Source organism: Aethalodelphis obliquidens, unplaced genomic scaffold (assembly GCF_003676395.1).
Source record: "Aethalodelphis obliquidens isolate GAN/ISIS:26980383/991018 unplaced genomic scaffold, ASM367639v1 scaffold106, whole genome shotgun sequence".
Taxonomy (NCBI): domain Eukaryota; kingdom Metazoa; phylum Chordata; class Mammalia; order Artiodactyla; family Delphinidae; genus Aethalodelphis; species Aethalodelphis obliquidens.
In genome coordinates, this window is record NW_020838050.1 from 442675 (window position 1) to 586853 (window position 144179).

The 144179-nt window shown below is 36.6% G+C and overlaps 2 protein-coding genes across 2 annotated transcripts; both read left to right on the forward strand.

Moving 5' to 3' along the window:
* The first annotated feature begins 8466 nt into the window (after positions 1 to 8466).
* Positions 8467 to 99133, forward strand: SH3BGRL (SH3 domain binding glutamate rich protein like). The gene is made up of 4 exons (XM_027096696.1): positions 8467 to 8737; positions 80135 to 80320; positions 84717 to 84797; positions 98322 to 99133. The coding sequence occupies exons 1-4, from the start codon at positions 8693 to 8695 to the stop codon at positions 98352 to 98354; spliced, it is 345 nt and encodes a 114-aa protein (XP_026952497.1). The 5' UTR covers positions 8467 to 8692; the 3' UTR covers positions 98355 to 99133.
* Positions 99134 to 130255: 31122 nt separating this feature from the next.
* LOC113614843 (uncharacterized protein CXorf21 homolog) lies at positions 130256 to 136667 on the forward strand. Its single transcript, XM_027096693.1, has 2 exons — positions 130256 to 133067; positions 134031 to 136667. Exon 2 carries the CDS (start codon positions 134073 to 134075, stop codon positions 134970 to 134972), a length of 900 nt encoding a protein of 299 aa, XP_026952494.1. The 5' UTR covers positions 130256 to 133067; positions 134031 to 134072; the 3' UTR covers positions 134973 to 136667.
* Positions 136668 to 144179: the final 7512 nt, after the last annotated feature.

Genomic DNA, 144179 nt, shown 5'->3' on the forward strand with positions numbered 1-144179 from the left:
ACACCCACTTCAGACCTAGAGAGACATACAGACTGAACGTAAGGAGATGGAAAAATATATTGCATGCAAATGGAAACCAAAAGAAAGGTGGAGTAACAATTCTCATATCAGACAAAATAGCCTTTAAAATAAAGACTATTAGAAGAGACAAGGAAGGACACCACGTAATGATCAAGGGATCGATCCAAGAAGAAGATATAACAATTGTAAATATTTATGCATCCAATATAGGAGCACTTCAATTCATAAGGCAAATGCTAACAGCCATAAAAGGGGAAATCGACAGTAACACATTCATAGTAGGGGACTTAAACACCCCACTTTCACCCATGGACAGATCATCCAAAATGAAAATAAATAAGGAAACACAAGCTTTAAATGATACATTAAACAAGATGGACTTAATTGATATTTATAGGACATTCCATCCAAAAGCAACAGAATACACATTTTTCTCAAGTTCTCATGGAACATTCTCCAGGATAGATCATATCTTGTGTCACAAATCAAGCCTTGGTAAATTTAAGAAAACTGAAATTGTATCAAGTGTCATTTCTGACCACAACGCTATGAGACTATATCAACTACAGGAAAAGATCTGTGAAAAATACAAACACAAGGAGGCTAAACAATACACTACTTAATAACAAAGAGATCACTGAAAAAATCAAAGAGTAAATCAAAAAATATCTAGAAACAACAATGGAGACACGATGACCCAAAACCTATGGGATGCAGCAAAAGCAGTTCTAAGAGGGAATTTTATAGCAATACTATCCTAACTCAAGAAACAGGAAACATCTCGAATAAACAACCTAAAATTGCACCTAAAGCAATTAGAGAAAGAAGAACAAAAAAATCCCAAAGTTAGCAGAAGGAAAAAAATCATAAAGATCAGGTCAGAAATAAATGAAAAAGAAATGAAGGAAACAATAGCAAAGATCAATAAAACTAAAAGCTGTTTCTTTGAGAAGATAAACAAAATTGATTAACAATTAGCCAGACACATAATGAAAAAAAGAGAGAAGACTCAAATCAGTAGAATTAGAAACGAAAAAGAAGTAACAACTGACACTGCAGAAATACAAAAGATCATGAGAGATTACTACAAGCAACTCTATGCCAATAAAATGGACAACCTGGAAGAAACGGACAAATTCTTAGAAATGCACTACCTGCCAAGACAGAATCAGGAGGAAGTTGAAAATATGAACAGACCAATCAAAAGCACTGAAATTGAAGCTGTGAATAAAAATTTTCCAACAAACAAAAGCTCAGGACCAGATGGCTTCACAGGGGTATTCTATCAAACATTTAGAGAGCAGCTAACACCTATCCTTCTCAAACACTTCCAAAATATAGTAGAGGGAGGAACACTCCCAAACTCATTCTACGAGGTCACCATCATCCTGATACCAAAACCAGACAAGGATGTCAAAAGAAAGTAAACTACAGGCCAATATCACTGATGAACATAGATGCAAATACCCTCAACAAAATACTAGCAAACAGAATCCAACAGCACATTAAATGGATCATAGACCATGATCAAGTGGGGTTTATTCCAGAAATGCAAGGATTCTTCAATAGACACAAATCAATGAACGTGATACACCATATTAAAAAATTGAAGGAGAAAAACCATATGATCATCTCAATAGATGCAGAGAAAGCTTTCAACAAAATTCAACACCCTTTTATGATAAAAACCCTGCAGAAAGTAGGCATAGAGGGAACTTTCCTCAACATAATAAAGGCCATATATGACAAACCCACAGCCAACATCATCCTCAATAGTGAAAAACTGAAAGCATTTACAGTAAGATCAGGAACAAGACAAGGTTTCCCACTCTCATCACTCTTATTCAACATAGTTTCAGAAGTTTCAGCCACAGCAATCAGAGAAGAAAAGGAAATAAAAGGGATCCAAATCAGAAAAGAAGAAGTAAACCTGTCACTGTTTGCAGATGACATGAAACTAAACATAGAGAATCCTAAACATGCTACTAGAAAGCTACTAGAGCTAATCAATGAATTATTAAAGTAGCAGGATACAAAATTAATGCACAGAAATCTCTGGCATTCCTATACCCTAATGATGAAAAATCTGAAAGTGAAATCAAGGAAACACTCCCATTTACCATTGCAACAAAAAGAATAAAATATCTCGGAATAAACCTACCTAAGGAGACAAAACACTTGTAGGCAGAAAATTATAAGACACTGATGAAAGAAATTAAAGATGACACAAATAGATGGAGAGATATACCATATTCTTGGATTGGAAGAATCAACATTGTGAAAATGACTCTACTAACCCAAAGCAATCTACCAATTCAATGCAATCCCTATCAAACTACTACTGGCATTTTTCACAGAACTAGAACAAAATATTTCACAACTTGTATGGAAACACAAAAGACCCCGAAGAGTCAAAGCAATCTTGAGAACGAAAAACAGAGCTGGAGGAATCAGGCTCCCTGACTTCAGACTATACTACAAAGCTACAGTAATCAAGACAGTATGGTACTGGCACAAAAGCAGAAATATAGATCAATGGAAGAGGATAGAAAGCCCAGAGTTAACCTACAGACATGTGGTGACCTTATATTTGATAATGGAGACAGGAACATACAGTGGAGAAAGGACAGCCTCTTCAATTAGTGGTGCTGGGAAATTGGACAGGTACATGTAAAAGTATGAGATTAGATCACTCCCTAACACCATACACAAAAATAAGCTCAAAATGGATTAAAGACCTAAATATAAGGCCAGAAACTATCAAACTCTTAGAGGAAAACATAGGCAGAACACTCTATGCCATAAATCACAGCAAGATCCTTTTTGACCCACCTCCTAGAGAAATGGAAACAAAAATAAAAATAAACAAATGGAACCTAATGAAACTTCAAAGCTTTTGCAAAGCAAAGGAAACCATAAACCAGACCAAAAGACAACCCTCAGAATGGGAGAAAATATTTGCAAATTAAGCAACGGACAAAGGATTAATCTCCAAAATTTACAAGCAGCTCATGCAGCTCAATAACAAAAAACAAACAACCGAATCCAAAAATGGGCAGAAGACCTAAATAGACATTTCTCCAAAGAAGAGATACAGACTGCCAACAAACACATGAAAGAATGCTCAACATCATTAAGCATTAGAGAAATGCAAATCAAAACTACAATGAGATATCATCTCACACCAGTCAGAATGGCCAACATCAAAAAATCTATAAACAATAAATGCTGGAGAAGGTGTGGAGGAAAGGGAACACTCTTGCACTGCTGGTGAGAATGTGAATTGGTACAGCCAGTATGGAGAACAGTATGGATGTTCCTTCAAAAACTACAAATAAAACTACCATATGACCCAGCAGTCCCACTACTGGGCATGTACACTGAGAAAAACATAATTCAAAAAGAGTAAATTACCAAAATGTTCATTGCAGCTCTATTTACAATAGCCCAGTGATGGAAACAACCTAAGTGTCCATCATCGGATGAATGGATAAAGATATGGCACATATATACAATGGAATATTACTCAGCCATAAAAAGAAACAAAATTGAGCTATTTGTAATGAGGTGGATGGACCTAGAGTCTGTCATACAGAGTGAAGTAAGTCAGAAAGAGAAAGACAAATACCATATATTAACACATATATATGGAATTAAAAAAATGTCATGAAGAACCTAGGGGTAAGACAGGAATAAAGACACAGACCTACTAGAGAATGGACTTGAGGATATGGGGATGGGGAAGGGTAAGCTGTGACAAAGTGAGTGAGTGGCATGGACATATATACAGTACTAAATGTAAAATAGATAGCTAGTTGGAAGCAGCCGCATTGTACAGGGAGATCAGCTCAGTGTTTTGTGACCACCTAGAGGGGTGGGATAGGGAGGGTGGGAGGGAGGGAGATGCAAGAGGGAAGAGATATGGGAACATATGTATATGTATAACTGATTCACTTTGTTATAAAGCAGAAACCAACACACCATTGTAAAGCAATTATACTCCAATAAAGATGTAAAGATGTAAAGAAAAAAAGTTCAAAAAAAAGATACTAGAAAATGAAACTCATATTAAAGCTAAAGCAAAAAAAAAGAAATAAGATCAATGAAGAAATCAATATGACTGAAAAAGAAGATAGAAAATCAGTGAAATCCAAATCTGTTTCCCTGAGAAGACCAACAAACTCAATAATCTTCTAGCCAAACAGATCAGAAAAAAAAATAAAGATGCAAATTTCCAATGTCAGAAATGAGAGAGGCGATACCACTAAAAATTCTACACATATTAAAAGGAGAATAAGACAATATTATGAACGACTTTATGCCAATAAATTCACAACTTAGGTGAAATTGAAAAAAAAAAAAAAAGAAAAGAAAAGGGGATGAATTTTAACTTCAAAGAGCTCAGTGATGAGTTAGCACTGCTTTTGCCCAGAGTGGGAATTTGCTGAGCAAGATAATGAAGCTTCTAGGCAGACCTTCTCTTTCAGCATGCGGAATGAAAATAACCCACCTGGAGACAACTAACCCTGAGAGGGTTGTGAGAACATAAACAGTCTCCACTTGCAAAAGGTAAAAGCTGTCCTGACGAAGTAGGTATCAGTTAAGGCAAGGAGATAGAAGGAAAATTCAGAGAAACATTGATGTGGGAGAGTTTTCTCATCATAAAGCAGAACCTCTAGTGAATACAGCAAAAATGTTTCAGAGGAGTGAAGCATGGAGATTGAAACCTGAGGTAGAATTTCTGGATGTGAGACGTCTTCTAGTTTACATCCTATGTCATATGCACGACCCATATCTACCAGAATTTATTAGACACCTGTGTGAAACCATTCCATGTGACAGATATCCTCAATTCTGTAACCTTCATATTCTATCTGTTCACCTGTGCCCATGCCATTCACCCCAATTCTACCACTGTATGTACATCTCACTGAAACTGTCCTATGCCCTCCAGCTCAGCAGTTGGCCCAAAAATTCAGCACAGAGAACCAAAATGTATGTTTCTGTGTAGTGCTGTATTCATTCTAATGCCATTACCAGTATGAGTGCCTGGTGCATCTAAGGAGGTATGGGGCAGGGAAGTATATGTAGGAACTTACCTGCCACCTCAGCAAAGTTCCAAACGTTAGGGACTTATATCAGGAAAATCAGTGAGGGAGAAGAGGAGAGTAAAACCTGCCAAGAACTGTCCTTAGATTCCATTCTCTACAACCATGGCCATAAAGCCTCTACTCAAACCTCCCCAACCGAATTCTTGTGATTGGGAAAACATCAACTAGTTTTTCAATGAAATCAACATTCTTTTCCTCTCAGATCAGGGCAATACTGGGTCCAAATTATAACATTATAACAATAGGCTGGAGTAACTCTCCAGTTTGCCAGCAATTGCACATCTAGGAATTTACTTTGAAAAAATTTTTAGAGATGTGGGCAAAGATTTATTGATAAATGTATACCGCAGTCCTAACTACATAGAATAATTAAAAACAAGCAATATGTTCAATAATACAGAAATGTTTAAATCATTTTGGTACATCTGTAAAATGGAATCATGTAAAGCCATTAAAATCATGTAGGATAATATTTTCTGTCCTGTGCTAAGTTTTAAAATATATTTTCTAAGTGACAAAGAGCAATTAAAAAATAGTATGTATCTTGTAATAAATTGGAAAAATACATTCTCTCTCTCTCTTCCTCTTTACCACTTCTCTCAATCCCTCAACCCACCCTCATCTATCTATCTCTGACTAGGTTGGAAAGGCTTATGCCACCATATTAAAAGTAGTTATCTCCAGATACTACTTTTAATATAGTAGTATTACTATATTAAATAGTAATGTGGGTGATTTTTTTCTTGTCAATGTTTGTTAAGTTTTCTGCACACAGTATAAAATCATTTTATAAGTTATGAAAAATATTATTTCATTAACAAATGAATAGATTTCCTGTGGCAATTGGTCACAAATACTGTTTGAAAACCCTTGATCCATCTTCTTTAATCAGACCTTAACCTTTCCAGTTGAATTATATGAACAGATGGTTTTGGAGACTGCTCTATGAACTATTAAAATGAAGCAAAAATGACCATTCTAAAATGTACATTCCAGAGATGGTTAACTATAGTAAGGAACAAGTATAATATAACCTACAATGTTATTTTCTAGGATAAAATCATTGGTAAAGCCCCCCTGCCCCTTGTATCCCAAGTATTGTTAATAAGGACCAATAGATTTTGTTTATATATGAATTTATGGGGAAAATTTTCACTTAGGTTAATACATCTGTATTTAAAAGAAATGAAACACCAGGAATTGTCTTCCCATTTCTCAAAGTTCCTGATAAGATCCACTGGACTCATTGCTAATCCTGTTTGCCACTCAGTTTTCTGGAGATGTTAATTTTGTCATATGCGTATGTAGAATACATAGAAGAGTTTTCCTTTCTTTCTCTTTATTTTTTTATCAATTCAAAATAAACTATAGGTCCAAATAGAATATATATTGACCACTGAGAGGTGGTAGGTTAGATTATGTTATTACATGGCAAATTATGCCCATTATGCCAAATCACAACCTGAAGGAAGATTTTCCTGTTCTGTGGTCTAGGAAACACAATAACAGTCACCCTGATGTTGACCATGATGAGGGTGGCTAGGTCACCCTGACTTACTTCAGTCTGATCATTTGTATAAAGATTTTGATTTGCATCTAATAAAGGTAAGAGTTGGACAGATGGAGAAGGCAGAAAAGTATGACGATGTGGGGAAAAGGCAAAGAAAGGAACAGGAAGAGCAAAGGCATGGAAATGGTAATAAGTATGGTTATTGCAGTGGGGAGTCACCAATGATTATTCAAGGAAGTTAGTTTGGGGGAGCAATGGGTAAGACTGTATGGATAGTGTAGGGCCAGATTACGGTGGGAGCACTTTAGAAACATAATCTAGCAATGGAAACCTATCTTTTTTTTTTTTTTTTTTTTTGCTGTGTGCGGGCCTCTCGTTGTGGCCTCTCCCGTTGCGGAGCACAGGCTCCGGATGCGCAGGCTCAGCGGCCATGGCTCACGGGCCCAGCCGCTCCACGGCATGTGGGATCTTCCCAGACCGGGGCACGAACCCGTGTCCCCTGCATCGGCAGGCGGACTCTCAACCACTGCGCCACCAGGGAAGCCCTGGAAACCTATCGTAAGTATTTCAGCTTACATTGTCTTTAGTGACACATGAAACTGATATTTTAGGAAGAAAAATAGCTAACAATTGTTGAGTACTTTCCCTGTTACAGGCAGTGTATTAAAATGATATTTAAGAGGGTGGCCTTTGGAGTTGGTTGGACTTGAAGACCAATCTTAACTCTGGAATTTACTAGCTAAATAACTTTAGGAAAAGTATTTTCCTGGGTTTGTTTCTTCATCTGAAAAATTGATGTGATAATATCCACCTCTTGAGGTTGTTGTATGGATCACAGAGTTTGGAGAAGGGAGAATCTGTGAACAGGGAACAGTTAGGAAGCTGTTACAATTACTGAACCTAGACAAAGATGATAAATCACTAGAATGGAGAGGGAGGACAAACTTCAAAGTAAAGGTAAAGAAGTAGGGCAGGCGACTGACACCCTTTCTCCACTCTCATTCATCTTGCAAGTTCCTTATTTCTGTTCATTTGACATAATTTGGGAAGGTGAAATTACACTTTTGAAGTATATAGTCCCTCTCTGGGCATTACCAATTGTTTGCTCATTTCCCTAGAGCTACAAATAACCATTTGCTCTCTCTGTTCACCATTTCCACATCTCCTGCAACATATGATACAAACTCCCTTTCCCCAGTCAGTTAGAAAGCAAACAAAACGTAACAGAAATCTTTCACGTTCTTACACTGTATTTTCCTTTTTTTTTTTTTTTTTTTTGATTTGCAGTTTCTTCCTCCATTCTTGAGTTTGCCAGTCAATCAGGTTTCCTGCAAATTCTCACGGAAGCAGGATTCCGTAATTTAACAAAAAGCAAAACTCAAAAAGAAAACCAATCCTGCTGTTTCTGGGCTTTGGGAAACTTGACACTTTTCCTAAACCTTCCAAGGCAGCGCTCAGTGCTTCAAAGTCCAATTCCTGCCACCAGCTAACATCAGAACAATCACTACGTAATAGGAGTCTTAAAATGCACAAGGCTTTGAGAACTTGGTCTTTATCACTAGTGTCTGGATTCAACGCAGAACTTCCTCTTTTAAAGAAGACATCTTATTTGCATACACTTCTGAGCAGGAAGTTACACGCAGAACTTTGAGTCTACGTGGGAAAATATCCTTCATTGCAATCTAATTTAATTCAACGCTCTCTCTTTCTTTTTCTTTCTCCTTTCCCTCTTCTCAGAGAAGGAATGGTCAAAAATAAATGTTTCAACAGATCTCGCGGTGCTATTCGAGATTCCCAATTAAAAAAAAAAATTTAGAAATGATGTAAACGAGCCTGTGCCTTCCGGGGTTTGGGGCTGGGACTGCCGCCCTCTGAGCCCAGTGAAAGCAGCCAAGGGAGGAGGCGGGGCTCTGGCGAGTTCCCCTTCTACCTTCCCCCACCCTTCTTTTCCAACCTCTGTAAGGCCCCTAGCTTGATTCCAGCCTTTGCTGCAGCTGCTTTCCAGGCGTTTGCAGGACTCAAACAACTACAGCCGCTGTTCCCAACCAAGATGGTGATCCGTGTGTATATTGCATCTTCCTCTGGCTCCACGGCGGTAAGGAGGGTGGGAAGCCCACCTTTGTTGTTTCTCTACACATCAGTCTCCTGCTGCCCCAGAACCGTTAAATTGCAGAAGTTAGTCTGGCAGTTTCTCCTTCGTTAGACACCCGCATTTCCCACCCCACCCCCTTCTTCCCTTTCTTCTCTTTGTTGCATCGATTTCATTTTTCCATGGAGTTTAGCTTTGTTTGCCTAGTGATGTTAGTCCCACATTTCTTCTCTGAAGAAAAAAGAAAGCTACCGAGTTTTGGTAAATGGGAGATGGTGGTATAGGGTCTTTGGGGTTAGGTGAAGAAGTCAAGAAAGTCTCACACTGGTAAGTTTCAAGAGTGGGACATTTCACATATTTGCTGTAGGTACTGAGGCAGGGGCAGGAGTGCACATCTGTAAAGGATGTAAAACATGCTGTTACTGATGATGACTGAGTGGAGGCCTACTGAGGCACTGTGATTATATTTCACAGAGTGAGACCCTTGTAATCAAATAGTTATATTTTGCCACTGTGTAGGAGGGGGTATTTAACTTCAGCCTAAAGAGTCTGTTAGAACTAGACAGAATGGGAGTAGAAGTTGGGAACAATGATATAAAGTTGTGGGTTTTCCTTTTAAACAATGTAACAAGGGACCTGTTTTTCCCTTCCATATTGTCCCTTATTTTGACCTTTTCTTTTCTTTCAAAAGATGCTACTTCAAACAGTTTCTAACTGCTTCAAATACATTGAGAACTGGAAGGGAACTAACAAGTGCCTTCTTGTGTATTTGCGGATTCCAGTGGTGGCTTCTTCAAATGATAGGGAAACCCTCTCTCATCCCCCGTGCTCTTAATTTAGAATAACAATTTTCACCAGTTGTGGGGAGAAATAGGCTAAGCTGGAGTGAAAGCAGAGTGTATATTCATGGTAAATGAAAGTGTCTCTGTGTTTCACAGCTCAGGAGAAAAGCCAACAGTGGCAAGAGCAGATGTGTGGGATCAGAATGTAGAATGTATGAACCCCCTCCCTCTTCTGAGCTTCAGAGCAGCAGCTATCCCATGTTTTCTGTTGCTGTTGTGTTTTTGTTTTTGTTTTGTTTACCCCCTAAGAGGGTTTGGAATAGAACTGAAAGTTGCGTGAAATCACAAGGAGTTTGAACCTTCAACTTGTCTTCTCTGGCTACCACTTGTGGGTGTGTTTAGACAGTTTTGAAATAGAATACTTAAAGTTACACTTTTGGAGCAAGTTTAGGTTGGAAAAAAGAAAACTTTTTATATTGTCTTTGAACTTCACTTTATGAGCCTCTTGCCTTATTATTTTCCATATATATTATGATATTTAAAATATGTTAAAGCTGCCCAGAGTCTCAATTCCAATAAAATAATTGTAAAATTTAAAACATCAGCTTAATACCTTTAGTTAAATCCCTAATTAGGTTGGGCAGATCAGGAAGCTAGTTTTGGTGATTTCACTTTGGGTGACCTGCAGTTTCAGTACTGCTATTTATTCTTTGCTTTCTTGCTCTTCTACCCCTCCCTGAAAAGCAGATTCAAGAAGAAACTCCTTTCAGAATTTCTATTCAAATAAGAACAACTATACCTCTCTCTTTGTTAAGACTTAAGTTTCTTAGGGCCTTAAAAATGACTACTGTCTCCTACTATGTACATTATTAGATTCCATTGTTGAAGACTATGCAAATAAGAAATATTTATGCTTTTTTTGTTTTGTTTCAATTGTTTTTCTTATGGGTAATTATAAATTTGTTTGTTGTTGCAGTAATTATAGTTCCTATGAACCTGATATCAAAATTCTACTGCATATTGCCAAAATAAATTCTTATTGTATTATAATCTTATAGTACTTTTAAATAATATTAAAACAGGATAAAATGAGTATACTTCAGAAGAGCTCCTTTGTAACATAAATGGGGACTCTTCAGCTTGCAATACTAAGGTTTTTTCCTTTAAGAAAGCTGTCATGTTGTTTTTAACATACGGTTTAGAAATTTTGGGGCAAACATCCTAACACGAATCCAGCAATTGTACAAAGTGAGATGCTTCTATAAGTGACTAAGTGTAGTTTTCTGAAGAGCATTTAAAAGAAAGCTTTTGGTTTTGGATTATGAATCTTTGACTATTTTCTTACTCCTGCTAGTGATTTTCATAAAAATAACCAATACTAGATGTTGTATCAGGCAAGGGAGGATCTATGATGATTGCAACTTAGTGTGACCTTAAGACTCCCTTTCCTTCATAGACCAATTTAAAAAAAAAAAACTTTTCAAACTTGTACTCAACTCTGCCGTAATACAGAGGTATAGCACTTGCTTCTCAAAAGTTTATAAATGAGGGCTTCCCTGGTGGCGCAGTGGTTGAAAGTCCGCCTGCCGATGCAGGGAAGACGGGTTCGTTCCCCTGTCCGGGGAGATCCTACATGCCGCGGAGCGGCTGGGCCCGTGAGCCATGGCCGCTGAGCCTGCGTGTCCGGAGCCTGTGCTCCGCAACGGGAGAGGCCACAGCAGTGAGAGGCCACAGCAGTGAGAGGCCCGCGGACCGCAAAAAAAAAAAAAAAAAGTTTAGAGTTGAAAGAAGGTATATTGGTTTTTTTTGTTTGTTTTTTTTTTTTTTCTGCCTCTCCCGTTGCGGAAGACAGGCTCTGGACGCGCAGGCTCAGTGGCCATGGCTCACGGGCCCAGCCGCTCCGGAGCATGTGGGATCTTCCCAGACTGGGGCACGAACTCGTGTCCCCTGCATCGGCAGGCGGACTCTCAACCACTGCGCCACCAGGGAAGCCCAAGGTACATTAGTTTTTGCAATGGATTTCTTGATAGTAGCCATAATAGTGTTAGTAAGTAGGAACACTTAAGTGTGTCGGGTAGAATCTCATTTTTTCTTGGCAATTTCTAGTCCTATGAGTTAGATACTATGATTATCTCTGTTTTCAAGATAAGGAAATACAGGTTCAGAGAGGTTAAACAACTTTCTCAAGGTCACACAAATAGTAAGCCACAGAGCTTGAATTCAACACAAGCTGTTTGAATCCAAATGACATATGTTTAAAGAAATACATTGTCCCAGTGATGCATGACATCTAGGAGGCGTGCAGAGATAAATGTGAACATGAGATGAGAGGTACAGAAGGGAGTAAGTCCTGTAAGTGGAATTGCTTGGGCATATACATACAGGAGAATAGAAAAATGAGGAGCTAGTATAGAGGAGGGATAGCATGTCTAAAGGTGAATGTCAGTAAGTAGGCTAAATTCACTGAAGGCCAGGAAGATAGAGAAGATGCAGATTTGGAACTGGTCTAGTATAGGTCAAGGTGAAAATTCAGGTCTTAATACTTTTTTTTTTTTATGAAAACCATTTAGCAAGAATGCACCTCCCAAGTTGTTTGTCAGTAGGAAGTGATTTCTGCCTGTTCAAAACTGTTTGTGCATGTTTTGACCTATTGTAACAAAATAATATACGCCATATTTTTCCTCGAAATTGTAATGTCCTGTAAGTTTGCATTTAATGGAAAAAGACTAGTAAGCACAGAACCTAAAATAAACTTAATAAATTTCAATAACTTTTAACAAAAATCAACATTGGCCTTTGATCAGGATTGCTAGAGAGATGATAGCTTGGAGAATTATAACTGGTTTGGAGCTTTCTTCCCATACTTCTTTTCCTCAGATCCATAATAATCTGCATTTCACAGTCTCTATGCATTTTAGGTGTACTTGATGTAGAAATTTTAAGATTGTGGTAGATAGATAGATTGTATATTTCTGAGGGTGTTATTTATGGTCTAACTTTTGTAAAATGATCTCTTTTATGACTGCTAAAACATAAACTAGTTGTAGCTTGGATTGTCCATATAGTAAATGAAATATATGTGATTTTCCTCTGTGGCATTATTCTGTGCACAAGTTATAGAAACAAGCAAATAAAATGAACACTTGCGATTGCCAAATCATTAGTCACTAGGCAGTATTTTCTTCATTGGGATAATATGGATGTAGAACAACAAGCCACAGTTCTTCATCTATATGATTCAAAAGTAATTGCATTTAGGTGAAGAGTATTTTGCTCCTCTGTCTCTTTTTTTTTCATGGGAAGGCATTTTATTTTAAATATGACAGTGTGTGTATGTCAATCCCAAACTCCCAATCTATCCCCCCCACATCCCCCCTGCTAACCATAGTTTATTCTCTAAGTCTGTGAGTCTGTTTCTGTTTTGTAAATAAGCTCATTTGTATCATTTTTTTTGATTCCGCATATAAGCGATATCATATGATATTTGTATTTCTCTGTCTGACTTACTTCACTTAGTATGATAATCTCCAGGTGCATCCATGTTGCTGCAAATGGCATTATTTCATTCTTTTTAATGGCTGGGTATTATTCCATTATATATATATACCACATCTTATTTATCCATTAATCTGTTGATGGACATTTAGGTTGCTTCCCTGTCTTGGCTATTGTAACAGTGCTGCAGTGAACATTGGGGTGCATGTATCCTTTCCAACCATGGTTTTCTCTGGATATATGCCCAGGAGTGTGATTGCTGAATCATATGGTAGCTCTATTTTTAGTTTTTAATGAACCTCCATACTGTTCTCCATGCTCGCTGTACTAATTTACATTCCCACCAACAGTGTAGGAGATTTCCCTTTTCTCCACACCCTCTCCAGCATTTATCGTTTGCAGACTTTTTGATGATGGCCATTCTAACTGGTGTGATGTGATATCTCAATGCAGTTTCGATTTGCATTTCTCTAATAATTAGCAATGTTGAGTGTCTTTACATGTGCCTCTTGGCCATCTGTGTGTCTTCTTTGTAGAAATGTCTCTAGGTCTTCTGCATATTTTTGATTGGGTTATTTGTTTTATTTTTGATATTGAGCTTCATGAGCTGTTTGTAAATTTTGGAGATTAATCCCTTGTCAGTTGCTTTGTTTTCAAATATTTTTCTCCCATTCTGTGGGTTGTCTTTTCATTTTGTTTATGGTTTCCTTTGCTGTGCAAAAGCTTTGGGGTTTATTTAGGTCCCATTTGTTTATTTTTGTTTTCATTTCCATTACTCTGGGAGATAGATCAAAAAAGAACTTGCTGTGATTTATATCAAAGAGTGTACTGCCTACGTTTTCCTCTAAGAGTTTTATAGTGTCTGGTCTTACATTTAGGTCTTTAATCCATTTTGAGGGTTTTTTTGTGTGTCTGGTGTTAAAGAATATTCTAATTTCATTTTTTTATATGTAGCTGTTCAGTTTTCCCAGCACCATTTAGTGAAGAAACTGTCTTTCTTCCATTTTATAGTCTTGTCTCCTTTGTCATAGATTAATTGCCATAGTTGTGTGGGTTTATTTCTGGGTTGTCTATCTTGTTCCATTGAGCTATAATTCTGTTTTTGTGCCAGTACCATACTGCTCTGATGACTGTAGCTTTGTAGTATAGTCTGAAGTCATGGAGCCTGATTCCTCCAGCTCTGTTTTTCTTTCTCAAGATTGCTTTGGGGCTTCCCTGGTGGTGCAGTGGTTGGGAGTCCACCTGCCGATGCAGGGGACACGGGTTCATGCCCTGGTCCAGGAAGATCCCACATGCCGCAGAGCGGCTGGGCCCGTGAGACATGACCACTGAGCCTGCACGTCCGGAGCCTGTGCTCCACAACGGGAGAGGCCACAACAGTGAGAGGCCCACATACTGCAAAAAAAAAAAAAAAAACACAAAAAACAAAAAAGATTGCTTTGGTTGCTTGGGGTCGTTCATGTCTCCATACAAATTTTAAGATTTTTTTGTTCTAGTTCTATGAAGAATGCCATTGGTAATTTGATAGAGATTGCACTGAGTCTGTAGACTGCCTTGTGTAGTATAGTCATTTTGACAATACTGATTCTTACAATCCAAGGACATGGTATATATTTCCATCTGTCTGTGTTGTCTTTGATTTCTTTCATCAGCATCTTATAGTTTTCGGAGTACAGGTCTTTTGTCTCCTTAGGTAGGTATATTCCTAAGTTTGTTATTTTTTTTTGATGTGATGGTAAATGGTATTGTTTCTTTAATTTCTCTCTCTGATCTTTCATTGTTAGTGTATATAAATGCAACAGATGTCTGTATTAATTTTGTATCCTGCAACTTTACTGAATTCATTGATGAGCTCTAGGAATTTTCTGGTAGCATCTTTAGGATTTTCTGTGTACAGTATCATGTTGTCTGCAAACAATGACAGTTTTTCTTCTTTTCCAATTCGAATTCCTTTTATTTCTTTTTCTTCTGTGATTACCATAGCTAGGACTTCCAAAACTATGTTGAAAAAAGTGGCTAGAGTGGACATCCTTGTCTTGTTCCCGATCTTAGAGGAAATGCTTTCAGCTTTTCACCATTAGTATGATGTTAGCTGTAGGTTTGTCATATATGGTAGCTTCTCTGTCTTTGTATTTATAAATTGAACATCAATTTGATGTATGCTATGGTCTTTGTCGTAGCTGCCAAGGTTTGTTTGAATGCTGTGTAAAGTTATTCATAAACTAAGAGAAAACTTAGAAACTCTTCATGAGATGACTGTTTGGATATGCTTTCCGGATGCCCTGAACAATGGAAAATGGCAGCTCTCCCATGGCAAATGCGGGAACTCAAGATCATTGCCTTCAGATTGGTGCCCTATATTTGGTGACTGATTTCCTTAAACACACAGCAACAATGGCAAAGCCTTTGGAATACTTTGGCCCAATTTAAAGAGGCTTGGGAAACACAGTTATCAATGATGGTGATTATATGGTACTTGAAAGTAGAATGGTTATAAGAAAGAATATATTGCAGAAGGGTAGTAAAAGTTTCCTAATCTGGTAGGATAAAGGGATAAAATAGGTTCATTTTTGCTCAAAGACTAGTTACTCTATTGAGGAAAGGGTTTTGATCAATAAACTGTAAGGTCAACCCTCCCCTTAGGTTGAGCTGGAAAAAAAAAATTGAAGCCCCAGACACAATCAGATAGAATGTTCTAATTCTCTGTAGTTAATCTCTAAATTCTTTTCTAAAATATATATTGTGCCATAAAACATATATATTTTACAGGAATATTTTCTGCTTTAATTGAATTTTCAAGGGTGAATGTTGTGTTTCATTTCTTACCGATAAAATTAAACAGGTTGACAATTTGTTGATGACTATCTGACCATCTGTTTGCTTTCAGCTCTAATTTGCAACCCACCAGAAAACCTTTTAAACCCAGTACTTAATTACTTCTTCTGATGCAGACCAAAATTAAACAAACATATGTTTAGAGAGAAGGGGCAGCTCATTTATGATGACTATTTTTATTAATATGAGAGCAAAGCTGACTTTTCACACTTGGCCAATAGAGAAGAATTCTAAGCAAGGGGATTATTTTCTAGCTCAGTCCCTCACGTTCTGGCTTTATTAGTTTGTTTGAACTGTTTTAGATTGCCAGAACATCAGGCAAAAGTTAAATATAAACTATAAAATATCATGACCAATTAAAAAATTATTATATTTAATAGTATTCAGTATTAGTGATGCTAGATTTTTGTTTCATTACTTTTCATTAATGTGACTAATCAAGATTTGACTTTAGTAATAGTAAAGCCTAACATTTATTTATGCATTGTGTATGTCAGGCACTGTACCCAGTGCTTTACATACTTTATTTCAATTAGTTTAATACTTGTGGTAACATTTTGAGGTAAGTACTAGTAATAGATCCATTTCATGTAAGTGGAAGGGATATCTCTAAGACCCAGAAACTAGGTACATTGCTCAAGATCAAACAGTTAAAAATGGCAGAACTGGGATTAGAACCCAGGTTGTTCTGACTCCAGAACTGGCTCCTAAACACTGTGCTATTTACACTCCCTTTTAGAGTAGAGATATTGGACAGAAATTGTGTCAATAATACATTAAAATCTTATCATGTGATTGGGAATCTATAACTGCCATTTAATAACTGGATGATGCCTGAAAAGAAAGAGAAAGGCTGGATGATGCCTAACTAGGCAAATGTGTCTTCATCCATAATCTGCATGTGAGAGTTAGGTGGAAGTGAGGGAGATAGGTTAGTAGCAACAATTTCATATACAATTTAGTTCTTTTTAAAATAAAATTGCCTAACCAAGGGCACATTTTTAAATAGCATTTGTGACACATATTGAACTTTTATGACTTTGGTTCTCTTCCCTGAAAACTATCTTTGTGTGGTTATAGACCAGCATAATTAAAATGTGGCTTTTTATGATTCTATAAATCTGAATTGATCAAGAAAGCAGTACATCTATGGCTTGTAAACTCTGGTTCTGGACTCTAGCCTTTGAGTTCTGTTCTTTTTGCTTAGTCCTTTCTGGAAATAAGACCCTATCATAGAGTTAGAGCAGAGCCAGTTTTGCTGAGGGGATTTCCAGCAGTGAGTCAAGACAAAAAGAACTTCACCTTTTAGACACCGGAGAAAGTTCATCCCAGTTAAGAGTTACAACATGGGAAAATTTTGTCTGTTTGTTTCACCACTACTCAGCCAATTGTTTTACCATTAGTGCAGCATATTTCTCAACACTGAAATTAAAACAGTAAATATATATTTAATAATGGCTGTATTTTATGAGAAACCATTCTATCCAGTGTGATTTGGAAGCAAGATGAGTGTAGACAAGTACTTAATATGTTAAAAATATGATAAAACATTGCACTTTAATTTCTCATGCAAATAATTTGTCAGCTTTAGTTGATAATAATAACAGCTATCATTCTTTGAGCTCTTAAAATGTGCCAGGCATAGTGGTAAGAACTTTAGGTGTGTTATTTAATTCTTGTGACAACCCAATGAAGTCAGTATTCCTATTATGTCCATTATTTTCTTCCTTTTTTTCCTTCTTTTTTATTGTGATATAGTTGGTTTACAATATTATATGTTTTAGGTGTACAACCAGTGATTCACAGTTTTTAAAGGTTGTGCTCCATGTATAGTTAATATAAAATATTGGCTATATGCCGTGTGCTGTACAATATATCCTTGTAGCTTATACATTTTACACATAGTAGTTTGCATCTCTTAATCCCCTGTTATTTTTCCTATTTTTAGGAAGAGGAAACAGGCTCAGAGAGCTAGCAATGTCAGAGAGCTAGCAAAGCACCCCTCGTGTCTGTCTGATTCCAGAGCCCATAATCTTAACCTTTATGCTGTTCTGCCTACTGAGTGTTATTTATTCATAACCCAGTATGAATGTAGCTATGAAACTACTTTAAAAGTCATTGTAAAATTGCTTTTCTTCTGAACTTGGAAAATCATGAAAAGTACTTCTTAATTGGTCTATAGCAGTACCAAGAATAATTCTAGTGGCCTGTTACATCATGTAAAAAACTTTAAATTCTTTAGAGCAGAAAATTAAAGTCATAATAGCTTAGTGTATATGATTAGTTAGATTGCAGACCATGTACTTTTATCCCAATATAAGAAAATTACCTTGTGTAAGACAGTCTAACTAAAAGTAGATAAGACACATTGGTTGGGGAAGGGAATTTAAGTTTTTAACTAGAGCATGTAGATTTAGGGTGAGGTATGCGTTATGTCCTGTTGTCTGTGTGATTTGAGTACATCACTAAACCTTTGTTTCTCATTACCCTAACAAGTGAAATATAAATGACATAAAATTAAGAGTATTATGGAAGAAAACTTCTGCAAGTATCGTCATTGGAAATCTATTACTGAAAATTGTAGAACCTGATCTCATACTTTCAGAAATTTAAACATAATTAATTGGTCTTGCACATCAACTAAATATTTTGAACTCAAAAAACGGAAGTGGTTGGGGTGAAGATTTTTCAATGAGTTTCTACTTAAAAAATTTAGAAATAAATGTCTTAACTTAAATCTTCAGAGCAATATTGAGGGGGTACTCAGGTGTGGTGGTGGTGATATAGAGACTGGGCCAGGCAATAAGGCAAACACCTGGTGAGTTTTTTAACCTCTTAATTGGAGTATAATTGCTTTACAATAGTGTGTTAGATTCCGCTGTATAACAAAGTGAATCAGCTATACATGTACATACAACCCCATATCTCCTCCCTCATGCATCTCCCTCCCACACTCCCTATCCCACGCCTCTAGGTGGACAAAAAGCACCAAGCTGATCTCCCTGTGCTGTGTGGTTGCTTCCCACTAGCTATCTATTTTACATTTGATAGTGTATATATGTCCATGCCACCCTCTCACTTTGTCCCAGCTTACACATCCCCCTCCCCGTGTCCTCAAGTCCATTCTCTATGTCTGCGTATTTATTCCTGTCCTGCCCATAGGCTCTTCAGAACCATTTTTTTTTTAGATTCCATATATATGTGTTAGCATATGGTATTTGTTTTTCTCTTCCGGACTTACTTCACTCTGTATGACAGACTCTAGGTCCATCTACCTCACTACAAATAACTCAATTTTGTTTCTTTTTATGGCTGAGTAATATTCCATTGTATATATGTGCCACATCTTCTTTATCCATTCATCTGTTGTTGGACTCTTAGGTTGCTTCCATGTCCTGGCTATTGTAAATAGAGCTGCAATTAACATTGTGGTACATGACTCTTTTTTTGTTGTTGTTTAATTAATTAATATATTTTTGGCTGTGTTGGGTCTTTGTTTCTGTGTGAGGGCTTTCTCTAGTTGTGACAAGCAGGGGCCACTCTTCATTACATTGTTCAGGCCTCTCATTGTCGCGGCCTCTCTTGTTGTGGAGCACAGGCTCCAGATGTGTAGGCTCAGTAGTTGTGGCTCACGGGCCCAGTTGCTCTGCAGCATGTGGGATCTTTCTGGACCAGGGCTCGAACCTGTGTCCCCTGCATTGGCAGGCAGATTCTCAAGCACTGCGCTACCAGGGAAGCCCTACATGACTCTTTTTGAATTATGGTTTTCTCAGGGTATGTGCCCAGAAGTGGGATTGCTGGGTCGTATGGTAGTTCTATTTTTAGTTTTTTGAGGAACCTCCATACTGTTCTCCATAGTGGCTTTATCAATTTATATTCCCACTAAAAGTGCAAGAGGGTTCCCTTTTCTCCATACACTCTCCAGCATTTATTCTTTGTAGATTTTTTGATGATGCCCATTCTTACTGGTGTGAGGTGATACCACATAGCAGTTTTGATTTGCATTTCTATAATGATTAGTGATGATGGGCATCCTTTCATGGGTTTGTTGGTAATCTGTATATCTTCTTTGGAGAAATGTCTATTTAGGTCCTCTGCCCACTTTTGGATTGGGTTGTTTGTTTTTTTGTTATTGAGCTGCATGAGCTGCTTATAAATTTTGGACATTATTCCTTTGTCAGTTGCTTCATTTGCAAATATTTTCTCCCATTCTGAGGGTTGTCTTTTTGTCTTGTTTATGGTTTCCTTTGCTATGGAAAAACTTTTAAGTTTGATTAGGTCCCATTTGTTTATTTTTGTTTTTATTTCCATTTCTCTCAGAGGTGGGTCAAAAAGGATCTTGCTGTGATATGTCATGGAATGTTCTGCCTATGTTTTCCTCTAAGTGTTTGATAGCGTCTGGCCTTACATTTAGGGCTTTAACCCATTTGAATTTATTTTTGTGTATGGTATTAGGGAGTGTTCTAATATCATTCCTTTACATGTAGCTATCCAGTTTTCCAAGCACCACTTATTGAAGAGGCTGTCTTTTCTCCATTGTATATTCTTGCCTCCTTTATCAAAGATAAGGTGACCATTGGTTCATGGGTTTATCTCTGGGATTTCTATCCTGTTCCATTGATCTATCTTTCTGTTTTATTGCCAGTACCATACTGTCTGGATTACTGTAACTTTGTAGTATATTCTTAAATCGGGAAGCCTGATTCCTCCAATTCCGTTTTTCTTTCTCAAGATTGCTTTGGCTATTCGGGGTCTTTTGTGTTTCCATACACAAATTGTGAAATATTTTGTTCTGGTTCTGTGAAAAATTCCATTGGTGATAGGGATTGCATTGAATGTGTAGATTGCTTTGGGTAGTAGAGTCATTTTCACAATGTTGATTCTTCCAATCCAAGAACATGGTATATCTCCCCATCTGTTTGTATCATCTTTAATTTCTTTCTTTCGTGTCTTATAGTTTTCTGCATACAGGTCATTTGTCTCCTTAGGTAGGTTTATTCCTAGGTATTATATTCTTTTTGTTGCAGTGGTACATGGGAGTGTTTCCTTAATTTCTCTTTCGGATTTTTCATCATTAGTGTATAGGGATGCAAGAGCTTTCTGTGCATTAATTTTGTATAGTGCTACTTTACCCAATTCATTGATTAGCCCTAGTAGTTTTCCAGTAGCATCTTTAGGATTCTCTCTATATAGTATCATGTCATCTGCAAAGAGTGACAGCTTTACTTCTTCTTTTCCAATTTGGATTTCTTTTATTTCATTTTATTCTCTGATTGCTGTGGCTAAAACTTCCAAAACTATGTTGACTAATAGTAGTGAGAGTGGACAACATTTTCTTGCTCCTGATCTTAGAGGAAATGGTTTCAGTTTTTCACCATTGAGGATGATGTTGGCTGCGGGTTTGTCATATTTGCCCTTTATTATGTTGAGGTAAGTTCCCTCTATGCCTACTTTCTGGAGGGTTTTTATCATAAATGGGTGTTGAATTTTGTCAAAAGCTTTTTCTGCACCTATTGAGATGATCATATGGTTTTTCTCCTTCAATTTTTAATATGGCTTATCACATTGATTTATTTGCATATATTGAAGAATCCTTGCGTTCCTGGGGTAAACCCCACTTGATCTTGGTGTATGATCCTTTTAATGTGCTGTTGGTTTCTGTTTGCTGGTATTTAGTGGAGGATTTTTGCATCCATGTTCTTTATTGATATTGGCCTGTAATTTTCTTTTTTTGTGGCATCTTTGTCTGGTTTTGGTGTCAGGGTGATAGTGGCCTCGTAGAATGTGTTTGGGAGTGTTCCTCCCTCTGCTATATTTTGGAAGAGTTTGAGAAGGATAGGGGTTAGTTGTTCTCTAAATGTTGGTAGAATTCACCTGTGAAGCCATCTTGTCCTCGGCTTTTTTTGTTGGAAGATTTTAAATCACTGTTTCAATTTCAGTGCTTGTGATGGTCTGTTTATATTTTCTATTATTTCCTCCTTGTTCAGTCTGAGAAAGTTGTGTTTGTCTAAGATTTTTTCCATTTCTTCCAGGTTGTCCATTTTATTGGCATATAGTTCTTGTAGTAATTTCTCATGATCCTTTGTATTTCTGCAGTGTCAGTTGTTACTTCTCCTTTTCATTTCTAATTCTATTGATTTGAGTCTCCTCCCTGTTTTAATCAATGAGTCTGGCTAATGGTTTATCAATTTTGTTTATCTTCTCAAAGAACCAGCATTTAGTTTTATTGATTTTTGCTATTGTTTCCTTCATTTATTTTTCATTTATTTCTGATCTGATCTTTATGATTTCTTTCCTTCTGCTAACTTTCAGGTTTTTTGTTCTTTTTTCTCTTATTGCTTTACGTGTAAAGTTAGGTGGTTTATTTGAGATGTTTCTTTTTTCTTGAGGTAGGATTGTTCTGCTATAAACATCCCTTTTAGAACTACTTTTGCTGCATCCCTTAAGTTTTGGTTCATAACGTCTTCATTGTCATATGTTTCTTGGAATTTTTTGATTTCCTCTTTGAGTTCTTCAGTGATCTCTTGGTTATTTAGTAGTGTATTGTTTAGCCTCCTTGTGTTTGTATTTTTACACATTTTTTTCCTCTAATTGATACATAGTCTCAGAGCATTGTGGTTGAAAAAGAAACTTGATACAGTTTCAATGTTCTTACATTTACCAAGGGTTGGTTTGTGACCCAAGGTATGATCTGTCCTGGAAAATGTTCCATGAGCACTTGAGAAGAAAGTGTAATCTGCTGTTTCTGGTTGAAATGTCATATAAATCTCAATTAAGTTCATCTTGTTCAATGTATCATTTAAAGCTTGTGTTTCCTTACTTATTTTCATTTTGGATGATCTGTCCATTGGTGAAAATGGGGTGTTAAAAGTCCCCTACTATGATTGTGTTCCTGTTGATTTCCCCTTTTATGGCTGTTAGCATTTGCCTTATATATTGATGTGCTCCTATGTTGGGTGCGTAATATTTAAAATTATTATATCTTCTTCTTGTATTGATCCCTTGACCATTATGTAGTGTCCTATTTTGTCTCTTGTAATAGTCTTTATTTTAAAGTCTATTTTGTCTGATATGTGAACTGCTACGCTATCTTTCTTTTGATTTCCATTTGCATGGAATATCTTTTTTCCATCCCCTCACTTTCAATCTGTATGTGTCCCTAGGTCTGAAGTGTGTTTCTTGTTTTTGTATCCATTCATCCAGTCTATGTCTTTTGTTGGGAGCATGTAATCCACTTACATTTAAGGTTATTATCAATATGTATGTTTCTATTACTATTTTCTTAATTGTTTTGTATTTGTTATTTTAGATATTTTCCTTCTCTTTTGTTTTCTGCCTAGAGAAGTTCCTTTAGCATTTGTTGTAAAGCTTGTTTGGTGGTGCTGAATTCTTTTAGCTTTTGCTTGTCTGTAAAGTTTTTAATTTCTCTGTCAAATCTGAATGAGATCCTTCCAGGGTAGAGTAGTCTTGGTTGTAGATTTTTCCCTTTCATCACTTTAAATATGTCCTGCCACTCCCACTCCCTTCTGGCTGGCAGAGTTTCTGCTGAAGAATCAGCTGTTAACCTTATGGGGATTCCCTTGTATGTTATTTGTTGTTTTTCCCTTGCTGCTTTTAATATTTATTCTTTGTATTTAATTTTTGATACTTTGAATAATATGCGTCTTGGTGTGTTTCTCCTTGGATTTATCCTGTATGGCACTCTCTGTGCTTCCTGGACTTGATTGACTATTTCCTTTCCCATATAGTTTCCTATTTTCAACTATAATCTCTTCAAATATTTTTTCAGTCCTTTTATTTTTCTCTTCTTCTTCTGGAACCCCTATAATTTGCATGTTGGTGTGTTTAATATTGTCCTAGAAGTCTTTGAGATTGTCCTTAATTCTTTTCATTCTTTTTTCTGCTCTGCAGTAGTTATTTCCATTATTTTATCCTTCCGGTCACTTATCCATTCTTCTGTCTCAGTTATTCTATTGATTCCTTCTAGAGAATTTTTAATTTCATTTAGTATGTTGTTCATCATTGTTTGTTTACTCTTTAGTTATTTTAGGTCCTTGTTAAATGTTTCTTGTATTTTCTCCATTCTATTTTGGATCATCTTTACTATCATTACTCTGAATTCCTTTTCAGGTAGACTACCTATTTCTTTTACATTTGGTTGGTCTGGTGAGTTTTTACCTTGCTCCTTCATCTGCTGTGTATTTTTCTGTCTTCTCAGGTTGCTTAAGTTACTGTTCTTGGGTTCTCCGTGTCGCAGGCTGCAGGTTCGTAGTTCCCGTTGTTTTTGGTGTCTGCTCCCAGTGGGTAAGGTTGGTTCCGTGGGTTCCATAGGCTTTCTGGTGGAGGGGACTGGTGCCTGTGTTCTGGTGGATGAGGCTGGATCTTGTCTTTCTGATGGGCAGGACCACGTCCAGTGGTTTGTTTTGGGGTGTCTGTGACCCTTTTATGATTTTAGGCAGCCTCTCTGCTAATGGGTGGGGTTGTGTTCCTGTCTTGTGAGTTTTTTGGCATAGGGTGTCCAGCACTTTAGCTTGCTGGTCATTGAGTGGAACTGGGTCTTAGCGTTGAGGTGGAAATTTCTGGGAAAGCATTTGCCCTTTGATATTACATGAGGCCAGGAGGTCTCTGGTGGACCAATGTCCTGAACTCGGCTCTCCCACCTCAGAGGGTCAGACCTGACACCTGGCCAGAACACCAAGACTGTTTCAGCCACATGGCTCAGAAGTAAAGTGAGAAAAGGAAAGAAGAAATAAAGAAAGAAAAGAAAGAAAGAAAGAAAGAAAGAAAGAAAGAAAGAAAGAAAGAAAGAAAGAAAGAAAGAAAGAAAGAAAGAAAGAAAAGAAAGGAAGGAAGAAAGGAAGAGAAAAGAAGAAAGAAAGAGATAAATTGATAAAATAAAATAATATTATTAAAATAGAAAAAAAATATTTAAAATTAAAAATGAAAAGATCTAATAAAAAAAGAAAGAGAGAAAGAAAAAAGAAAGCAACCAAATCAAAAAACAAATTCACCAGTGATAACAAGTGCTAAAAAACATACTACAAAAAAACAAAATGAACAAAAAAAAGGACAGTCGGAACCCTAGGACAAATGGCAAAAGCAAAGCTATACAGACAAAAATCACACAAAGAAACATACACATACACACTCACAAAAAGAGAAAAAAGGGAAAAATAGATAGATAGATAGATAAAAAAGAAAGAGATCAACCATATCTATAAAGAAATCTACCAATGATAATAAGCTCTATATGCTAAACTAAGATAAACATAAAACCAGAAACAAATTAGATGCAGAATGCAAACCCCAAATCTACAGTTGCTCCCAGAGTCTACCACTTCAACTTTGGGATGATTCGTTGTCTATTCAGGTATTGCACAGATGCAGGATACATCAAGTTAATTGTGGAGATTTAATCTGCTGCTCCTGAGGCTGCTGCGAGAAATTTCCCTTTCTCTTCTTTGTTCTCATAGCTCCTGGGTTTCAGCTTTGGGTTTGGCCCCCCTCTGCATGTAGATCGCCTGAGGGCATCTTTTGGGAAGTTTGAGGTCTTCTGCCAGAATTCAGTTGGTGTTCTGTAGGAATTGTTCCACATGTAGATGTAGTTTTGATGTATTTGTGGGGAGGAAGGTGAGCTCCATCACTTATTCCTCCACTGTCTTGACGGTGCCCCCACACCTGGTGAGTTTTAAAGGGTATAAGTAGGAAGTGTGACAAGATCCAGAATAAGGCCAATTCTATACCAGACTTGGAGTTTATGTGATTTTTTAAAAAAGAAGTTGTTGAAAGGCAAATATAAAAATATTGTAGGATAATGTGACTAAATATTTACTTTGTCCAGTTGCATTAGGACTTATCATTATACTTTGAAGTTCAAATTGAAGAATGATTTTTGTTTAGTATGTATTTGTATCCCTTTTATTGTATGGTTATGATCAGGGTCTGCATGGGGGCTTAAGAGAGGTGTATGCATATATCTGTCTTGGCATTTAGTCTGACTCTACCGAAAAGTTGACCTTGAACTAAAGCTACACATCCCAGTGGATCCTTACACTGCCCAAATGTCAGGGACTGTGTGAGGGAGGTCCCACCAACCACACAGCATGTATATTCTTTCAGAAATTTGGTGACTCTAGATTTCATGAAAAGTGATGTACCATGTGATGTTTTGAAACACAAAGCATCTAACACAATATTATCTGAATAATTCATGTCTGGATACCTAAGTAGATTTACTATAAATCAATATCTAATTACTTTTTGAAAATCATTCATTTACAGAGATGGATTTTAGTTTTTCACTGCATAACGTGGTTGAATAGAGAAGTATTAGAATTGTACCTTCAGGTTAATGTATAAAACTAGGGTCACAGTGCGTAAACGTCTTATTGCTTGGAATATATAGAGAACATCTAAAAAGGGGCTATCATTATAAGAATTAAATACCATATTGTGCAACAGCTTATGTTAAGAGATTCTGTGGGAAGAAAAATTGCATAACCTGAACTTTTGGGTTGTCAAAACATGTATCTGTCCAGTAAGCAATTAAAAGGAAAGGTAGTTAGACAATTTCCTAATGAGTGAGATAATTATGACCTAATTCTATACCCATGTTTGCAAAAGGACCACCATTTGATGTCCTTATAAGGCTTCGTGAAAATATTTGAAGTTGCAATGGTGGACATTAATTTATGTGTCTATTTTGTTTTAATAAAAATGTATAGCAATTTTCATTTCATATGATTAGTTGTGAACCTTTATTATATGTAAAAGAATACGATAAGAAAGACAGATGCATGTTGTTGTATATAATAGCATTAATTTTTTTTCTAAATATTTTCTCAAGCTATAGAGATTGTTTCTACTATAGTAATTGTTTTCAAGTTACATAATGCAGGTTTCTGTACATAAAAGAACAGATATTAAAGCCAAGTCAAAACATTGAACAAACTTAATAGTATATGTATACATACATACCATATAAACACTTGGCAGAGATGCTCAAGTGCAGAGCCTTACATAGGGTAGACAGTTTGAATAAATTATATGGGCAGGTCCTGCTAATGCTGGACCTATAGGCTGTGTTGGGAATTTTCTTCCTTTCACCCCCGAATTTATTAATTCATTGAGAAAATATTTATTGCCATCCACTGGGCTAGACTCTGGACCCAGGTCCTCAAGGGAAAAAAGCCAGGAATAAAGATTCCTCAGCCTCTTCCCTGAGCCAGAGGATGTGAGGTAGTATGGAGATGTCAATTTTAGGGACTATGTTATACAGTCTACAAATAAGGAGTTGTATGTGAGGGGCTCAAAGGCAGAAGTACCTCAGGAACTACTTGCCTGAAATTTGGTATGCTGTCTCACAGGAATCAACATTCTACCTCCCAACGAATGTCTCAAAGTACTTTGTCTACCCCTTCTAGTCACCCTGATGATGATCTCCTCCTTGAATAACTATTCTGAAAACAACAATAGTTTATTAGTTCAATTCAAGCTTTACTTAGTTTTCCTGCCATTTCACTAGAGAAGGGTGTGGGAAGTAGATCCTAGGCACAATTTGCACTTTCTTCTTATATGTGAACATTTTTCACAGGCATGATTATTATACAGTTATGATTAAAGCCAAATGTAGCAGTGATGACAAATTAAAGATTTGTGGTATCATTGCCTAACTATTTCTATCAGTTACCTTGGGATTCTGGAACAAAGCATGCTATGCCCCTTTTTCATTATCTGAAAAATGCCTTTTAGATTTCTCTATAATTCCTTCACTTTGGGACCACCCTGACCTTGAACTTTTGTGTAAACAATTATGCCTTACAAAAATCTGAGGTGTATTCATTAACTCTTTTATTTATAACACCCCAACCATTTTATGTTCATTCTCCCTTCCTGTTTTCCTTGGCTGTTTCTTTTTTTTTCCCAAGGATTATAGGATTAAACCAACAATATGGTTTAATGTTTGGTTCAGGGTTCTACGTATCAATGCCCTTTATTTACTTTGGGTTTAACTCATGCCACTGCTATGCTAAATTTGATAAGGATCATCTCTTGAGCCAGACTTTCCAGTGTGGAAGCTATTCAGTGTTTGCCTTTGGTCAAGCATATAGCAAAGAGGCTAAGTGCTGAAATAATCAATATTTCTCCTTACGTTTCCACCAAATCATTAGATAAATAAAGAAAATTTTAGCTCCTCCTTCCCCCTCCCAACATATTTCTAACTCTCCCCACCACAAGCATTTGAACCTGATCAAAAATGGTTCCATCCATTACCAAGATTAATAGCATCGAAATCCAGTTGGGCCTTATTGTTCTTGTGGATAAATTTTCTCCTAGTACCAGACTGTTCTTAAAATAGCATTATGGGGAATTCCCTGGCGGTCCTGTGGTTAGGACTCCACACTTTCACTGCAGGGGACACGGATTCTGTCCCTCGTTAGAAAACTAGTATCCCGCAGGCTGCGTGTGGTGGCCAAAAAAAAAAATAGCATTATGGCTTTCAAATGTTTATAACAGTGCTTTAGTGGGCTAAAGCAACTATATCTAGATAGAAAGGGCATGGTAAAAATTAATCTATTTTTTGATTAATGTCACTTGTTATTAAGAAACCTAGAGTATAACACTGGAAGTCCCTTCTTCATTGTGAAAACAAAAATGGCTTTCACTCTTTTCCATTTTTCTCAGCATCAAACATGCTAAAAATAAAATATTAAAAGCATCTGGGTAGAAGGAATCATAGGAGGTCATCCAGTCTATACACATAATGACTGCCTGTGAACTGTCCCAGAAAGATCGTAATCAATTTTCTCTTAGAAAACTCTCCAAAGAAGGAAATATACAACCTCCCTTGATAATATGCTACAGTACTACTTTCTATTCCTTGTTGTTCTAGACTCTGGGACTAAGATTGTGGAAATCTGGGTGACCAGTGAAGGTTATTTTTTACCTCTTTTTGTATAGTGAAGAGAAAGATTAGATTCTTGAAGCCGTGGAAGCAAAGGAAGTAAAGCACTGTACAGTACATAGAGATCCACCAGTAATCAATTCAACACATATTTCCTGAATACCTGCTGATAAAAATATTCAGCTCTGTGGGGGACAAGGTATTCATCCTGAAAGAGTTTACAACCTACCTTGTTTTAGAAAGCTTAAAATAGGTCTGATTTTTTTTTCCTCTTCTCTTCTGCCCCTCTCTTTTTTAGGAAGCATTCTGGGCCTTGTTCATGCCTGTAGATTAGTATACTCTAAGATCATGCCATAAGAGAATATTCCCATATATTGGTTATTTTGTGAGATGTGATTTATTGAATTTATACTAATCTCAAAATCAGCATCAGAGTAAAAAAAAATCATGAAAAAACATTTTAAAATCAATAATCCCCTAAGTCCAAGTATTGGGCATTGTTCATTCATAATAGTTGAATGTGTTATTAATGAAAAAAATCATATGGCATGGCTAACGTAAGACCTAATGTGATGCCTTTAAAAGGTTCAATTTTGAGAAAAATATTTTGTTATAAAATTATGGATTATACTACTTACTGTTGTAGAGAAAACACAGCTGTTTTAGAACTCTGAACTGAAGGCTGTGATTTTTTAATGTTGTTTAATAGTAATTTGTTTGGAATCCTTCCGATCATTAGTGTACTAATCAACAAGGGAGCCTTGGATCAGGGAGTAAAGGCGTTAGGATAATGATTAATCTCTATGCTTTTTTTCCCCATGTAAAATAGAAGAAATGACCTTATCTCCACTTCCCATGAATGTTAGATTTTTTAAAATGTGATGAATAGCAAGTACTTTGAGTTTCTTTGAAAGGAAAGGATTTTTCTTTAGCAGCCTGAAAGATTTTGGCAAAACTCTTAAGGCAGAATGGTCTTTTCTATTTTTCTTTTATAAGTTGGCATTTTGCATTTTGTTTTTAGTAGTCCAAGATTAGGCTTCAAGAGAACCTCAACTCCTTGTTTTCTTTTGAAATCCTAATATTGCACATGAGAGAGTTTTACCTATCATTCTTTTCCATTGAAAATTAACTAACCTGTCTCTCGCTTTGTCACAAGCGAGAGAGAGGCATGGACATATATACACTACCAAACATCAGATAGGTAGCTAGTGGGAAGCAGCCGCATAGCACAGGGAGATCAGCTCGGTGCTTTGTGACCGCCTGGAGGGGTGGGATAGGGAGGGTGGGAGGGAGGGAGACGCAAGAGGGAAGAGATATGGGAACATATGTATATATATAACTGATTCATTTTGTTGTAAAGCAGAAACTAACACACCATTGTAAAGCAATTATACTCCAATAAAGATGTTAAAAAAAAAAGAAAATTAACTAAACTGTTAAGGAGAAATACTATAGACTTTTATGTTGTCTCTCTCCTCTCCTCTCTCTCTCTCTTTTCTTTCCTCCACTTCCTCCCTTCCTCTCTCCCTCTCTCTCTGATTCTTTTCTATGCCCTTGTAAGAATGCACAGTGATATGCAGTTAGTTGAATGTGACGTTTAATAACAAAGTTGAGACCTGAAGAAGTTACATTTTAAGCTAGGAAAAGGGTACTAAGAAAAGATTATACAGGACCTTCAACTCAACTCTAGAAAATAGGCTAATAATGCTGTTTGTGACATTCACATTTCCGAATTGGAGTTGACACATATAAAAACTTATAAATGTATATTATTGTGTTCTAGAAAGAGAATTTTATGCTATTGAAAATGATCACATTCTTTTCATTGATAATCACTCTTTTTGGATGATTTCCTCCTTATCCTTCATTTCTTCTGAATCTATGTCAGTAGCTCTTATGCTTATTTGTAAAATATTAAAAATCTACTCTCTTTGGGTATTTTTCAGCTATTTCAGGCAAATTTACAATAGGTTCCGGTCTCAAGACCTTCCTAAAATTTAAACAAATTTTGTGAAACCGTATTATATATACACCAAATATGGCTTCTTTAAAGTAAAATTTATGAACCAGGAAGACAAGCTGAGGCACAGGTTATGTGCTTAACCCCAAACTACATAGTTCGAAGCAAAACTGTGAGTGAATCAAGAATAGACACTAAAAGGCCTTTTTTGGGGGTCACAATCTGTGAGATTAAGATGGTTTGTATATACTAACTTAATTTTATACAAAAGCTTATTTTGAGTCTCCTTTATGATTCCACTGCATTTGTCTTAAACTCCATTTTTTGACATAGTATAATAAAAGGACCACTAATCATCCTTTGTTCAGCCTTTTTTTTTTTTTTGTCAACAGTCTTTTTCCCCAACTCTGGGACTGGGACCACAGTTTTGTTTTGCTTTTTGTGTTTCTTGAAAATTTTTTTGGCTGTACCTCATGGCATGTGGGATCTTAGTTTCCTGACCAGGGATCGAACCTTTACCCCCTGCATTGGAAGCACGGATTCTTAACCACTGGACTGCCAGGGAAGTCCCCAGTTTTGTTTTTTTTTTAAACAAAGTCATTACAGAAACCATGAGGGGGTGGTGGTGTTAGTTTCTTCTTGGAGATTGCTGCTTAAAGCTGACTCAATTTCTGTCTTTTCTAAAGAAGATAATAGATCAGATAATGACCTGATGAGTGAAATGTAGAGCTAAGTAAACCTGGCATCCTCCTAAAGGCCCTGCACAAATGGAGACTATATTTCACTCAACACCCATGCCTTTCTTCAAGGCTTTCAAGCCTGAAGAAAGTTCTGCCACCCCCAATACCAGTTCTATTAATTTTATATAATTAAGAGTAAGGAAACATAATGATCCTAGTTGGACTGTTAATCAAAATTTGGGCCACTACCAATTATATTGTAAATAAAGTCAAGGCCTCAGAAAGACGATTGCTGTACCTTAACCTAAGTATGGGTAGTAATTTAATTTTTCTTTGGAAAAAAATGAAGTTTCTTTTTAAAATTAGGCCTTTGTCACATTTTTAGGCATCTGCATTCAGCCCAATGTTCTTCTGAATATTCTTTGGTGAAACCGATGTATTTATAAATATTAGCTGACCTTTTGCTCCTATAAAGTTTTTTTCCCCATAATGAGTGAGGTTATGTTGATAATATTAATCTTGAGAAATAGGAGGACATGAATTAGGAATCTTAGCATCCATTTGATAATATATATATTTCTGAGAACTACAGGGTAAAATGCCAGCTGACTTAAATTGATACTTTATCTTTTATTGGGAGAAAAATCGTTCTCTCAATTGTCTCTCCCTCTGCAATCCATTCCACACAGGATCCTCATATTAACCTTCCTAAATATACTTTAATCTTTTCCAGAAGACACCCTCAACTTAGGTTATGTGTCTTTTTATAATCTAGTAGCACCTTGTGCATATTTTTATATCATAGCATATTGGATTGGCCAAAAAGTTCGTTCGGGTTTTCATATGAAAATCCGAACGAACTTTTCAGCCAACCCAGTATTATAATTTTCTGTTTATATCTGTCTTTCCCACTAGACTGTGAACTCCTTGGGCTCAGGGTCTTTGTTTTGTGCACCTCTGTTGTATTCTCAGTCTGTAGCACAGTGCCCAGTCCCCAGAACTATGTAATGAATACATGCTTATGGACTTAGTGGATGTATAAATGAATGCATGTGTGAATAAAGCACTTGATTTATCCCAAACAATGATTTCAGTAAAATCATGGATTTAATGTGCTAATTACCTATTTTTTCTATTACACATTAGCATAAACACATACAATTAAAGAAACATCTTTAATCAGGTACTAAAAATCACCTTGTGTGCCATCAATGGAAAGCGCTGCACTAGAGGCACTGTTTGGTCCAGACATCTGAGTTTACTACTTCCTGCATGTGTCAGGTATATCATCACCTCTGTGCCTTTGCTTCCAGTGTTTCCTCCACCTGAGTTATCATTCTTTTCCCATTCCACAGGCCTTGGTCTTACCCATCTTTACCCCTCCTCCCTAATGAAGTCTTTTCTGGCTACTTAAAGTAAGGCAGTTCTCTCTACCTCTAAACTCCTTTAGCATTCATTTTCTATGTTTCATAAGGGGTACTCATCATACTGTTAGCTATGTTCTGATTACTCCATTAAAGTCTCTGAGGATGGAGACTATATCATATATGTCTTCAGTCCCTAGCCCAGAGAGACGTTCAGTAAATGCTTGTTGCTCAATTACTTTTCTCAGTGATGTTATTGCCTTAATAAAATAAGCAACATTAGTGTAAGATTTTATGTGAAAGGAATTGTATCTATCAGTGAAGTCTAATTCAAGACCCATATAATTTTTTAGGTGAACTGGACCTATAGCCCAATCTGTCTAACATTTTACCCAATGCAAACATGTTTTTTTAACAGCCTTTTAAATATTGACCTTCTCCATGGATACTTCTAGTAATTCTTCAAATAGATTGCTCCATTGTCAGAAAACTCTGGTTAATGTATACTAATAACTACTACTATTAACTCCTAAGTTAGTAAATAGAACTTCTAGAAGATATCCAAGTCCTAATTTCTGGAACCTGTGAAGATTACCTTAAAAAGGGTAAACTTCACAGGTTCCAGAAAAAGGGACTTTGCTGCTATGATTCAGTTAAGGATCTTGAGATAGGGAGATTATTCTGGATTATCTAGGTGGGCACTAAATGTAATTATAAGGGTCCTTATAAGAGGGTAGCAGAGGAAGATTTGATGACAGAAGGGAAAATAGGAGATATGATGATGGAAATAGGTTGAGAGTGATGCAAGGAAGGGGTCATAAGCCAAGAAATGCAGGTGGCCTCTAGAAACTAAAAGAGGCAAGGAAAACAGAATCCCTCCTAGAGCCCTCAGAAGGAAACAGTGCTGCCACCATCTTGATTTTAGTTCCACGAAACTAATTTCAAACTCTGACCTCTAGAACTGTAAGTGAATAAATCTGCATTGTTTTAACCTACTAAACTGGTGGTAATTTCTTTTTGTGACCATAAGGAACTAATAGAACTCCCAGCTCTGCCATTGATAAGTCATATATTCTTGGCCAAGTCACTTAACTCTGTCAATGTTTTTGTTTCTCTTAGGTAAAGAGAATGGATTTAACATTGCCTATATTACAGATCATTCAAGCCTGTTGTGAGGAAATTCGTAAAGTTGTACCTGAAATAAATGCTTTGGGCTTTTACAACAGAGATATCATCATGAAAAATGGAGGGCCAAAGACCAAATGAGAAATTGGTTGTTAGACCCCCAACACCAGTTAAAAACGTGGTGCAAATTTTTAGAAACTTCATGGATTTTAGACTGCCACATTTTATTTTTATCTGAAGGAAATTCCAGAGCTATTACTAAGGCAATCAGTTAGTCTCTCATTTAAGAGTTCTATTTTATTTTTCTGCTTAAAAGCAACCAAAATGTTCTCTTCTGTACATTTCCCACCGCCATATGCCCTTACTCTGCTGATCTATTTCAGAACAGAGAGCCTGTCTCATTGCTTACAAAACCCTTGAGGCTCGAATCTATGTGGAGAATGCACAATAATTCCTGAACAAACTATCAGATGGGACTGTTGACAGCTTCCTAGTTTGAAGGAAACCAGTTGTCTTATGTTTTCACTTTTGCTTTAGAAATGAGTTATTTTTTACTTGCTGTCTTGATAAGTTTCTAAAAGGCACAATGATTTCATTTGCTTTTTAAGCTTTTAGTAATAATAATATTTTACTTGCAAATATTCTTTAAATCATAGGATTTTTGAAAATCAGTTGTTTTTTAGTTATTGTAAGCTAGACGTGCTATTAAATTGCCTAAACCAAGAGTGGGTTGAGTACAATGAATGGTGAAATAATGCTTGGAGTATTAACCCACATGATAACATATTTCACTCATTTCATGGATTTGCACTCTCTTGTAATTCACAGAAGTTATTACAAAATAAACTGTGACCATGTTCATATGTTCATGTTCTCTCATATATTTCACTAAGCAGGGAATTTTAGGTACTAGGGCTCTAGAAAATACGATTACAGTGATTGCACATAAATATGTATAGACATTTCTTTGTGATAGTTAATGTGTTTACAAGAACAGTCCATTTTAACAGTCCAGAGTATATAGCTAATCCACTTTGTTTATATGTTTTGTGTATATAACTCTAAATTCTTTTTTTCAACAAAATGACATGAAGTGTGACACATGAGGTATAGCTTGTGAGTTACATATAGAACTTAGAGGTTTTAAGATTAGCCCCACTGAAGTTTGGGAATCCTGAGTGGCCTGGATGGAATGGTGGTCCTCTTTTGAAAAGAACATAGATAATTGGTTAACTCTTTTTTAGGGAAGTCTGTGTTGCATATTCATCTCAGCTGCCTAGAATTCATTTTCTAGGAGGCTACGGAGGAGGTATCAATGATTAAATTACATGGGGTTACTAGTAATTAGAGAGTTTCCGGCCATGTGGTATAGTGGAAAATATACTGGATTTGGAGTAGAAAGTTCAGAGGTTGAGTTTTAGTTCCACCATTCATAGCTATCTTATAGTTTCCCTAGTTTCTGTGAACCTCGGTGACCTCAACTAAAAAATGAATATACTAATACTTGTTCTACCTATTCCATTAGGTTATCGTGATGAATGAGTGAATATATATTCATTTATCAAGTATATTTTGAACATTTTCTATGTGCTTGATTCTGTATTAGGCCCCAGGGATTCTGCAGTGAACACGATTGACATAACTCCTACTTTCATTAATCTTACATTCTGATGGAAAAATTAGTAAACACATAAATAAATATGTAATTACAACTTGTGATAAGTGCCATGAAGGAAGAAGACAGGGTTTAGCATGAGAGAGTAACAAGAGACTTACTTTAGGTAGTGTGGTCAGGGAAGGTCCCACTGTGAAGGTGATAATTAAGCTTAGTCCTGAAGGAAAAAAGGAAGAACCTGGTAGATGACATGCAAGAAAAAGAACATTTCAGGCAGAGGAATAGCAACTGCAAAGACCAAGAGGAGGAAATGAGCTTGGCATACTTGAGGAATACAGACAATCCCTGGTGTAGCTGGAACAAATTGAAAAATTTGAAATAAAAATGGAGTAGAAGTCAGAAGATAGAACAAATAGAGCCTTGATAGTACAATGGCAAACTTTATGAACTCTAAAATCTTCTGTAAGTTTAAAGTGGTGATAGCATTGGTGGCACCACTATTATCAACATAATATCCCTGAGTTCTTTCATCCCTTTAATATGTGGTCTTAAGTGACTCGACATGTGAAGATAAAGCCTGTGGATTCCTGTATTTGTACTTAGAGCTAAATGGGATGAAAACCAGATTTCTCTCACTTGCCTTAAGATCAAAAGTATGCTAGGTGTCTTCCATGATTACTTTCCCCCAAATGAGATTATTGGTTCCTTGGAGTTCCTAATTACTTCATACTAGGTTGAAGAGTTTTAGCTGTTTGTAACATCAACAGTTTCATTCATGTAAAATGAGTAGAGAATTCTTCTATCGAGAGTGGCCACTAGAAGGTATACGTCTTTACATAACACTTTTCAGGTAAAACAAGGGCTTACTTTTCCAACTAGTTTCTGGAGGAGATAGAGATTCAGGGAGAACTGCACATCCCTTACCCTACCTGGATTATCTGGTTGTTAAAATGGAAGACTTCTTGGGACAACAACATAGCAGAGTAGGAAGTGTCCTTAGAAATTAGCTATTTCATATTCCTTGTTATATATATAAAGAACTGTAGCTCAGGGACTAGACTCCAGGTCACCTGACTCCCAGGTCAGTGCTTTTTAGAACAATGTGTTCATATGTTGAAGTAAGGCAAATATGTTCTCTAGTTGGTGGTCTGTGGCTCTTCAGGGAGAGAAACCAGAAAAAGCATGTTGAATTGCCCTTGGAAAATTTTCAAGTAGAAATGGGTTTAAATATTGTTTTAGTAGAAGCCTGTGAACACAAGCATTGTTCACTCTTAATCTTTTATGAAAATAGTTTTCTGCCAACAAAAATAATACATTTCACCAGACATATCTAAAAAGATGGACTTGCAGATGAAGTTTTATTTGTAAATTCGGAGGCAAGCAAATACTTATCACTCCTAACTCCTTTTGTCATTTAAAACAGCTGTGAAGAACAGTGTCTTTTTTTTTTAAGTGAGGAGAGTTGAATTTCATTTTGTGTATATTATTAGCCTTTGAAGGTATCAGTATATATCGTTTGTCATTTTTAGAACAGAAAAATTAGGTTATATTTTTGGACACTTCCTTTTAATAATCTTTTGTATCTGAACCTAAGGATCTAAACAAAGTAGTAAACTGTATTATGGGATTTTTCCTCTGTTAGAAAGCAGTCAACTTGTTGCTATAGCTGATTAGAAGGGGGATTCCTAACTCTTAACAACTGCTAGTAGTTATCAATTTAACTGAATTGCTATCTGTTAAATGATGATTGTGTTGTCAATTTTTGTGAAGAACTAGTCAAATTTTTGCTGAAAAGTTAAGTATAGTTAAGTTCAAAAGAGATTATCCAATATGTGTAAGATTAAGGTGTGCTAGCAGTTTTCAAAATGACTCATAATTTAAGTATTTGAATAACATTGTGATATTATATATATATATGTGTGTATATATATTTTTTGTCTGTCTCTGGTTCCTGGCACAGAACTCCTAAAACCTTTGGAGTATCCTTAGAGATAGGAGTGCCTTTTGTTATTCATAATGGCACCTTTCAACCACACCTGAGTTTATGCTGATGAGGTGGCTCTTGTCAGAGTGGGGCCTCTAGATAGCTTCCAGGATTGGGGGGCTGGTCTCCAGAGACACCAACCAATAGATTAGAGGGTTGGAACATTTACCCCCCACAACCCCGGGGAGGGAGAAGTTCTGGAGATTGAATTCAGTCACCAATGGTCAATGATTTAATCAATCATGCCTACATGAAACCTCCATTAAAAACTCCTAAATAACAGGGTCTGGGGAGCTTCCAAGTTTGTGAATACTATATTCACATTCCAGGGGGTGGTTCACCTTGACTCCACAGGGACAGAGGCTTCTGTGCATGGGACCCTTCCAACCCTCACCCTATTTACCTATTCAACTGGTTGCTTATTTGTATCCTTTATAATAAACTATAATAGGAAGTAGAGCACATTCCTGAGTTCTATGGGTTGTTCTAGTGAATTAGCGATGCTGAAGGGGGCTTGTGGGAGCTTGAATTTGTAGTTGGCCAGGCAGAAGTGTGAGTCACCTGGGAACTCTACTTGTGGTTGGCATATGAATTGAGGGCAGTCTTGTGGGACTGAGCCCTCTAATTTGTGGGATCTCATCTAACTACAGGTAGTGTCAGAACTGTATTGATGGATACCCAGTTGGTGTTGGAGAATTGGTTGTTGGTATAGAAAAATGACATGTAGTTGTCAGAAAAACCACACAATCATGTTGGTCAGTTTCTTTTGAGATTAGAATGTGAATATTTGCCATTTAAATTCCAAGAGTCTTTTTTGATTCTGGTTTCATAACCTTATTAGCTTCTGTAGGTTATAGCAGTAATATCTCTATGAGAACATTTTGGAGCCTTATACTATATGGAACTCAGTCAGATAAAGACTAATGCCAAGTTGATAGAAGGACTCCAGTTGTAAAAATGGCTGCTTTGGGTACAAGACTGCAGTAGCAATATTCTCTGGGCATGAGCAAATGAAATTAAATGAGACAATGTATGTGGTACTTAGCATAATAATCTGCCACAAAGTAGATGCTAAATATATTACATATATGTTCATATATATGTGTACATATATATGTATCTATCTATCTATCTATCTCTATATATATGGTTAAAAATGATTAGATAAAACAATTTAGGAGATACAAACTTTAACACTTCATGAAGCAGGCCGCCTCTATTCAGAGAACTGCAAAATGGGACAGAGGGCAGGAAACTTTTATAAGATAAAGAATAATGAACAAGGAAGAGAAAAATAGAAAATACTTAATTGGTTGGGACCACATAGTCAACCTTGTTTGGGGTAAGAAGGCCCAGGGTTGGCTTGGCGTTTGGGGATTGGCTGACTGGATATACTGCATTTCGGTCAAATGGAATATTTACAGGGACATGTAAATGGTCTATGTTTGGGTTTGCTGACACGGCACCCTGGGCAGGAGCAGCTCCATCTTGTGTCTAGAAATTTATTTCAACTATACAGTTGACCCTTGAACAGCAAGTTTTGGAACTGCACAGACCCATTTATAGGTGGATTTTTTCAATAAATATAGTATCTGTTTTTTTTCATTTTACAGATCTTTAAGTTAACTAAGTTTGGGAAAAGTTAGTGTTTAATTAGAGATCACAATATGTGGAATCACAAGAACTAGGGTTTGAATCCTGATTCTATCCAAACTGTTTCAGCTTCCTGCTGGTGGGTGAGTCATTTATCAATCAATTTGTTTTTGAGGCAGAGATTTCCCCTGCTGTATGGGGATTTTTGACTGTGTCGGGACGCAACACCCCTAACTCCCACCTTCTGCAAGGGTCAACTGTGTGTGTGTGTGCACGCACGTGCATGCACACACACACACAGACACACAGAGAGTAAAAACAGTGATAGTTAAACCTAACTTCCTTGGCTGCTATAAAATTTAAGTGAGATAAAATGTTTAGCACAGTGCTTAAAACAGTAACTGTTCAGTGTTATTTGATATTATTGTTTTTATTATTTTTAAAATTATTATTATTATTTTATTAGTTATTATTTATTTTTATTATTGTTTTTATTATTGTTATTATTTTAGGTATACCTGGATATATTCATATTGTCCCTAAACTTCTTTACTAGGTTCAACACTGTATACAAGTCATTTAATTCCTTCTGAAACCCAGTTAATAAAATGGGGGTAATAGTACATATACATCACAGAATCATTGTGATGACTAAACAGGATGAAGCTCTTAATGTAGTGTTTTGCATACCGTTAAGTATTCATCAAATAGTAGTGATGATGATGATGATGATAAAGAAGATGATGTCTCCTGCCCTCTGGAAAATAAGTGTAGGCTAGCTGTCGCCTTTCCAAACAGTAAGACTTTTACTGCTTCACTGATACTCTCCCAGAACTCTTTTTCCTATTACTAAATTAAGACTTTCAACATGTATACCCATCTCTCTCTCTGTTCTCATGCCTTCCCCAGAGCTCTCATATTTGCAGTGTTCTTTGTGTGCCAACGGCAACTTTTTATTTGTGAAAGCACTCTCGGCATGGATTAGCTTACTCTTTTGGAGATCCAGCTAAAAACTGTAATGAACACTGTGTATTGTAAAATAATGGCCCAGTATTTGATTCTTCTTTAGACATTCAGGGTCAAATCCTCAAAATGCCTATGAACCAGAATCTGACCCTGCACTTGTCTGACTCATCTCATTTACCTCCCCACAATCCTGTCAGATCATGTCTTATTTAAAATTTTGGTATTTTGTTCATTATCTATATTTGCATTAATTTTTAATTAAAAATTTCTTTAACATGTTATCTATCTTGATTACGGAGCTTTTCTGTGACCCTCAAATTTTCAGTTGAAGTGAGTACCTCACTTCCTTCACCCTAGTCCAGGCTTGCTCGAAACAACTGGAGAATGTCATACAACAGTAGAAACACGTGATAGTGGGAGTCAGCTTTTTCAGAGTATAAATATGGAAATCTACCATAATATTAGTTAAATTTTTACTATCCTTTGGCTAAGAAAATAAATAACAAAAACTACTATACCACTTTCTATGGGAATATATGTATAGCTGATTCACTTTGTTATAAAGCAGAAACTAACACACCATTGTAAAGCAATTATACTCCGATAAAGATGTTAAGATTTCAAAAAAAAAACTACCATAAATTTGCTAACACTTTGAAATGAATTTGTATTTTAATTTACACAACAGTATCTATACATATTAGAAAAGAGTTGTATGTTTTAGTGCAAAACTTATTCTTTTAGTCTCTAGAAAATGCTTTGTGTACTTAGAGATTTGTCGGCTTTTTGCAATAACTGTTCTTCCCTCTCCCTCCCCCTCCCCACAGTGATCTCTGGACCACAGATCAAAAACTACTGCTATAAGAATTCAGATCTAAGAAAAATCAGTGCGCCTAAAATATATTCTAGGGAAGGTAAGGCTTGAGTTTGAAGAATGAGTAGGACAAAAGGAGGAGATGGGTGTGGAAAGACTTTCTATTTATTGAGTGCCTTTGGGGATCCAGGCTCAAAGCCAGGCACTTTATATTCCTCTTCTCATTTAGCCCTTACATCTCTAGGAAGTAGGTGTATTATGCCCATTTTACATATAGGAAAACTGAGTCTCAAAGTGCTTGAATAACTTGGCCTAGGACTTACAGCCAGTAAATTTGCAGAGCCAGTATCCATACCCAGCATTTTACATTATCGTTAATCTAATAAGAAGGGCAGAAGTCAGCTACTGTTAATGCTGGTAAAGAAAGTGTGAATTTGAACTGGTAAGCCTGGAGGCCATAGAAATTATAGCAGTTGTACTTTCTCACTTGGCAGACCCATCTTAATTACCTCAATGTTTTTGAATATCCTGTTGAGAAAGCTTATGTTGTTTCTAGACTATCATTCAACAGATTATTTCATCTTTGACTTTACTATTAATGTTTAAATCTACTGCCTGGACTCATTCTATGGTCCAGAATAATCTATTTTCAACAGGCCATCTGAAGCAGGGCATAAAAACATCAGTGGTCCTGTGATTGACTCTCTAAATTCCTCAAATTGCACATGAAGAAGTAGCTTCCCATTACAAATAGGTTGCGCCAAAATAGAAATACCTTAACTTGCTCACTTGCTGAAAATAATAAAGCAAGAAGTATAAAATCAATTCTGCATTATTCATGAGGAAATGGTTTTCCTTACTTTCTCTTTAGTTGTCTTTGATTAATTTTGCAAAGTGCATTTGTGAATAGTTCACTGAAACTTTTATTTTTAAGATTTCAATGATTCTTTTCTTCCAATGTTGTTCTGATTATTTTACATCCAAAGATAGCCAGTAGATGTGATTGTTGATTACATTATTTTAAGATTTCTGTTACAGCAAAGTGTTCTTCATTGAGTTTTTTTTCCCTATAACATGGAAGAACTTTCTTCTATTGTCAGAGGATACAGGACTTTTAACATAGTAATAGACTTTACGGAAATTTCAAAATTTTTAGATGAGATGTAATTGGAATTACTCATCATTGTATCTCCCCCATCCTGTCTCCCTCTAAAATTATTAAACCTTTCTGGATCTTGAGGCACACAAATACTTGATCATGATTGTAAAACTTGGTGGTAGAGGTTTACCAGGTATGTTTTAATATCATGAAGGATTTTAATTCTGGGCTTTAGACTGTGTCCTTTTTCCCTACCTTTAAAATTTGTGCATCAGTGTCTTTGCCTCATGCCAGTAGTTACTGAAGATATTTATGAGCTGGCAAGTAGTCATGAAACACCTGTGTTTCCACAGGCTGCATAAGTTCAAATCCCATGTAGTAGTTTAAACCACCATTTACTGGCAGTTGTCTTGAGTAGGTTACTCAACTTTTCCCGCTCAGAGACTGTTCCTTTATCTGTCAAATAAATATAATAATATCAACCTTACAGATTTCTTTTGAAGATTAAGAGAAAATGTGATATGCTTCACACTGTGCCTAGTGCATAGTGGATACGATAAAATGTAAGGGATGATGATGATGTTTAACTTTAGCAAAGTAAACGTGTTTATGAGCTTAAGGATTTGGGATCTAGTATGCCTGTCAGAGACCACCTACCAAGCTGTCTCAGAAACGTAGTTGTCCTTATCCTTTGGGAAGTTTAAAGGAGTTTCTTCCCATTTAGGTCACCACAGAGCATTGAGTAGAGTTCCCTGTGCTGTACAGTCAGCTCTCACTAGTTATATATTTTATTCATGGTATCAATAGTGTATATATGTCAATCCCAATCTCCCAATCCATCCCAACCCCCTCCTTCCCCCCTTGGTATCCATACATCTGTTCTTTACGTCTGGGTCTCTATTTCTGCAAAGAAAAAGGAGTTTCTAATTTAAAAAACCCAGATCTTGGAAGAATGGGGCAAAGAGGACAGAGGGAAAGAGGTCAGAGAATTTATCTTTTTAATGCTTGGGGTTCCTAGGTAGTTGGGTATCTCTGAAAGGCTGAAGTGGAAATAGGGAGAAGGAGAGAAATAGTGCCTCAAGCAAACTGAGAAGCAGTAGTTCAGTTTCTTATACATGATTTACACACTGCTCACTTGCACCTAGAGGGGTGTTTTTTAATGCAGATCCCTGGGCCATGTCTAGAACTCCTGAATTATATTCCAAGTCACATTAAGGTTTGAAAATCCATTAGTACAGAGAAATCAGATTGATCTGGGTTCAGATCTCTATTTTGCCACTTATTAACTATACTCATGGCTTCCATCCTTCTCAAGTGTCCCTGCCATCTCTGCTCTTAGCTCCCTCTTTCCCTTCTTTTCCCCTTATTATTTTATAACCTACACCAACCACACAAACTCACTTAGGCAGTTGTGCACTAGCCATCTTTTTCCCTGAGACCATTGAGATGTTATCACTTGACTAATCCTTACTGAACTTGTACAATTTTCTAGCTGACAGCTATTTTTATTTGTTTATTTCTCATTCTCAATCGTTGGTCCTGACATGGCTGACAGCCCTCCTTTCTAGTTTCTATGTGGTTTGAGTTACTACCCTGACCAATCAGATGCTGAGTATTTTTTACTTTTCTATTAGTCTACCCAATTTACAGGCTTTATAGCAAACTTAACTCAAGGGCACAGACTCAGATGTAAAACTTCAGCTTATAAAATCTAAAGACCCTATCATCACTTCCTTGTACCCCAGTGCTGATAATGTCCCATAGCTTGTTCAATAGAAAAGAGCACATCTGCTGGGTATGGGGGAAATGGACCAGGAGGCTGCATTTGAGCTGGATCTCAAAAACTAAGCAATATTTTCATTATTAGAGAAAGGGAAAGATCATTCCTGAGAGAGGCAACAGTAAGAGCAAAGATATGACTAGGGGACTCAATGTCAGGTGTTCAATAAACATTTCATTGTTTCTCACAGTGTATATGGGGATCACCTGCTTCAGAAATCTCACAGGATGCTTGTTCAAAATTTCATTCATGGATGCCGTAAACCTATTGAATTAGAATCTATGGGAATATGACTCAAGAAGCTGCATTTTGAGCAACAGGGACAGTGTCAAAAAGCAACAAGTAGCTATGTATAATAAGACTACAGAGCTGAGGACCTGGGAAGACAAAGCCAGCTGTTTTTTAAAGGGGTAAAAACTACATAATTTGGAGAATGAATACTGACTTTCTGAAAGAAGTGGCAGTGTTTGAAATTAGTCTCAGTCCATGGAACCAACCGAGATATAATACATAGGATTTTAGGAGAAAAGGAAGGAAACTGATCTGAAGTCCAGTAAGTTTTGTGGTTGTATGTGTGTATGTGTGTGTGTGTGTGTGTGTGTGTGTGAGAGAGAGAGAGAGAGAGAGAGAATAGGATAATAGTGCAAAGAATTACTGATATGGCTTTGAAGTACCAGGGAACCTATAGTAAGAAAGCAGACACAGCCTGGAGACTTTGAGACCATGGGAATTAGATAGACTTAAGTGAGGAGTACGATAGTGAAAGAAAAGTTGGATGATTATATTGAATTACATCTTTATTTGATTATATTTTCAAAGTTCTTTCACATACATTTGCAGTAATACTCATGATAACTTATAAGTGTAAGCACCCATGTTACTCTATTGGACATTAGGAAGCAGAGGCCCAGAAATTTAAGTGACTTGCTTATGATTACATATCTAGTAGGTAGAATAGACAAATTTTTAAACAAGCTTTCTGACTCAAAGTCCAGTATTATTGCCAATACACCAATACTGCCTCTCTCACCTCTGGATATAATAATAACTTCAGTAATAACAACAACTTAACATTAATTGAATCATATGTGTCAGACATTGTTTAAAGCACTTTATATATATTAATTCATTTTGATCCTCTTTCTTATTGAGTGATTTTTGTCTGTCAAAGATTGGTTTCCCATCCTGACTTCTAAAATCTTTATATTTAACATATGTGCCTTTCCTATGTAGACCCGCATAACTCTATGAAACAGACCAAAAGAAAAAAAAAAAGTGTGAGAAAAGCCAAGAAAAAGGAGTTGTGGAAGGACACATAAATTACAGAACTGGACAGGTCATGTTTACTTGAGTTATGTTCATGAAGCCATCTCTGCCAATCAGTTGTGATACAGTAGATAAGTAGTAAGGCACCACCTAATTTTAAAGTGTTGATCAACATGAAAATTTTAACTGAGCCTCATCTTTTATGAACCTTGAGGAATTATGACTATACGCAGCACATAATTTCATGCCTGTAGCTCAAAGGTATATTTTTCATCTTTGAATTGTTTCCCTTCTCAAAATAGACAGGGAGAGAGCAAAAAACAGTTGTGTATATATAGTAATCTTTGAACTTTAACCAATTCTAGATAGCTCTTCTAGTGGCTCATACATCAAGTATTTGGTTAACAGCTTTAAGAAAGAGTCTTTACTGTCCACAAACAGAGGACATTTTAGGAGTTGGGGAGAGGAAAATAAAATCCTAGGAGTAGTCAGAGATGTTAGCAAAGCATTTTTACTTACTTCACTCCTTTGCCTGACTCTTTTCTGGCTTAGTTCTTGGGCCTAAAAGTTAGTATATTCTGCTTTTCTTGAGTTCCTTTACTTCTTATTTAGAATTAGACCAAAACAGGCTTTGATTAAAAAATGAAAATACTGCTTACAGTGGTAACAGTGCCAATAGAATAAATCCAGTTAGTATTCTCAGGACAGGAGAACCATCAAAGTGATGCATTATGTTTTAAATAAGATCTTGAAGGGGTCTTTACTTAAAAGTATTTATTGAGTACTAGCAATGTATAAGGCATTCTGTTTGGTATTCTGAGGGACACAAACATAAATTAGGTATGTAACCTGCCCTTGAGGAGATTGTAATCTAGTAAGGATAACAAGACTTATATGTTAATATGTGTATATATTTTTTTCAGAATTTTTTTTCCACACAAGGACTAGTAGGATGAGCAAGCGTGCTTTTTCTCAACAGTTAACTGTGAGAGTAGAAAGCAAAAGAGAAGCACAATGAATTGATTTACCAATTCTTCATTCTCTACTGTGAATAGCCATTATATGTTTATAATAAACTGAAACCTCTTCACTTGTAAAGATAGCATTTACTGAATATATCATCTTGTTTTGCTGTACCAAGGTAGTTTTAAAAAAATTCTGATAGTACATTTGTTATCATACTCATGGGTTGTTTCCTCCTGAAAATAGAAGTCTTCTAGCTCAATTTATTTAAAACTTAACTCATCGTCTTTACTCTCTGCCACTCCCCTCACCATTCTTCCCTTCTTAGATATACTGCCCCCCAACATATACAATACACATACATATCGAAGGTCTGCCTTCACAATGTCCTGTGTTTGCCAATGGTTCCATGTTATTGTAAGTATCATCTTTTAATTAAATGAGATAATTTGTCTTAAAAAGCCTAGTCCATTAATTAGTACATATTTAGTTCCCTTGCACTTGTCCCTTTGTATCCTGGAAGTCATCTTTCATACTGATACTTTGATAACTTATGGAATTTATCAGTTAATCACTGTCTGAAATTATTTTGTCTATTAATTTGTTTTCCTATTATTAGATTATAAACTGTTTCCTCTCATTAGATTATAAACTCTGTGGGGGAAGAAACCTTCCTTGTCTGTCTTGTTTATTGCTCTTTCTCTGATGCCTAGAACCAGTGCCAGGAACCTAATAGACTCGGCTCAATAAATACATGTTAAATGAGTGATTGATTAAATAAATCTTATTCCTTAAACTTTCCCAACGTATCCATCAGTGAAGCCTATCAATTTTTCTTTTAATAATGTCTCTTAGATTCTCCTCTGCACTTTTACAGCTCACACCTTCCAACTGACCCTGTACCCTTTAAACCTAAACAATAACTTCTTACCCATAGTCTGTTTTCAACTCATCCATATCAACTCATCCATCCTGCATACTACTGCTATTCTAATTTTCCTCAAACACTGTTTCCCTCATCTCATTTCATGGCTTAAGAACCTTCTCCAAATGCTTCTTGGTTCAAATGAAAGTAATGGGTGTAAAAGCTTAAAGTTCTATGTGAAGGTTGTCTTTCTGTTGCTTATTGGATTGTAAGATTTACCAGCAATCATTTCCATCCTGCCTCTTCCATTGTTATTTCCTTTCTAAAACACCTATGGATCTTTCACTGTAGTCACCCTGATAACCTGATGGAAGCTCTGGAGCTTCCTCCCAAAGACATACACATATACATTTTAGGGGAGTCACAGACCCTAAGTTCTAAGTTAAGAATCCCTTTCATAATCTCACAACTAAGCATTCCATCAAATAACGTCTTGTACTGCTGTAAAGTTTCACATGCCTATGAGCTCCCTTCTTATGTAGTATTTTTATCTTCTCTTGTAGTCCCCAGAGAATGTAGTGCAATGCTGGGCCCAGAACAAACGTTTCATAAATACTTGCTGACCTGACATACAGACCCTTATCCATTTGTTTCTGTGAAAAAGCTAATAATAAGAATTCAGCAAAAGGGTTGAGAGAAACTGAGAAACCAGTAAGTAACTAGTAGTTAAGAAGAATATCTGTGAACTGAAATTTTAATTATAAAGACTAATGCTGCAAGGGGGTAGCACAAGGGAATTTTCGGGGGAGTCAGAGAATTTTCTGATTGTGGTGGTGGTTACATGATTCTATGCATTTGTGAAAATCCATAGAAATGCATACCAAGTGAGTGAATTTCACAGTGCATAAGTAAAAATAAATTAAAAATATTTTTAATATAGTAGAGGTTTTTGTTTTTTGGCCACACCACGTAGCTTGTGGGATCTTAGTTCCCCAACCAGGGATTGAACCTGGGCCCTCAGCAGTGAGAGCATGGAGTCCTAACCACTGGACCGCCAGGGAATTCCCTATAGTAGAGGTTTTAACTTTTAAAATTCAGTCTACTAAGCAGCATTCTGGTCTCCATGCTTTAGAATTATGGACTTGTGATTATTCTAATCTAAGTCATAATACCTTCTATAATGCAAATTTGGTGTTGTACTTCCTCTTCCTCGTCTCTTTTTTCCTCCTCCTCCTTTAAAATTAATTTTTTGTTATGGTTGGTGAAAGTTTGCATTCATTGGTATACAATAGCCTAATTTATATAAAGTTTACAAACTTCAGCTAAATTTTTTTCCTTTAAAGAACAAATTTTCAGGGCCAAATTGTGGTTCTTCATAAGGGGAACCATATGTGCATTAAAAATACAGAATTTAGACCTTAATTTAAGCTTTTTTTCCCCTCACTAAATGGTGTTCACAAACAAGCATATCTTTTTTTCAATTGTACGAGTAGATTTATTAGAATCATGTATTGAATGTATGCAAATGTGTTCCTTCCCTCTGCTGGATGGAAGAGCTAGAGACCTTCATTCTGTGTCCTGCTGCCCCCGCTGAATAAACAGAAATTATGGGTATCTCCTTTCTAGACCAGGCCATGCCATATAAATCAGTTCTCTTGCCATGAGGGAGGGTTTGGTGAGGGCCCTACTCTGTGCTAGGCTAGAGGGAAAATTACTCCGATATACCAGATATCTTGATAGAAAAGGGTGAAATAATTGCAGCTGTCCTTTCAATGGAAAATTTTAACATTGCAAATAAATTCCATCTGTGTCTGCACATGTAGTAGTTACAAAAAAATATGCCACCCTTAACTTTTGGTCAAACGACTTCACAGTGTTTCGATAAGAAAGACCAGAATTTCCAGATCTTCACTAAACACACCTTCATCTAGATGAATGCCACAGATCATACTGATCAGAAGTTGTAATGAGAATTGTTCTCCGAACTGGTCAGCAGCTGTGTTGATTTAGAAATGAATGTATTCAGTACAGCCTCAAGGGAAATATATTCGATAATATACCATCTGGTGGAGAGTAGAAACGAAATACAGTTTTAACTTATACCATAGATCTTACTCTAAATTTCTGATATTTCACAAAAAAAAAAGCCTGCTGGTTTTAAATGAATACTACATAATTAAAGAAATTTCCTAGGACTTTCCCAAAGCAGGGAACACCTAGCTCTCTCCTTTTTATCAGAAACTAAGTTGGGCAATCTAATAAATTGTATGGTTATTGCTTGCTTTTTATACATTTTAAATTCATTTTTAATTTTAGTTCTAGTTTTGAAAAGAAAGTAATGCTGGGAAAATGTATTAGACAAAAATATGTACTAAAATGGATAAAACTGCTTAAAGTATGTTTCTGTAAGTCTTAAAAGAAAGTAATTTTATATTTTAATCTTATACTTTTCTAAAGCCATTGGTTTTTTCATTGACTACTGGTTACCTTACTCCTTTTCAATCCTTAGAATGAAAACTTTCCTAATTATTTAAAATATACTAGCATTATTTTCTTATTTATACCTCAATTACTTAACTTCCATTTGTATAATGTGGTGGATTCAAGCAGCTGGAGTCAAGCTGCTTACTTTGAATCTCCATTCCACCATTATCTCACTGTGTCTTCTTGGGAAAGGTTAACTGCTCTAAGAGCTGTATTCTCATCTATTAAAATGAGATAATGCATGTAAAGTGCTTAGTGTAATATTTAGCACATGACATAAATATTTTAAAATATTTACCTATCACAAATATTTTACTGAAGTGTAGCAAATTGAATTTAGTGTCCTACTAAATTTTAAACTTTTCTAAAACAGGAATGGTGTTTTCTCCTTTTATGTTCCCTGAAGAACTAGGCTGTGGAACAAGAACTTATCTACAAGATTTTGGGGTGGGCGGGGGGAGATTTCATGGACTGAAGAAAATAGAAAAAATATTTAAAATTATTTTTAAATTAAGTACAGTATAGCAGCAAATCTCTTTAAACTATGTTCAACACTTTTACTTGTTTTTACACTAAGAAAAGTAGATTTAGTGATTTTTCCCTGTTACCCTACAAGACTAGTCACCGAAGTGTTTATGTGTCTAAAACCTAATGTTAAAAATTTGCAGGATACTATGATGAAGAATCATTAACAAATACTTCTCATGTAGATCTTTTAAAAGTTCCATTAATGCTTAAGGAAACTGCATATCTGCCAATCAACAAACAGGTATTATGAGATTTTATTGCTTTGGTAGATTGCACAGAGTTAATAAGTAACATTCAAATTTTAGAAAGGCCATGATAGGCATGGATTCAATACTTGTTTTCTGTTAATTATACCTGTGATTCTTTTCTATAGAATGAGTGAGTCAGATGCTTAGGGAAATTAGATATATGTCAGTAAATTATCTACTATCAGATCATGAGGTGATTCCTTGGAATAATTCATTCCCCTGTGCGTATAAATTTTAATGAAGAGAATATATCTTATTGGCTTCCCATGGAAAATGTCCTATAATCTGTTGTAAGCAGTGAAACACTTTAAAAATCATAAGGTAAAATGAGTATTTTAATTTCAGCAATTTATATTCCTTACAATTTATGCTTCCTTTTAATATTGATTAAAATCAAAACAGAACAAAATAGAAAGCAATTATCCTACATAGCAATTTAGTAGTAACACCAGACATTAAAATCCTTCTTTCATATACTTTACTTTCAATAAGAATTCTGTAAATATAACTGCCGGGTTTTTTTCTTTTTTAAACTTGACTAGTATTAGATTTATTTCAACAAATCTTTTCCTGAATCAGGAACAAAATCCTTAGGGTAAAAGCATGTTTACAGAGAGAATAAATGCTTTGCAGCTTGTCTAGACTTTAAAATGAGATCATGATTTAGTTTCTGTCTTTTGGCACACATATGGATATTTGGGTTTAGAGTGAGAGAAGTTAAAGATGTAACATTGGTCATAAGAATTGATTTTACCAATAAACAACCCATATTATGAGGGACTGCTGAATGAATGTGTTATCCCTGGATGTAGAATAGTTCAGTCTTACAGAATCCATGATTTCTATTTTTAATTGAATTGCTATACAACTTCACTCCTACAATTTTCTATTCAGCCAGGTGGTGAAATTACAGGATTTCATCACCCAAAACTGCATTTAATGTTGATATTAGCTTCACCTTCAGAAATGTATAGGACAAGAGCTGAGAACTCTATAATACCCAAATAGGTTGTACATGGTAGATGCTGGCAGACAGTTTTCCATTCATCTCTTGTATTTGCCTACATCTTGTAAGCAGAGGCAATGACTTTTTGTTCTGTATTATCTTTTCAAGGATGCAAACAGCCTTAAAAAATGAGATAGTGTCTGTCTCTAAAGCAAAGGGAAGATTTGCTTACTGCTCATTATGAAAGATCCAGGTTCCCTAACCTGGCACCCTGTGTCACCCTATAAGAATTGAGGATCAGGGAATAGGTACAAGAAAATGCTGATACTCTGGCTACTGCTGTTGCTATGACCCAGAAATCTCATGTTTTCTGCCACCATCCTTAAAACTGTGGCAGGTTTACTTATTAGTTTGCAAGTGGAGTAAAAATAGCAGACATTTCACCATCCTTGACAGCAGTTCCTATTGCTGGACATGCTGTTGTTCTCGATGGTCATAGTCCAAATAACAATGGTAGCAATTAAATTGCACCAAAAAGTCACTGATGAGCCCACAGAACTACCTGACTCAGGCCTCTTTTGTTTTAGCAGCCTTAGCTTGCTAGTTGGTTAATTTCTTGGACCATTTGATCCTAGTCTTATTTAACTAATTAGGTAATACATGACAATTGTTCTCAGCTGGACAGTTTGGAATATGCTTTATGGCTTGAGTCTGGGAGTACATTCATATTGTTCTCTGGAATGTTCATGTGGGGCACACTGTTCAGGCTTCAGACTAATTTTTTCTCCTATGGCAAATGGATTTGTTTGGGCAAGGATACAGAATGCTCTGAGTTGCCATGCTCCCTTGAAAGGAAAGTGTTTAATTTCCTTTGTTATGAAATATTAATCACCTCACCAATTATAGAAGAAAAAAATCAGTACTACAGCGAAGTTAGTGTGAAATGGTAGTATTTGGGTTTTGTTTGTTTGTTTGTTTATGTGTTTTCTGAAATCACAGGCAGCCCTTTAGGTGTAAGGATTATGCTATGGACCCACCATTAGCTGGATGTGGTTAGCAGTTATTTTCCCAGAAGGGTCTAGAGAGAGTGACCAGGGATATGCAGTTTTTTGTGTATGTGAAGGTAACCAGACCAAGAATTATCTACCAACTGAGCCTACAACCCTGAAGAAACATTCATATAAAAACTTTTAGATTGTTAAACATTTAGTAATATACATTTCTTTATGGATATTCTCACAAATTCCATTAAAAAAGCAAAAAACATGTAATCATCATATGTTTGTGTAAGGCCACTTAAAGTCCTTTACCTTAAATAGACTGTAACTGAGGGTAGCTTTAAATTGGGTGGCTATATTTGTTTTCAGTATGAAAAAAAGTGAAGTCATACCTATTTGTCTCACTATATGACAGTAATAAAGCATGCTATTTAGTTAGATAAGGTTTTAATTATTTGGAAAGCTGACCCTGTGATCTAAAATCTGACAACTATTTGTGAAAATTGCCCCATTAGATAACGTATACAAAGATTCACTATCTCCTGTTATTACAGATTTGATAAAATAGTAATTTTAAGGGTAAATAAATTGAATTTAAGGAAGATGAACTGGAGCATTTTGTGCCATTTCCATGAATTTGATCAATGTGAAAAGATTATGGTTCTTTTCTGCATTTGATGCTTTGCTTCACGGTGGGTGTTAGACTGAGATTCTCTGCCTACTTTGAGTGATGCCATTAGCAATATGTCAGACCTCCCTGAAACATTCTTTATGTTTTGTTCCCCTTCTGTCTATTGCTACAATAATATGACTCTTGAATTTGAAAAAGTAATTGCCTTAAAATATTTTTATTGTACTGAGGGAGAATTTGGTCATAGCAAAGAGATGTCTTTGGGTTGAAAATTCAGTAAGTCATATGTAAATACAGCTTCCTTTCCCTCTGAAAAAGTAAAAGGAAGTGGAGAAATCATTTTCTTTCAACCTAGAGTGATTAGAAATTGCATTTCTGAGAATGTGCATGTGTCTTTGTCTGTGTGAGTATTATTGTTTTTCTTCACAAAATGATTTGGGGGACTTTCAGAGATTGAGTCAATGACTTCCTTACTCATTGTTCACCAATATTTTTGGTCTTCCCTTTTTCACAGAAACAAATATTGGTGGATTTTTACAGTGAACACTAGCTGAGTATTGTGGGTATAAGTTTTGTGATTCAAGTTGACTTAACTTTGGAATTTTTTCTACTGCTTCAGATTTATTTATCAATTGGGAGCCTTTTAATAGATGCCAGGAAAAGAAGCCAGTCTATGAAAAAGAACAATTTTACAATATGGCAGGATGTTTTTAATGGAAATTGACTAGGTCTCAAGGAATGTACTGCTAGACAATATTTAACTGCCAGTCAATTTTCTATTAGATTCTCTTATATTAGAAGTACTTTTTAATGGATTGTTACCAGAGTAATTTTTTTTACTTTGGTAGACACTTTTTCTGAACACAATGCTGGGATTTTGATGTAACGCAATAAATAGTTGCATCTTTCTGAGGTTTCTCATGGAGAATTTTACAGTCTCTGAGTGGTCCCTCAAACATTTCCTGGATGTGCTAAATAGCCCACCTTACTTCTCAAGAGCCCCATGAAGTGACTGAGGAAAGTCATTAGACATTACAAATGTTCAGGCATCAGTCCAGCATTTTACAAACCACTCATCGTGACTATCTAGTGACCACACTGCTTGATTTAAATACCTCTTTTATCATCTTCATATATTTTCTATTGATATTGATAGCAGTTTATCGAAAGATTACATTGAATTGTGCAGATACAATTTTCTTATGTTTGATTCCAGAGTCTGGCTCCTTATCTGCATATCCTCACTATCATACTGCTCCAGAAAGGCTGTCCTATATTGTGATTGATGCACTATGGGGTAATTCATTGTTTTTAATACCTTGAAGGCAGGGGTTCTCTTTCAATTATGTATAACTACAGTTCCTTATGTATATTTAAAGTAGCTACATTTCCTTGAGAGCTTATCTCATTTATTTATTCATTTGGTGCATATTTATAGAACACCTGCTATGGGTCAGATATGATTATAGACACTGTATAGAATGATAAGCAAGATAGATGAGGTTTCAGCCTTCAGAGACCTTATAATTTACAATCTAGCATATTTTGTGGCAGTCAGTTTTAAAGGCACATTGCTTCTGTTGTCTGTAATTTTCTGTACAACAGTTCTGGGAGGCGAGTATTATTACTCTCAATTAATAAATGAGGAATTTGAGAGTCAGAGAGGTTAATCAACTTGCTCTGTCACACAGATAATAAGTGAAGGATCTGAGATTCAAACCCAAGTCATTTGAGTTCTGTATTAGTTTTCTATGCTGTTTAACAAATTACTATAAATTTAGTGGCTTAAAATAATACACATCTATTATATCACAGTGCCTGTAGGTCAGGAGTCCTGGTATAGCTTAGCTGGGTCCTACAATGCTGTAATCAAGGTGTCAACCAGGACAGGTTTCTCATCTGGAGACTCTACTATAAAAGAATCCATCTCAAACTCATGTGGTCATTGGCAGAATTCATTTCCTTGAAGCTGTTGTATTCTTGGCAGTTGCTTCTTTGTATCCAACAAAGGAGAGAGAGACTCTAGTGTGAGTCAGCTAGAAAGATAAAGCCTGGTGTAATAACATCATCACTAGAGTGACATCCCAACACTTTTGCCATATTCTACTGATTGGAAGCAAGTAACAGCTCCTGCCCACACTCCAGGGGAAGGGATTCTATAAAGAAGTAAATGCCAGGAGGTGAGGATCATGGGGGCTATAGTCAGTGGTCTTTCCATTATATTGTATTGCCTCTACTATGAGTTCAATATACATGAATTGATTTTTTTGAAATATTTTTTTAAAATTATGTAAAGCTATATAAAACCACTAGAAAAGTTTGGCAGGGGGAATTCCCATAATCTCATAATCCCAGCACAGCTTAATTAGTCGTCTGAGCAAGGTGCTAAGCCCTCACTCCTGTTCTAAGAGGTTGTAATAATTGTGTTTGAATTCCTGTCTAGTCTTTTAAAAACATACATAGTTCTCCTTTTCACAGTTGGAATCACAGCTAAAACATGATTCTGTAGACTTCTTTTTTCACTCTTTATATCATAACTATTTTTCCTTGTTGCTACATAATTGTACAGTGGTCAGTTTTAATGTGTTCATAGCAATCTTTTGAATGATCACATCACTGTTTATTTAACTAAGTATAAATGGTTGGACATGCAGGCAACTTTCAATTCTCCACCACTAAAAAACAAACAAATTAATGAAAACAAGAAAAACACACCAAAACATTGCATAACCTCTTCAGGCACACAATTTCTACCCTCTTTTGGATTATTTACTTAGACTAGGAATCTAGAAGTGAAATTACTGGATCAAGGAACATGAAGGTTTCCATGGCTCTTGATGCACCCTCTCAGAATGCTTTTGGTTTTATTTGACTTTGACTGAATTAGCAGCTTTCAAAATTACCAAGGCATATTGATAATGCTAATTAGAATTCTATGATCATTGGAAAAAAGGACAGTATCTTACCTGCTGTTAATCATGGGGTTTTGGTAGTGAGAAGTAGGGGAAATTATCTTTTCTTTATGTTGTTCTATTCTTGAGTTTAAATGAGGACAAGGATCCCTGCAGGCCTTATCTTTAGTATCAAATGATGTCACTTATATGGATATTTTTCTTAGTCATAGTGTAGGACAGTGCCTTCCTTACAATGGGGCAGACACTATTCTCATGGAGCTCTTGGGAAATCTGTATTTCTTTCTGTAGGCAGACTGGACTAGTTTATTTAGATGTAATACCCTGTTGCCCACTTCGGCTGCACATTTCACAGTAGCCTTTCCTGCCGCAGAAAAGGAAAGGATGAAAAAGGCAAAGCTGGTGTAATATACGGTAGACTGGATCATATTTGTCATCCAGTCAGCACTAATAAAAATAGATTAATTGCTTATTACTTTTCTTGTGATTCAAGAACTTGGAGTTCATGGTTGCAGGTTTTTTTTTTTTTTTTAAGTATCTGTTGTGAGCTGGAGAATTTAACTACCATATTTGGTTCTCATGTGCCTGCCCTGTGACCTTACATCAGCCTGTTGGAGGATTTGTGTGTTTTTGCTTACCCTTATATGGCTGCCTGGCGAATCTGTCTGACTGGAATTTGAAGCCCTGTAGCATTTGCAGGAAGTGTGGCTTTAGGAGAAAGCTGTGGTTTTAGTAATTAGGTTTCCTCACTGCCAGAATTTGTTTCATAGAGAGGTGGTGAGTTGGAGAACATCTTTGCTGACTATAAAATCACCAGCGTTTTATACCTCTTCATTTTATATCTCTTCATATACCAAATTCCCTTCCTTCTATTATGACAAAATTCTCCTAAAGAGGAATGAAATCTGTATAGTAACTCACTGTACTGAGTTGATAATGATAGTGATTAAGGCAGGGAGGTGGAAGCTGAAATGAATTGGTCCGTTTATTTTTAAATTCTTAGTGCAAGCAATCTGAAATTTTATGGAACATAAAATCCACCTATGTTAGACTAGTAATTGTCACAAATATTTAGCTTTGATGTTTGATTGTATTGTAACAGTGTGATTTGTTTCAAGGAAGGCTTTTGCTTTAAGGACACTCCAAAAGCTGCCAGAACAGCCTCAAGCACCTGTTACCCTATTTCCCCCTCAGCACTCATTTCCCATAGGCACCTTTGGTCACAAGTCACTGATACTTTTGTGGAAACACTTTGAACTGTTCTCAACTTCATATTTTATTTGTCCAAACAATTGGACTGTTCTCAACTTCATATTTTATTTGTCCAAACATATGACAGTTTTAAATGAAGATAACTTTTTCTTCTTTTGGTATAAGCAATGGAATTAATATGAATCATTGATTCTTCATGGTAACTTTTTCTTACCAAGTCTTAAAGTTCCAGGAGGCTTTTATTGCTTTTGGCATGTTTCTTTGTTTCATTATCACAGTACTTCAGAGTGGGAAATGACTGAAGGGGTCATCTAGGAAAATCTATCCTGTGTATTAAACTTTAAAAAAAATCAACAGGTTTTCTTGCCCTTACTTTAGACCAAGCTTTAGAATTAAGAAGGATACAAAAGAATTATGAGCCATTTCTGCACTCATGGAGATGTCATTAAGTTGACAGACAGTCTAATTAGCATGAGATAACAAGTATGGTAATATTTTGTTATTCATTATGTTTAGTGTTTAAGTGGTGCCTTTTACTTTGACAGATCTTGGGCAAGTGTGTGCTTAGGAGAAAGTTTCTAATCCATTTAAATATTAGTTTCTTCATCTGTGAATCTGGAATGAAAATAATAGCAGCTCATAAGATTTTTGTGATAATTAAATAATGTAAGCAAGTATAGTGCCTGGCCCATAAAAAACACTTAGTCAATAATATTATTATACTATAATTTAGAGTAAGAGTAAATTTGGTGCAAAGCAGAGAGGGACCTGCTACATATAAAATTCTGCGGTCCATTGTTAGCACACCCTAAATCGGGGTCTGTGTCCCTTTGTTTCCTTTTATCAGCCCATTCCTAATCCACACATTTCCCTTCAGCAGAAAGAGACCAGTCTTTGATTAAGGGATGGGTATATTCCATTGCTTAAATCACCTGCTAGTATGGAATTTATAATCTTATAGTTTATAAATTCCTTGAACCCATAAATAACATCTCTATCTTATTTTATTTTTACTGATATTAAGGTAAGAACAATGGCCTTCAGGCCCAGTGTGTACTTAGGAACTTCATTCTTTCTTTTACTCTTTTTTCACAGAAAGATGCAACTTTATTTTTTATCCAGTATTACTGAGATATAATTGACATACAACACTGTATAAGTTTAAGGTGTACAACATAATGTTTGATTTACATAATCATGAAATTATTACTACAATAAATGTAGTGAATATCCATCATGTCATACGGATACAAAATTAATTAAATAGGAAAAAAACATTTTCCTTGTGAAGAGAACTCTTGGGATTTACTGCCTTTTTTTATATATATCTTTATTGGAGTATAATTGCTTTACAATGGTGTATTAGTTTCTGCTTTATAACAAAGTGAATCAGTTATACATATACATATGTTTCCATATCCCACCCCTCTAGGTGGTCACAAAGCACCGAGCTGATCTCCCTGTGCTATGCGGCTGCTTCCCACTAGCTATGTATTTTACGTTTGTTAGTGTATATATGTCCATGCCACTCTCTCTCTTTGTCACAGATCACGCTTCCCCCTCCCCATATCCTCAAGTCCACTCTCTAGTAGGTCTGTGTCTTTATTCCTGTCTTACCCCTAGGTTCCTCATGACATTTTTTTTCTTAAATTCCATATATATGTGTTAGCATACGGTATTTGTCTTTCTCTTCCTGACTTACTTCACTCTGTATGACAGAATCTAGGTCCATCCACCTCATTACAAATAGCTCAATTTCGTTTCTTTTTATGGCTAAGTAATATTCCATTGTATATATGTGCCACATCTTCTTTATCCATTCATCTGATGATGAACACTTAGGTTGTTTCCATCTCTGGGTTATTGTAAATAGAGCTGAAATAAACATTTTGGTAATTGACTCCTTTTGAATTTTGGTTTTCTCAGGGTATATGCCCAGTAGTGGGATTGCTGGGTCATATGGTAGTTCTATTTGTAGTTTTTTAAGGAACCTCCATACTGTTCTCCATAGTGGCTGTACCAATTCACATTCCCACCAGCAGTGCAAGAGTGTCCCATTATCTCCACACCTCTCCAGTATTTATTGTTCTTAGATTTTTTTATGATGGCCATTCTGACTGGTGAGAAATGATATCTCATTGTAGTTTTGATTTGCATTTCTCTAATGATTAATGATATTGAACATGCTTTCATGTGTTTGTTGGCAGTCTGTATATCTTCTTTGGAGAAATGTCTATTTAGGTCTTCTGCCCATTTTTGGATTGGGTTGTTTGTTTATTTGTTACTGAGCTGCATGAGCTGCTTGTAAATTTTGGAGATTAATCCTTTGTCAGTTGCTTCATTTGCAAATATTTTCTCCCATTCTGAGGGTTGTCTTTTGTTCTTCTTTATGGTTCCCTTTGCTGTGAAAAAGCTTTGAAGTTTCATTAGGTCCCATTTGTTTATTTTTATTTTTGTTTCCATTTCTCTAGGAGGTGGGTCAAAAAGGATCTTGCTGTGATTTATGTCATAGAGTGTTTTGCCTATGTTTTCCTCTAAGAGTTTGATAGTTTCTGGCCTTGCATTTAGGTCTTTAATCCATTTTGAGCTTATTTTTGTATATGGTGTTAGGGAGTGATCTAATCTCATATTTTTACATGTAGCTGTCCAGTTTTCCCAGCACAACTTATTGAAGAGGCTGTCCTTTCTCCACTGTACATTCCTGCCTCCTTTATCAAAGATAAGGTGACCATATGTGTGTGGGTTTATCTCTGGGCTTTCTATCCTGTTCCCTTTATCTATCTTTCTGTTTTTGTAGAAGTGTCATACTGTCTTGATTACTGTAGCTTTGTAGTATAGTCTGAAGTCAGGGAGCCTGATTCCTCCAGCTCCATTTTCTTTCTCAAGATTGCTTTGGCTATTCGGGGTCTATTGTGTTCCCATAAAAATTGTGAAATTTTTTGTTCTAGTTCTGTGAAAAATGCCAGTGGTAGTTTGATAGGGATTGCATTGAATCTGTAGATTGCTTTGGGTAGTAGAGTCATTTTCACAATGTTGATTCTTCCAATCCAAGAACATGGTATATCTCTCCATCTATTTGTATCATCATTAATTTATTTTATCAGTTTCTTATAATTTTCTGCATACAGGTCTTTTTTCTCCTTAGGTAGGTTTATTCCTAGATATTTTATTCTTTTCTTTGCAATGGTAAATGGGAGTGTTTTCTTGATTTCATTTTCGGATTTTTCATCATTAGTGTATAGAAATGCCACAGATTTCTGTGCATTAATTTTGTATCCTGCTACTTTACCAAATTCATTGATTAGCTCTAGTAGTTTTCTGGTAGCATCTTTAGGATTCTCTACGTATAGTATCATGTCATCTGCAAACAGTAACATCTTTACTTCTTCTTTTCCGATTTGGATTCCTTTTATTTCCTTTTCTTCTCTGATTCCTGTGGCTAAAAATTCTGAAACTATGTTGAATAAGAGTGGTGAGAGTGGGCAATCTTGTGTTGATCCTGATCTTAGTGGAAATGCTTTCAGTTTTTCACCATTGAGGACGATATTGGCTGTGGGCTTGTCATATATGGCCTTTTTTATGTTGAGGAAAGTTCCCTCTATGCCTACTTTCTGCAGGGTTTTTTATCACAAATGGGTGTTGAATTTTGTCAAAAGCTTTCTCTGCATCTGAGATGATCATATGGTTTTTCTCCTTCAATTTGTTAATATGGTTTATCACGTTGATTGATTTGCATATATTGAAGAATCCGTGCATTCCTGGAATAAACCCCACGTGATCATGGTGTATGATCCTTTTAGTGTGCTGTTGGATTTGGTTTGCTAGTATTTTGTTGAGGATATTTGCATCTATGTTCATCAGTGATATTGGCCTGTAGTTTTGTTTCCTGGTGACATCCTTGTCTGGTTTTGGTATCAAGGTGATCGTGGCCTCCTAGAATGACTTTGCAGTGTTCTTCCCCCTGCTATATATTTTTAAGAGTTTGAGAAGGATAGGTGTTAGCTCTTCTCTAAATATTTGATAGAATTCGCCTGTGAAGCCATCTGGTCCTGGGCTTTGGTTTGTTGGAAGATTTTTAATCACAGTTTCAATTTAAGTGCTTGTGATTGGTCTGTTCATATTTTCTATTTCTTCCTGATTCAGTCTTGGCAGATTGTCATTTCTAAGAATCTGTCCATTTCTTCCAATTTGTCCATTTTCTTGGCACAGAGTTTCGGGTAGTAATCTCTCATGATCTTTTGTATTTCTGCAGTGACAGTTGTTACTTCTCCTTTATCATTTCTAACTCTATTGATTTGATTCTTCTCCCTTTTTTTCTTGATGAGTCTGGCTAATGATTTATCAATTTTGTTTATCTTCTCAAACAACCAGCTTTTAGTTTTATTAATCTTTGCTGTTGTTTCCTTCATTTCTTTTTCATTAATTCCTGATCTGATTTTTATGATTTCTTTCCTTCTGGTAACTTTGGGGTTGTTTTCTTCTTCTGTCTCTAATTGCTTTAGGTACAAGTTTAGGTTGTTTATTCGAGATGTTTCCTGTTTCTTAAGTACGATTTTATTGCTATAAACTTCCCTCTTAGAACTGCTTTTGCTACATTCCATAGGTTTTGGGTCATCGTGTCTCCATTTTCATTTGTTTCTAGGGACTTTTTGATTTCCTCTTTGACTTCTTCAGTGGAAACTTTGTTATTAAGTGGTGTATTGTTTAGCCTCCATGTGTTTGAGTTTTTTATGTATCTTTTCCTGTGATTGATATCTAGTCTCAGTGTTGTGGTCGGAAAAGATACTTGACACAATTTCAATTTTCTTAAATTTACCAAGGCTTGATTTGTGACCCAAGATATGATCTATCCTGGAGAATGTTCCATGAGCACTTGAGAAGAAAGTATGTTCTGTTGCTTTTGGATGGAATGTCCTATAAATATCAATTAAGTCCATCTTGTTTAATGTACCATTTAAAGCTTGTGTTTCCTTATTTATTTTCATTTTGGATGATCAGTCCATTGGTGAAATTGGGGTGATAAAGTCCTCTACTATGAATGTGTTACTGTTGATTTCCCCTTTTATGGCTGTTTGTATTTGCCTTATGTATTGAGGTGCTCCTATGTTGGGTGCATAAATATTTACAATTGTTATATCTTCTTCTTGGATCCATCCCTTTATCATTATATAGTGTCTTTCTTTGTCTCTTCTAATAGTATTTATTTTAAAGTCTATTTTGTCTGATATGAGAATTGCTACTCCAGCTTTCCTTTGGTTTCCATTTGCATGGAATAACTATTTCCATCCCCTTACTTTCAGTCTGTATGTGACTCTAGGTCTGAAGTGGGTCTCTTGTAGAAAGCATATATATGGGTCTTGTTTCCGTATCGATTCAGCCAATCTGTGTCTTTTGGTGGGAGCATTTAGTCCATTTACATTTAAGGTAAATATCAAAATGTTTGTTCCTATTCCCATTTTCTTAATTGTTTTGGGTTTATTATTGTAGGTGTTTTCCTTCTCTTGTGTTTTTTGCCTAGAGAAGTTCCTTTAGCATTTGTTGTAAAGCTGGTTTGGTGGTGCTGAACTCTCTCAGCTTTTGCTTGTCTGTAAAGGTTTTAATTTCTCCATCAAATCTGAATGAGATCCTTGCTGGGTAGAGTAGTCTTGGCTGCAGGTTTTTCTCCTTCATCACTTTAAATATGTCCTGCCACTTCCTTCTGGCTTGCAGAGTTTCTGCTGAAAGATCAGCTATTAACCTTATGGGGATTCCCTTGTGTGTTATTTGTTGTTTTTCCCTTGCTGCTTTTAATATGTTTTCTTTTTATTTAATTTTTGACAGTTTGATTAATAGGTGTTGTGGCATATTTCTCCTTGAATTTATCATGTATGGGACTCTGTGCTTCCTGGACTTGATTAACTATTTCCTTTCCCTTCTTAGGGAAGTTTTCAACTATAATCTCTTCAAATATTTTCTCAGTCCCTTTCTTTTTCTCTTCTTCTTCTGGAACCCCTAAACATTGAATGTTGGTGTGTTTAATGTTGTCCCAGAGGTCTCTGAGACTGTCCTCAGTTCTTTTATTTCTTTTTTTCTTTATTCTGCTCTGCAGTAGTTATTTCCACTATTTTATCTTCCAGGTTACTCATCCGTTCTTCTGCCTCAGTTATTCTGCTATTGATCCCATCTAGAGTATTTTTAATTTCAGTTGTTTGGCTGTTCATCGTTGCTTGTTTCATCTTTAGTTCTTCTAGGTTCTTATTAAATGTTTCTTGCATTTTGTCTATTCTATTTCCATGATTTTGGATCATCTTTACTATCATTATTCTGAATTCTTTTTCAGGTAGACTGCCTATTTCCTCTTCATTTGTTAGGTCTGGTGGGTTTTTTCTTGCTCCTTCATCTGCTGTGTGCTTTTCTGTCTTCTCATTTTGCTTATCTTCCTATGTTTGGGGTCTCCTTTTTTCCGGCTGCAGGTTCGTAGTTCCCGTTGTTCTTGGTGTCTGTTCCTAGTGGCTAAAGTTGGTTCAGTGGGTTGTGTAGGCTTCCTGGTGGAGGGGACTAGTGGCTGTGTTCTGGTTCATGAGGCTGGATCTTGTCTCTCTGGTGGGCAGGTCCACGTCTGGTGGTGTGTTTTGGGGTGTCTGTGGACTTATTATGCTTTTAGGCAGCCTCTCTGCTAATGGGTGGGGTTGTGTTCCTGTTTTGCTAGTTGCTTGGCATAGGTTGCCCAGCACTGTAGCTTGCTGGTCATTGAGTGAAGGTGGGTGCTTTTGTTGAGATGGAGATCTCTGGGATATTTTCGCCATTTGATATTATGTGGAGCTGGGAGGTCACTTGTGGACCAGTGTCCTGAAGTTGTCTCTTCCACCTCAGAGGCACAGCACTGACTCCTGGCTGCAACACCAAGAGCCTTTCATCCACACGGCTCAGAATAAAAGGGAGAAAAAGTAGAAAGAAAGAAAGAAAGAAGGAAAGAAAGAAAGAAAGAAAGGGAGGGAGGGAGGGAGGAAGGAAGGAGGGAAGGAAGGAAAGAAAGAAGATAAAATAAAATAAAGTAAGATAAAATAAAGTTATTAAAATAAAAAATAATTATTAAGAAAAAAAAATTTTAAAGAAGAGAAAACAACAGGACGGATAAAACCCTTGGACAAATGGTGGAAGCAAAGCTATACAGACAAAATTTCACACAGAAGTGTACACATACACACTCACAATAAGAGGAAAAAGGGAAAAAATCATAAATCTTGCTCTCAAAGTCCACCTCCTCAATTTGGGATGATTCGTTGTCTATTCACGTATTCCACAGATACAGGGTACATCAAGTTGATTGTGGAACTTTCATCCGCTCTTTCTGAGGCTGCTGGGAGGGATTTCCCTTTCTCTTCTTTGTTCTCAAAGCTCCCGGGGCTCAGCTTTGGATTTGGCCCCGCCTCTGCGTGTAGGTCGCTGGAGGGCGTCTGTTCTTCGCTCAGGACGGGGTTAAAGGAGCAGCTGCTTCGGGGACTCTGGCTCACTCAGGCCTGGGAGAGGGAAGGGTACAGAGTGCGGGGAGAACCTGCGGCAGCAGAGGCCGGCGTGACGTTGCACCAGCCTGAGGCGCGCCATGCGTTCTCCCGGGCAAGTTGTTCCTGGACCCCAGCACCCTGGCAGTGGCGGGCTGCACAGGCTCTCCTGAATGGGGGTGTGGATAGTGACCTGTGCTCGCACACAGGCTTCTTGGTGGCGGCAGCAACACACTTAACATCTCATGCCTGTCTCTGTGGTCCGCGCTTTTAGCCACAGCTCATGCCCATCTCTGGAGCTCCCTTAAGCAGTGCTCTTAATCCCCTCTCCTTGCGCACAGGAAACAAAGAGGGAAGAAAATGTCTCTTGCCTCTTTGGCAGGTGCAGACTTTTCCCTGGGCTCCCTCCCAGCTAGCCGTGGTGCACTAACCCCCTGCAGGCTGTGTTTACGCCGCCAACCCCAGTCCTCTCCCTGCTCTTCCACCGAAGCCCGAGCCTCAGATCCCATCCCCACCCACCCTGGCGGGTGAGCAGACAAGCCTCTCGGGCTGTTGAATGCACGTCGGCAGGGATCCTCTGTGTGGGAATCTCTCCACTTTGCCCTCCGCACCCCTGTTACTGTGCTCTCCTCCTTGGCTCCAAAACTTTCCCCCTCCGCCACCTGCAGTCTCCGCCCGCGAAGGGGCTTCCTAGTATGTGGAAACTTTTCCTCCTTCACAGTTCCCTCCCACTGGTGCAGGTCCCGTCCCTATCCTTTTGTCTCTGTTTATTCTTTTTTCTTTTGCCCTACCCAGGTACGTGGGGAGTTTCTTGCCTTTTTGGAGGTGTGAGGTCTTCTGCCAGCGTTCAGTAGGTGGTCTGTAGGAGTTGTTCCACGTGTAAATGTATTTCTGGTGTATCTAAATTAGTAAGCAGGAATCCAGATTTCAGGACTCTCAGTTCGAGTCCCGTTTCCACCATTCCAATTCAGGCTGATGATGTTTCTTCCCAAACATGGCGAGGAAAAACAAAACAAAACAAAATCAAACAAAACATCGCTTTTTGTTGGTTTCTTGGAGCCAAGGAGCCTATTTGTGGTCTCTTTGAACAACAATCCAGCCAAAGTGGGATGCTGGGCCCTGCAGTGTTGTGAGGCGCGGGCAGGATGGAACCAACAGCCTCTGGGCCGCGCAGCGGAGTTACTGTCTTTAACAACTTTCATATATAGTATATAGCTGTTTTAATTATATTTCTTAGTTGTACATTACATCCCTAGCACTCATTTATCTTATAACTGGAAATTTGTACTTTTTGACTACCTTCATTGAATTTCCCCTCCCTCCAACCTGTGCCTCTGGTAACCACAAATGTAATCTCTTTTTCTATGAGTTTGTTTTACTGTTTAGTTTTGAAGTATAATTGACCTATGACACTATGTTAGTTCCTGGTACACAGCACAGTAATTCAATATTGCTATATGTTTCAATATGATCACCATAATAAGTCTAGATACCCTCTGTCACCTTACAAAGATATTACATAATAATTGTCTATATTCCCCACACTGTACATTTCATACCCTTAACTCATTTATTTTGTAACTAGAACTTTCTGCCTCTTAATCTCCCTCACCTATTTCTCTCCTCCCCAGCTTTCCCTTCCCTCTGCCAACTACCTGTTTGTTCTCCGTATCTACGACTCTATTTCTCTTTTGTTATGATTGTTCATTTGTTTTGTTTTTAGATTTGACATATAAGTGATATCATATAGTATTTGACTTTTTCTGTCTGACTTATTTCATTTGTATAACACCCTCTAGGGCCATCCATGTTGTCACATGTGGCAAGATTTCATTCTTTTTAATGGCTGAGTAATATTTCAGAGTGTAGGGACATCCCTGGTGGTGCAGTAGTTACGAATCCACTTGCCAGTGCAGGGCACACGGGTTCAGTCCCTGGTCCTGGAAGATCCCACATGCTACAGAGTAACTAAGCCTGTGTGCCACAACTACTGAGCCTGCACACTAGAGCCCATGAGCCACAACTACTAAGTCCCTGTGCTGCAACTACTGAAGCCCAAGTGCGTAGAGCCCGTGCTCTGCAACAAGAGAAGCCACAACAGTGAGAAGCCCTCTCACCACAACAAAGAGTAGCCCCATCTCGCCACAACTGGAGAAAGCCCGTTTGCAGCAATGAAGACCCAATGCACCCCAAAAAATTAAAAATAAATAAATAAAATACACAACATAAAAAAATTAAATATTCCAGTGTGTATATATATCACATTTTCTTTATCCATTCATGTATTTTTTTTATTTTTATTTTTTATTTTTTTGCTGTATGTGGGCATCTTACTGCTGCGGCCTCTCCCGTCGCAGAGCACAGGCTCCGGATGTGCAGGCTCAGCGGCCATGGCTCATGGGCCCAGCCACTCCATGGCATGTGGGATCTTCCTGGACTGGGGCACAAACCCGTGTCCCCTGCATCGGCAGGAGGACTCTCAACCACTGCGCCACCAGGGAAGCCCCTCCATTCATGTATTGATGGACACTTAGGTTGCGTCCATATCTTGGCTATTGTAAATAATGCTGCAATGAATATAGGTGACCATGTTTCTTTTCAAATTAGTGTTTTCATTTTTTTTTGGCTAAACACACAAGAATGGAATTGCTGGATTGTATGGTAGTTCTATTTTTAATATTTTTGGAAAACTCAGTATTGTTTTTAAATAGTGGCTGCACCAGTTTATATTTGCAGTGTTACTGCATGAGGTTTTCCTTTTCTCCATATCCTTGCCAACACTGGTTATTTGTTGTCTTTTGGATAATAACCATTATGACAGGTATGAGGTGATATCTCATTTTGGTATTGATTTCCCTGATGATTAGTGATGTTGAGCATCTTTTCATGTGCCTGTCCATCTGTATGTCTTCTTTAGAAAAATTGTCTATTCAGGTCTTCTGCCCACTTTTTAATCAGCTTGTTTTTCTTGATGTTAGTTGTTTGAGTTTGTTGTGTATTTTAGATATTAACACCTCATTGGATATATTGTTTGTAATCTCCCATTAAGTAGACAGCCTTTTCATTTTGTTTAGTTTCCTTCACTGTGCAAGAAACTTTTTAGTTTAATGTAGACTCATTTGTTTATATTTCTTTTGTTTCCATTGCCTGAAGAGACATATCTAAAAAGTATTGCTGAGACTGATGTCAAAGAGCATACTGCACATGCTTTCTCCTAGAAGTTTTATGGTTTCAGGTCTTACATTTAAATCTTTAATCCATTTTGAGTTTATTTTTGTATATGGTGTGAAAAAGTAGTTTGGTTTGCTTCTTTTACATTTAGCTGTACAGTTATACCAGCACCATTTATTGAAGAGGCTTTCTTTTCCCCACTGTATATTCTTGCCTCCTTTGTCATAGATTAATAGGCCATATAATGGGTGCACCTCTGGGCTATCAATTCGGTTCCAGTAATCTGTGTCTGTTTTTGTGTTGGTACCATACTGTTTTGATTACTGTAGCTTTTTAGTAGAGTTTGAAATCAGGGACTTTGATACCTTCAGCTTTGTTCCTCTTTCTCAAGATTGTTTTGGCTATTTGGGGTCTTCTGTGTTTCCATAGAAATTATATAATTATTTGTTTTGGTTCTGTGAAAAATGCCATTGGTGTTTTGGTAGGGATTGCGTTGAATTTGTAGATCACCTTGGATAGTATGTTAATTTTAACAATATTAATTCTTCTACTCTATGAACACAGTATATCTTTCCATCTGTTTGTGTCATCTTCAATTTCTTTTATCAGTCTCTTATAGTTTTTCGAGTACAGGTCTTTTATCTCCTTACTTAGATTTATTCCTAGGTATTTTATTCTTTTTGATGTGACAGTAAATAGGGTTGTTTTCTTAATTTTTCTTTCTGATAGTTTGTTTTTAACGTATAGAAATATAACAGATTCCTGTATATTAATTTTGTATCCTGCAACTTTACCAACTTCATTGACGAGTTCTAATAGTTTTATTGTGGCATCTGTAGGATTTTCTATATGTAGTATCATGTGATCTGCAAATAGTGACAGTTTTACTTCTTCCTTTCCAATGTGGACTCCTTTTATTTCTTTTTTTTTTCTGTCTGATTGCTGTGGCTAGGATTGCTAATACTGTGTTGAATAATAGTGGTGAGAGTGGGCATCCCTGTCTTGTTCCTGATCTAGGAGGAGGTGATTTCAACTTTTCACCATTGAGTATAATGTTAGCTGTGGGCTTGTCATATATGGTCTTTATTATGTTGAGGTGTGTTCCCTCTATGCCCACTTTCTGGAGAGTTTTTATCATAATTGAATGTTGAATTTTATCAAAAGCTTTTTCTGCATCTATTTAGATGATCATATGGGTTTTTTCCTTCCATTTGTTAATGTGGTGGATCACATCAATTGATTTGCTGATATTGAAAAATCCTTGCATCCCTGGGATAAATCCCACTTGATCATGGTGTATGATCCTTTTAATATATTGTTGGAGTTGCTGTGCTAATATCTTGTTGAAGATTTTTGCATATATGTTCATCAGTGATATTGACCTGTAATTTGCTTCTTTTGTGTGAGATCTTTGTCTGGTTTTGGTATCAGGGTGATGCTGGCCTCATAGAATGAGTTTGGAAGTTCCTTCCTCTTCAGTTTTTTGGAATAATTTGAGAAGGATAGGTTTTAACTCTTCTATATGTTTGTTAGAATTCACCTGTGAAGCCATATGGTCCTGGACTTTTGTTTGTTGAGAGTATTTTAAATTATTAATTCAATTTCATTACTGGTAATCTTTCTGTTCATATTTTTTATTTCTTCCTGATTCAGTCTCAGGAGATTGTACATTTCTATGACATTGTTCATTTCTTCTAGGTTCCCCATTTTATTAATGTATAATAGTTCATAGCAATCTCTTATGATCCTTTGCATTTCTGTTGTGTTGGTTGTAACTTTTACCCTTTTATTTCTGATTTATTGATTTGGACCCTCTCTATTTTTTTTCTTGATGAGTCTGGCTAAAGGTTTATCATTTTGTTTATGTTTTCAAAGAAACAGCTCTTAGTTTCATTGTTTCTTTTTCTATTGTTTTTTTTTCAGTATTTCATTTATTTCTGCTCTGCTCTTTATTATTTATTTTCTTCTACTAACTTTGTTCTTCTTTTTCTAGTTCCTATAGATGTAAGGTTAGACTTTTATTTGAAATGTTTCTTGTTTTCTGAGATAAGCTTGTATTGCTATAAACTTCTCTGTTAAAACAACTTTCACTGCATCCCATAGTTTTAGGACCATTGTGTTTTTATTTGTCTCCAGGTATTTTTTTATTTCCTCTTTGATTTCTTCAGTGATTCATTGTTTAGTAACATAATGTGTAGCCTCCATGTGTTTGTCTTTTATTTTTTGTAGCTTTCTTTTTTAAATTGGGGTATAGTCTCTTGACCATATTGTGTTAGTTTCTGCGGTACAATGAAGTGAGTCAGCTATATGTATGCATATATCCCCTCCCTCTTGGACCTCCCTCCCCAACATCCCATCTATCTAGGTCACCACAGAGCAGTGAGCTGAGCTCTCTGTGATATACAACAGGTTCCTATAGCTATCTGTTTTACACAGGGTAGTGTATATATGTCAATCCCAATCTCCCAGTTGGGGAAAGAGGGGCAGGAGGAATTGGGAAATTGGGATTGACATATATACACTATTGATACCATGTATAAAATAGGTAACTGATGAGGGCATACTGTGTAGCACAGGGAACTCTACTTATGCACTGTGGTGACCTAAATGGCAAGGAAATCAAAAAAAGAGGGGATATATGTATATGTATAGCTGATTCATTTTGCTGTACAGTAGAAACTAACACAACTTTGTAAAGCAACTCTACTACAATAAAAATTAATCAAAAAAAAAAGGAAAATAGGGGGCTTCCCTGGTGGCGCAGTGGTTGAGAGTCCACCTGCTGATGTAGGGGACACGGGTTCATGCCCTGGTCCAGGAAGATCCCACATGCCGCAGAGCAGCTGGGCCCGTGAGCCATGGCCGCTGAGCCTGCGCATCCGGGGCCTGTGCTCTGGAACAGGAGAGGCCACAACAGTGAGAGGCCTGCATACCACAAAAAAGAAAAGAAAGAAAGAAAATGCAGCTGTTTATCTTATATTTTATTTCTTGTCTCATAGCACTATGGTCAGAGAAATGCTTGATATGATTTCAGTCTTCTTAAATTTACTGAGTTGTTCTGTGGCCTAGCATGTGATCTATCCTGGCGAATGTTCCATGTGCACTTTAAAAGAATGTGTATTCTGTTGCTTTTGGATGGAATGTTCTATATATGTCTATTAAGCCCATTTGGTCTATTGTGTCCTTTAAGGCCTGTGTTTCCTTATTGATTTTCAGTCTGAATGATCTGTCCATTGATGTAAGTTGGCTGTTGAAGTCTCCTACTATTATTGTGTTACTGTCAGTTTCTCCCTTTATGTCTGTTAATATTTGCTTTATGTATTTAGGTGCTCCTATATTGGGTGCATATATATTTACAATTGTTATATCTTCCAATTCTGTGTTTTAAACTCTATTTTTTCTGTGTACAAAGGAACTCATGTACACTGTTGGTGAAAATGTAAATTGGTGCAGCCACTATGGAAAACAGTATGGATGTTTCTCAAAAAACTAAAAATAGAACTACTATATGACCCAGCATTTCCACTCCTGGGTATATATCCAGAAAAACCCAAAACACTAATTCAAAATGATACCACACCCTGATGTTCATAACAGCATTATTTACAATAGCCAAGATATGGAAGCAACCTAAGTGTTCATCAACAGATGGATAGATAAAGAAGATGTGGTATATATATACATATATACAATGGAATCCTATTCAGCCATAAAAAAGAATGAAATTTTACCGTTTGCAGCATCATGGATGGACTTGGAGGGCGTTATGCTAAGTGAAATGAGTCAGAAAGAGAAAAACATATACTGTATGATATCACTTATATGTGGAATCTAAAAAATACAAGTGAATATAACAACAACAAAAAAGAAGCAGACTCACAGATATAGAGAACAAACTAGTTACCAGTGGGGTGGGGGGAAGGGCAATACAAGGGTGGGTGAATGGGAAGTACAATATGGGTGAATATAGCCAATATTTTGTAGTAACTGTAAATAGAAAATAATCTTTAAAATTTGTACACAAAATTAAAAAAAAATTAAGAGATGGAAACAAAAAATAAGAATTTACTGGCACCATTGTCCTTGAAGTAGAATGAGCTCACAGAAATGGCTACTGCCAGAGTCTGTGTCCTAGTGTGATTCCTAGCTGCCTCCTGCCTCTCCAGGAGGCTCTCCAAGATCAGAAAGTTGGTCTGACCCAGGCTTCTTTCGAATAACTGCTTCTGCCCTGTGTCTCAGAGTGTGTGAGCTTCTGTGTACCCCTTTAAAGAGTGGAGTGTCTGTTTCCTACAGCATTCTGGTTCTTCCAAAAGTAAGCCCCACTGGCCTTCAAAGCCAAATGTTCTGAAGGGTCATCTTCCTGGTGCAGGACCCTGGGGCTAGGGAGCCTGCTGTGCATCTTGGATCCCTCACTCTTTGGGAGGAACCTTTGCAATTGTATTTATCCTCCCATTTGTGGGTCACCTACCCCGGGGTATAGGTCTTTTGACTATACCTCATCTCTATCCCTCCTACCTGTCTCTGTGGTTTCTCCTTTATATCTTTAGTTGTTGAAGACCTTTTCTGCTAGTCTTCAGGTTGTGCTCATTGACAGTTGCTCTGTAAATAGTTGTAATTTTGGTGTACCTGAGGGAGGAGGTGAACTCAGAGTCTTCCTACTCTGTCATCTTGGTCAGTCCATGAACTGCATTCCTGACTGAATGGTAGTGTCTAACATCACCTAGGCAGGAGTCTGACACTAATCCTTTCCTAGCAGCAGAGGATCCTAGAGTTGGAATTGGGTATTCCAGTCACTTTTTGCTCATAATAATTTGAAGATTGATTAGATTGTGTGCATACTCACTTGGATGATAATGGGAACAAAATCACGGTCTGGTAAGTAGAATTTAGAATTAAATTATATAGTAAGAACACATCAAAAAGTGGTATTACTCTTTGTAAGAGCTTGTTGACCTTATATAAAAATCTCTTAAGAAAAAATATCCATGCAAAATATCTTGAAGCTAGACAGGGCAATGTATTGGAACAAACTTAATCATTGGAGTTAGAGACATTTAGGTTTGAATACCAGCTCTGCCACTGACTAACTTTGTGACTTTGGGTAAATTTACTTAACCTTTTTGAGCCTCAATATTCTAATCTATAAAATGAGGGTAATAATATTTACCTTACAGAGTTATTATGAATATTAAGTTAAATAATGTATCAAAACACCTGCTTTAGCAGCTGTCACTTAATTGGCCTTCTATAACTGGTATGAATAATAAGACAATATCTGTCTCCCAGTCTTGTCTGTACTCAAAATTCCTGTGAATTTGGGAATAATTCCTGAATACCTTCTGATACCCCAACATATGCTGGATGAACCCATAGCTTCTTTGAGTCCAAAAGCTCTAAATCTTGTGAAATTTTTGAGCTTTAATTCTTCTAAGCTTTGCTTAGAACAGCTGCTATCTCCCTACCATGGAATGTGCTAGCAATGAGGTGCTCTGTTTGGGTCTGGAGATTTCTGAAGGCTGTATTTTATAATCAGCTTTGTTCTTGGATTGCCAAGTGGTAATTTGGAGAATAAAGACTTACTTTGCTAGTTAGGGATGAACGAGAGTCTATGTGCAAACAGTAATAACCAACAATATTTCCCTGCACTCAAATTCTAGGTAATTGGAATTTATATTGTCATATTGTACATTCCAGTCATTAGTACTTCAAGGGTTCAGGAAATATCTGATATTGAAAACAGTGGCTAAAACATAACTAAAACCCACCATTAAATGGCATTTTTTCCAATCCCTTTTGGAGAACCCATCAATCTAATATGATGCACGAAATGTTTAATCCTGGGAATTCTTTTGAAGACATATTTCCAGATAACACTTAATCTTTGAGAAATCCAGCCCAGTCAGCCACAAAGACTAATGTATATTACTTTAGAATAGGCTTTAATAGGTTTTAGATTATAGCTACCTACTTTTCTCAAACTTCCCTGACTCTTTTGAAACTTTCTTAGAAAGTATTGTCAGATTCACAGTATGCTGTAAGAGTTTTAAAAAGAGACACTTTTCTTGCTTTATATAGCTGGAGTTATTTTTTTCCAGATTTATTGATGTATAATTGATTTATTGAATTGCTTCCAAAACATAGAGTGTGGAAATATAATCATCCAAAAAACAACAGACAAACCTGAATTGAGGGGCATTTTACAAAATACCTGACCAATACTCCTCTGAACTGTCAAGATCATGGGAAACAAGAAAAGTCTGAGAAACTGTCACAGGCCAGAGGAGACTAAAGAGACATGACTAAATGTAATGTGGTATCCTGGAAGGGATCTTGAAACAAAGAAACAGACCATAGTGGAAAAACTGGTGAAATCCAAATAGTCTGGAGTTTAGCTAATAGTACTATACCAATGTATCAGTGTTGGTTTCTTAGCTGTGACAAATGTGCCACTGTGAGGTAAGGTGTTACAATAGGGGAAACAGTGACAGTTATATGGGAACTCTCTATATTATATCTGCAAATTTTCTGTAAATCTAAAATTATTCCAAAATTGAAGTTTATTAAAATAAAAAACTAAAAACAAGCATTTTGGAGGTCCTGGATTTAAAATGAAGTTGTTAGATCAATCAGTATTAACTACTTTGTGTCCAGCCTATGAGGTGAGCACTATGTAGGAAAGCTTAAATAAACAAAAGGCATGGCCCCTACCTTCAGGTGGTTTAGCAACTACTTGAAGAGATGAGACTTTGACATGTGAAAAGATTAGCAATCATTGGTACTATTTGATTAAGCTCCAAACTGGGTGATACTGACTGTAGGAGGTCAGAGGGAGAAGACTGGAGTGGCCACCAAGGGTTTCACAGAGGGAGTGCACCTGGATGAATAAGTTAGAATTGTATCAGTGGAAAGAGGGGAGACTTGCAGTAGAAGGTAACAAAGAGAAAAGCACTAAGGTCTTGGGCACAGCAAACTCAGGGAAAAATAAAGGCAGCTTGATATGTTGTGGGGCGCCCAGGGAATGCATATTTTTAGAGAAGATAGAACATTATGCAGAACCTTGAAAGTTAAGCAGTAGGGGTTGAGGTTGAAACTGGCCACAGGGAACCAGTGTAGCAGCAGTAGGATTACAGTATATGTTTTGATTCTGTGGCTTTCAACCTTTTGTCAAATTTGTCTATTATTTATTAATCTGCTAACACTTCACTTGGCATGTACATTTGATAAGACTATGTGGGGATGAAATTCACCTGCAAGAGATGAAAGTACAGTCATGCTCATTTTCTGAATTAAAAGGGCTTTTCTTGACTAAATGAAATTTCAGTTCTGAATAATCTCATCTTTATAAGATAATGAGAATTTGGGAATGATTCCTGAATACCTTTCTTGCCTGGCACTTTTCTCTGTCCATACTGTTTCCCAGAGTCAGAAGGAACTTTAGTCCTGCTGTTACTGACTCAGTAAAAGCTTGTTTTTACTTTCTTTTTTTTTTAAAAAAATATTTATTTATTTATTTTGGCTGCATTGGGTCTTCATTGCTGTGCGCGGGCTTTTTCTAGTTGTGGCAAGTGGGGGCTACTCTTCATTGTGGTGCACGGGCTTCTCATTGTGGTGGCTTCTCTTGTTGTGGAGCATGGGCTCTAGGTGCACAGGCTTCAGTAGTTGTGGCACACAGGCTCAGTAGTGGTGGCTCGCAGTCTCTAGAGCACAACCTCAGTAGTTGTGGTGCACGGTCTTAGTAGCTCCGCGGCATGTGGGATCTTCCCGGACCAGGGCTCAAACCCATGACCCCTGCATTGGCAAGCAGATTCTTAACCACTGCTCCACCAGGGAAGTCCCTGTTTTTACTTTCAAGTGAGTAGTGCATTGTGTTCAGATAATTTTGCTCTTTGAAAACGTTGTTGGACTTTCTTTTTTTAAAGTGATGGGTACATTGCTTATTTTAAAAAAGTAAAGAATGGGAGGGGTCTGATGCCCTTGCACTTTCTCATCTGTTTCTCTGTAAATTTAAAGTACAGAAATACGCCTCTATACCAGCTTTGCCCACTCAGAACTATTAAGTGACCGAGCTCTTGACAAAGGGGAGACATGGGCTACATTGTTTTCAGTGTAGTCAGCAACAAACCAGAGGCCTCATGACATTCCATTCAGTTCTTCTGTGTGCATGCTGCCCATGTGCAAGCAAGCCCACAAGTTGGTGGGCTTAGGAACTCAGTTTAGACTGGTCAAGGGGAAAGAGACCATAATAACTAGGAAATCAAATTCAGTAAATTAGGCTATTTGGAAGAGAACATAAGATATCTCAGCTTTTGTTGTCTTTCTATTTTGTATCACATAGTTTAGAAGAACTCTTCCATATATTTCCGTCTTATTTCCCCAGCAAGATTGGGAATTCTAATATGTACTGCATGTATTGAAAAAGAACAGGGTTTTGCAGTCAGATAGCTTTATATTTTTAATTTAGTAGAGGCAATTAAGAGATCATTCTTCTTGCGCAGGTATCTTAACCTATCTAAGCCTCAATTTCCTTTGTTGTAAAATGGGGATAATCATACTAACCTTTCAGAATTGTTATGAGCATTTCAGGGGATATATGTACATAGCCTCACAAAGAGTTTGGTACTCAGCAAGCACTCAACAAGTCTTAGTTCCCTTTCTCCTTAAAGGTCTTTATCTGGTACAAATCTTAACCCAGTACTAACATATAATAAGGCTTGGAAATTTCCTCTTGGGATTATCTTGGGAGGCCATTCCTGGTACACATTTTGTGTACCCCTCTATTAGAATTATATAGGGACAACTCTGGCAAAATTCTAAGGCAGACAAAGAAACGTCACTGTTTCCTTGCCTTTCTTCTCTCCGGGCAATCCCTCCCTCCACTCCAAATATGCACACTGACTGCCCTTTCTATGAAGACCAAACTGGTAAACCGGTCATGGTAGAGTTTCAAGCATCAGAAGAATTGAATTTTAGGGTAGATGGTACTCCCAGTGCTCCTTGTTTCACAGCCTCCTGGGTCTACACATATAGCCATGTCTGAAGGAAATGGAGAGAGACTGCAGTTCCTTCTGACTCTGGAAAAAGCTCCAGATTAGAAAGGGCTGGATCCTCTTTAATAAGTGGTGCTGTGAAAACTGGACAGCTACATGTAAAAGAATGAAATTAGATCACTCCCTAATACCATACACAAAAATAAACTCAAAATGGATTAAAGACCTAAATGAAAGGCCAGACACTATAAAACTCTTAGCAGAAAACATAGGCAGAACACTCTATGACATAAATCACAGCAAGATCCTTTTTGACCCACCTCCTAGAGAAATGGAAATAAAAACAAAAATAAACAAATGGGACCTAATGAAACTTAAAAGCTTTTTGCACAGCAAAGGAAACCATAAATGAGGAAAAGACAACGCTAAGAATGGGAGAAAATATTTGTAAACGAAGCAACTGACAAAGGATTAATCTCCAAAATATACAAGCAGCTCATGCACCTCAATATCAAAAAAAACAACCCAATCCAAAAATGGGCAGGAGACCTAAATAGACATTTCTCCATAAAAAGAGAAACAGATGGCCAACAAACACATGAAAAGATACTCAACATCACTAATTATCAGAGAAATGCAAATCAAAACCACAGTGAGGTATCACCTCACACCAGTCAGAATGGCCATCATCAAAAATCTACAAACAATAAATGCTGGAGAGGGTGTGGAGAAAAGGGAACCCTCTTGCACTGTTGGTGGGAATGTAAATTGATACAGCCACTATGGAGAACAGTATGGAGGTTCCTCAAAAAACTAAAAATAGAACTACCATATGACCCAGCAATCCCACTCCTATGCACGTATCCAGAGGAAACCATACTTCAAAAGGATGCATGCACTCTGATGTTCATTGCACTATTTATAATAGACAGGACATGGAAGCAATGTAAATGTCCATTGACAGATGAATGGATAAAGAAGATGTGGCACATATATACAATGGAATATTACTCAGCCATAGAAAGGAACGAAATTGAGTTATTTGTAATGAGGTGGATGCACCTAGAGTCTGTCATACAGAGTGAAGTAAGTCAGAAAGAGAAAAACAAATACCGTACACTAACGCATATATATGGAATCTAAAAAAAACGGTACTGATGAACCTAGTGACAGGGCAGGAATAAAGACACAGATGTAGAGAACGGACTTGAGGACACAGAGGGCAAGGGGAAGCTAGTATGAAGTGAGAGAGTAGCATTGACATATATACACTACCAAATGTAAAATGGATGGCTAGTGGGAAGCTGCTGCATAGCAGAGGGAGGTCAGTTCAATGCTCTGCAAAGGCCTAGAGGGTTGAGTTAGGGAAGGTGGGAGGGAGGCTTAAGAGGGATGGGATATGGTGATATATGTATACATATAGCTGATTCACTGTGTTGTACAGCAGAAACTAACACAACATCGTAAAGCAATTATACTCCAATAAAGATAAAATTTAAAAAGAATGGGCTGGATAGATGAGATTTTTCAGAACTGATAAAGAAAAGCCTTTTTAACCCAGAAAATTAGGCATGACTGTACTTTCTTTACTGTGACCACCTTAAGACATAGCTGTTTTTGAGAAACTACCTTTAAATATCTACACTCCTCTTTTCACACAAGGCTCTACTGAAATTACTTGAGCCTTAACATCTCTCTAGACATAATGTGGTAGAATTGCAACTGAAAAAGAAAGTAATAACAGTATTTGGGGAGGCAGACAGCAGTAAAATAGCAAACCTTACATTGTGCTCTTATGCTGCCACATCTTGGAACATCTGTCAGGAGAACTCCAGGGAGCTAGGGGTAGAGATAGGAGATCAACAAGAAAATTCTTAATAGTCTTACCCTAGATTTGTTGTAGACTTGTTGGTAAAGAGATGTGAATTACAAGCTTTACATGGCTGATTGTGACCAAAGCATTTTTTAAAATATTTCAAAACAGGCAAGCTGAAAACAAGTGTTTCTTGCTGTGGTTATACCATTAGATTAAGCAGTAGGAAGCCAGTGGCTTAAGGACTCATGACAGTATTCATTTAAAATGCACACAGATCTCTTTGTTTACCAAATGACTACACAGTGGCAACACTGCAGTAGTCTAGTGCCAAACAGACTAACTGGGGATTCAGACTTGATTTTCCTTTTGGGTGTATTTTGTAAGTAGATTAGTAAAAGACTGAAAAGGCAGCTTTAAATTCTATTTGTTCATGCTTCCTTCACCCCATTCTTAAATCGATAGGCACTGGCTAGGCAAAGACAGTCTTATTATTTAACTACAAATTAGTGTAGCCCTTCTTGTGGCAGCATTTGAAACAAACAGAACCAATTGGAAGGAATTTATATATCTGAATTTCTCTTTGCAGAAGTTGACTGGGTCACAAATTATAACCTATTTAAAAAGACAAAATACACACCCACACAAGTGTTTATTCATTTAGAGACTTCAATTATGTGTAAGAATTTAGTCATAGAAATTATGAGCATCCATTTAGAAAGTTTCCAAGTTTATTTTGTAATACTGTACCTTTATTGTTCTAGTTCAATATGCTGTAATATTTGTGAGCTCATTTTTCACAGCTGGACAATTATATTAAACTTTACTAAGTATATCATGCTTTCACTAAAACCATAGACTGCATGCAATATAGATGGATGTAGTATGCAGCATGTGTGCTGTCAGTATTAAGCTTAGTCTAAGTGGCATCACTCATAGCAATAAGCACTTGCTCTCTCTTTTAAGTTCCTTGCACTCTTGGCTTTGTCATTCACTTGACTCCTCTCACCTGACCACCTTAGCTTCATATTTAAATACCATGTTATAATTGAAAATTTTAATATATCTATGTCTAATACCTCCCTCTAGATTGTAATTTTAGGAGGGAATCTGCTATTTTTCTTTAGACATTTTAAAGAACCTGATAAATTTCTTACATACTTAAGAGGCACCAAAGAAATATTGTTGAATAGCTATTAAATACAGTTTCGGACAATCATTTTAGATTTTAGTGCATCACAGTTGGAACCTCTGTTGATCTTCAATAAAGTGTTAGCTGAGAAAATGCGACAGGTTGATTATAAAACAAGACAAAGCCCCATCTTGATTAAATGTGTTGTTGTAGCTCAGCACTTTCATGAAAAAGACTCTTGTTTACTTGTTCAGTTTCTGTTCCATATGATGAAAATTGACACATAGAGTCTTGTAACATTCTCAAGGAAATATTCATTTCTGTTAACTGTATGATGCTTATTAAGACAGGAAGTAGACTCAGGTCATTTGGAATGACTTTCAACAAAGGCTAAAATTAAGAGAAGCTTGTAGATAATCGGGAAACACACCTTGCCACTACTCAAACTTTTGAGTTAATTGCACTTGAGGTTATTGCTATGTATCAGCTATCTTTTCTTCTTCATGATTAGATGTGAGCATTTCAGTGAAAAAAAGGAAAAGTTGGGTTGATAAAAGGATCTGTGAACTGAAAGCTCTTCAATCCACTTGTGAGACAACATTAACAACAAAATAATAGAGGGAAAACTATATATCTTCTGTTAAACCACAAATCTTGATCCATGTCTGAATTCATTTCTGCTAGTTCATTAACACATTTTTTGTTGAATATGATAAAAATAATAAAAGCTGTTTGTTCAACAATATAACTTCTTGTCCTTTGGGCCCTAGATTAAGAAGAAACAGCAAGATGTGCTTGGTTTCTTAGAAGCTAACAAAATAGGATTTGAAGAAAAAGATATTGCAGCCAATGAAGAGAATCGGAAGTGGATGAGAGAAAATGTACCTGAAAACAGTCGACCAGCCACAGGGTACCCCTTGCCACCTCAAATTTTCAATGAAAGCCAGTACCGTGGGGTAAGGAACCAATTAAAATTCTTGTTTTTTTTTAAAAATGGATTGCCTCAAACCCATCCACTTTCTTTTACTCCCACCCCATATCTACATACAGTCATTTCTCCTGTTCATCCTCTACATCCATCCTAGGCAGCTAGGGTATTTTGCCTTCTACTAGAAGGCAAATGGATGAGTCATTCACCAAAAAATTATCTGTGAATGTATAAGTACAGACCAGAGCATTTATATTTATTTCTGGTATGTCCATGAAGAAGCCACTGAAAACAGGTGAGCTGTTTTACTTATTTAGATTAAAATTAGTTTAAAAAGAGGAATATCTCAGTTTCTGCTTCAAGGTAGTAAAACTTTTATTTGAGTATTATTAATGAATTTTCTTAAAATTTTGAGTTAGCTAATTGAACTAATGTATGGATGAGGGAAACAGGAGTAGAGTTTTTACTTTTTGACTGGTGCTTTCAAGTTTGTCATCTTGGTTAGCCTTCATTTAAACCATGAAGTAGTTCCCTTCAATGTTCATTCACTGTGTATTTAAGTAACATTTGTAGCCTGTGGCCACTCTAGGTACCATGGCAAGTACAAGTATGTATAAAACAAAGCCTCTTTTCTTAAAGAGCTGATTGGGAGTGTTGTGTGGGTAGAATCAAACACACCTGAAACAGAGAGAGTGGTTATGAGGCCACATCCATGTGATGACATGGTACAGAAAGCATATGTAAGGGCTATAGGAATTTCCAGTAAAGAACTGTTTGCTTTGCTGTGTCCTCAGAGTTAGCATAATTGAGGAACAAATGTTTTTAGAGCCAGCAATCCAAATCTTCTAACTCATGTGTTTATATGGGAGTGAGAAGGAGAACACCTAGGGGAGGGTATGGCAAAATTGAGAAGTTCATTAGCATAAAATATTTTCTCTGTGAATTGAATTTGTCACTTCTGAGGAGGGGCCAGAAGATTTCTTCTGCTGCTGCAAACAGGGCCAATGTGTAAAGACATATTATGTAGATAAGGAAAAGACAATTAGGCTATTCATTTAGATGGTGAAACCTCAGTGCTTCTATATTTGAAATTTCTGCAAATTGTCAACTCTCAGGGGCTGAAACAGGCCTCAGAGGTCATCCAGTCCAATCTAAGCCAGCATATATTGTCTTAATCTCTCCTTTTTGAAGCAGGAATTTCAATTTGTTTGACTTTTTAAAAGAAACACATTTTGGGTTATAAGGGTGATGTTTGAGAAGCCAAATTTACCTGGTTTATTTCTCCCTCGGAAGCCATACTATAAGGGAATGGAGTATGTTATGGAAAAAAAGGCAAGTATCACTGAGAAATGGGAAGATGAAAAGGAAGGTGCAGGAGGTGAGATGCAAATCAAACAAATATTTGTTAATGGAAAAGGAATCCATTTTCTATTGAGTGCCTGCTGTGTGCCAGGCACTGAGTTAGGAGTTTCATAACAATAATTAAGATTTGTCCCTATACAGACGTTAGGGAGAAAAGTGTATAGCAACCGTTCATAGAAAGCATATTATATGTCAGCTATTGTGCTACATACTTTATGTGTACTATATTAATCAGTTCTCATACTAATCTCATGAGGTGTAGATATTGTTATTCCTGTTTCATAGATGAAGATATTGAGGCCTAGAAGAGGTTAACTAACTTCCTAAATCATACAATTATTAAGTGATGCAGCTAGAATTTAAACTTAGATCTGTCTTATTCTGAAGTTCTTACTCATTCTATTAAACCACTGTGCTGTTAATTTTCCTGTTTACTCAAAGATCCCATCTTGGTTCTTTTCTTGTTTCATTCTGTATTGTGGGAGGCTGACCTCAGCAAATTATATTTCCCAGTGTCCATTGCCAACTGGCTGCCTATTAGGTTTGGCCGGTAATAGGATGCACTGGTTGGATGAGTGGAGGGCAGGAGGAGAGGAAAAGCCAAGGTATCCCCCCTTTTTCTGGAGGTGTCCATGACAGTGGCTACATCTCCTTTGTGGTACCAGCTCTGTAATACTACCTTCTCCACTCTTCCCTTCAGCAGTAGCTGTGGTAGCAGCTTCCTGCTATTTCTAGTCTCTGGGCTGCCTCACCGTCTCCTGTCTGCCTTTCAGCTCTTTAATCTTTTGTAAGTGGTTCTTCATATTAAATTCCCTTGTTTAAACTGTCCCAAGGTTTCTCAACCTTGGCAATACTGATATGTTGGGTTTATGGGGGCTCCCTTGTGCATTGTAGAATGTTTAGCAGCATCCCTGGCTTCTATCCATGAGTGCTAGTAGCACCCTCCCAGTTGTGAAAAAACAAAAATGTTTCCAGATTTTGCGAGACATCCCTGGGGGAAAATTACCTCCTTTTTTAGAATCATTGAGCTATAGCTTAGGTTCTATTTCCAGATTAGTATGTAACTGAAACAATTACCCTGCCAACATAAATGAAGCTCTGCTATAAACGATACAAAATTTTTAAGGGTAATCTATGTTCTGAAAGAGCTTATGCTGTGTATATGAAGAACTAAAGCACATTTTCATGAAATAATTAATATGATACAAATATATGGTAGAATACATTCTGGATTAATGTTATTGGAATCCCAAATATGTAAATAAAGTATATTTTCCTCAAGAGAATTCCTATAGAAGAAGCAGACTATGTTTTGTTTACTCTTGTATTCTTAGCACCAGGAACAGTGATTGGCATGTAGTAGGTGCTCAATACATATTTGTACAATAAATTAATTAATCCTGATTAATTGAGAAGATGATATTCTTTTCTCTCAGAGCTACAAATCTGTTTCTGTGTGCTAAGTTCAGGGCCAACAAATAATGTACTGTGATTCCCCAAACACCTGAAGCAGAGATAACTAGATTACCCTACATAGTATTTTATGATCAGATTTCAATGTATTTGAAGATCTACTTTCTTTCACATGAGTTTAAAGATTGACACAGACTGTTTTTATTGATTTGATTATAGTAAGAAATGTCTCTTGTATAACTGTTACGTTCTTTTAACTAGCATTTTGAGGTTACTTCCAAGTGGCTGAGTATAGATATGATGTATATTGCTTGTTTACCTTGAGTAACTTATAGGTCATGTGTCTCAGTATGGATTTTGTATCAAGATCCAGTTAGTTTCACTTTTGAATAGTGAGTTTAAAGAATATAGGAGGCTGGTCATAAATGCCTGTTGTTTATGATTTAATCCTTTGTCAACATCTAGGGTACACAAAAAGATGCTGTGGCTCTAAACAATACTGACTGTGTTAAAAGAGTCCCTAAATGAGAGAAATTCTGATGTTTCTTGAGTTAGGGGTCAGATTTAGGGTCATCAATGGCTTGAGAGGCCGTAAACTTTATACCTCCAGATCCTCCAAGTACCAGGAACTATATATGCTAGAAAAGAACCTTGTAATTGGTGATCTGTTGGTGAGGCAATCTCTACAGAAGCCAGCAAATTATGAGTTCATTTTACCTCTAATAACTCAGCCAAAATGCCAAGCTTATCTCTGTGTTTTTGCGTTTTTTTAGAGAAATTTTGAAACACTTTATTATTTTTTTAATTTTTAATTTTTTAAATTTTTTTGGCCATGCCATGAGGCATTTGGGATCCCCGACCAGGGATAGAAACTGTGCCCCCTGCATTGGAAGGGCAGAGTCTTAACCACTGGACCACCAGGGAAGTCCCTCTCTGTGTGTTTTAAGTCAAACAAACTAAGGCCAGGTATAGACAATGGCTGTGTTTTCTAAGTATATTTGCTATTTATTATATGTCATAGTCAAATGTAGGCAGTTCGGTTGTTACTTTTGGAGCATGCATGGTGGTTTAGAGGATGACAATGGGAAGCCCAACTGAATTTAGTCACGTGAAGCTTTTATTGGATCCCCGGATTGTTTGCTCTTCCAGTCATATTTCATGAAAATCTCATACCCTTCCTCTGAACACAGCACAGATTTACTATTCTTATGGCCATGGGATAGCTAAAATCTGGTCTGCTGTAGGTTCTGAGGGCATCTCTACCTTAATGAATAATGCAAGAGAAATAATGGCAAACTGGAACAATAGCCTCCTCCCAAAAGTAAGCAACATCTTACTGGCAAATAGTTGGCTGCTTTGGGCTATGGAGAAAGCTGCTTGCCCTGAGGCAGATTTAAGTTCTATGCAGTATGAAATAAGTCCTTTTGCTATTTCTGTCTCACAGATCAGCATATCTTCTAACCCACATTAGTTGAGATCCAATGAGCCTTGACTCTTTACTACTCCTTCCAGAATTCTAGCATTATTGAAGTTAGCTAGCCTGTTTGCCTTCAAAGATATTGACCAGTCAGATAATTTTGAATTAATTTCCCCTTTTCTTTCCTTTGTTGGTTGTATATTGCTAATTCTTGTTGCCTTCTTTTATCAAGGACTATGATGCCTTCTTTGAAGCCAGAGAAAATAATGCAGTGTATGCCTTTTTAGGCTTGACAGCCCCACCTGGTTCAAAGGTATGATTCATTTTTCCCCTTCTTTATAGGCCATTTTATTGCTGCTGGGTTTTTTTAATCAGTAAGATTTGCACTTTATTAAGTACTCAGATTAAGCCAGAGGCAGTGCAACATAGCTAAAAGGAAATGTCCCTGCTCCGCATACACTTAATCCCTAGTAGGGAAGACAGATGTGCATAATTAAATACATAAAGTATGTGGATAGAAGGTAGGCCGAGTGACTTCCCTATCAAGCTGCCCAAGGCAGCAAATTTCTCATTGACCCATTCACAAATAAGTGGTTAACAATTTTAAAGACACCATTATTCCAGTTGCCATGTATGGTATTACGTGGACAGAAAGCATCTTAGTTCAAAGTAATCTTCTTGTCAGTATCTATTGTCCTTGTGTGACATCAAATGCTAGAGTCACCTATTCAAATTAACTAAGAGCATTTGAGTATCAAAACTCATCACTAAATTGCTGGCTGAATTTGGAGCTTTTCCCCTGCCAACAACAAATTAATTTTTCAAGTGGTGGTGTTCCCAGGGAAGATCATACAAAGAAAAATATAAAAAATTAAGTTGCCTGTTTAAAAAAATGTCTCAGAGCTATGGACTTTAAATATACGTTTGCCTTTTACCATATTTCTTCTCCACAAAGGCTGGTTTAATCAAAGTGTATGTCCCCTGCTCTATCATTTTACATTTTGTTCTCAGAAGCTAATTTTTGTTAAACAGATTCTTCTAACTCCAGCTCCTTCTCCAGTTTTGAGAGTCTGTGTTATTGTCTGTATTTTCACTAGAGACTGTTTAGAGGCATTGTTGTCTGAGTCACTATGAAATTCTGTTTTCTTGCCAAACTTTCTTTTCCCATGGATAAAATGTCTTATTTTAGGCTTTGTATAATTTAAGTTGTAGGAAATCTTAGGTAAGGCATTTTTATTTAAACAAGTTAGTAAAACCCAAGTAAAGTCATTGATTTCAGTGCATATTGGAGGAAGTATAAAAGGAAAGATAGTCTGTTTTCTGTGACTGAAGACTCTCTTTCCTTCAGTGAAAAGTATGAGCCATTCATTCATTTATTCATTCAATAAATATTTACTGAGTGTCAAACATTGACTTGATACTGATGATAGGGCAAATACGGAGAATACAACATAATCTCTACCTTCAAAGTGTTTATAACCTAGTGAGGAACATGTATATGAATAATTATACAACAAATATGTCTACAAATAATTATGATATAGTATGGTAAATTTTGTATGGTTGGTATGAATAAAGTACAGTAAGCATCCAAAGGAAATAATCATAAATTACTACTAAGGAGTTTGGGAAAGGTTCCACAGAGGAATTGGCATTTGAGCTGTTACGGATTCTAAAACACTGAAGTAACACTAGGCGTCTTTCACAGTGGCTGCAATAGGAACCACTGCATTGGGATGTACCTGCACCCAATGGTATGTTCAGGGAGCAGAGTATAATGCAACATGAATCTACTATAGAACATATTAAATAAGGGAGATGCATTAGGAGGTAATATTGGCTAGGTAGGGTGGGGCCAGATTATGAATACTGTGCTAGATACTTTCGGCTTTATTCTCTAGGCATCTAAAAGCCATGGTAGGGAATGAGAGAAGACAATGATGTGATTATCTTTGTATTTTAAGATGTGATTTGATCTATGTCTCAAGAAAATAAATTTGGCAGATGTGTGGATTGTGAAACATTGGAGAAATGAGATATTAGAGATGGGCTGACCCATTAGAGTGTTCCTTAAGAGTCCAGAAAAGCAATGGAGAAGGCCTAAAGTGGGACTGCAGTTACAGAAAGGAAAAGATGGATTTAGGAGACACAGAAAAATCACTTGTGATAGGATTTGGCAATTTATGAGATGTTTATGTATGGAAAGAACTGGGAAGGATTGAAGCTATCTCTGAGGCTTCTAACCTGGGTGATAGGGAAATGAAGCAAAAGTCATGGAGGAAACAGAAAAGTGAGTGATCCAAGGGAGGAGTTAGTCTTGGAAAAGAGAGGGCATGCAGTTTTCTTCTGAGACTGGATGGAATGAAGAGAGAAGGATAAAAATAGAAATTTTAATGTGTGGGGAGGTTAGGGAAGTTCACATTTGAAAATGTCTTACCTTTAGTATGAGGTAAGAAGAATGATCATCTGCTAGGAGTGATGGGAAATTTGAGAATTGAAAAGATGCATTTGCTGAAAATAAGCTAAAGAGTAGGCGAAGATCATGAATGGAAGGATGGCTGAGCAAGATAAAATTCCCTGTTGAAGTTAGAGTTGATGAGCCCACAGTGGAACCAGTCAGCTTGTTTACAGTGTTTTTTTTTTTTTCATCCTTGTTTAACCCTAGAAGTAGGAATAGAGTAAAAGGACAGCAGATGTTATCAAGGATTGAACTAGAGGGAGCTGATAGATCGGGATAAAGAAAAGAGGTCTGGAATTGACAGTGGAGTTGAAGGGTGGATTGGTAATAGGGAGATTTTGAATGTTAGTATTTAATAGGTTTTCCCCAAGATTAAAAGTGATAAATTTGATATCAGAAGGATGATTTTTCTATCCTTCAGCTCAGCTTTCAGAGTTTTCCCCTTTAATTTAATAGGACAATAAGTCTTCCAGAAAGAACTGGCTGAAAAGAAAGTATACGCAATAAGAAATACAACTAATTAACCCGCATTGGAAAAGTGCATTCATAATAAAAAGAAATGTGATAAAATGAGATACAATATTCATCTGTGAAGTTAACAAAGATAAAACAAAGTGATAATGCTCAGTGCTGAGAAGTGTGCATTAAAACATATTCTCTCATATATTACTGGTGATGATATAAATTGGTACTACTGTTTGAAAACCAAAATAGCAAATATATATCAAGGACCTCAAAAATGTTTATACTTCTTCATCCAGTAATTGTACTGGGTAGTAAGGCCTAATGAAATAATTCATACATGGAAAAGTCTTTATGGATAAAAAAATAAATCAAAATGTTATTTTTAATCTTAAAAAATTTGAAAACAAGTTAAATGTCTAAAAATAGGGTCAACAGAAATGATTTATCCACTGAGTGAACTCATGCTCTCATTAAAAAATGAGAGTTTGTGAAAAGATACATTATAATGAGCTACAGAACTGTTTTTACTGTGTAATTAGCATTCTATTGATAATTACATTTAAAATCTATCTACAGGACAAAAAGAGACTGAAAGGAACCATAGCTAATAATATGAATGTTTTTCTTTTTTCTCCATTTATTTATTTTCCAAATAATTAGAATACATTCTCTTTACATTTAAAAATTATTGAAAGCCAGTGCACTGGAAAGCTTGATTTAAAAGTACCCAATGGCAAATATTTCTATAAGGCAAGGAATCCTCTGTAAGACAAATAATTTTTTTTTATTCTTTTGTATATTAGATGCAGTTAAACATGGTATATAAATATTTGCTCTTTACTCTTCTATTAATACAGAAGATAATTTCATAGCACTAGCATTTCTTATATTGCAGTATAGTTGATAGTTTTGATATGGAATAAAATAACTGATATATATATATATATATTTTTTTTTAACATCTTTATTGGGGTATAATTGCTTTACAATGGTGTGTTAGTTTCTGCTTTATAACAAAGTGAATCAGTTATACATATACATATGTTCCCATATGTCTTCCCTCTTGCGTCTCCCTCCCTCCCACCCTCCCTATCCCACCCCTCCAGGCTGTCACAAAGCACCGAGCCAATATCCCTGTGCCATGCGGCTGCTTCCCACTAGCTATCTACCTTACTATGTCTGTTAGTGTGTATATGTCCATCACTCTCTCTCGCCCTGTCACAGCTCACCCTTCCCCCTCCCCATAACCTCAAGTCCGTTCTCTAGTAGGTCTGCGTCTTTATTCCTGACTTAACCCTAGGTTCTTCATGACATTTTTTTCCTTAAATTCCATATATATGTGTTAGCATACGGTATTTGTCTTTTTCTTTCTGACTTACTTCACTCTGTATGACAGACTCTAGGTCCATCCACCTCATTACAAATAGTTCAATTTCGTTTCCTTTTATGGCTGAGTAATATTCCATTGTAGATATGTGCCACATCTTCTTTATCCATTCATCCGATGATGGGCACTTAGGTTGTTTCCATCTCTGGGCTATTGTAAATAGAGCTGCAATGAACATTTTGGTACATGACTCTTTGAATTTCGGTTTTCTCAGGGTATATGCCCAGTAGTGGGATTGCTGGGTCATATGGTAGTTCTATTTGTAGTTTTTTAAGGAACCTCCATACTGTTCTCCATAGTGGCTGAACCAATTCACATTCCCACCAGCAGTGCAAGAGTGTTCCCTTTACTCCACACCCTCTCCAGCATTTATTGTTTCTAGATTTTTTGATGTTGGCCATTCTGACTGATGTGAGATGATATCTTATTGTAGTTTTGATTTGCATTTCTCTAATGATTAATGATGTTGAGCATTCTTTCATGTGTTTGTTGGCAGTCTGTATCTCTTCTTTGGAGAAATGTCTATTTAGGTCTTCTGCCCATTTTTGGATTGGGTTGTTTGTTTTTTTGTTATTGAGCTGCATGAGCTGCTTGTAAATTTTGGAGATTAATCCTTTGTCGGTTGCTTCATTTGCAAATATTTTCTCCCATTCTGAGGGTTGTCTTTTGGTCTTGTTTATGGTTTCCTTTGCTGTGCAGAAGCTTTGAATTTTCATTAGGTCCCATTTGTTTATTTTTGTTTTTATTTCCATTACTCTAGGAGGTGGGTCAGAAAGGATCTTGCTGTGATTTATGTCATAGAGTGTTCTGTCTATGTTTTCCTCTAAGAGTTTGATAGTTTCTGGCCTTACATTTAGGTCTTTAATCCATTTTGAGCTTATTTTTGTGTATGGTGTTAGGGAGTGATCTAATCTCATACTTTTACATGTACCTGTCCAGTTTTCCCAGCACCAGTTACTGAAGAGGCTGTCCTTTCTCCACTGTACATTCCTGCCACCTTTATCAAAGATAAGGTGTCCATATGTGCGTGGGTTTATCTCTGGGTTTTCTATCCTGTTCCATTGATCAATCTTTCTGTTTTTGTACCAGTACCATACTGTCTTGATTACTGTAGCTTTGTAGTATAGTCTGAAGTCAGGGAGCCTGATTCCTCCAGCTCCTTTTTTCGTTCTCAAGATTGCTTTGGCTATTCGGGGTCTTTTGTGTTTCCATACAAATTGTGAAATTATTTGTTCTAGTTCTGTGAAAAATGCCAGTGGTAGTTTGATAGTGATTGCATTGAATCTATAGATTGCTTTGGGTAGTAGAGTCATTTTCACAATGTTGATTCTTCCAATCCAAGAACATGGTATATCTCTCCATCTATTTGTATCATCTTTAATTTCTTTCATCAGTGTCTTATAATTTTCTGCATACAGGTCTTTTGTCTCCTTAGGTAGGTTTATTCCTGTATATTTTATTCTTTTTGTTGCAGTGGTAAATGGGAGTGTTTTCTTCATTTCAGTCTCAGATTTTACATCATTAGTGTATAGGAATGCCAGAGATTTCTGTGCATTAATTTTGTATCCTGCCACTTTACCAAATTCATTGATTAGCTCTAGTAGTTTTCTGGTAACATCTTTAGGATTCTCTATGTATAGGATCATGTCATCTGCAAACAGTGACAGCTTTACTTCTTCTTTTCTGATTTGGATTCCTTTTATTTCCTTTTCTTCTCTGATTGCTGTGGCTAAAACTTCCAAAACTATGTTGAATAAGAGTGGTGAGAGTGGGCAATCTTGTATTTTTCCTGATCTTAGTGGAAATGCTTTCAGTTTTTCACCATTGAGGATGATATTTGCTGTGGGCTTGTCATATATGGCCTTTATTATGTTGAGGAAAGTTCCCTCTATGCCTACTTTCTGCAGGGTTTTTATCATAAATGGATGTTGAATTTTATCAAAAGCTTTCTCTGCATCAATTGAGATGATCATATGGTTTTTCTCCTTCAATTTGTTAATATGGTTTATCACATTGATAGATTTGAGTATATTGAAGAATCCTTGCATTCCTGGAATAAACCCCACTTGATCATGGTGTATTATCCTTTTAATGTGCTGTTGGATTCTGTTTGCTAGTATTTTGTTGAGGATTTTTGCATCTATGTTCATCAGTGATATTGGCCTGTAGTTTTCTTTCTTTGTGACGTCCTTGTCTGGTTTTGGTATCAAGGTGATGGTGGCCTCGTAGAAGGAGTTTGGGAGTGTTCCTCCCTCTGCTATATCTTGGAAGAGTTTGAGAAGGATAGGTGTTAGCTCTTCTCTAAATGTTTGATAGAATTCGCCTGTGAAGCCATCTGGTTCTGGGCTTTTGTTTGTTGGAAGATTTTTAATCACAGTTTCAATTTCAGTGCTTGTGATTGGTCTGTTCATATTTTCTATTTCTTCCTGATTCAGTCTTGGCAGGTTGTGCATTGTTAAGAATTTGTCCATTACATCCAGATTGTCCATTTTATTGGCATAGAGTTGCTTGTAGTAATCTCTCATATTCTTTTATTTCTGCAGTGTCAGTTGTTACCTCTCCTTTTTCATTTCTAATTCTATTGATTTGAGTCTTCTCCCTTTTTTTCTTGATGAGTCTGGCTAGTGGTTTTTCTATTTTGATTATCTTCACAAAGAACCAGCTTTTAGTTTTATTGATCTTTGCTATTGTTTCCTTCATTTCTTTTTCATTTATTTCTGATCTGATTTTTATGATTTCTTTCCTTCTGCTAGCTTTGGGGATTTTTTGTTCTTCTTTCTCTAATTGCTTGAGGTGCAAGGTTAGGTTGTTTATTCGAGATGTTTCCTGCTTCTTAAGGTGGGCTTGTATTGCTATAAACTTCCCCCTTAGAACTGCTTTTGCTGCATCCCATAGGTTTTGGGTCGTTGTGTCTCCATTGTCATTTGTTTCTAGGTATTTTTTGATTTCCTCTTTGATTTCTTCAGTGATCACTTCATTATTAAGTAGTGTATTGTTTAGCCTCCATGTGTTTGTATTTTTTACAGATCTTTTCCTGTAATTGATATCTAGTCTCATGGCATTGTGGTCAGAAAAGATACTTGATACAATTTCAATTTTCTTAAATTTACCAAGGCTTGATTTGTGACCCAAGATATGATCCATCCTGGAGAATGGTCCATGAGCACTTGAGAAAAATGTGTATTCTGTTGTTTTTGGATGGAATGTCCTATAAATATCAATTAAGTCCATTTTGTTTAATGTATCATTTAAAGCTTGTGTTTCCTTATTTATTTTCATTTTGGATGATCTGTCCATGGGTGAAAGTGGGGTATTTAAGTCCCCTACTATGAATGTGTTACTGTTGATTTCCCCTTTTATGGCTGTTAGTATTTGCCTTATGTATTGAGGTGCTCCTATGTTGGGTGCATAAATATTTACAATTGTTATATCTTCCTCTTGGATCGATCCCTTGATCATTATGTAGTGTCCTTCTTTGTCTCTTTTAATAGTCCTTATTTTAAAGTCTATTTTGTCTAATATGAGAATTGCTACTCCGGCTTTCTTTTGGTTTCCATTTGCATGGAATATCTTTTTCCATCACCTTACTTTCAGTCTGTATGTGTCTCTAGGACTGAAGTTGGGTCTCTTGTAGACAGCATATATAAGGGTCTTGTTTTTGTATCCATTTAGCCAATCTGTGTCTTTTGGTGGGACATTTAGTCCATTTACATTTAAAGTAATTATCGATATGTATGTTCCTATTCCCATTTTTTAAATTGTTTTGGGTTCGTTATTGTAGGTTTTTTCCTTCTCTTGTGTTTCTTGTCTAGAGAAGTTCCTTTAGCATTTGTTGTAAAGCTGGTTTGGTGGTGCTGAATTCTCTCAGCTTTTGCTTGTCTGTAAAGGTTTTAATTTCTCCATTAAATCTGAATGAGATCCTTGCTGGGTAGAGTAGTCTTGGCTGCAGGTTTTTCTCCTTCATCACTCTCAGTATGTCTTGCCACTCCCTTCTGGCTTGTAGGGTTTCTGCTGAGAGATCAGCTGTTAACATTATGGGGATTCCCTTGTGTGTTATTTGTTGTTTTTCCCTTGCTGCTTTTAATATGCTTTCTTTGTATTTAATTTTTGACAGTTTGATTAATATGTGTCTTGGCGTATTTCTCCTTGTATTTATCCTGTATGGGACTCTCTGTGCTTCCTGGACTTGATTAACTATTTCCTTTCCCATATTAGGGAAGTTTTCAACTATAATCTCTTCAAATATTTTCTCAGTCCCTTTCTTTTTCTCTTCTTCTTCTGGAACCCCTATAATTCGAATGTTGGTGCGTTTAATGTTGCCCCAGAGGTCTCTGAGACTGTCCTCAGTTCTTTTCATTCTTTTTTCTTTCTTTTGCTCTGCAGTAGTTATTTCCACTATTTTATCTTCCAGGTCACTTATCCGTTCTTCTGCCTCAGTTATTCTGCTATTGATCCCATCTAGAGGACTTTTAATTTCATTTATTGTGTTGTTCATCATTGCTTGTTTCATCTTTATTTCTTCTAGGTCCTTGTTAACTGTTTCTTGCATTTTGTCCATTCTATTTCCAAGATTTCGGATCATCCTTACTATCATTATTCTGAATTCTTTTTCAGGTAGACTGCCTATTTCCTCTTCATTTGTTAGGTCTGGTGCATTTTTATCTTGCTCCTTTATCTGCTGTGTGTTTTTCTGTCTTCTCATTTTGCTTATCTTACTGTGCTTGGGGTCTCCTTTTTGCAGACTGCAGGTTCGTAGTTCCCGCTGTTTTTGATGTCTGTCTCCAATGGCTAAGGTTGGTTCAGTGGGTTGTGTCAGCTTCCTGGTGGAGGGGACTAGTGCCTGTGTTGTGGTGGATGAGGCTGGATCTTGTCTCTCTAGTGGGCAGGTTCACGTCTGGTGGTGTGTTTTGGGGTGTCTGTGGCCTTATTATGATTTTAGGCAGCCTCTCTGCTAATGGGTGGGGTTGTGTTCCTGTTTTGCTAGTTGTTTGGCATAGGTTGTCCAGCACTGTGGCTTGCTGGTCATTGAGTGAAGCTGAGTGCTGGTGTTAAGATGGAAGTCTCTGGGAGATTTTTGCCATTTGATATTATGTGGAGCTGGGAGGTCTCTTTTTGACCAGTGTCCTGAAGTTGGCTCTCCTACCTCAGAGGCAGAGCCCTGACTCCTGGCGGGAGCACCAAGAGCCTTTCATCCACACAGCTCAGAATAAAAGGAAGAAAAAGTAGAGAGAATTATTATAAGTATGAGGAAAGAAAGAAGGAAAGGAGGGAAGGAAGGAAGGAAGAAAGAAAGAAAGAAGGAAAGAAGGAAAGAAGGGAGGGAGAGAGGGAGGGAGGAAGGAAGGAAGGAGGGAAAGAAGGAAAAAAGAAAGAAAGAAGATACAGTAAAAATAAAATAAAGTATAATAAAGTTATTGAATTAAAAAATTCTTATTTAGAAAAAAAAATAGGGACGGATAGAAGCTTAGGACAAATGTTGGAAGCAAAGCTATACAGACAAAATCTTACACAGAAGCATACACATACACCCTCACTAAAAGAGGTAAAAGGGGAAAAATCATAAATCTTGCTGTCAGAGACCACCTCCTCAATTTGGGATGATTCGTTGTCTAAAGGAGGGAAGGAAGGAAGGAAAGAAAGAAAGAAAGAACGAAGGTAAAATATAATAACGTTATTAAAATTAAAATTAATTATTAAGAAAAAAAATTAAAAAAAAACCATGGACGGATAGAACCCTAGGACAAATGGTGGAAGCAAGACTATACAGACAAGATCTCACACAGAAACATACACATATACATTCACAAAAAGAGGAAAGGGGAAAAAAATATCATAGATCTTGCTCCTAAAGTCCACTTCCTTAATTTGGGATGATTGGTTGTCTATTCAGGTATTCCACAGATGCAGGGTATATCAAGTTGATTGTGGAGCTTTAATCCGCTGCTTCTGAGGCTGCTGGAAGAGATTTCCCTTTCTCTTCTTTGTTCTCACAGCTCACAGGGGCTCAGCTTTGGATTTGGCCCTGCCTCTGCGTGTAGGTCGCTGGAGGGCGTCTGTTTTTTGCTCAGATAGGACGGGGTTAAAGGAGCCACTGATTCGGGGGCTCTGGCGCACTCAGGCCTGCGGGGAGGGAGGGGCACGGAGTGCGGGGCGGGCCTGCGGCGGCAAAGGCCGACGTGACTTTGCACCAGCCTGAGGCCCGCCGTGCGTTCTCCCGGGGAAGTTGTCCCTGGATCCCGGGAACCTGGCAGTGGCGGGCTGCACAGGCTCCGCGGAAGAGGGGTGTGGAGAGTGACCTGTGCTCGCACACAGGCCCCTTGGTGGCGGCAGCAGCAGCCTTAGCATCTCCCGCCCGTCTCTGGGATCCGCGCTTTTAGCCACGGCTCGCGCCCGTCTCTGGGGTTCGTGCTTTTAGCCGCGGCTCGCGCCCGTCTCTGGAGTTCCTTTAAGCAGCGTTCTTAAACCCCTCTCCTCACGCACCAGGAAACAAAGAGGGAAGAAAAAGTCTCTTGCCTCTTCGGCAGGTGCAGACTTTTCCCCGGACTCCCTCCCGGTTAGCCGTGGTGCACTAACCCCTTCAGGCTATGTTCAAGCCGCCAACCCCAGCCCTCTCCCAGCGCTCCGTCCGAAACCGAAACCCGAGCCTCAGAGCCTCAGCTCGCAGCCCCGCCCGCCCCAGCGGGTGAGCAGACAAGCCTCTCGGGCTGGTGAGTGCCGGTCGGCACCGATTCTCTGTGCGGGAATCTCCCCGCTTTGCCCTCCGCACCCGTTGCTGTGCACTCCTCCGCGGCTTCGAAGCTCCCCCCTCTGCCTCCCGCAGACTCCGCCCGCGAAGGGGCTTCCTAGTGTGTGGAAACTTTTCCTCCTTCACAGCTCCCTCCCACTGGTGCAGGTGCCGTCCCTATTCTTTTGTCTCTGTTTTTTCTTTTGCCCTACCCAGGTACGTGGGGAGTTTCTTGCCTTTTGGGAGGTCTGAGGTCTTCTGCCAGCCTTCAGTAGGTGTTCTGTAGGAGTTGTTCCACGTGTAGATGTATTTCTGGTGTATCTGTGGGGAGGAAGGTGATCTCCGCGTCTTACTCTTCCGCCATCTTCCTCTCCATTCTCTAACTGATATATTTTTACTAAAAAATAAAAATCCAGTGATATTCATGTTGAGAGGAATACCACTCCTCTGGAAAAGCCATGTTCACTAGTAGGTTGAGGGTATAGAACATGCTGGTTAAAGAAGTGTTCTTATTGGCTTTGGTTAAACCACCTAGCTTTAGGGAGGGGCCATGAAAATCTGCTTCTGCTGTGAGATTTGAAGCATTCCTATTTCCAGTAAGCCCATCCCATTTTATTGCATCTCCAAGAGAAACTGTATGTTAATAACACTTAGCTGTGGTGTTGGTCTTAGTGACTAGGCAGAAAGTGGAAAGGAAAACGTTAGGAAAGAAGTCTGGATACCTGCAATGGACTAAGCATTGAGCTACACAGTTCACATTCATCTCATTTTATCTTTACTTCGTCCTTATGAGCTAGGTGTCCTCAATACCATTTTACAGAGGAGGAAACTAATGATTAGATAATTTAAGTAATTTGTCCAAGGCTACATAATAATTCAGTAGCAGATATGGAATTTGAACCCGGGATTATCTAACTCAAAAGTAATGCATTTATAGAATGATGTATATAGTGGGAGTAGAGGGTGAGAACACATCATATGCCTGTTTCTAGAGCTCTCTGGTTGATTAAATAACTCATGATACTATAAATACTGACTACTTACTTTTAGATAATAATAAAGCTTGTAGCACAATTTACATATTTGATGAATAAAACACAATTAGAAAAGTAAATAATTTAAATATGATGTATTCTTAAATACAAATTACAAAGAAGTTTGAATTGCCTTTTGTTTTGGATTTTTATGCTAGTAATTTCTTCCATTAAAAAGGATAAGTGAGAGCTAAGGAATTTATGACAAATTACAACAAAGATTGATAAGTGTAACTTTAGGGAACTAGGCTGTCTCCAAAATACTAGTTACTCAGAGGCATTACGTGCTCATAAGAAGAAGGACTTCACATTATCATGTGTTCACATTTTTATACCACTGCTTCCCCACCTATATATGCTATGCTATTGAGGGGTTTTATTTATTTTTATTTTTTATATTAATTAATTTATTTATTTATTTTTAGCTGTGTTGGGTCTTCGTTTTGGTGCACAGGATTCTCACTGTGGTGGCTTCTCTGATTGCGGAGCATGGGCTCTAGGCATGCGGGCTTCAGTAGTTGTGGCACGTGGGCTCAGTAGTTGTGGCTTGCGGGCTCTAGAGCACAGGCTCGGTAGTTGTTGCGCATGGGCTTAGTTGCTCCACGGCATGTGGGGTGTTCCTGGACCAGGACTCGGACCCGTGTCCCCTGCATTAGCAGGCGGATTCTTAACCACTGTGCCACCAGGAAAGCCCCACTGAGGGGTTTTAGTATAAAATTCACTGTGTTGTGTGAGGAAGTTTTTGGAAGCTTGTCCTATAAAATGAAACAAAATACATAATGTGGGTCTAAGATATATTCATTTAGACAGCCAAACACCATGTTAGAAATTTCAAAAGAGCTTAGGGAAGTTTGTTTTTGGTTTTTGACTAAGAGTTTTGGAAGGTGAGTCAGTAGTGTATTACATATGTTTTGTTAAGGATGTATTAAGAATGAATTACACTGTCCTCTGGTTTCCTTCTTTCTATCATTTCTACCTCTCTCTCTTTTTTTTTTGGTAAAAATATAGCATCTTTTTGTTTGTTTGTTTTTTCCCCTTCTTCTGGGGTTAGCATTAGAGGCTTATTTTGGAATATGCAGCTGCTGTCACTCCTCCTGAGACTGTCAAGTACTCAATTAGTGACAGATGTTTAGAGTGACATTGTCTAGCATACATGATTTCTACAGCTCAAGTCTGAGGTTTCTTTCACCAGAGTCACTCTTGCCACCCATCCTTATTTCCAGAAACTTTCCTTGACGTGTATTTTGTGTCAAGTACTATGTTAAGTGCCAGAGCACACCTATAGGTCAGAGTTCCTATGCTAGAAGTACTCATCATCCACAGGAATAGAAAGACAACCTTACCTCTTCGAGCCTACTGCCATGAAATTTAAAAGCAACAATACTTTGGCAAATAACACATTTTCTAAGTAGCTTAATCCTTAAACAAAACTCACGTGACAGTAACGATAGGTGACAATGTTTTTGAACACTTAATTTTTGTGAAAAATCATTCAAAATGGAACTTAGCTACTTTTAAATAAAATGTCAACTATAATTGTAAATCACTTGCTTTTATGGAATTATAGACAGTCCTCTATGACATCTGTTTCTAGGCAGAAGTTTCTATTTTTTAATTTTTCTATTAAGAATTTTTAAGCAGTCTTTTCTGGCGGCTATTTTTCTGATTTTGAATATTCTTAGCAATTTGAGGTAATATAGTCTAACCAAAATACACACGGATGCCTGCTTTGTGATATTTAAATCTGTGTTGTTTGTTTTTCATTTCAGGAAGCAGAAGCTCAGGCAAAGCAGCAAGCATGAACCTTAAACATTCTGCCTTAAGCATCCTGACAAAGGAGTCTCCACTGCTTTTTATAAAATAGCAAAATTATCTTGGCTTCAAAAGAAATAGGCTTAATGTTGAAATAATAGATAGTTGTTGTTTTCACATGCAAACAATCAAAATGAATACATAATTAAAATGTGAACATTATGATGAGGAGAATGGGAGATGAACTTAAAATTTTAAGAGGTGTCATGGAATAGTATTGTTGTCTGCTAAGGCATTTTATGTACTTCAGTGATTTTAAAAAGCAAACACCTGTTCCCTTTTTTGATATTATTATTGCAGCTTAAGTATATCTGTAACTCTACATTAAGTAACTTTAAAAGATGAGTGAGAAAGAAAGAATCTGTCTCTTGTTCCCAAATTGCCTCAATTTTAGTGAACAAAAATATGTACCTTTTTGATGTGGAATTATTGTGATTAAAAAGTAGTTGCAGATAATGTTTATGATATGTCAGATATTGTAATTTCTGATGGTAATTATAACATTTACATTCTTTTGTAGTTAAAACTTCTATGTACTGAACCACAGGTTTTCTAGGCTTCTAAATGTAGCCTTTCATTGCATGTTTCAGTGATCGGAACAGATGACCTCCCACCAAAATAAAGATGTATTCAGTTGACAAATTTCTTGCTTAACTACACAGCTATGATGCAATCATGTTACTAAGTTGCTTGCCCCAGTGAAATATGCATACGTATGCTATGGAAGTATGATGGCAAATAAGTTAAAAATGGCATCCTTTTGCAAAGAGTTCAGACTTTTTTTTTTTTTTTTTTTTTTTTTTTGTGGTACGTGGGCCTCTCACTGTTGTGGCCTCTCCCGTTGCGGAGCACAGGCTCCAGACGCGCAGGCTCAGTGGCCATGGCTCATGGGCCTAGCCACTCTGCGGCATGTGGGATCTTCCCGGACCGGGGCACGAACCCATGTTCCCTGCATCGGCAGGCGGACTCTCAATCACTGCGCCACCAGGGAAGCCCCAGAGCTCAGACTTTTAATTAAATATTTTAAAATAGGTTGGAACTCATTTTTCCCCTTTTAAAACCACTTGTGATCACGAATGCCACTATCTCTCAGATATTTGATCTTTTGGTTTCAGCTTAGGCATATATTGTATGAGTACATTAATCTAAGCAGAGAAAATCTTTTCTATGCCTCTATTCCAGTGAATAGCGTAAGTATCAGATAAAAGGATCAATTTAAAAAATGTTAATTTTGAAAACTTCTAAGAAGATAAGAAACATTATGGCCTAAATCACCCAGAAGACACATATATTGTACTTTAGTTCCACATTAATATTGTACTTTAGTTTCACATTACTAAAAGCAAACACCTTTTACTTTAAATTACTTTATCATATCATTTGATGTATGCAAGTCTGTGCTCTTTGCCAAAATCAATATACAATGAAGACATGGCTTTGTTTACTGAGATTCAAACATGATGCAATGCTTTAAAATAAACTCAGTACTGTCAGAAACATAATTTTTGTGTTCGTGTTCATGGAGTTTCTAAATAGTGTAATAATAATTTTAGAAGGGTAATATATTTTTTAGATGGTGGGGAAGGAGAAAAGAGAAAATAATAGAAAGAAAACAATTTGAATAAACTTTCTAAATTTCCTATTTAGGACTCTGAATTTTGCAATACACACTAGAATCAAACAACTAATCCATTTTTTTGTGTACAAAAATATGCTATGGAGAACTCTAAAGTAAACAAGGTATCTTGTAATAAATTCTGGAAAATGCTAAAACATTTTTCAATATTTTCTCCTGAGCTATATCAAATGCAGATGATGATACTTGCAATATTTTATGTGGGCATTTTTACTTTAATATCAAATAAGTTAACACTGTCAAAAATAGACATTCTTTAAAAACAGATGACATTTTTGAGATGTGTATATCTACTAGACTATACCTTACAATTAGCATATATGTATATTTAAAGTAAAATGTTTTATTGAGTCTTGCCAAATTGAAATCTTTCTTTTTGTCAGCTGAATACTATATGTCCTGTAGATACAAGAAAAGCAAGTGAAATTCTGAATATTAGAGAGCTGCCTTCAAGGCTATGCTGAGGCCCCCCCCCCCACTTTTTAAAATTTTTATTTTATTTATTCATTTTTTGTCTGTGTTGGGTCTTCATTGCTGCACATGGGCTTTCTCTAGTTGTGAGCGGGGGCTACTCTTTGTTGTGGTGCACGGGCTTCTCATTGCAGTGGCTTCTCTTGTTGCAGAGCACAGGCTCTAGGTGTGTGGGCTTCAGTAGTTGTGGCTCATGGGCTCTAGAGCGCAGGCTCAGTAGTTGTGGCACGTGGGCTTAGTTGCTCTGCAGCATGTGGGATCTTCCCGGACCAGGGATCAAACCTGTGTCCCCTGCATTGGCAGGTAGATTCTTATCCACTGTGCCACCAGGGAAGACCCTGAGGCCTCTTTTAAGAAGGACTAAAGATGTTGCACTGTCCTAAAGACACACTAAACTCCAAGAGATAGTAGGAAGCTGCAATAACTAAGCCAGTGAAACCAGTACACAAGCCTGAAAGCAAAGCAGCGGGAAGGTGGGGTTTGGGTCTCTGGTATTCCATGAGCAGCAGAGCCCCTGCTTTCCTAGATTGCTCTTGATTCAACTTTCTGAGGTTGGGAGTGTATACTCATTTTCTGAGATACCTACTCCCCAAAGTCTCCACCTCCATCGGTGTGCTGGTCTGCTCTGTTCCCTCCAATTACCAAGCAGCACACTAAGCAGGGTAGTAGCATGGTTCCCCACTGTTAAAGCTCTCTTGGTTTCCAGAACCAAGAAACAAGAAGCTTTAGAAACAGCTTCATTAGTAGTAGTAGTAGTAGTATTTAGGGAACAATATATAACCATCTACTTGTATGTATGAAATTAAACCAATATAGATACAGATGTGTGTGTGTGTATGTATATGTGTGTATATATATATATGTATGTATATGTGTATATATATATATATATATATATATATATATATATATATATATTCACACAGCACCATCTACTATGACTGTTGGAGTATGTTAGGGAGTTAAGCAGGATTGCAAAATTCTTTTTGCTCTACTAAGGTTTTCCAGAAATGCCTATAAGGGAAGAGGTTTTTGGAAGCAGGGAGAAAAATTCCTAACTTCCTCCTGACAGGCAGGAACCCCAGGATTGAATGGAATTCCTTGTATCACGTGACTATTCTAGCTGGTGTGGGAAATGCCTTCATTTCCTAATGGCTCATTCAAGCTTCCAGATTATGGAACCTAGTGGTGATCATGCAAGAAGTATCTGGAGAGCGGGAGCAGGCATCTTACTCTGCTAGGCAGCCTTTTAAATTAAGATTATTTTCAGCATAAGATGACAGACCACTAAGCGTTTCTCCCATCCCACTTCTGTCACTTGTACTAGAAGAAGTGCTCTTCAGTCCCCTTGTTATGACACCCCATAACCTTTATGCTTCATTTTTTAAAACCACTATATGAAATATAAAGGGGATTCCTCTGGACAAAAAAAAAGGATCTAAAAACCCTGCAATTGAGGGGTCTTATATGCAAAGGGATAAATATTAGTACCCCAAGGAAGAGGACTGTATAAATACAGAGGGGTTTTATATGCATATTAACCTTATTTATAATTTTGGGTCTCTTTATTTCTTCCTGTGGAATTAAGTTAACATCTGGTGTCATTTCTTATTCCAGTATAGCTATATGCCCTTAGGACAACTTCCAGAACTTTCAGTTACTTTTGAATTTTCTTCAGTCAAATTGCTGTTTTGATGGGGGAATTTCTGCCATACTCCTTACTACACCATTACAAAAGCACAGCATGATTGTTTTTCATGATAAAATATATCTCATTTTCTCATTTCCTCCACAAGTTAAAACATTTTAACATTAGTTTTCTTTGGCTCTAACATGCTTGGAATGTACATGGAAATATAGTATGCCTTCAGTCCCTCCAACCTATCATGCCATGGGATTTATGAGAAAAATAAGTTTCCTCAAAGTTTTAGCAAAATGACACAGCCTTGAAAGTAGGTGATCTTCCTAGGTTTCTTATTAAAATATACTGTGGGAAGGTTAACCTCATGACCAAAGTTAAAAATGAAAGGACAAAGAAAAGGTCTCAATTTCAGAAATTGTTCAAGTCATTGAGATTCTTGAAGACCTTGAGTTATTAATTCATATTACTACTGGAGTAATTAATTTACATTACTGCTGAATTAATGTAGGAGAAGAGACAGAGAGACAGAAGTGGGTACTTGTTTTAGCAACTTAATTTCTACTCTCCCACTTTTAAGTAAAGAAAAAAGAGCTACAGAGCATATAGAGCACCTTTTCCTTCTTCACTTTTTTCTTCACTTGAATCCTAATTATTTAGATTGTGACTGGGCATAGTGAAGGCTGTGAATCAACTCTGGGCATTCTGCTAGGTCATATGCCTACATAATTTTACTTAATCTTCACAACAGTCATGAGAAGTAGGTGTAATGGTTAAATTTATGTGTTAATTTGGCTAGGCTAAAATTCCCAGATATTTGGTCAAACACCAGTCTAGATATTGCTGTGAAAGTATTTTTTTAGATGTGGTCAACATTTAAATCAACAGACTGAGTAAAACAGGTCACACTCCATACTGTGGGCAGACCTTTTCCAATTAGTTGAAGGCTTTAAGAGAAAAAGATCTAGACCTCCTGAGGAAGAAGGAATTATGCCTCCTGACTGCCTTTGGAATCAAGATTGCAACGTCAACTGTTGCTGGAATTTCCAGCTTGCTGTCCTGCTTTGCAAATTTCAAACTTTCAGACTTGCCAACTACTACAATCACATGAACCAATTATTTTAAATGGATGTATGTGTTTTTTCTATTGGTTCTGTTTCTCTGGAGAACCCTAACTAATACAGTAGATATTATTATCTCCATATTTTTTATGGAAAAACTGAAGTTCTATAACTTGCTTGGGTCACACAGCTGGGAAATGGTAGTTACCTAAGTCTTAGTAACTCTAACATCTGTAGTTTTTCGTCACCCTAAAAATTATCATGAAAGGAATCTTCATTTTCTGCCCATCTCTACTCTTAGGGCCCATATATGAAATAAATACATTTCTGAAAAATTGACTATAAAGTCAAATTCTGGGGCTTGAATACTTTTGTAAAATTTACTTACATTTAAAAATTAAATCCTGGTCCTACTGAATATTGCTGTTGCTATGACAGCATAAAGTCTGAGCTGTGAAATGGAATTCTGAGGCAAACACATGCAAGCAATTTAGAAAAACAAAGAGGAAGTATAGATTTTACTTCAATGATTTTGCTTGTCCAATTTAAATCTGTCTCCACTCACAAAGCATTTTGATTCTTATGCTGACTTTATCAGCTCACTCAGGTGAAAAAGTCAAATAAGGTATTGGATTGACAGCTTCTGGCCTGACTTCAATTGATTAAGTCAGTCAAAATAAGCAGGTTTGTTCGTATAGATGGAGCTTGGGATAAATTATGGATAATTCCATTTCTTTTCATTTTACTCTCAATAGAGGAAACATATGCAAATCACATGTGGTTTTAGCTATTTCTAAGTATTAGTAAAATATTAAGTGAAAGCATTGGAGAAGACTGTGCATTAAATTTATAATAACTAGCTTGAAGTGGAGGTGGGAAAAACCACAAAGTAAGCACCTGGTATAGTGACTGACACCTCAGCAAGTGGTACATCAGTCTACGTAGCTGATGGCAAATAGCCTTTCCAACTCCATTCTACATATTTTGTTTGCTGCAATGGATTTGATATGCTCTGAGGAAATAAAAAATGCATTCCTGGTCATCAAAGAACTTTGTTTTAAAAATCTTTTTCTCTACATTTTATAATGTCTAAATTTTAAGGTGCTACTATGAGGGGTAATTATAATTAATCATTCAACCCATATTTTTAGTCACATACTGTACATTGATAGCAGGCACATTTTTAGGGGTGAGAATACTGCCATGAACAAGACATTATCTCTACTTTTAAGAAACTAATAGTGTAGTGTGGGATGATGTACAAATTGCTAGGCATTTCTAATACAGAAAGGTAAGTGGTGCGAAGAGAAGATTTAGGAGCGATACCTCATTATGTGTTGTATGTAGGAGGTGATCAGGCATACTTTCCTATAGGAAGTGATATATAAGCTAAGACATAGAGGCTAAGAAGGAGTTAGGTATAAAAGTAAGGGGAGTGCAGCAGTGTGTTCCCCGGCTTGGATGCGAGAGACATCATGGAGCATTAAAGAAACTATAAGTACATCAGCATGGCTAAGGTAGAGACTATCCGTGGTCAGCACACATATTACAAATGTGAGGGTGCTTGTGATAAGAAGCTAGGGAGGTAGGCAAGTCTTATATATATATGTTTGTTTGTTTTGGCTGCGTTGGGTCTTAGTTGCAGCACGTGGGATCTTTCGTTGCAGTGTGCAGGCTCCAGACCACACGGGCTGTGTAGTTTGCTGCACGCAGGCACTCTAGTTGAGGAATGTGGGCTCAGTAGTTGTGGTGCGTGGGCTTAGTTGCTCTGCGGCGGCATGTGGGATATTAGTTCTGGGACCAGGGATCAAACCCATGTCCCCTGAATTGGAAGGCGGATTCTTTACCACTGGACCACCAAGGAAATCCCTTTAATATATTTTTATTCTTCTTTGAAACTTCCTACTGCCATTATTTGGCAGTCTGCTTTTGTAATGAGTGGTCCATGTAATTTTTTTCAGTTTAAAAATTAATTAATAGATTACTTTTTAGAGCAGTTTTAGGTTTAAAGAAAAATTGAGCAGAAAGCACAGAGCGTTCTCACATATTCCTCTCCATCTCCCAGTTTCCAGTATTATTAACATCTTGCATTATTGGAGTATATTTTGTTATGATTGATGAACCAATATTGATAAATTATTATTTACTTAAGTTCATAGCTTACATTAGGCTTTACTCTGTATTTTACAATTCTATGCGTTTTGACAAATGTGTAATGTCATATCCATTAGAGTGTTATAATGTTACATTACATTACAGTAACATAATAATTTCATTGCCCTAAAAGTCCCTTCTCTTCCACCTATTCATCCCTCCCTCCCTGCCCCATTCAAGTCATTTGATTTTCTATCTGCTCAGAAATTTATTGCATTTACTCATTTACTCATATGCTTTACATTTTACTTGATGTACTTTTTTACTTTTTAAAAAAAATGTTACATTCCTTAAGATTGGAAAGGATTTTAAGAGATCGTGTGGCCCAGGGATGTTAAATACATTGCCCAAAAGTTTTCCTTACCCATTCCATTGTCCATGGAAAATATTGTTAAAGGATCATAGTGCTCTTTCCTACTGTGCGTCAGAATCCTTCTAAACACATTACTTTAGAAAGGCAATAACACTCACCAGATTTGGCACAAGAGTTAAAACCTATTTGCTACTTTAATCTTTTCTAAACCAACCTCATTTTACCAAAAAGGAAATTGAAATCCAGAAAACTCAATTGATTTACCCTAGGACACAAAGCTGGTAACTTGCAAAATAAGAATATTTTGCAAGTTACGTATTCAAGAGTCTAGGGTTTCTTACTCAATCCAGTGATGTTTCTACTATGCCTCTCTTAGGGTCATCTTGAAAAAGAAGTTGGTGAAGTGACAAAAAAATCATTATAAAGGGCATACTTCAAGATTTTTTTCAAAAACATGCATTTCTATTTCCAATACTGATCACTTCTGGTTACGAAGCAATCACCAGTTAGTGCTTTTTAAAGCTGATCGGTACAACTTTTTCTTCAAGGTAAATATGAAGTAGGTGCCCGGTATGGAAGACATGCACGTGGAGTTTTTCTGATTAAAATAGGTGTGTGTTTATATTTGTATTTGGGGGAATATGAGTCATGCTGGCTCTACTTTCTCCCCCGTACTCTGCCAAACATCAAATAATTCTAGGGAACTCCTAAGACTCTAACAAGAATAGTTTGAAAGCCTTTGCACTAGAGGAACAAGTATTTATGCCTAAGGAATTATTAACTGTATATATTCATACTTTACAATATATTTCCACATCTCAGATACCATATATCTTTTCTTAACACAAAGGCTCATAGACTGATGTATCGATTATTTCCCCAAATTATTCCAACAAATTATTAATGACTCATCTTTATAATGTACTTGATTTAATAAACAGACTTCATATTAGATAATTAAATCAGGTCAAAGCTGCTATAGGAGACTATCTCTGTATAAGTAAGGTAAGATTATTGAAATATACCTTGCTTACTTATGCTATGTTATACACAATACTTCTGTTTTTTAAAAACTAACTTGAAATATATTCTAATCTCATTATTACACCCCTGTCATAGAAGGAAGGGACTCAGAACAATCCAAATGTTCTTTAGCCAGCCTCTCTCTCTCTCCCTCCCTCTCTCTCTCTCTCTCTCTCTCTCTCTCTCTCTCTCTCTCTCTCTCTCTCTCACACACACACACACACACACATACACACACAGTCTGAAAAAATGTATACTTTTTTAAAAAAAGAATGTAAAAAAGCCTTAATTTTAGGTTTGGGTCATCTGTTTCAACCCATTACAATAATGGCTTTCCAACTTTGTTGGTTATGATCTCCAGTGACACACACATCCTAAATCATGATAATAAATAAATGAATACACATCTATATGTGTATGCACCTCTGTCTACACCTATCTCTCTATATACACATTTATATACATGTAATCAATTTCTCCATATATGTTTATAACTGGAAAATAAATTTTACAAAAGAGTATTTTTTTCCTTTCCCCACTTTCTCTAATGCAATTAGGAAGAGTCTACCAATCTCATTATATTTGTGAGTTTGACAAAAATGTTCTAAGGCATCAAATACATAGTCACCCAGAACCTTGCCTTTTATAAGTATTTTATTAGGAGTTCCAATGGCAATATTTTGCATTTCTCTATTAACACATAATTCCTGGACTATTGATTCCCATTTTACCATTGAAAATAGAGTCATTAATGCATTTAAATCTGATAAGTTTAGAGAGACAATTGCAGAAACCTCAGAAACAAAAGAGAAAAAACTCAATCTTTAAGGTTCTGTTCCTGTAAAACCGCTCTAGGTACCAAAATCTCTATCAGTGAGGGTTCTTCAGAGGAACAGAACAGAAGAACAAATAGGATATATATGCATATCTAGGATATATATATATGTCCTATATATATGTAGGAATTATTTTATATCTGAATTATAAATATATATTAATTATTTTAAGGAATTGACTCGCACGATAATGGTGACTGGAAAGTCTGGAATTTGTAGAGCAGATTGGCAATCTAGAAACTCAGATAGGAGGTAATGCTGCAGCTTTTTGTTTGTTTCCTTATTTGTTTATTTTATGAAATTAAACCTCCTTGTTCATTAAGCAGTTTATTCCCATTCCAACTCCCCCAAGCACCAGGCAACCAAAAATCTGCATTCTGTCTTTATAGATTTATCTATTCTTGACATTTCATATAAATGGAATCGTACAATATGTGACCTTTTGTGTCTGGCTTCTTTCACTTAGCATAATGTTTTGGAGATTTATTCATGATATAGCACGTATCAGTACTTTAATCTTTTATCTGAAGACTGAATAACATTCTATTGTTTGTATATACCAATTTAACTACTCATCTGTTAATGGACATTTGGGCTGTGTTCACCTTAGGCTATTATGATTAGGGCTACAATGAACATGTGAGTACATGTATATATATCTAGGAGTATATGTTTGGGGTCATATGATAATTCTATGTTATTTTTGAGGGACTGATCAACTGTTTTCCAACAGGGCTACACAATTTTGCATTTCTACCAGCAGTGCACAGAGTCCCAATTTTTCCGCATCCTCTCCAACACTTGTTAATATCTGTTTGTTTGATTTTTTTTGTTTTGATAATAGCCATCCTAATGGGTGTGGGGTGGTATCTTATTGTGCTTTTCAATTGCATTTCCCAAATGACTAATGATGTTGAACATCGTTACCTGTGTGTTGGCCATTTGTATATCTTCTCTGGAAACATGTCTATTCAAGTCCTTGCCCATTTATTAATTGGATTGTTTGTCTCTTTGTTTTTGAGTTATGAGTTCCTTATATATTCTAGATACTCCATTCTTACCAGATACAAGACTTACAAATATTCTATCCCATTCTGTATGCTGTTTCTTCACTTTCTTGATAGTCTCCTTTAAGGTGCAAATATTTTTAATTTTGATGAAATCCAATTATTTTTTTATGTTTGGTTGCTTCTGTTTTGGTGCAAGAAACTACTACCTAATCAAAAGACACAAAGATCTAACTCTATGCTTATTTCTGAGAGGTTTATATTTTCTGATCTTACACGTATGTCTTTAGTCCATTTTCAGTTAATTTCTGTACCTGTATATGGTTTGAGATAGAGGTCCATATTAATTATTTTCCATGTAGATAGACAGGTATACCTGCATAATTTCTTTAAAAGACAATTATTTGCATTAATTTTGTATCTGCTACTTTACCAAATTCATTCATTAGCCCTAGTAGTTTTCTGGTAGCATCTTTAGAATTCTCTATGTATAGTATCAGGTCATCTGCAAAGAGTGACAGATTTACTTCTTCTTTTCTGACTTGGATTCCTTTTATTTCCTTTATTGCTCTGATTACTGTAGCTAAAACTTCCAAAACTATGTTGAATAAGAGTGGTGAGAGTGGGCAACCTTGTCTTGTTCCTGATCTTAGTGGAAATGCTTTCAGTTTTTCACCATTGAGGAAGATGTTTTCTGGGGGCTTGTCACATATGGCCTTTATTATGTTGAGGAAAGTTCCCTCTATGCCTACTTTCTGCACGGCTTTTATCATAAATGGGTGTTGAACGTTGTCAAAAGCTTTCTCTGCATCTATTGAGAAGATCATATGGTTTTTCTCCTACAATTTGTTAATATGATGTATCACGTTGATTGATTTGCATATATTGAAGAATCCTTGCATTCCTGGAATAAACCCCACTTGATCATGGTGTATGATCCTTTTAATGTGTTGTTGGATTCTGTTTGAAAGTATTCTGTTGATCATTTTTGCATCTATGTTCATCAGTGATATTGGCCTGCACAGAAATCTCTGGCATTCCTATACACTAATGATGAAAAATCTGAAAGTGAAATCAAGTAAACACTCCCATTTACCATTGCAACAAAAAGAATAAAATGTCTAGGAATAAACCTACCTAAGGAGACAAAAGATCTGTTTGCAGAAATGTATAAGACACTGATGAAAGAAATTAAAGATGATACAAATAGACAGAGAGATATACCATGTCCTTGGATTGGAAAAATCAGCATTGTAAAAATGACTCTACTACCCAAAGCAATCTACACATTCAATGCAATCCCTATCAAACTACCACTGGCATTTTTCACAGAACTAGAACAAAAAATTTCACAATTTGTATGGAAACACAAACGACCCCAAATAGCCAAAGCAATCTTGAGAACAAAAAACAGAGCTGGGGAATCAGGCTCCATGACTTCAGACTATACAACAAAGCTACAGTAATCAAGACAGTATGGTACTGGTACAAAAACAGAAAGATAGATCAATGGAACAGGATAGAAAGCCCAGAGGTAAACCCACGCACATATGGTCACCTTATCTTTGATAAAGGAGGCAGGAATGTACAGTGGAGAAAGGACAGCCTCTTCAATAAGTGGTGCTGGGAAAACTAGACAGCTACATGTAAAAGTATGAGATTAGATCAGTCCCTAACACCATACACAAATATAAGCTCAAAATAGATTAAAGACCTAAATGTAAGGCCAGAAACTATCAAACTCATAGAGGAAAACATAGGCAGAACACTCTATGATATAAATCACAGCAAGATCCTTTTTGACCCACGTCCTAGAGAAATGGAAATAAAAACATAAATAAACAAAGGGGATCTAATGAAACTTTAAAGCTTTTGCACAGCAAAGGAAACCATAAATAAGACCAAAAGACAACCCTTAGAATGGGAGAAGATATTTGCAAATGAAGCAACTGTCAAAAGATTAATCTCCAAAATTTATAAGCAGCTCATGCTGCTCAATAACAATAAAACAAATAACCCAATCCAAAAATGGGCAGAAGACCTAAATAGACATTTCTCCAAAGAAGATATACAAACTGCCAACAAACACCTGAAAGAATGCTCAACATCATTAATCATTAGAGAAATGCAAATCAAAACTACAATGAGATATCATCTCACACCAATCAGAATGGCCATCATCAAAAAATCTACAAACTATAAATGCTGGAGAGGGTGTGGAGAAAAGGGAACACTCTTGCACTGCTGGTGGGAATGTGAATGGGTACAGCCACTATGGAGAACAATATGGAGGTTCCTTAAAAAAACTACAAATAGGGCTTCCCTAGTGGAGCAGTTGTTGAGAGTCTGCCTGCCGATGCAGGGGACATTGGTTCGTGCCCCAGTCCGGGAAGATCCCACATGCCGCGAAGCGGCTGGGCCCGTGAGCCATGGGTGGTGGGCCTGTGCATCTGGAGCCTGTGCTCTGCAATGGGAGAGGCCACAACAGTGAGAGGCCCGTGTACCGCAAAAAAATAAAATAAAATAAAATAAAATAAATAACAACTACAAATAGCACTACCATATGACCCAGCAATCCCACTACTGGGCATATACCCTGAGAAAACCATAATTCAAAATGAATCATGTACCAAAATGTTCATTGCAGCTCTATTTACAATTATCTGGGGATGGAAACAACCGAAGTGTCCATCATCAGATGAATGGATAAAGAAGATGTGGCACATATATATAACAGAATATTACTCAGCCATAAAAAGAAACGAAATTGAGCTATTTGTAATGAGGTGGACAGACCTAGAGTCATACAGAGTGAAGTAAGTCAGAAAGAGAAAGACAAATACCGTATCCTAACACATATATATGGAATTTAAGAAAAGAAATGTCATGAAGAACCTAGGAGTAAGACAGGAATAAAGACACAGACCTACGAGAGAATGGACTTGAGGATATGGGGAGGGGGACGCATAAGCTGTGACAAAGTGAGAGAGTGGCATGGACATATATACACTACCAAACCTAAAATAGATAGCTAGTGGGAAGCAGCTGCATAGCACAGGGACATCAGCTTGGTGCTTTGTGACCACGTAGAGGGGTGGGATAGGGAGGGTGGGAGGGAGGGAGACACAAGAGGGAAGAGATATGGGAACATATGTATATGTATAACTGATTCACTTTGTTATAAAGCAGAAACTAACACACCATTGTAAAGCAATTATACTCCAGTAAAGATGTAAAAAAAAAAAAAAAGACTGTTCTTTCCCCAGTGAATAGTCATGGTACCATCATCAAAAATTAATTGATCATAGATATATAGGTTTTATTTCTGAGCCCTCAATTCAATTACATTGGTCTATATGTCTACCCTTATGCCATTGCCACACTGTTTTGATTACTGTAACTTTGTAGTAAGTTTTGAAGTTGAGAATTGTGAGTTTCCAACTTTGTTCTTCTTTTTCAAGATTGTTTCAGCTATTTGGGGCTCCTTGCAGTTCCATATGAATTTGAGGATCAATTTGCCCATTGCTGCAAGAAAAGGCTGTTAGAATTGTGATATGGTTGAATTGAATCTGTAGATTGATTTGGGTACAGTACTGCCATTTTAACATTAAGTTTTCCATTCCATGAATGCAGGATGTTTTTCCATTTATTCGGGTCTTTAATTTCCTTCATGAGTAATTGGCAGTTTTAAGTGTATAAGTCTTTCATCTCCTTGGTTACATTTATGCTTAGTTATTTTATTCTTTTGGATGCTACTGTAAATGGAATTGTTGTCTTAAATTTTTTTCATATTTTTCATTGCTCTTTTATAGAGACACAACTGCCTTTTTGTCTGTTAATCTTTTACCCTGCAACTTTGCTGAATTAATATAAGCTCTAGTTGCTTCTTTGTGGATTCCTTGAGATTTTCTATATATAAGATCATGTTATCTGTGAGTAGTAATAGTTTTGCTTCCTCTTTTCCAAATTGGATGCCTTTTATTTCTTTTTCTTATCTAATTTCTATGGATGGAACTTCCAGTAAATTGTTGAATAGCAGTGGAGAAAGCAGACATCTTTGTCTTGTTTCTGATCTTAGGGAGAAAGGTTTCAGTCTCTACCAATTTAGAATGATGTTAACAATGTGTTGTTGTTGTTTTTAATAAATTCCCTTTATCATTTTGGAGAATTTCCCTTGTAGTCCTAGTTTACTGAGAGTTTTTTTTTTTTTTTAATCATGAAATGGTATTGGATTTTGTCAAATGCTTTTTTGGCATCAATTGAAATGATTATGTGTTTTTTTTATTTCCTTCTGTGAATGTGGTGTATAGCAATAATTGATTTTCTTATGTTGAACCACTCACATTCATAAGATAAGTCTCACTTGTGGTGTATAATCATTTTAATATGCTGTTGCATTCAGTTTACAAGTAATTTTGTGAATATCTTTACACCTGTATTCATAAAAGATATTGGGCTGTTATTGCCCTTTCTTGTGATGTCTTTATCTAGCTTTGGTTTGAGGGTATGCTGGCTTCATAGAATGAGTTAGAAAGCATTCCATTGTTTTCTATTTTTCAGAGTAGTTTGAGAAAGATTGGTTTTAATTCTTTTTCAAATGTTTGGCAGAAATTACCATTAAAATTTTCTGGTCTAGGACTTTTCTTTGTTTGGAAAATTTTGATGAGAGATTTAATCTCTTTATATAGTTCTCTCCAGATTTTCAATTTCTTCTTGAGTCAGTTTTGGTAGTTTGCATGTTTCTCAGATTTTTGCCCATTTCATTTGGGTTATCTAATTTGTTGTTCTACAATCATTAATAGTATTCTCTTATAATTCTTTCAACTTCTCTAAAATTAATAGTAATGTTTCCATCTTCTTTCCTTATTTTAATATTTTGAGGCTTTTTTCTTTGTCAGTCTAGCTACAGGTTTATAAATTTTGTTGATCTTTTCAAAGAACCAAACTTTGGTTCCATTGATGCTCTCTTGTTTTTCTATTCTTCCTATCTGGTCTATCCTAGAGAATAGTCCATATACTCTCGAGAAGAAGGTGTACTCTGCTGCCGTTGGGTGGAGTCCTTTATATGCTTAGGTTATACTGTTATTCAAGTCCCCTTTTTCCTCATTGACCTTCTATATTTCTAATTGATACCACCTTATCTGAAATAACATATAAAAAATTTGCTCTTATACAGCTTTTTCAAACACCCCTATATGTTGTTTTTTTATCACAAATTGCATCTTTATTATGTAACCAATGACACAGATTTTTATGCATTATCTTTTAATTCACATAGGAAATAAACAGAGGAGTTACAAACAAAAATAAAATAATACTGGCTTTTATATTTATCTGTGTAGTTACCAATGCTGTGATTCTTTACTTCTTTGTATGGCTTTGAATTACTGTCTAGTGTCCTTTCATTTTATCATGAATGAACCCCTTTAGCATTACTTGTATGGTAGGTCTACTGGTAACAAAATTCCTCAGCATTTGTTTATCTGGTGAAGGTGGTTTTTCTCTTTTATGATTTTCTGGCTTCTTTTTAAATAGAGATGTAGTTGATGTACAATACTATATAAGTTACAGGAGTACAATATATTGATTCACTATTTTAAAGGTTATACTCCATTTATAGCTATTATAAAATATTGGCTATATTTCCTGTTTTGTACAATATATCCTTGTATAGTATTTATTTTATACATAATTGTTTTACCACTTAATCCCCTACTCCAAAATTTCCCCTCCCCCCTCCCCCTCCCCACTGGTAACCACTAATTTGTTCTCTATCTCTAAGTCTGTTTCTGTTTTGTTATATTCACTAGTTTGTTTCTTTTCTAATATTTCACATATAAGTGATATACACTACTTGTATTTCTCTGACTTATTTCACTTAGCACAATACCCTCCAAGTCCATCCATGTTGCTGCAAATGGAAAAATTTCATTCTTTTTATGGCTGAGTAATATTCCATTGTATCTATATCTATATCTATATCTATATCTATATCTATATCTATATGCCACATCTTCTTTAACCATTCCTCTGTTGATGAACACTTAGGTTGTTTCCATATCTTGACAATCGTAAATAATTCTGCTATGAACATTGGGGTGCATGTGTCTTTTTTTTTTTTCAGATGTATACCTAGAAGTGGAATTGCTGGGTCATATGTTAGTTCTATTTTTAGTTTTTGGAGGAACCTCCATACTGTTTTCCATAGTGGTAGCACCAATTAACAATTAACAGTGTATGAGAGTTCCCTTTTCTCCACATCCTCACCAACATTTGTTATTTGTGGTCTTTTTGATGACAGCCATTTTGACAGGTGTTAGGTGATATCTCACTGTGGTTTTAATTTGCATTTCCCTGATGATTCACAATGATGAATATCTTTTCATGTGCTTGTTGTCGATCTGTATGGTTTCTTTGGAAAAAGGACTATTCAGGTCTTCTGCCCAATTTTTTTTTTTTTTTGGTGGTATGCAGGCCTCTCACTGTTGTGGCCTCACCCATTGTGGAGCACAGGCTCCAGATGTGCAGGCTTAGCAGCCATGGCTCACAGGCCCAGCTGCTCTGCGGCATGTGGGATCTTCCCGGACCGGGGCACGAACCCATGTCCCCTGCATCGGCAGGTGGGCTCTCAACCACTGCACCACGAGGGAAGTCCTTCTGCCCATTTTTTGACTGGGTGTTTTTTTGTTTTGTTTTGTTTTGATGTTGAGTCATATGAGCTGTTTATATATTTTGGATATTAACCCATTATTGGTCATATCATTAACAAATATTTTCTCCCATTTGATAGGTTTTCATTTCATTTTGTCTATGGCTTCCTTAGCTGTGCAAAAGATTTTAAGTTTAGTTAGGTCCCATTTGTTTATTTTTATTTTCATTTCTTTTGCTTTAGGAAACAGATCCAAAAAAATATTGCTACAATTTATGTCAAAGTGTGTTCTGCATATGTTTTCTTCTAGGAGTTTTATGGTTTCTGGTCTAACATTTATATCTTCAATCCACTTGGCTTTAGTCTTGTATATGGTATGAGAAAATGTTCTAATCTCATTCTTTTACATGTAGCTGTCCAGTTTTCCCAGCACCACTTATTGAAGAGTCTGTCTTTTCTCCATTGTATAACCTGCCTCTTCTGTCATAGATCAATTGAGTATAAGTGTATGGGTTTATTTTGGGCTCTCTATTCTGTTCCATTTATCCATGTGTCTGTTTTTGTGCCAGTACCATACTGTTTTGATTACTGGAGCTTTGCATTTTTAGTCTGAAGTCAGGGAGTATGATTCCTCCAGCTCTGTTCTTCTTTCTCAAAATTGTTTTGGCTATTTGAGGTCTTTGTGTTTCCATACAAATTTTAGTTATTTGTTCTAGTTTTGTGAAAATTGTTCTTCTTATTTTGATAGGGGTTGCATTGAATCTGTAGATTGCTTTGGGTAGTATGGGAGAATTAACAATATTAATTCTTCCAGTCCATGAACACAGTATAACTTTCCATCTGTTTGTCCTTGGTATTGTTTGCCTTTCTAAATTACCTAGTATACATGGGTACTTTTGAATGCTGTAATTCCCCAAAGAAACTCATTCCTCAGGTATTCCTCCGAAGCTTTAAGCAATGTATTCTATGTCTTAATTATAATTTTTGCCCCAGGTGTCTGTGGGCTTTTAATTCACCTTGCAATGTTTTCAAGCAATACCCACTGCTTTTCTATCCTGAGTGAGTCCTGAGTTAAAAACTTTTAAAAAAGATGTGTCATGCACTATAGTATTTTCTAGTGTTTTATTTCATTTTTAAGAAATGCTGGTGGCATACATCTATGTTAATTTCATTGTGTAGCCACTTGCCTTTTCAAAATATCTGCATTGCAGAATTTATAAAAGTTACTTGGGACTTCGCAGTGACTCTTGCTTTATTCCACTAGCTTTCTCATTTGTATTGTGAACTTGGCGGCATCCGTGTGTTCATCCTCTAATGGAGTAAGGGGAAACCTTTTCCTCTTTTGACTTCACCCATGACCCTAGATGGTTTTATTCCCTTTTATCTTAATTTTGGGAAATTGCACATGGGGCATAATATTAGTTTCCTGTGACTTCCATCACAAATTACCACAAAATGGGTGACATAAAAAAACAGATATCTAATTTCTCACTACCCTGGAGGCCAGAAGTTTGAAATCAATGTGTTACCAGGTCTGCATTCTCTCTGGAGGCTCTAGGGGAGAATCCATTCTTTGCCTCTTTCAGCTTCTGTTGTTTCCAGAAATTCCTTGGCAAGAGGTCATATCACTCCAATCTCTCCCTCAGTGGTCATGGTGCCTTCTCTTCTTTCTATAATATCACTCTAATAAGGATTATTGTCATTACATTTAGGACTCACCTGGATAATTCAGAATGATTTCCTCATCTCAAGATCCTTACATTTACAAAGACCCTTTTTCCAAATAAGCTAATATTCATAGGTTGAAAGGAATAGGATGTGGACATATCTTTTCAGGGGCCATCATTCAATCCATTACAGGGGTTTTAGAAGGGGACATGAGAAAAATGCCTTCTCAGGGGATGGATATTAGGGTGTTGTATCTGCAAAATCAGTGCACTTTTTATGCTACCCAGATTAATAGTCCTTTGGGCAGCTCCAGTTAATGTTGTTATGCTGAATGACAATCCTCCTCAGTTTTCTTAGTCTCTGCCTGAAAGCTGGAGGAATAAGGTGTTAAAGGAGAGAACATTTTTCACATAATAGGCATTTTCTCTGTTTTAAAGAATAAACTGATTTTAAACTGCAGATGTTATGCCTATATCCCTCTATTCTCTGGTCACCAGATTCATAACAACTCTCATCATCCATTTCCTGAATTTGAAGGTTTCTATATCTGCTAGCTCACACTCAGCCACCTTTGATCCTGTCTTAGAGTGGAATGTGAAACTGAATATACAAACAGACAAAGGCCAGTCCTCATATAAAAATAGAACTGAAACACATAACCTGCAACAGCTAACTCAGGAAGCCAAACCCCAACCTCTGCAGTAAACTGTGCAGGAAGTCAAACAACCTCCTGTAAGAATCAGTCCAAAAAGACCAGAACATGATAAACTGCCAGTTTCCCTAATTTTGGTCCTGCTTACAAATTGGAAGTAAGTGGAGGAAACCAAATATGCCCCCCTAACAGATTTAATCTAGGATGCCCTGCTTCTAGTTAGCCTGTTTTCAGCTTCCCCAAGGCGAACAGCTTCCAATCAGGACATATCTGAAGTCTTCCTATTTTTCCATTATAAAGCCTTCCCACTCCTTTGCCTGCCTTTGAGCTTCTAAAAAAGGTAAGTGATGGTGGCTGACTACTAGTTATAGCAATCTCTGAATAACTTTTAATTGTTCTCATTTGGTTGGTCTTTGTTTATTCCCATAAGAGGCATTGGGAAGCTTGGGGTGCCCTTTCACTCACTGTAATGGAAATGTAAGGCTCTACAAGGCTGCGCTCAATCCTATTACCTTAGACCCTCACTTAAGAATTGCAACTTCCCAGTTGTGGTGCAGTGAGAGGTTGTGAGAATTCTCTGGCTCAACTTTAGAAATAAGAGTTACCACTCTTTTCTGTTTTCTGGTTCCCCTAAAACTAGCTGGGAGTTTTAAGGACTATATCTCCCATCTCTCTGGGGGTTTTGACCATAAGAAGGGCCAATCTGTGGGACTTCTTTTATAGGGACCCACACCACTGATTCACTTTTTTGCTGCCTTCTCTTCTTTCAGATCCTCTTCTTGTTAAGAGCCTTTTACTTCATCAATGCAATGGCTCCAAAATCTAGGTTTATCACTTATTAGCTGTGTAGCTTTTTGAAAATTACTACTTGGAAACTCATTTTCCTCATCCATAGAATGAGGATGATTATAGAACCTATCTCATAGAGTTGTAAGGATTAAATAAGGTAAGTTCATATAAAGCACTTTAGAACAGTGTCTGGAACACTGTGAGCACTGAAGAAGTATTGACAATTATGACTTTCAAGGGAGGTGAAAGTTCTAAACTGTTACTAGTGCTGCAATAAAATAGGTAGTAGGTCATCTAGGTCATAAAGAAAAATGGTGTTTCATTCTCTAAGGGAGGAAGAGGTCACAAAAGGCACCTTAGAGGAGTTTTATTTGAAATATCTGTAATTATTTGTCAAGCAGATGGTGGGATGATGTAAGCCTGCAGGTGTGTACAAAAAAAAGGCAAGATAATGCAAAGCTGATACATCCAGGAAACTACAAACAGGTAAGTAGGGTTAATGGTGGAGAGAGTTGGATGTAACTAAAAAGTGTGAAAAGAATGATCTACAGAAGTTTGTTTCAGAGAATGAATATGGAGTTTAGATTTTAACCTATAGATAAGCACTTCTCAAAAATTAGTGTGGTATCTGAAGCTACTCATATAAAATCCAAATATCTTTGCCCAGCTTTAGAGGTCTGGGGAAAAGTCCAGGAATCTACATATTTATTAAGTTATCCAGATGATACTGAGGAATGTGGTTTTCTTATACCAAACTATGAGAAACATTTTGCTGCAGGCTACATAGACTTGACTAAACTTATGTTTTGAAAGATCTCTCTAATTCTATTGTTCACAAGTTTAGGTTCACATTGAAATCATTAAAGGTGGGATCCAGACATGTTTTTTCAAGTTCTTCAGGTGATTCCAAAGTTCAGTAAAGGTTGAAAAGTCCTGACTTAGCAGCAATGCAAAGGGCAGATATTAGAATATTAAAACTGGAAGTAGGGAGTTAAGATATTACTGCAATGGCATGACAAGAGTGATGAGGACAGGAACAAGGGCAATAGCTGGAGAGCTGGAGAAGTAACTGAGGTATTAAGACTAGCTCATCTAGTGTCTGGTGATTGATTGCATACAGGGGTGAGGGAGTGAGCGATATTAAGAATGACTCAGGGCTTCCCTGGTGGCGCAGTGGTTGAGAGTCCGCCTGCCGATGCAGGGGACATGGGTTCATGCCCCAGTCCAGGAAGATCCCACATGCCGCGGAGCGGCTAGGCCCATGAGCCATGGCCGCTGAGCCTGCGCGTCTGGAACCTGTGCTCCGCAACAGGACAGGCCACAACAGTGAGAGGCCCGTGTACCGAGAAAAAAAAGAAGAATGACTCAGGATTCGGAGTTGGGGTTTGAGTGAATGGAGGTGCCATTCAGCAAGATAGAAACCACAGGAGGAGAAACAAATTTTGGAGGAAGACTACCTTATAGCACAGGTGGAAGTCAAGGGAGGGATGACCTAAAATTTTTGTTATTCTTTGGTATTGGTTCCCAGAGTTTAGTGTACCAAAACAAAACAAGTCACCTGGGGAGTTTGTTAACAATACAAATTCTTATTCCCTCCTTATTTCCATTTGAGAGGATTTGGAATGGAGTCCAGTGATCTTTTTTTTTTCTTTTATTTTTTTAAACAGCCCCAGTACAGTATGCAGGCCTTTGTTAAATATACTGAGAAACATTTAAAAAATAATACTGAAAGTAAATTGAAAATTACATTAAAAGTCTATTTCATGACTATAAATTGACAGCTATTAGTGACTTAAAAGTTTGATGTTGATAGATATTTAACAGTTTTTGTTTTTACACAGCTTTATAAAATGTTCACAATGTAATAGAGTGATTTTAATGCATGACGGAAATAGAAAGACTCACATGTTAGTGATTACAAATTAGTCTAGGTAGCAATTAACTTTAATGAAACAGTTCTATTGTCATAATTAGAAGTAACTGATGTATGTGGAAGTATACGTAGATCCACCTTGGTAAACATCTTTTGTGTCATTGCTGCCCGTTCATTCCATCTTCAGGAATTTCAGAATCTCTTTGTTCTCCTTTGCCTTGTGAAACATTTCAAAATCCTAAAAAGAATTAAAATTAACTTATAATATCAATGTTGATAATTCCCAATTATGAAGTCACTAAACTCAAGTGTCTAGGTGAGTTTGTTAATTATCTTGCCTGGGCCTTCACAAACTGCTGCCAGCTAAGTTTGATAAAAAATTCTCCTCAGAGTAGCAGTCATTTCATACTATAATGTATGATGAAAAATACCACATAAGTATCCTAAAACAAGCAGCATGACAAAATTTCCTTTTATGATGTTTTCGTAATAAAGTACAAAGTGCCTTGTCTCCAGGAACATAATTAAGTTATTCCACAAAGGGATAAACCTGCTCTTCATACCCCATAAATGTATTATTTCCCCATGTACATGACCTTAAAATATGAAGTCACAATAAAATAAATATGGATATTTATTCTTACTCCACAATATTCTTGGACATTGAATATCTGAGATGTAGAGTCTTAGGGGTGGAAACCTTCATCCTCATTTCTTGAAGCACTTTCAAACTGACAGAAATGTCTATTAATTCATACTTTATTTTGTAAGTATTTAAAATTCTGGTAACTTCTTCCTGTCTCTATTTCACTTAGATAGACAAAGATATAGAAAGATATTAATCAACTGATCTCAGTGTTTTATGTTTATTTTCCCTGTCCATTATTCTATGGATGAGGAACAGCTTTTAATGGTATAATATTTTTTGAGGAGCAAAAGTTAAGTAATTTTCTTGTTTTATTTATATATATATATATATATATATATATATATATATATAGAGAGAGAGAGAGAGAGAGAGAGAGAGAGAGAGAGAGAGATACACACAGTATGTATGTAATATATAAATATGTTTAATATGTATATGAAGAATTACAGTAAGGTGTCAGTGGGGGCTGAAAATCTCTAATGAGTTGTAAATATTTACCAGATTGTTTTCAGACTGTGCATGAAGTGGTATGAACATTCTGCTAACAGTTGAAGCAGGCTTTTGAATTCATCACTGCATTAATTCATGTTAATATCAGTGGTAACTCTGTGTAGAAAATGGACACGATACCAGGTTTTTAAATTTAATACATTTAATACATTTTCTTAAATGTATTAAATTAATACATTTTCTAAATTAATACATTTCTAAATTAATACATTTTCTAAAACCATAATCAGGCTGGTGGAGATCAAAATGATGGAGTAAGAGGATGTGGCACTCACCTCCCCTTGACAAACACATCCAAAATACATCTATTTACATGTAGAACAATCCTCATTGAAAACTAACTGGAAACTGGCAGGAATCCTGTACAACCAAGGTTATAAGAAAGATACATGCCTAATTGGGTAGGAAGAGAAGAAAAGTGATCAGGTTAAGACCTGTGCCCCTGTGACGGGACTCAGTGTAAAAGGAAGATTGCACAAGCAGAAGCACACCCTGGGGAGTGAGCGGGTCGAGCTATAGACTGGACTTCTTGGTCCTGGGGTCCTATGTGGAAGAGACAAGCACCCTTGTCTGGTTAAAGGACCACTGGGACAGATAGAAAGGCAGGAGAAGCCAGGAACCCATTGTGAGGAGTGATCAGGTGTGCTGACTTGCCCTTGAGGCAAGGTGGAGAAAGGTCTACTTTAGTGGCTGCCAGGTTTCCTACAATTGTCTCACCACACACCCCACCCTGAGCACAGCAAATGTTCTAGTCCCACTCTCTCCATGCTACAGTGTGGTACTGGATCTGGGGAGGTCAGGACCAGGGAAAAGACTCAAACTTGGAACTCAGAGTTGACCCAGTCCCAGGACAGAGCCCAGGTAGGGCCGTGGTGGTCATTATTGCTTACTAAAGTGGTGCCCCAGAAGCAGCCAAAATTTTTGATGGTAACCACTTGGTCACAGCTCACCCCCACCCCATGCGTACAGAGAAACCACATAATGTCTGGCTCCCCTGTGGAGCAGTGCCACATCATATAGAGAGTGGTGGAAGCTGGTGACAGTGATCATCTGTGAGAGACAAAGGGGTCTTGCCCCTGAGGCAGGGCAGTGAGAGGTCTGCTCTAGTGGCTGCTGGGTTTCCAGCAACCACCTCACCATATACCCCAGCCCAGTGAGCCCCAGCCTGAGCTGAGCAAACACTCTGGCCCTGCTCAGACTGCATCAATGTGGCACTGGAACTGGGACAATCACGATCAGGGAAAAGACATGACCATGGGCCGCATCTGAGTTGAGCCATAGACACTTACACAGGGAAGACTTACACAGGGAAGTACACAGACTATAAAGTATGCTACTAGAAAACCAATGGGTCAATGATGAAATCAAAGAGAAAATCAGAAAATACCTCAAGACAAGTGAAAATGGAAACACAACACTCCAAAATCTATGGGTTGCAGCAAAAGCAGTTCTAAGAGGGAAGTTTACAGCTATACAGGCCTTCCACAAAACAAGAAAAATCTCAAATGAACAACCTGAACTATCACCTAAAAATTAGAATAATAAGAAGAAATAAAGCCCAAATTCAGCAGAAGAAAGAAAGTAATAAAGATCAGAGAGGAAATAAATAAAATTGAAACAAAAAAGGCAATAGAAAACATCAATGACACCAAGTGCTGCTTTTTTTTTTTTTAAAAGATAAACGAAATTGATATACCTTCAGGCTGGCTCAACAAGAAGAAAAGAGGGAGGGTTAAAATTAACAAAATAAATGACAGAGGACAAATAACAACTGATACCACAAAGATACAAAAAATTAATAAAAGAATACTATGAACAACTATATGCCAACAAATGGGCAACTTCAAAGAAATGGACAAATTTCTAGAAACATACAACCCGACAAGAGTGAATCAAGAAGAAAGAAACAATTTGAAAAGACTGATCACTAGTAGTGAAATTGAATTTGTAATAAAAAAAAAAAAACTCCCATCAACAAAAGTCCAAGGCTGGATGGCTTCACTGTGGAATTCTATCAAACATATAAAGAAGAACTAATACCTATCCTTCTCAAACTGTACCAAAAAATTAAAGAAGACTGAACACTCCCAAATTCATTCTATGAGGCCACCATCATTCTGATACCAAAACGAGACAAAGACACTACGAAAAAAGAAAATTACAGGCCAAAATCTTTGATGAATATAGATGTCAAAATCCCCAACAAAATATTAGCAAACTGACTCCAACAGTATATAAAAAGATCATACAACATGGTCAAGTTGGATTCTTTCCATCATGACAAGGGTGGCTCAACATTTGCAAATCAATCAATGTGATACACTACATTAACAAAAGGAAGGATTAAAATCACATGATCATCTCAACAGATGCAGAAAAAACATTTGAAAAAATGTAACATCCATTCATGATCAAAAAAAGACTCATCAAAGTGGGTATAGAAGGACATATCTCAATATATTAAAGACCTTTTATGGCAAGCCCACAGCCAACATCATACTCAAGGGTGAAAAGTTGAAAGCCTTTCCTCTAAATTCATGAATAAGACAGGAGGGAAAAAAATGGAGCTAGAGGAATCAAACTCCCTGACTTCAGACTATACTACAAAGCTACAGTAATAAAGACAATATGGTTCTGGCATAAAAACAGAAATATAGATCAATGGAACAGGATAGGAAGTCAAGAGATAAACCCATGCACCTACAGTCAACTAATCTGTGACAAAGGAAGCAAGGATACACAATGGAAAAAAGACAGTCTCTTAAATAAGTGGTGCTGGGGAAACTGGACAGCTACATGTAAAAGAATGAAATTAGAACACTCCCTAGCACCATAAACAAAAATAAACTCAAAATGGATTAAAGACCTAGATGTAAGGCCAGACACTATAAAACTCTTAGAGGAAAATATAGGCAGAACACTCTATGACATAAATCACAGCAATATCCTTTTTGACCCATCTCCTATAGAAATGGAAATTAAAAACAAAAATTAAAAAATGGGACTTAATGAAACTTGAAAGCTTTTGCACAGCAAAGGAAACCATAACCAAGATGAAAAGACAACCATCAGAATGGGAGAAAATATTTTCAAATGAATCAATGGACAAAGGATTAATCTGCAAAATATATAAACAGGTCTTGTAGCTCAGTATCAAAAAGAAAAAAACAACCTAATACAAAAATGGGCAGAAGACCTAAATAGACATTTCTCCAAAGAAGATATACAGACTTCCAACAAACACATGAAAGAACGCTCAACATCATTAATCATTAGAGAAATGCAAATCAAAACTACAATGAGGTACCACCTCACACTAGTTAGAATGGGCATCAACAGAAAATCTACAAACAACAAATATTGGAGAGGGTGTGGAGGAAAGGGAACCCTCTAACACTGTTGGTGGGAATGTAAATTAATACAGCCACTATGGAGGACAGTATGGAGGGTCCTTAAAAAACTAAAAATAGAATTACCATATGACCCAGCAATCCCACTACTGGGCATATACCCAGAGAAAACCATAATTCAAAAAGACACATGCACCCCAATATTCATTGCAGCACTATTTACAATAGCTAGGTCATGGAAGCAACCTAAATGCCCATCAACAGATGAATGGATAAAGAAGATGTGGTAGATATATACAATGGAATATTAGTCAGCCATAAAAAGAAAAAATTGGGTCATTTGTAGAGATGTGGATGGACCTATAAACTGTCATACAGAGTGAAGTAAGTCAGAAAGAGTAAGAGAAAAACAAATATCATATATTAATGTATATATGTGGAATCTAGAAAAATGATACAGATAAACCAGTTTGCAAGGCAGAAATAGAGACACAGATGTAGAGAACAAGTGTATGGACACCAAGGGAGGAAAGTAGGGTGGGGGCTGGAGTTGGTGGTGGTGGGATGAATTGGGAGATTGGGATTCACATATGTACACTAATATTTATAAAGTAGATAACTAATAAGAACCAGCTGTATAAAAAAATAAATAAAATAAAATTCAAATAATTGCATCAAAAATAATAAAATACGTAGGAATAAGCTTAATCAAGGAGGTGAAAGACCTATACACTGAAAACTAGAAAAATTGATGAGGGAAGTTGAAGGTGATACAAGGAAATGGAAAGATATCCTGTGCTCTTGGATTGGAAGAATTAATATTGTTTAAACTGACATACTACCCCAAACATCTAAAGATTTAAGGAAATCACTATCAAAATACCCATGACATTTTTTGAGAGAATTAGAGTAATCCTAAAATCCATATGGAAACACAAAAGACCCAGAATTGCAAAAGCAATCCTGAGAAAAGAACAAAGCTGGAGGTATCACCCTCCCAGACTTCAGACTATACTACAAAGTTACAGTAATCAAAACAGTATTGTACATGAACAAAAACAGATACCTAGAACAATGGAACAGAACAGAGAGCCCAGAAATAAAGTTACACACCTATGGTCAATTAATCTATGACAAAGGAGGCAAGAACATACAATGGAGAAAAGACAGTCTCTTTAAAAGGTACTGCCAGGAAAACTGGACAGCCACATGTAAAACAACGAGATTAAAACATTCTCTAACACCAAATACAAAAATAACCTCAAAATACATTAAAGACCTAAACACAAGACCTGAAACCATATAACTCCTAGAAGAGAACATAGGTGGAACACTCTTTGACACAAATCATAGCAATAATTTTTGGATCTGTCTCCTAAAGCAAAAGAAATAAAAGCAAAAATAAACAAATTGGACCTAATGAAACTGAAATCTTTTCTACAGAAAATGAAATCATCAACAAAATTAGAAGGCAACCTACAGAATGTGAGAAAATATTTGCAAATGGTATGACGAACAAGAGGTTAACATTCCATATAAACAGCTCATACAACTCAATACCAAAAAAAATGAAACGAAAATCCCAAACAATCCTATCAAAAAGTGGGCAGAAGACCTGAATAAACATTTTTCCTAAGAAGAAATATAGATGGCTAACAGGCACATGAAATTATACTCAACATAACTAATTATTAGAGAAATGCAAATCAAAATAATGAGATATTACCTCACACCTGTCAGAATGGCCATTCAAAAAGTCTACAAATAACCATTGTTGGATAGGATATGGAGAAAAAGGAACCCTCATACATTGTTGGTGGGAATGTAAATTGCTGCAGCCACTATGGAAAACAGTATGGAGTTTCCTCAAACAACTAAAAATATAACTACCACATGATCCAGTAATTCCACTCCTAGGTATATATCCCGAAAAAAAAGAGTAACACTAATATGAAAAGATACATGCACCCCAATATTCATAATAGCACTATTTACAATAGACAGGATATGGAAGCAACCCATGTCCATCATCAGATGAATGTAAAAAATGTGGCATATATATATATATATATGTAGATATATAAATATATAGATATAAACACAGTGGAATATTACTCAGCCATAAAAAGAAGGAAATTCTGCCATTTTCAGCAACATGGATGGACCTAGAGAATATTATGGTTTGTGAAATAACTCAGACAGAAAAGCCAAATACTGTATGATATCAATCATATGTGTAATCTAAAAAATAATACAGATAAAATAAATACGCAAAACAGAAACAGACTCACAGATATAGAAAACAAACTAGTGGTTACCACCTGGGAGAGGGAAGGGGGAGGGGCAAATTAGGGGTATGGGATTAAGAAATACATACCACTCTATAAAATAGATAAGTAACAAGAAATTATAACACAGGGAATTATAGCAATTAACTTGCAATAACATTTAATGGAGTATAATGTATAAAAATACTGAATCATGGGGCTTCCCTGGTGGTGCAGTGGTTGAGAGTCTGCCTGCCACTGCAGGGGACACTGGTTTGTGCCCTGGTCCGGGAAGATCCCACATGCCGCGGAGTGGCTAGGCCTGTGAGCCATGGCCGATGAGCCTGCGCGTCCGGAGCCTGTGCTCCGCAACAGGAGAGGCCACAACAGTGAGAGGCCCGCCTACCACAAAAAAAAAAAAATACTGAATCACTATGCTGTACACCTGAAACTAATATATTATTGTAAATCAACTATACTTAAATAAACAATAAAATAAAACTATAATCACAGACTATGCCTAAATTTAGAGATAATCCATGAGACAAAATTAATAAATACACCAGGGGATTAAAATTACAAATATGTGAGTGGATAAAAGTGGCCAGTTCTTGCTATGTCCTCTCATATGAACAGTTAGATTTATGTCATCTGTTACTGTACTGTATTTCCCCACATCGTCTTTTCCCCCAAAACACAGATTACCGCTAAAGTAAAATTGTAATAGTTGGTTATCTTTTAAGCATATTTTATAATTACAACTTTTTGTTAATGGCTATAACATAAGTATTAAACTTTGAGGTTTCTACATTTTCATATGACAGTCTTGGGCATTTTTGTCACATAAAACCTGTGATGTTAGACTTAGAAAACTTACGTGAAAGCATTTTGACAAGTACAAACCCCAGTTTATTCAAATGGGATTTCTGTGAAAGTGCATGTGAGTAGGCTTTTTGTTTGATGACTTGAAAATATAATCTGGTCATGCTTGGAAAACCCTGCTTATTTCCAACTGCTGAGAAATTTCTGAAATTCCCAAATGCAACATTTTCACTTTCTGAGGCTCATTCGTTTTTAAAATTGCAAAAGCATGGTGCATGTGACTTTCACATTTTTATAGTGGTTTTTTAAAACCTTTTCAGAGGAACCCATTAAGAGAACAGTTGCTTAGACCAGTGCCAATCTGAGTGTGGTTCATAACACTAGCAGCATCAGGCTTACCTCACCCCAAAACTACAGAGTCAAAATCTCTGGGAGTGGGTCTCAGGAATGTTTTAATACACCCTCTAGATTATTTTTATGTTACAGTTTGAGTGACACAGATCAACACTTGGGTGAGTCCTTTACTCCATCCACTGTAGTCCTTATGGATTTCACTCCCTCTTACAGACTCAGTAACATATCCAATAACATAATTCACATTGTTTAAAAAAAAACTAGTCAAATGGCCCATAATTTTCTTTTTTAAACTACTTCTTGCTATTGTTTCTTAGTACCCAGTTGAAATCCCTAATCTACCTGATGAGGCTTTATGAAAAGCAAACCACTCTTTCTAGGCTGAGATCAAATCTCATTCCTCACACCTATCATGGTATCTGACACACAGCAGGAGTGTGATGAATGTTTGTCAACCATATATAATCAATTACAAATCAGTTTTCATGCTTCTCCAAAAACTTTGCTGAATGAAAGTTTTAGCCATTTTTAGCCAGCTCTATAACTGAGCTGTCTAATGTGATAACCACTAGCCACATGTGACTACTGGGCACTTGAAGCATGGCCAGTCCAAAATGAAACGTGTAATAAATGCAAAACACATACTGAATTTTGAGGACTTAATATGAAAAAATAATATATAATATTTCTATATTGATTATATGTTGCATTGATAACATTTAGTCTATTTTGTGTTAAATGAAATCTATTAAAATTAATCTCATCTTTTTTAAAAGTGGCTACTTAAAATTTAAAATTACATATGCGGCTCACAATATATTGCTGTTGGAAAACATTGTTCTATAATATTTCCTACATCTTGGTCAAAATAATTCATCTAAGCTCTAATTAAGCTAAGAAATGTCTGATCTATGCAAATACACCTTCTTCTTTGAAATTAATCAGTTTTTCTTTTTGGGGTTGCCCAGACTTCTCTGAAGATTTTGGCCATTCACTCACTGGCATTTCCCCCCTCTCATCCTAAACAAGTTTCTTTACCTCTTCCATTTGAAACATCCATAAAATTATTGGAAGCCCTGAAGTTGAGCTCAAGACACAGAAACCTCCAAGATCAATCAGTTCTTAGAGCACAAACTGAGTGAGGGTGTTAACCACCTTCTCTATTCTCCCCTGCACCTCCCACCCCGAAAACCTAGAGGAGGGAGCTGAACAATGAAAGGCATGAAGGGGATGGTAATGTCTTAGCACAATCCTGAAGTCCCCAACTGGAATTTCTTCACTTTAGTCCTTTTTGCCTGCGGAGGCCCTTTCTCTTTCCACTCACCTCCCTACACCCTAACACGCTGGTGTAATAGATTTTAACGGAGCTCATTGTTTTCACTCCGAGGCTACTTTGCAGAAGTAACCCGGAGTCAGCCACTTCACCGTTGCGTCCTGCTCACCAATGCTAGAAGCTGTGTCCCAACGCCCGGCCCTTCTCCAGGGCTGTTGCTAAGCGCCAGGGGCCCTGCGCTCAGGATTGGCTGGTAAACAAGTGCCCTTGTGGCGCAAGCGATCGCCCATTCTGGGAACTCTGGGCGCCTAGTGACTAGGAGGCTATAGCACCCCCCACCCAGCCCGGCCTGTGGGGAGGGGCTGAACTCTCAAGGAGGATAAACTCTAGTTAAGGCCTCTTTTCTCCCTTCATCTGCACGGCTCACGGGAGGAGTGGCAGGAAGAGCCAAAGGACTCTGCATTCCTGCTGCCCATTCTCCCACCTCCTTGCTTAGGAATGGTGGTGAGTGCTTGGCAAAGGCGGCCACGAATGAAGGGCCAAGACACCTGAGGGAGAAAATGACCAAAACATAAAATGAAGTGTGAAGAAAACAAATAAATTAAAACTCATGTTGCTTGGGTTTGTAGGAACAGAGCAAAGGGTGCCAATGCTTACCTGGACGGGACTGGACCACCATAGCAATTTTTTTAACTTTTTCTTTCCTCCTTCTCGAGGATGTGCTTTGCAGGGCACCCCTTCCTTCTGGGAATTAACCTTTTGGTTTGTGTGCTAGTGGGTGCAATAGTCCCTGACTGTCCTAGCACTTCCTCTCCCCCTGTGTAAAAAGATGACCTCGCATTTTAATGTCCCTTTTCCCTTCAATACCTTTGTAGCTCAGTATTCCAACCTTTATTCTCATTTTAATATTTTCCAGTAGTTGAAGATCAGGATAATATTTACAGGATTTTTTGGCTTTGCCAAAAATGGGTAATGAAAATTGAGAGTGAAGTGCCAAAAAACCTCAGAACCAGCTTTTGCGTTAGGCACATTTGGATTCCACTTCGTAACTATGGGTCTCGGGCAAATTATTTCCCCTGAATGTCAGTTTCTCTGTTGTTAAAGTGAGAAAGGTGATTCCTACATGACAGCATCATCTGTGAGGAGTAAATGAACTGAGTGTGTAAAAGTGTTTAGCATATGGTCTGACAAGCAGGTAGTTCAGAAAATGATAATAATTATTGATGATAATAAGTGCCAGACTCTTTGCATGCTGCTTGGAAACAAACACATTAATATGAATAAGAAAAAAAACATTTACCTTCAAGGAACTCCGAGAGTGATAACTGATGAGATGAGGTAAATGCATTGTAGAAAAATCTAAACCAGGCTAGGTGGGTCAAGGCACTTGAGGGATCTGAAGAAATGAGTGCTAAATTGACCTGAAGGATGTATAATTTGCAAGGTAGTTATAAGAATAAAGGAATTTTAGGTAGAAGGAAAAGTCATGAAGCAACATGGTAATTGCAACTTTGGGGAGCAAGTGGAGGAATAGAAGTTAAGAAAGTAAACAGGGAAAAGCACATAGACCTTTAGGTTTCATGTTAGATTTTTGATTTTTAGCATTTTCCAGGTTGTTTTCTGTTTTGTAAAAACATAGAAAATCATGACTTGCAGATTTGCTGAGAAGATTAAATAAGTGCAGATGTTGCCTAAAAGCATCTTTCACTTATGAGACACTCAACATATTGTATCTATTCTTATTATTAATCCATTAGAAGCCATTGAAGGACTTAGCATGTTTGTGCAAAAGGTGGATAAATCTAACATGTCAACTGGATTTGAAAGGGGGCAAGATTGGAAGCAGCTGCAGAATCCAATAACAAAATGACAGTAGTGAAAGTCAGAGATATTTAGGACAGAGGACTGCTAAAATTTGGATCAGCCAGATATAGAGATGAGTAAGGCATAGGAAATGGGGTGTAACAAGTGAAGGAGTTTAGGTTAGAAACAATTTGAGATCTCCATTTTCTTTTACTATTCCTTTGTGATAGCAGTGGTAGAAAAATCTATTTTTTTTTTACAATTGTTTCCATTATCTTTCTGGTGTGGGGTTGTGAAATATTTTCTCATTTTGCTGTGAGCCATTCCCTCGCATCCATGCTAAATTAATACACTATTTCTTACAAGAGGTTGTCTTTGACAACCTAAGAAAAAGTGGTTGGTATGGTATACAAAATTAGAATTAACCTATTCTGTAGGATGTTTGTGATAACTATTTTGAAATAATTATTTATAAAACAAAAGCTGTATTGATAATTATAGCTGAAAGCATCAACTATGTAGAAATTTTGTTCGTGCTTTCCAATCTACTTTGGCAGTTTGTATCTGGGTTTAAAATCATTCTAAAGAATGAGTCAAACTCCTGTGAGATTGAGAAAATACATTCAAAGAAATTAACATTGTTTTTTTCCTGTCCTTTTATATATGTGGACAATTTTTCAATCATGTAAATAATACACGAATACATGTGCATTGTAGAATAATTCAAACCGTATAGAAGTATAGGGAGTAAAAAATAAAATTAACCCTTCAACTTCTCCCTGCCAACCCCCTCCCAGAGGAAACCACGGTTAACAGTTTGATTTGTATTCTTTTCCACAAACATGATTACATATATTAAGTCAATTAAAAGGGAGAAAAAATCTGTTGTAGCAGGAAAGTTAAGCACACAGTATTTAAAGCCAGGTTGCCTGGGTTCTAACCCAGAGTCTACCACTTAGAACTGTGTGATATTGGACATCTTATCTAGCTTTTCTGTCCCTCAGTTTCTTCATAGATAAATGGTAATTATCATATCTGTTTTATATAGATGTTAACAGGATTAAATTAGTATATGTGAATTATTTAGAAAAGAGTTTGGCACATAGTACACACACAACACATGATGGAATCGTACTGTTTATATGGTTCTGCAACTTGCATTCCATCAATAAACATAGCGGCAATATCGTGTAGTGATTGAGTATGGATTCTGAATCCAATTGCTTGGTGCAAATCCTAGTTCCACCATTTACTAACTTTGTGAACTTCAATAAGTATATAACCTTCCTCTGTCTTTTTTCCTCTGTAAAATGGAGATAATAGTTTCTGTTTTAAATTAAGTCATATATGTAGAACATTTAGAATGACTGTTATGTAGTAATTCCTTATTTTTAATATCATTCCATCATTAAAAATCCTCAGTTTAGTATTTCATACAATAGATATATCATAAGTTAACCATTGTCTTATTGATGGCCATTTAAGTTATTTTTAATTATTCAGTGTTACAAAATATGCTGGTTACCATACTGCTTTTTTCTACTTAAAAAAATTAAAATATCCTTGTCTCTATCTTCATTTGAATGAAGAAAGCTATTGCTGTTAACATTTCCCACTGTCGTTCTCATTTGCATCTTGAATAAACACTTTCAAGATCCTCTTTTAGTATGTGATCATTACCATACCATATATGTGATCAACCCACATTATTCTCCTATTAGCTGGTTCAGCCCTAAGGTATGAATGGAAAGCAGAACTGTTTCATTTTGTGTGGTTAAAGTTATCTTTCTGAGGTATAAGCAAGAACTGAGAAAAAACAAGCCAAAAGGGACTTTTCCTGTGTTTGGACTGTTGAAATCTCAGAAGACTGAATCTTTCTTTAGGTATCCTGACATTCGGAAAAGGTAAGTCTAAATTCTCATGTATTTTAGTTTGTATTGTTTTATTTTCTACTCAAAAGCCTTTAAATATGAATAAGTAGGTTTCCTGGAAACATTTATAGTAGACACTACAGACCTATTAAAGGAAATTTGTGTCTCGAATCAAATCTGCTTTTTCCTTTTGTACTCTTGTAGAGTTTATAGGGAAAATTGGAAGTCTTAAAATTGTACTAAAGATTAATGCAAAAGACGGACATAAGTGCTTTGGGAAATAAGTTTTAAGTCCAAAAGAAAAGAATAGAAGGAAGGAAAGAGGGAAGGAAGAGAGGAAGGGAAAGAAAATAAAAAGAAAAAAGGATGGTAGTGAATTTGACAAACCTATTTGCATTTAGATTACTGAAAAATCAGTGTGTATCTTAATAGTTTAAATCAGTTTGCATAAATCCAAACTATATATAAATATTCATCTCTCAAACACATTCTAAGGTATAGTAATTGTTTTCAATATGACTCAAACAATATTAATTAAAACACAGTTAAGACCAATTCCTTGAAAACAGACTTGATTTTTAGCAGACTATTTGAAGATAAAGGGTTAAGCACTTTAACTAATAATTTTAAAATAAATCATTTATGACAGTGGAATATATTAAAATAATTATACATTTGTATAAGTTTGTACTTTTAAAACATTTGTATACCATATAATATCCTGAAAATAACCTTGTGAAAAAGTCTGGGGAGCATTATTATCACCATTTAATTAATAGGAAAATTGAGGAATTTTCCCAGGAATAATAAATAAATTACCTTATGGTAAATAGTTAATGACAGAGTCAGAACCCAAGTCTCCTTACTCCTGTTCCTATTCTCTATCCTTTGAGCAATAGTGCCTCCCTAAATCATTTGTGTTTTCATGTAGGAGTTAAATCTTGATTAGACATTTTAATGTACATTGCCTTAATGAGTTTTTTTTTTATATTACAGGAATATATTGCACTCTTCTCTTTAGAAACCTTGTCTAATAAAATGCTTGGAGAAGCCTTCCTAATTGAACTCCTATACAAAAAACCACTTACATGTAAGAAAACCTCAAATGATGAAAAGGAAACTTGGAAAAAGCAGCTTTTAGATATAGAAGACAAGTCACTTTCCCCTGATAAAATGGAAAATCAAAATAAGGTCATGAAAGAAAGTTTAACAGAGCAAAGTAATGATAAAAATAAAATAAAATCTGTGGATGAGGTAACTGTAGCAAAATGCAAAAGTGCATCCCTTCCAGGAAATGTGTCTGCTGCGTTACCCATTCCAAAGAGAGAACATGATGAAAAACAACTAGATTTATACCGATCTTGTTCATGTACAAGTATCTGCCAGAATTATCCAGACCTGCAGATTGGAGGAGACCACGTGGGTAACATGTATGATTCCGGCTGCTTTGTGGAACACATACGTGATGATGCTTTTAACGGTCCTCTTTTACTTTCAGTAGATGTACCATTGGGTCATTCTCCCATCAGTGAACCTCTAGAGAAATTACCTGCCTCAAAGCTTTTGAATGGGGATGAAATTCAAGAAAAAAGTATGTTGTTTCATAAGCAGCCCCTCTCTAATTCTATGCTTAATAGTTATATGGAGAAAAAAGTGGACGAACTCTACAAACAGTTTTTGGAAGAAAATCTCACTAGGTGCTGCTCCATAACCAATCTTATGGCTTCTAATTTGTTAATGAATAATGTAAATCAGATTAGTCTTCAAATCTCTCAAGAGCAGAACACAGAGGCATCGAAAGCTCGGGAATTTCTCTTACATTCTTTAGCAAGATATAATCCCTGTAACATTTCCCACGGAAATAGTTCTGAATTTAGCACTCCTAACTTACAAATTTCAAACCAGAGAAGTAGGGAACTCGTATTACATCTGCAATAAGAACCAACTGTAGGTTGGTTGGACTAGCTTATGAGACTGGAGTAACAGCAGTCTTCTCTGGCTTATTGTATCACATAAGACCCCTTTGTGGTGTGGTTATTACATTTTTCGAGAAATTATTTGACCAATGGTACATCTGAATTCTTGTAGATGACAATTTAAATGATTGAGTTTTATGACCATATTTTTAATTGTTTTGACATCTTTAATGCTTGCTACATTCAAGTTTGTATATTCCATATATGCTTATCTAATTGCCAGCAGCATCCCAAATTGATTACCTCACTCTCACTCATCAGATTTATTTACCACAAAAGTGATTAAATAAAAGTGAGATGAGGAGAGAATTATTGCTCTCAGATACTGAAAAGACAAGACAACTAGAAACTGTATCAGACAGGGACATTTCTTTCTCCACAAAACTGTTTAAAGACATATGAGTAGTGCTTAAATATCTTTCTTTTTATTTTCAACATACAGAATCTGACAATCAGAAATTCTTCAAACAAAAGTTGGATTTAAATGATATTTGAAAGAAATGTGGAAGGAGGGCTTAAGGAAAAATGGAGAATTTGCCATTAAGATTTGCAATTGAACTTGATGCTTTTGAACTTTCTTGGGACAAGCATCAACTATTATATATCACTCTGTCATGCATGGTGGTTTTCAGCGATGGGAGGAAGGAAAGCATATACGTAGAGTGAACAAAGTGCATAGAGAACCACCATCTAGAAATGAAGAGGATCTCCTGGCAATATTTACATTTCTCAGATTATCCTCAATCAAGATCCTGGCTTAGGATAAAAGCAGGGAGTTATAGCAATTTTGGAATTAAATTAAATTAATTAATTAACAAAACATACCTAAGAATGGTATAGTTTACTGCAGACTTGGAAACAAGACCCTATACTTTATAGCTCACACTTCTCTCCCAGGTATAGTAAAATGATTGACATGTATTTTGCTTGTAAAATGAAATGGTATGAATTTATGTTATGGAATTGTTATGGTTGCATTATATATTAATAAGATTTGTACCTTAGTACTCACATATTCTGTTCCAATTATCTCTTTGGTCTTTGATTAAATTTTAAAGAATAAATTACCCAGATGCCCTTACAATTTGCTCTTTTTGATCACACAATCTTTAGTTTATTTTCAGTGTCTTCAAATTTCTATGATCTAATAATAAGTACCCCTGATTTGTTTCCTGTTCATCAGTCCTTTCTCCAACATCTTCTCCAATAAGCCTCCCAATCCATTTCCACCATTCTGATATTTGATTCTGAAGAGACAATGGATAAGGGTTTTGGAACAACTGACTTAATGTCTTATAGATACAGAAAAAACAGTTGTGTGCATATTGTTTTATATATTGCTAAATTTGTACATTTTAATATGAGTTACCAAAATGATAAAATATTAATGTTAAACTTATCTTTTCTAAAGTGAATTAAACGTCATTGGGCAACATTATTGGTGTGAAGTTTTCTTAGAGATTGTAATATGTATTAATACTTTACAAAGAAGATATATTCATAATAGTATTAAGACTACATAGTATTATATTAAAAACACAATATTTAGCTAGTACCAAATTTAGAAGTGCATTTAATTATTACTCTAATATTTCAATTTTCTCCCTCTTGCTTATGTCATCAAAATTCTTAATTTCTAAAGATTACTCACTGTTAAAACAGCCTAAGAATTCAATGCGATATTTAAGCAAGGAAATATAATAAATTTAGTGTTATTTTCATCTTGACCTCATACTTGTTGCCTTCAATGCTTGGGTGAAATATGCATAAGGGGTTGTGGTTTAGCATGTTTGGATCCTAAGTAGACATTCTTCATTCTATCTTTCATCATGGGTTTCACTTACATGACATGCAGTTCCATTTTAAAATGTTATTTAAAATGTATGGAATGATAAATTTCTTTCTGTCTCACTTTTTTTGGGAGTTGAAAGTATTACTTTTGTGCTTCTATGAAAATGGAGAATGTTATTGATTCAGTAGTGTGGGAGGATCATCACTTCTGGGTAGGGAAGAATTTCAACAGGTTAAGAATGATGCCCAATATAATGTTGCTCCCTACCTGTATAGGTCAGTTTAATTTATATCCCATATTTGGATTTCAGGTCACTATTATAGGGCCCAGAATGGGTTTGACCCAGTCTCGTGTAATTTTCTGTCAGGAACATCCTTAAATCATTAAAAGCAATTCAAGAGATAGACTATACTGGACTCCTGGAACTTTTAGGCTACATCTCTCTGTCTCATGGGTTAGTCGCCCAAAGAAGCCAGTCTCCCTCAGGTTCTTTTTTTTTTTCCCCAGAGGTTTAAGACCAGAGATAATACTAATCTGGTCCATTCAAAGTTGTAAGCAGACTTTCTGGCTCTTTCCAATCTTACCCTTAACATTTAGGTCTTATTAAAACTGGCTTTTGGAAGTGAAGAAACAAAATAAATAGTTCTCTAGGGATATCTTTTCACTTGCAATTATCCTTTTTGTGGGGCTGCTTTAGGGCAAGGGTAGAGTAGATCTTTATTTTTTTATATATACATATATATATATATATACACACACACACACACATATATGTTTATATTAAAATAAAATGAATTACTTTTCAGGTAATCTGACTAATATAACATTACTAAATAATGCGTGTTTGGATGAAGGGTGGAGGGGTGGCTTGATGAGAATTAGTATGTATAATAAACTGGAATAATTATGCAGTTAAGTGGGCAATTGTTTTCAGTTACTACAGGAAGGAAAGAAAACTGTAAAGTTTTCATGACTAGTCATTTGCATGGAAAATTAACCAATTATCTATGTATGTGTGAAAATCTGTGAAAAACAAAATAATATTTGAAAGCAAAATAGGAAATTATGGCAAAAAATGTTCTCATAATGAGAAAATAAAGATAACTGTCCTTTTGAAAAATGTTCATTGGAAATTTGGGACTTTTGATTCCCATTCATGTAGTGTACTTTTCTTCAAGGTTTAGTAGAAATTTGTAAAAATTTTGGTTTTATATTTATTATGGTGTAAATGTACAGCACCACTTGAAATTTTATGAAATAGCCTTTATTTTTTTCTTGATTAATTTATTTTTTAAATTTTTTATAATTAATTTTTATTGGAATATGGTTGCTTTACAAAGTTGTGTTAGTTTCTACTGTACAGCAAAGTGAATCAGCTATATGTATACATATACCCCCTCTTTTTTGGATTTTCTTCCCATTTAGGTCACCACAGAGCACTGAGTAGAGTTCCCTGAGCTATACAGTAGGTTCCCACTAGTTATCTATTTTATACATAGTATTAATAGTGTATAAGTCAATCCCAATCTCCCAATACATCCCACCCTCCCCTTCCCCCCACAGTATCCATATGTCTGTTCCCTACATCTGTGTCTCTATTTCTGCTTTGCAAACAAGTTTATCCATATCAATTTCTACATTCCACATAAAAGCGGAATTATACAATATTCGTTTTCCTCTTTCTGACTTACTTCACTCTGTATGACAGTCTCTAGGTCCATCCATGTCTCTATAAATGACCCAATTTCATTCCATTTTATGGCTGAGGAATATTCCATTGTGTATATATATATATATATATATATATATATATATATATATATACCACATCTTCTTTATCTATTCCTCTGTTGATAGACACTTAGGTTGCTTCCATGTCCTGGCTATTATAAATAGTGCTGCAATAAACATTGGGGTGCATGTGTCTTTTTGAATTATGCTTTTCTCTGGATATATGCCGAGTAGTGGGATTGCTGGGTCATATAGTAGCTCTAGTTTTAATTTTTTAAGGAAGCTCCATACTGTTCTCCAGAGTGGCTGTATCAATTTACATTCTCACCAACAGTGCAAAAGGGTTCCCTTTCTACACACCCTCTCCAGCATTTACTGTTTGTAGATTTTTTAATGATGGCCATTGTGAGGGGTGTGAGGTGATACTTCATTGCAGTTTTGATTTTCATTTATCTAATAATTAGTGATGAACATCTTTTCATGAGTTTGTTGGCCATCTGTGTGTCTTCTTTGGAGAAATATATATTTAGGGCTTCTGCCCATTTTTTGATTGGGTTGTTTGCTTTTTAGTTATTGAACTACATGTGCTGTTTGTATATTTGGGAGATTAATCCTTTGTCTGTTGCTTCGTTTGCAAATATTTTTTCCCATTCTGAGGGTTGTCTTTTGGTCTTGTTTATGGTTTATTTTGCTGTGCAAAAGCTTTTAAGTTTTAAATTAGGTCCCATTTGTTAATGTTTGTTTTTATTTTCATTACTATAGGACGTGGGTCAAAAAAAATCCTGCTGCAATTTATGTCAAAGAGTGTTCTGCCTATGTTTTCCTCTTAGAGTTTTATAGTGTCTGGCCTTACATTCATGTCTTTAATCCATTTTGAGTTTTATTTTTGTGTATGGTGTTAGGGAGTGTTCTAAGTTCATTCTTTTTTGTGTACCTGTCCAGTTTTCCCAACGCCACTTATTGAAGAGAATGTCTTTTCTCCATTGTATGTTCTTGCCTGCTTTGTCATATATTGGGTGACCATATGTGTGTGGGTTTGAAATAGCCTTTTAATAATTATATTTATGAACATATCTATAAAAATGATGAGAGCCAAATAAGGTTTATTGACATCAATTAAAAATACTGAATCATTGCTATGGGCAACTAATTCTTTGAATTGTTCTGCTATTTCTATTTAAAGCTGAGAAATTTCTAGCTTACAAAATTGCAGTATAGTTCTGGTTTTTACTTCCCCAAATGAATAGAGGCAGTTTATCATGGGAAACATAAATTGTCATAAGACGTTGGTTTAGCTGAGAGTGACTGAAGTTCAAAAGTAGGCTCTTTCATGAAATTTATTTCTCTCTATCATTGTAAACTGGACCCATATTTGCTAAATAGACTTTTGAGTGGAATTGAAAATGTTTAAGAAATAGGTCAGGATCCCAGTGACTTGTTGGGTTCTGCCCCTCTCCTTTAAATGTTCAGCTCTGCTTTAGGGAAGCCATGTAATTGTAGAGCACCCTGGTATTGTTCTCCTTAGGTGAGGCTTAGGAATTGATATCCAAGAGTTCAAATGATAGGGACCAGCTTATGTCTTGAGCAGACCTCCAAGTCCAGTTCAAGATCAGAATTAATTCTCAGAGCTTTTCATCCTTTAGAACGATCTATCCTCAGGGCACTCCAGGCACTTGGAGAAGCTGACTGGCTCTTTATTCATTAAACAAATATTTATTAAGCACTGTGATAGGCAATCCTGACAAATGATGAACAAAATGATACCATTACTACTTTACAGATCAGTTGATATAGAACCAAAGAACAAAAGTAAACCACCACAATACAAATTTAGGGTCATGAACGTTATAACATATAGCTCTAGATAATCTCTGCTCATAGTTCTGCCTGCTTGGCCTATTCATACTCTAGTTTGAATCTTGTATCCAGGACTGCTATTTGGTTGTCATCCAACAGTGTACCTCTGCTGATTATTAAACATGTTGAAATATTTCTGTACCAACTGGTATGAAGCTGCTACCCCTCCAAGTCCTACCGCCCCCATAATTACCTTAGTGACTCTGACTCCTCCCTCTGGACGCTTGTATCTCCTTATGATTCAGCAACTAAACAGACAAATGAAAGGCCTTTAACACTCAGCTCTAATGCTGCCTACTACACTTCCTATTCATATGAGTTATTAAATATTTTGACCTTCACTTCTGCTTGTACCTACTTCAATATTGAGATTCCTGTTACAAAACCCACTCAGTAACACTATTATTCCTAGACTTGGGCTCTGCTTTTTTCTTGCAACTCTTAAGTAAGTGACGATATATTCATGAACACCGAATCTTTTGACTGGGCCTTCCTTACTGTTAGTCATTTTCTTTGATTCTCTCTTGCCTTGCTTTGAATCTTTATTGTTGTGTTCTTCTCTAAGGTCATTTGCTTCTTGATATACTAACAAGATAGAGGGTGACTTATGAAATTATTGCTTGCCATCTGTTGACCAAATCAAGTGACTCAAGACACAAAAGAGAGGACCATGTCTTGGGTGTCAGATGTTGATTACCTTGAATATTCTACTTTCTATTACCCCAGTTTTATATGTTGTCTCAGACCTAAAAGCTACTGATATTGCATTGTGCGTCATAACAAAACAGCTATTTTTGTTTCGGACACGGAGGAATTGTACTTTAAAGCTTAAGTATAAAAAAGGTCTATGCCTTGAGAAGACTGGCTGTCTATGTGAAGTTCTCTAAATTTCTACCATAGAGCTTTATCCATGTAACTGAAGATTTTATTACCTGTTAAATGTCCATCTACCTAACAGGAAGAATGCTATTATTAGTTATTGTCATTTAGTAATATCAATGGCTACCATTTTGAGTATCTATTATATGATAGGCACTCTACTAAGAACTTTACTCACATATCTTATTTATTTCAACAATCTTATTAGATAAGTAATATCATTATCCTCATTTTAGACAGGAGGAAATTAAAGTTAAGTGACTTAAAACTTTTTTGCCTAAAATCCTACAGCTATTCAGAGTAAGAGTCATTATTCAAATCAAGTCATTGTGACATCAGAAACTCTTTTGTTAACCTATTGTTGCCAGATTTAGCATATAAAAAAATTTAAATGTCTAGTTAAATTTGAATTTCAGGAAAACAGCAAATTACTTTTTAGCATAAATATATTTCCATGCAATATTTGGGACACACTTATATTAAAAACATTATTAATTTATCTGAAATCCAAATTTAGTTGGGCATCCTGGCATTCTGTATTTTACATGGCAACCCTACCTTAAACACTACCCTTTGCTTTTTCCAGGGTGATTAAAACAGCAGAGTGAAACGTTGAAAGTGGAGGGAGAGAAGTGGTGCAGAACATGATGGCAGCGGGAGAGTAGTGAGGGACACAAATAAGGGGGAAAAGACCAAGAATTCTAGAGGCTGTAAATGGAAGGTACCATTTTATAAAGTCATTACTTGAAGAAGAGCTGGGGAGAAAGTTTTGTCTCCTGAGGACTTTAAAAGAATTTTTCATTTATTGTAATTGTGTCGAGATAAAACTGTTTTAATTCTGTTACATGAGCAACTCATTCAGTAAAACAGGCAGAAAGAGAGCTAGAAAGAGCAGAGGATTTGCAATGAGAAGATTTGTGTTTTAATAAAGTTCCAACTCATCCACTCACTAAATGCCTGGCAAGGCACTTTGCTTCTCCGAGTATCAATGTCCTTACCTAGAAAATGAGGATAGCAACACTTGCTCCAACTATATCAGAGGACTGTTATGAGGATTAAAAGGAGGTGAAAAGATTTGGTAAGTAGTTAAAGACTCTACTATTATATGTTCTTTTTATTAAAAAATCAGCACAATTGTAAAAAATCAATCATCACGTATAACGTTGGGGTGGGGTAAAGATTTATTTTTTGCCAATATAGTTAACACTTGTAATAAATCCCTTCTGATTACTTAACAGGACCGTTTAAATGTAAAATAAGAGATGAGAGTCCACACACACTGTTAGTGCTTACTGCTGGGAGGGGACAGTTTCGTGTTCTACATGGACATATTAAAAGAAGAAAAAGATTTGCTTGACTTTTTCCAAGTGCCTGAGAAACATTACAGCATTTTGATTTAATTTTTTATTTCTGATGGAGGAAATTATAGTAAATGCTTTTTAAAGACAAATCATGCTATAAATGTTGGATGAGAGAAACAGAAACTTTTTAAGCTTAATGCACAGTATCTCCTACTACAATGAAGTGTAGTGAGACCAGTGGGAGCTTTTGTGGAAGAGTCACTGAAGGGTGTTAGGTTTCAACAGCAAATGCTGTAGATACAGTAGTTTCCCACCCCCACCCAAGAGAGTGTAATATTGGCAGAGAATAGGGTACTACCTGAAAGAGAGAGGTGACTCTATGCCGTTAAGGAAGTATGACAGCAGGACTGTGCAGTAGGTGAAATTTGTTTCTCTAGTTTCCCCATTCTAGTCCCTTTCAATAATAATATTTGTAATGGTAATGAGAATAAGTTAGAAATAATGGAGTCCTTATAATTGCAATAGGTAATTCACCTACTTTATAAGATTGTTGTGAGAAAGAAATGAGGTAGCATAAGTCAAGTGTCACCTCACACGGATCAGAATGGCCATCATCAAAAAATCTACACACAGTAAATGCTGGAAAGGGTGTGGAGAAAAGGGAACACTCTTGCACTGTTGGTGGGATGTAAATTGATACAGCCACTATGGATAACAGTATGGAGGTTCCTTAAAAACATAAAATTAGAACTACCATATGACCCAACAATCCCACTGCTGGGCATATACCCGGAGAAAACCATAATTCAAAAAGATACATGCACTCCAATGTTCGTTGCAGCACTATTTACAATAGCCAGGACATAGAAGCCACCCAGATGTCCATCAACAGAGGAATGGATAAAGAAGATGCGGTACATATATACAATGGAATATTACTCAGCCATAAAAAAGAACAAAATAATGCCATTTGCAGCAACATGGATGGACCTAGAGATTGTCATGCTGAGTGAAGTAAGTCAGACAGAGAAAGACAAATACCATATGATATCAATTATATGTGGAATCTAAAAAAAAGGTACAAATGAACTTATTTACAAAAGTAGAGTCATGGATGAAGAAAATAAACTTATGATTACCAGGGGATGGGGGGAGGGATAAATTGGGAGATTGGGATAGATATATACACACTACTATATATAAAATAGATAACTAATAAGAACCTGCTGTATAGCACAGGGAACTCTACTCAGTGCCCTGTAATGGCCTATATTAGAAAAGAATCTTTAAAAAAAGAATGGATATATGTATATGTATAACTGATTCACTTTGCTATACATCTGAAACTAACACAACATTGTAAATTAATTATACTCCAATAAAATTTTTTAAAAAGCTTAATCTCAGGGCTTCCCCGGTGGCGCAGTGGTTGAGAGTCCGCCTGCCGATGCAGGGGACACGGGTTCGTGCCCCAGTCCGGGAAGATCCCACATGCCACGGAGCGGCTGGGCCTGTGAGCCATGGCCACTGAGCCTGCACGTCTGGAGCCTGTGTTCCGCAACGGGAGAGGTCACAACAGTGAGAGGCCCACGTATCACAAAAAAAAAAA

What these genes read in the sequence shown, in the direction of transcription:
- SH3BGRL (XM_027096696.1), top strand. Translation starts at nt 8,693, where the DNA reads ATGGTGATCCGTGTGTATATTGCATCTTCCTCTGGCTCCACGGCG. An exon ending in ATGAAAGCCAGTACCGTGGG is followed by an intron (nt 80,321 to 84,716) that starts GTAAGGAACCAA and finishes TCTTTTATCAAG; the next exon opens with GACTATGATGCCTTCTTTGA. An exon ending in CAGCCCCACCTGGTTCAAAG is followed by an intron (nt 84,798 to 98,321) that starts GTATGATTCATT and finishes TTTTCATTTCAG; the next exon opens with GAAGCAGAAGCTCAGGCAAA.
- LOC113614843 (XM_027096693.1), top strand. Translation starts at nt 134,073, where the DNA reads ATGCTTGGAGAAGCCTTCCTAATTGAACTCCTATACAAAAAACCACTT.